General features: G+C 48.1%; 1 protein-coding gene across 1 annotated transcript; it reads right to left on the reverse strand.

The window, feature by feature from the left end:
* Window positions 1-49,400: 49,400 nt before the first annotated feature.
* LOC141215265 (uncharacterized) lies at window positions 49,401-112,768 on the reverse strand. Its single transcript, XM_073665589.1, has 15 exons — window positions 112,623-112,768; window positions 112,314-112,493; window positions 112,107-112,230; window positions 108,086-109,422; window positions 81,587-81,760; window positions 81,380-81,503; window positions 81,198-81,295; window positions 80,909-80,999; window positions 77,040-77,978; window positions 73,718-73,749; window positions 54,726-54,905; window positions 54,519-54,642; window positions 54,338-54,435; window positions 54,051-54,141; window positions 49,401-51,752 (listed from the first exon to the last, which is right to left on the reverse strand). Exons 1-15 carry the CDS (start codon window positions 112,698-112,700, stop codon window positions 49,888-49,890), a joined length of 5,535 nt encoding a protein of 1,844 aa, XP_073521690.1. The 5' UTR covers window positions 112,701-112,768; the 3' UTR covers window positions 49,401-49,887.
* Between the last annotated feature and the right edge of the window lie 31,411 nt (window positions 112,769-144,179).

Consider the following 144,179-nt stretch of genomic DNA (forward strand, 5'->3'; position numbering starts at 1 on the left):
GGGAAGCTTAACCTTTTTTTTTTTTAAATAAACAGAATATCCCCTTCCAACATTCACTCACATTCATACCAATACATTTATACCTAACCCCCAAAGAAAACAACAAACTGGCCCACTGCCAAAAATAAAGAAATAGGCCACCTGGCCGAAAACCTAATACACAGCAAACCATTTTTTTTTTTTTTTTTTCACCCACCACCATTTTCTAAAACACCCAAGGTCCCACGAAAGTCTGTGGCCTTATCACAGCAAGGTCACCACGAAAGTTTGTGGCTACACACTTTTTTTGTTTTCAGAACGGGTCCTTTTTCCCGCATCCCGTAGGACGTCCATTTTCCCCAAACCCCTCCCCCCCTTAAGCCCCCCACCCAACCTACACTGAACACCCCCCACACGCAAATTACACATACATATATATATATATATATACATACACTACACAACATAACCATAGCAAACACAACATAACAATAGCACAATATAAATAACAAACCATAACCATGAACCAAAAGTCAGACCCAAGTTCAGCGCTTGCAAGCCCTATATTCTGGTTTCCAATACCGTAAAACAAAAAACTACAATGTGAGGGGAGCAGCCCACCACCAGGAAACTGGAGACTACCGAGGCTCTCACCCTAATCTAACACACAAACACCCTGTCCCTCCCTATTAAAGAAAAAGAAAAACCTGTCCCTACCGCCCTACCAATCTTTCCCTACCTGTCCCTCTCTGACCCTCACTACCAGCCTAATGCTAACTACCTATCCCTGAAGACTGTCCCTGTCTGTCCCTCCACATCTATCTGACCCTACAAATAAATATAAAATATAGAAAGGGACTAAACTAACCCTATCACAGACACACATACCCTAAATCTCCCTAGGGTACATTAAATGAGAACCCCCTCCATAGAAGGGAAGCCCACCCTGCACCCAGCCTCTCATACTCCAGCGAGCGCACTTTTGCCAGGTCACCCAGGATGTTCCTAATCACCTCTTCCCGGGGGAGGACTTTCTGCTGGGTGGACACTAAACACCGTGCGTTCCACGTGTAAAACCTAGTCACTAAGCTAACTAAGAAAACTGTGCCCCGATCTCAGCCACCAAGGGACTCGAATGCCCCATAGGCCCACTCTGCATAGGAAAGGCCTGCCAGCCTGGGCCAGCCAATGGAAGCACCCACCCTCTTGTAGACCTCTGTATTAAAGGGACACTGAAGCAGGAAGTGCTCCATGCTTTCAAGCATGCCGCCACACTCCTCGCGGGGACAATCCCGGTCATCAGAGTTCCTGTACTTCAGGTTGTCCCTCACATACAGTCTCCCATGGAAGCAGCTCCAAGCCAAGTCCCAAAACTTCAAGGGGGTCTGCTTAGAGTTTAATAACCCGAGCCCTACCTCCAGATCCTGGCTTGGGCAATCCTTGAGGGCCAGGGGCTTCTGGAAGTGGGTCAACAGAACCCTATTGTCAAGTAACCTCCTTGACAAGGTCCTGATCTCCCACACTCCCAGACCCCACCGGCGGATCACCTTCACAACCAGAGTAGCATAAGCCGGAAGATGCCCATGAGGCGTGCGAAGGTCCTTCACCCGCCCTCCTGTCTCCCATTCCTGGAAGAAAGGCCGAAACCACCCCCTACAGGAGAATACCCACGGAGGAGCCCTCTCTAACCAGAGGTTGGCGATGTTTGCCTTAAGAAAGGTGTTTACTAGAAACACCACTGGGTTGACCATACCCAACCCTCCTAGTCTCCTCGTGCGGTACGTGACCTCCCTCTTGATTAGGTTCAGCCTATTCCCCCATAATAGTTGGAAGAACAGGCTGTAGACCCGTGTCCAAAGAGGTTCTGGCAAGATGCAGACGCTGCCCAGATATATTAATAAAGGTAGCAAATACCCCTTGGCCAGGTTAACCCTTTCCCTCAGGGTCAAGGACCAACCCTTCCACTGATCCACCTTCTGGGCGGCAATCTTAAGTCTGCCCTCCCAGTTTTGCTGGGGATAGTCCCCCGGGCCGAAACTGATGCCTAAAATTTTTGCTGTAGCCTGAGGCCCTGGAAGGGTGTCCGGGAGATCAAAACTTGGATCTCCCCCTCCCAGCCACAGACTCTCACACTTGTCCCGGTTCATCATGGACGCAGATGCCACCGAGTAGCGCTCAACCTCAGACATGACCCAGTCTGCCTCCTCTCTCGAGGATACAAAGAGGGAAACGTCGGCGTACACCACTACCCTCAAGGTGACCTCTGGCTCCGCCCGGTCCACCCCGACTCCCACCAATGGTCCGCGCTCCACCCTCCTTAAAAAGGGGTCGATCACGAACACATATAACAGTGGGCTCAGAGGACAGCCCTGGCGGACACCAGACTTCACCTCAAAAGGGTGTCTGACCCAACCGTTCACGAGTGGAAAAGTCTCTGCCCCATTGTATAACACTCTCAACCAATCAACAAACCTCCCGGGCAGACCGTACCTCAGAAGGACGGACCAGAGGTACTCATAGTTAACCCGGTCAAAGGCCTTCGTCTGATCTAAGGACAGCAAGTACCCCTTCCAGTGACCTGCCCTGCTCTGCTCCACTGCCTCCCGGACACAGAGCACAGCACTAAAAGTACTGCGGCCTGGAACAGAGCAGTGCTGGGCCCCCGAAAGGAGCCCGGGTGCAAACTTCACCAACCGATTAAAAAGCACCTTTGCCAGAACCTTTCGGTCCGTATTGAGAAGCGCTATGGGACGCCAATTCTCAATACGGGACGAGTCTTTACCCTTCAACAGAATAATCAGGGCGGACTTCCTCATTGAACCGGGCAGAATGTCCGAGGAGAGACATTCATTAAAAACCTCAGTCATGAGAGGGACCAAAGAGTCCCTAAAAGTCCTGTAAAACACAGATGTTAAGCCATCCGGACCGGGCGATTTTTTGGGCCGGAGCCCATCAATGGCCCGTCTCACTTCCTCTTCCCTGATTGCTTCTGCCTAAACATGAAGAGAGGGTTCATCCCCTGGCTCAGGGATGGTTTCAGCCAGGAAAGCCGACATCTCATCCCGATCTGGATCCCTCCTTCCCAAGAGGTGCGAGAAGGATCTGACCACCTCCAGGATCCCTGATTTGGATCTGTTCAGGGAACCCGTACTGTCGATCAGTCCTGTTACCATCTTGCAACTCACTGACGTCCTGCAGTTCCTGTAGGAGTCGGGCGAGCGGTACCTCCCGAAATCCCTCTCAAAAACTAAGGATGTGTGCCTATCATACTGGCACCCCTTGAGCAAGGCCTTCACCCTGGAGATTTCCTCACGGTCCCCTCCAGTCGAGACGAGCTGCTCGAGTTTCCTCCCCAGCTCCCGATACAGGTGGTACCTGTTCAGGCCTCTGAGGCTCGAGAGCTGACGGAAGAACCCCGCAACCCTTCTTTTGAAGATCTCCCACCACTCAGACTTACTGCTACAGAGACCCAAGAGAGGTACCTGGCTCTGAAGAAATTCCTCAAAGGATTGTCTTACATCTGCTTCTTCCAACAGGGACGAATTCAGCTTCCATAGGCCTCTCCCTATCCGGGAAGTCTCTGTAACATTCAAGGAAAAGAAAATGAAACAGTGATCGGAGAATTCCACCTCAACAGCGGACACTGCAGAAGAGACGGCTTCCTCCATTAAAAAAAACCTATCTATCCTAGACCTACAACTACCCCTATGAAAGGTGAAACCCCCGTGACCTGGGGTGTGCCGGATGTGGACATCCACCAGGTGAGCTTCGCTTGCTATGCTATTAAGAGTATTACTATCAAAAGCCAGCCTTCGGTCTCCGGGGCCTCCCATATCACCGGATCTAGTTATACTATTAAAGTCCCCACCGAAGACCACCTGCCGGCTGGTAAAAAGATAGGGCTTGATCTTCAGGAAGAGACATTTACGGTCCCACTTTGACTGTGGACCATAGATGTTAATGAGCCGGAGTTCCTGTCCCCCCTATGAAGACGTCAAGGACCAAGCACCTCCCCATTTCTACCTCGATCACCCGTCTGCATTCCACCGAAGCGGCCTTAAAAAGGACCGCTACCCCGCTATACGGCTCGGCCGCAAGAGACCAGTATGAGGGCCCGCATCTCCACTCCCTCCTTGCTTTGTAAATGGCCCCCATGTCCGTTAGTCTGGTCTCCTGCAAAAATAAAATGTCAGCCTCAACTCGGTTGAAAAAATCAAAGGCCATAAATCTGGCCGTATCTGACTTTATACTGGCGACATTAATCGACGCCAGAGTCAACGGGGTAGGTTCCGCCATCATGGGTGATTGAGTTAGACGGCCTTCTTTTTGACCGTACCCCCCGATCTTTTGGGCTCACCTTCAGAGGAGGAGCCAGACTCTCCCCTCCTCTTCAGTGACACAGAGGTGTCCATAGCACCTAACACCTCCTTCCCAGTACTGGGTTCCTCACCTCTGGACCCCGGGGCACTCCCCCCCCAGAGAAAAGTGAGCCCCCCGGAGGATGGACCCCACCGCTCCCTGAAGGCACCTCAGATGCTACAGCCGGTCCCTCACCCCCGACCTCCGACACAGCAGAGTCATCGAGGGCATGGAACCGGTTGGAGAGGGGGATCAGAGGGGAGCCAGTGAGCCCTTCCGTAGGCACCTTAGTGGCCAGGGGGGGCTTTAGATGTTTTTGCCCCTTTTCGGTTCCTCCTCCGACTCTTACTGGTCTTACTGTCACCTGATTTTTTAGGCTGCTCCACCACCTCCTCGTCCAGACTTTCAGACTGGGAGGAGTCATCAGAAGCAGCCACCTCCTCCCTCTCCATCCTCCTGATCTCCTCGTACACCGCCTCCTCCCCCAGGGCCTCAGGGGCTCCGGCTGCCGCTTCTTGGGAGGGGACAGACATCACCCCAGTCGCCTGAGGATTATCCTGCCCCCTACCCCCATGGCGCCTCACCTGTTGCCACTGGTGGGCAGATGAACTAGCCTCGCCTTCCCTCACTGGCCCCTCAGCTCCTCTCCCGCCCCCACCTCCAGCTCCAGCAGAGGATGCACCGCCGGGGACCCCCCCTCGGCTCTCCCTTGCCTGACCAGAGATGGTGTTAGAAACGGAGCGGGGGCAGTGGCTATACGGGTGACCTAGGTCACCACACAGGTTACACCTAATGTCACCACAGGCCGCGGCAAGATGACCTACCCCGCCACACAAGGCACATTTCTGCACCTTGCAGCCCGCGCTGAAGTGGCGGGGATCACCGCACGTGTGGCAGACCTTCGGTTGCCCCTGGTAGAAGATCAGGATTCTGTCCCTCCCCAGAAATGCTGAGGAGGGGATGTGGGTGACAGTACCGCCTGAGACCTTCAACCTCATCATGAAGGTCCAGCCCCCTGACCAAATGCCAAACTCGTCCCTGTTTTTCTTTGGGACGTCCGTGAACTCCCCATAGCGAGAAAGACACGTTACGATGTCATGTCAATACCAGAGAGTGACTCGTTATTGGTTAGAACGGTCACTCTCTTTACTCCGTTTTGGCGAGACACCGCCTGCAAAACGAAGTCTCGCCAGCCTGGCTCCCCCTTCACCAGTTCAAAATTCGACCAGAAGAGCTCTAGGCCCTCTGGCCGAACAAAACTGATGTCGAAGATGGGGGTACCAAAAGGATGAATCAGGGCAAAGATGTCAGTCGCCCTGAAGTTCATCTTCAGGAGGAGCTCCATGACCCTCGCTCTTGGCGGGCACGCTTCACTGCCCCTCCCCGAAGACAGACCACATTCCTCCTGGCCATCCCCTGCCCGGCTGTCGGGATGGACCACACTGTCTCCCCTTCCCTTTTATCTTGGAAGGCGGCCAGGCAATGTCTATCCAGCCAAAAGGCCAGGTCCACCTCTCTTCCCTCTACCTGGATCGTCCGTTCTCCCTTCTTGAGGGCCTCCAGGAAATGGCGTCGCAAGTCACCATCCCTGTGGTCCAGAGGTGAGGAAGCCCCCCGAGAAGACCCCGAGGCCACGGCTACTACCCCCGCAAAACTCTGAGGACCAACAGCCGGGGGGGCAGATGGACCAGCCCTGTCCCCACTCCTCCCACTACCAACAGACATACCATTCTTACCCCCTGCCACAGACACACCAACATTCGTATCCTCAACCACAGCCACATTCATACCCACGCCATCCCCATCCATGTCATCAGTCACCCCACTTGCCCCACTCCCATGCACACTGGTGTCACAGTTTTTTTTTTTCTCCACCTTCCCTGCCGGGGGGTTTTGAGAGCCCGATGCTGTTGCCAGTTTTGCCGGCGCCCCTGCCCCAGATAAGCCCACGGGCACAGAGGACACCGACAGGCAGGCACCACCTCCATTTTCAGCCACAGCCGTGGCACCACTGCTCCCAGTAGCATCTGCTTGCGCTAAGCCCCGCCACTTTTTGGGCGGAGCCACGCCCACTTGGGGGCGGGGTTTGCATGCGAGGCCACACCCCCACACCAGGCACCACGGTGGGGGCCCCAGAGGCCACTCCCACCGATGCCGTGGATGACAGGGAGGCCACGCCCCCCGCACCAGGCAGCACGGTGGGAGCCCCAGAGGCCTCTCCCACGGGCGTCGTGGATGACAGGGAGGCCACGCCCCCAGCACTAGGCAGCACAGTGGGGGCCCCAGAGGCCACTCCCACCGGCGCCGTGGATGACAGGGAGGCCACGCCCCCTGCACCAGGCTTCACTGTAGGGGCCCCAGAGGCCACTCCCACCGGTGCCGTGGATGGCTGGGAGGCCACACCCCCCGAAGCTGGCCGCGCCGGGACCCCCGAAGCCGACCCGGAACCTGGTCTACTCACAGGGGCCCCTGAACCAGCGGCACCAGCTCTCAGGGGCATAACACCCCCTACCGTCACACCCTTTACCACAAAAAGCCTGGCCACCCCAGCTCCGGCGGCCGGCCCTAGGCTAGGCCACTCCCCCTCAGCACCCACCGGCGGTGGAGCCCCCCGCACTGACCCATTACTGGGCCCCTGTGCAGGGGGCCCTGACCTCGCCGCGGATTTTGCCAGGGGAGCAAGCCCCACCTTACCCTTATGAGCCGGCTCTGCCGGAGCCGCAGGCTCCGCGCCCTTTACCTTACCAGGTGCCAGGGTCCCTAAAAGTGATCCAGATTTTATAGCAGATCCGTGTGTGAGGGACCCAGACACCCCAGCACACGCTGTCGGAGATGTGGCCCCGGCTGTCGGTGCGCCGCCGGCAGCGGCAGATGTACACGCCGCCCCCTGCACGCCAGCAGGCGCACCAGGTGCCAGGCCAGACCCCCCTCTTACAGGGGATCCAGCCCGAGCACCAGCACTGATGACTTCCACCGTCGGGCCGCCCTCCGCGCCATGCTCCATATCAGACACCTCTGACCCACTACCTCCATTACCACAAACAGAGGCAGCTCTCTGCATGCCATGGCCTATATTCTCCCCGCTCCCTCGCTGTGCACCCACAACAGAGTCCAAGCCGGGGTGGGTGGCGGGTGCCGCACAATGGGACAGGGGGGCCCCAGAGAGGGGGACATACACAAACTTATGGCAGCTGCTGTTTTTCTCCTCTTTTTTTTTGTTTTTCTCTTCGTCCCCCTCCCAGGTGCCTCATCCTCGCAGATCTCATTCCCGAACGTAAGTGTAGCACCCCGTGGGCTCGGCTGCTACAGGGGTATTGCACCTCAAACCAGAGGTGTGATATTCCACTCCTGGGTAAGGATGGAGTGTGGACCAGGACTCGTTTAGCTGCATGCACCACACACACCCCATTTCCGAGGAACAGCTCAACGGTGCTCCCACTAGACAGAAGTGCAGGCACGATAGCATCTGTCCCTGGCTGGAGTGGGGAGGGGGAGGAAAACCCAGTGGTGTAGGAGCAGATAGGGGTGGGTCTCTGGGCATAGGTAGGAGCCCATTGGTTGCTAGTCACCTGGGCTCACACATATAGGGAGGTATATAAGGTGGGCACCATCTTAGAGTCAGGGAGTTTAGTTCAGTTCAGAGAGGAGTTCAGCCAGAGAGGGCTGACAGGGAGCTGTGGCTCAGTCTGGGCCCAGCTCCAGAGGCAGGCCTGGAGTAGAGGCCAGAAACAGCAGAAAGAGAGAGGAGAAGGAACGGAAAGGAAAGTAAGAAAGGAACTGGAACAGAGGAGAAAGGAAGCAAGGAACACAGAGAAAGGCCCAGAGACGCGAGTAAAGAAGGAACCCCATATGCCCAGGAGATACAGGGTGAAGGGTTGGCAGAGCAGGGTACCGGAACCCAAATTGGTGGAGGCAACAGATTCCTCAGCCAAAGACCGGAGGTCGTCACCACATCTTGGTGCAACCCCCCACTACATCCACCAGGAAAGCATACCGCATAGGGTCAGGGAAACCGGAGATAGGTTTCGCCAACAGAAGGCCCAAGGGAGCTGGACAAAGGTGGGTCACTGGTGGGGACGGCCAGAGAAAGGAAAGGAAGGGAGCCCTGTGCCAAGCTCTGGAATTGCCTTGGAGTTGGTCGAGTCCCTTACCTGGTGGACGCAGCACGGCTTGGGCAGTCATTGCCTGCAGGATTGACACGAATAACAACTGTGAGTAAAGCATTGGAAACTGCAACCACACGTCTGTGTTTCATCGCCGCACCAGCACCATTAGTACTGGGACGCTCACACCATCACTCCCACCATCTTCTACACTAGCTGCCCTGAGGCAATACTTCTCCCGTGGGGAGTTATTCCATACTTGGCTGCACAAACTACATCAGCCTCAGCGGTCTGCAGCGCAGCGGCGGTCCCCACCGACCGCAATCCACGGGTGGCGTAGTCGGACACTTGTTACAACATTAAGACTGCCACTGAATTGAACACCCTGGGCACGGACCGGGTTGCCGCCACACGGAGACTACAACCCCCAGCATCTTACAGAAGGCCCGGCTCCGGGTATCCCCTGCACAGCACAGGCCCAGGGGGCGCGTCATAAGCTGTCCAAAACGTACCGGGGACTCGATCTGCTGAATAATGAGGCAGCCCCCCTCACTACTGCTACTCCCATCCTCCTCATCCTCCCCCTCGCTCCCGCTGCCCTCTGAAGGGCTAGAATCAGACGGGAGAGCCATCTGCTCAGGGGCTATCCCGCTATGCGATGCCTGGAGATCACTTCCAGGCCACCAGGCGGTGGGTAGGGCGCAACCTCCTCTTCCACGCATACTTCTTCCTCCTCCACCGCCTGGCTGAGGCCCTGCGACCCCTCCAGAGCCCCACCGGTCATGGCTCTGAACCGGTCATCGTTCATCAGCTTCTCCCGAAAGGGTCAACTGCCCGCCAAGATGGTGCCTCTGCGGTCCTCCAGCTCTTGTATGGCCTGCTTGATCTTCCGGACCGCGGCGGATAACTCAGGCTTCTTGCTGCCAGAGGCCCTTTCGGACCTCTCCTGAGCTACCCTCAACTCTCCCCAGAGGGAACTCAGCTTTTTTGAGGTGTCCTCCTTCTCGCAGAGGTGCGCATGGACACGGGAGGCATAGGTGACGGTTGCCTCCCTCGACACCTTGGTACCCCAATCAGGGAGCACCGCTGCAGCACCTCTGCTGGCACTCGACCTACCTCCGGAGGAAGGAGCCGCCGCGGTCGTAGCCTCGGGGGTCCTCCGGGTCCTCATGGCGGATCCCTTGCTGCCTTGGCCAGATTTTGCAGCCTTAGCCTGGTTGGTGTTCCTCCCACCCCCCGCCGGCTTAGACGGGGAGGTGGGAGTCGGGGGCCCAGCCCCGGAGGCCAGTCCTACAACAAGCTTTTTCCCTGGGAAGGGGGCAGACAAAAAGTCCCAGATGGAAAAAATTAACTCCCTTCCCAGGAGCTCTCTCCAAACACACAGTCCTTGCAGCACACGGCAGGCTCCGCCTCCACCACTTCCTGATTGAAGGTGCAACAGGCAGAACTGGAGCTCTTTTATTATAAAAATATAAAACAAACCATAATTACACACTATATAAAACCCAAAATACAAAACCCCAACAAAACACAACCCAAAGGAAACCCCAACAAGTCCAAAATATAATGTCCAGTTAAAATGTCCTGCAATGTTCCTCGAACATAAGTTGTCCATTACCCCAAAATCCCCCCCAGCAAGGGAAGATCTTAACCTTTTTTTTTTTTTAAACCAAAAAAAAAAAAACCCCTTCCAACATTCACTCACATTCATACCCATACACTAATAACTAGCCCTAAAGAAAAAAACAACAAACTGGCCCACTGCCAAAAATGTAAAGAAATAGGCCATCTGGCCGAAAGCATAATACATAGCAAACTTTTTTTTTTTTTTAATTTTTTATACATTTTTTTATTTTTATTTATTTTTTTGTTTTTGTTTTTTTGTTTTTTTTCCCCACCACCATTTTTTAACACCCAAGGTCCCACGAGAGTCTGTGGCCTTACCAAAACAAGGTCCCACTAAAGTTTGTGGCCATTTAACACACAAAAAGGTCCCTTTGCCTTTTCCGGCATCCCTCAGGACGTCCAAATTTTTACTCAAAACCACCACAAACCCTCCCCCCCTCACCCCCAAAACCCCCCACCCAACCTAAACTAACCCCCCACACACGCAATACACATACATAATTTATATACAATACACAATACACAACATAACAATAACAATATAACACAGACTAGCCATATACCTACATGACATCACAACTTAACCAGAAAACTACTAACCATGTACCAAAAGATCAGACCCAAGTTCAGTGCTTGCAAGCCCCATATTCAGATTCTGATACTGTAAAACTAAAAACTACAACGTGAGGGGAGCAGCCCACCACCAGGAAACTGGAGACTACAGAGGCTCTCATCCTAATCTAACACACAACACCCTATCCCTCTCTAATAAAGAAAAAGAAAAAACTGTCCCTACCAATCTTTCCCTACCTGTCCCTCACTGACCCTCACTACTAACCTAATACTAACTACCTGTCCCTAAAGACTGTCCCTATCTGTCTCTCTCTGACCCTACACATCTATCTGACCCTACAAATAACGATAAAAAGACCAAACTCACCCTATCACAAGCAAACAGAACCTAACTCTCCCTAGCGCACATTAAATGAGAACCCCCTCCATAGAAGGGAGGCCCTCCCTGCACCCAGCCTTTCATACTCCAGCGAGCGCACTTTTGCCAGGTCACCCAGGATGTTCCTAATCACCTCTTCCCGGGACAGGACTTTCTGCTGGGTGGACACTAAACACCGTGCATTCCAAGTGTAAAACCTAGTCACTAAGCTAACTAAGAAAACTGTGCCCCGATCTCGGCCACCAAGGGACCAGAATGCCCCATAGGCCCACTCCGCATAGGAAAGGCCTGCTAGCCTGGGCCAGCCAATGGAAGCACCCACCCTCTTGTAGACCTCTGTATTAAAGGGACACCGAAGCAGGAAGTGCTCCATGCTCTCGAGCATGCCGCCACACTCCTCGCAGGGACATTCCCGGTCATCAGAGTTCCTGTACTTCAGGTTGTCCCTCACATACAGTCTCCCATGGAAGCAGCGCCAAGCCAAGTCCCAAAACTTCAAGGGGATCCGCTTAGAGTTTAATAACCCGAGCCCCACCTCTAGATCCCTGCTTGGGCAATCCTTGAGGGCCAGGGGCTTCTGGAAGTGGGTCAACAGAACCCTATTGTCAAGTAACCTCCTTGACAAGGTCCTGATCTCCCACACTCCCAGACCCCACCGGCGGATCACCTTCACAACCAGAGTAGCATAAGCCGGAAGATGCCCATGAGGCGTGCGAAGGTCCTTCACCCGCCCTCCTGTCTCCCATTCCTGGAAGAAAGGCCGAAACCACCCCCTACAGGAGAATACCCACGGAGGAGCCCTCTCTAACCAGAGGTTGGCGATGTTTGCCTTAAGAAAGGTGTTTACTAGAAACACCACTGGGTTGACCATACCCAACCCTCCTAGTCTCCTCGTGCGGTACGTGACCTCCCTCTTAATTAGGTTCAGCCTATTCCCCCATAATAGTTGGAAGAACAGGCTGTAGACCCGCGTCCAAAAAGGCTCTGGCAAGATGCAGACGTTGCCCAGGTATATTAATAAAGGGAGCAAATACCCCTTGGCCAGGTTAACCCTTTCCCTCAGGGTCAAGGACCAACCCTTCCACTGATCCACCTTCTGGGCGGCAATCTTAAGTCTGCCCTCCCAGTTTTGCTGGGGATAGTCCCCCGGGCCGAAACTGATGCCTAAAATTTTTGCTGTGGCCTGAGGCCCTGGAAGGGTGTCCGGGAGATCAAAACTTGGATCTCCCCCTCCCAGCCAGAGACTCTCACACTTATCCCGGTTGATCATGGACCCAGATGCCAACGAGTAGCGCTCAACCTCAGACATGACCCAGTCTGCCTCCTTTCTCAAGGATACAAAAAGGGAAACGTCGTCGGCATACGCCACTACCCTCAAGGTTGCCTCTGGCTCCGCCCGGTCCATCCCGACTCCCACCAACGGTCCGCGCTCCACTCTCCTTAAAAAGGGGTCGATCGCGAACACGTATAACAGTGGGCTCAGAGGACAGCCCTGACGGACACCAGACTTCACCTCAAAAGGATGTCCGACCCAACCGTTCACAAGCGGAAAGTCTCTGCCCCATTGTATAACACTCTCAACCAATCAACAAACCTCCCAGGCAGACCGTACCTCAGAAGGACGGACCAGAGGTACTCATGGTTAACCCGGTCAAAGGCCTTCGCCTGATCTAAGGACAGCAAGTACCCCTTCCAGTGACCTGCCCTGCTGTGCTCCACTGCCTCCCGGACACCGAGCACAGCACTAAAAGTACTGCGGCCTGGAACAGAGCAGTGCTGGGCCCCCGAAAGGAGCCGGGGTGCAAACTTCACCAACCAATTAAAAAGCACCTTTGCCAGAACCTTTCGGTCCGTATTGAGAAGCGCTATTGGACGCCAATTCTCAATACGGGACGAGTCTTTACCCTTCGACAGAATAATCAGGGCAGACTTCCTCATTGAACCGGGCAGAAAGTCCGAGGAGAGACATTCATTAAAAACCTCAGTCATGAGGGGGACCAAAGAGTTCCTAAAAGTCCCGTAAAACTCAGATGTTAAGCCATCTGGACCGGGCGATTTTTTGGGCTGGCGCCCATCAATGGCCCGTCTCACTTCCTCTTCCCTGATTGCTTCTGCCAAAACATGAAGAGAGGGGTCATCCCCTGGCTCAGAGATGGTTTCAGTTAGGAAAGCCGACATCTCATCCCGATTTGGATCCCTCCTTCCCAAGAGGTGCGAGTAGAAGGATCTGACCACCTCCAGGATCCCTGATTTGGATCTGTTCAGGGAACCCGTACTGTCGATCAGTCCTGTTACCATTTTGCAACTCACTGACATCCTGCAGTTCCTGTAGGGGTCGGGCGAGTGGTACCTCCCGAAATCCCTCTAAAAAACTAAGGATGTGTGCCTATCATACTGGCACCCCTTGAGCAAGGCCTTCACCCTGGAGATTTCCTCACGGTCCCCTCCAGTCAAGACGAGCTGCTCGAGTTTCCTCCCCAGCTCCTGATACAGGCGGTACCTGTTCAGGCCTCTGAGGCTCGAGAGCTGACGGAAGAACCCCGCAACCCTTCTTTTGAAGATCTCCCACCACTCAGACTTACTGCTACAGAGACCCAAGAGAGGTACCTGGCTCTGAAGAAATTCCTCAAAGGATTGTCTTACATCCGCCTCTTCCAACAGGGACGAATTCAGCTTCCATAGGCCTCTCCCTATCCGGGGAGTGTCTGTAACATTCAAGGAAAAGAAAATGAAACAGTGATCGGAGAATTCCACCTCAACAGCGGACACTGCAGAAGAGAAGACTTCCTCCTTTAAAAAAAACCTATCTATCCTAGACCTACAACTACCCCTATGAAAGGTGAAACCCCCGTGACCTGGGGTGTGCCGGATGTGGACATCCACCAGGTGAGCTTCGCTTGCTATGCTATTAAGAGTATTACTATCAAAAGCCAGACTTCGGTCTCCGGGGCCTCCCCTATCACGGGATCTAGTTATAGTATTAAAGTCCCCACCGAAGACCACCTGCCGGATGGTAAAAAGATAGGGCTTGATCTTCAGGAAGAGACATTTACGGTCCCACTTTGACTGTGGACCATAGATGTTAATGAGCCGGAGCTCCTGTCCCCTCATGAAGACGTCAAGGACCAAGCACCTCCCCATTTCTAACTCGATCACCCGTCTGCATTCCACCAAAGCGGCCTTAAAAAGGACCGCTACCCCGCTATACGGCTCGGCCGCAAGAGACCAGTATGAGGGCCCGCATCTCCACTCCCTCCTTGCTTTGTAAATGGCCCCCATGTCCATTAGTCTGGTCTCCTGCAAAAATAAAATGTCAGCCTCAACTAGGTTGAAAAAATCAAAGGCCATAAATCTGGCTGCATCTGACTTTATACTGGCGACATTAATCGACGCCAGAGTCAACGGGGTAGGTTCCGCCATCATGGGTGATTGAGTTAGACGGCCTTCTTTTTGACCGTACCCCCCGATTTTTTGTGCTCACCTTCAGAGGAGGAGCCAGACTCTCCCCTCCTCTTCAGTGACACAGGGGTGTCCATGGTAGTTAACACCTCCTTCCCAGTACTGGGTTCCTCACCTCTGGACCCCGGGGCAGTCCCCCCCCCAGAGGAAAGTGAGCCCCCCGGAGGATGGACCCCGCCGCTCCCTGAAGGCACCTCAGATGTTACCGCCGGTCCCTCGCCCCCGACCTCCGACACAGCAGAGTCATCGAGGGCATGGAACCGATTGGAGAGGGGGATCAGAGGGGAGCCGGTGAGCCCTTCCGTAGGCATCTTAGTGGCCGGGGGGGGGGCTTTAGATGTTTTTGCCCCTTTTCTGTTCCTCCTCCTCCGACTCTTACTGGTCTTAACGTCACCTGATTTTGTAGGCTGCTCCACCACCTCCTCATTCAGACTTTCATACTGGGAGGAATCACCAGAAGCAGCCACCTCCTCCCTCTCCATCCTCCTGATCTCCTCGTTCACCGCCTCCTCCCCCAGGGCCTCAGGCTGCCGCTTCTGGAGTGGGGACAGACATCACCCCAGTCGCCTGAGGCTTATCCTGCCCCCTACCCCTACGGCGCCTCACCTGTTGCCACTGGTGGGCAGATGTACTGGCCTCGCCTTCCCTCACTGGCCCCTCAGCTCCTCTCCCGCCCCCACCTCCAGCAGAGGATGCAATACCGGGGACCCCCCCCACGGCTCTCCCCTGCCTGACTAGAGATGGTGTTAGAAACGGAGCGGGGGCAGCGGCTATACGGGTGACCTAGGTCACCACACAGGTGACACCTAATGTCACCACAGGCCGCGGCAAGATGACCTACCCCGCCACACAAGGCACATTTCTGCACCTTGCAGCCCGCGCTGAAGTGGCGGGGATCACCGCACCTGTGGCAGACCTTCGGTTGCCCCTGGTAGAAGATCAGGATCCTGTCCCTCCCCAGAAATGCTGAGGAGGGGATGTGGGTGACAGTACCACCTGAGACCTTCAACCTCATCATGAAGGTCCAGCCCCCTGACAAAATACCAAACTCGTCCCTGTTTTTCTTTGGGACGTCCGTGACCTCCCCATAGCGAGAAAGCCACGTCACGATGTCAATTCCAGAGAGTGACTCGTTATTGGTTAGAACGGTCACTCTCTTTACTCCGTTTTGGCGAGACACCGCCTGAACGGCAAAGTCTCGCCAGCCGGGCTCCCCCTTCACCAGTTCAAAATTCGACCAGAAAAGCTCTAGGCCCTCTGGCCGAACAAAACTGATGTCGAAGATGGGGGTACCAAAAGGATGGATCAGGGCAAAGATGTCAGTCGCCCTGAAGTTCATCTTCAGGAAGAGCTCCACGACCCTCGCTCTTGGCGGGCACGCTTCACTGCCCCTCCACCGAAGAAGGACCACATTCCTCCTGGCCACCCCCTGCCCGGCTGTCGGAAGGGACCGCTCTGTGTCCCCCTCCCTTTTATCTTGGAAGGCGGCCAGGCCATGTCTATCTAGCCAAAAGGCCAGGTCCACCTCTCTTCCCTCTACCTGGATCGCCCATTCTCCCTTTTTGAGGGCCTCCAGGAAAAGGCGTCGCAAGTCACCTTCCCTGAGGTCCAGAGGTGAGGAAGCCCCCCCGAGAAGACCCCGAGGCCCCGGCTACTACCCCCGCAAAACTTCAGGGACCAGCAGCCGGGGGGGCAGATGAATCAGCCACGTCCCCACTCCCCCCACTACCAACAGACATACCAACACTTATATCCTCCACCACAGACACATTCATACCCACAGTCACCCCACTTGCCCCACTCACATGCACACTGGGGTCACAGTTTTTTTTTTCTCCACACATTTTTTGCCAGCAGGTTTTTCAACAGCATTACCACTGCTGCTACCTGCTGGCAGCACCTACCCTGCCAGGGGGTCTTGGGAACCGGGTGCTGCTGCCATTTTTACCGGCGCCCCTGCCCCAGATAAGCCCACGGGCACCGACAGGCAGTCACCACCTCCATTTTCAGCCACAGCCGTGTCACCACTGCTCCCAGCAGCTGCTTGCGCTAAGCCCCGCCCCTTTCTAACGGAGCCACGCCCACTTGGGGGGTGGGTTTTACCTGCGAGGCCACGCCCCCCGCACCTGGCAGCACGGTGGGGGCCCCAGAGGCCACTCCCACTGGTGCCGTGGGTGACAGGGAGGCCAAGCCCCCTGCACCAGGCAGCACGGTGGGGGCCCCAGAGGCCACTCCCACTGGCGCCGTGGATGGCTGGGAGGCCACGCCCCCCCAAAGACGGCTGCGCCGGGTCTACTCACAGTGGCCCCTGGACCAGCGGCACCAGCTCTCAGGGGCATAGCACCCCCTACCGTCACACCCTTTGCCACAAAAAGCCTGGCCACCCCAGCTCCGGCGGCCGGCCCCAGGCTAGGCCACTCCCCCTCGGCACCCACCGGCGGTAGAGCCCCCCGCGCTGACCCATTACTGGGCCCCTGCGCAGGGGGCCCCGACCTCGCCGCGGATTTTGCCAAGGGAGCACGCCCCACCTTACCCTTATGAGCTCTGCCAGAGCCGCAGGCCCCGCACCCTTTACCTTACCAGGTTTCTGGGTCCCTAAAAGTGATCCAGATTTTTTAGCGGATCCATGTGTGAGGGACCCAGACACCCCAACACACGCTGACGGAGATGCGGCCCCGGCTGTCGGTGCGCCGCCGGCAGCGCAGGAGCAGCGGCAGATGTACACGCTGCCCCCCGCACGCCAGCAGGCGCACCAGGTGCCAGGCCAGACCCCCCTCTTACAGGGGATCCAGCCCGAGCACCACCACTGATAACACCCACCGTCGGGCCGCCCTCCGCGGCATGCTCCATATCAGACACCTCTGACCCACTGCCTCCATTACCACAAACAAAGGCAGCGCTCTGAATGCCATGGCCTATATTCTCCCCGCTCCCTCGCTGTGGACTCACAACAGAGTCTAAGCCGGGGTGGGTGGCAGGTGCCGCACAACGCGACAGGGGGGCCCCAGAGAGGGGGACATACACAAACTTATGTGCAATAGATGTTTTCCTCTTTTTTTTTTTTGCTTTTCTCTTCATCCCCTACCCAGGTGCCTCATCCTCGCAGATCTCATCCCTGAAAGTAAGCTGACCAAAACGTACCGGGGACTCGATCTGCTGGATCTGCTGCATGATAAGGCAGCCCCCCTCACTACTACTCCCATCCTCCTCATCCTCCCCCTCGCTCCCTCTGCCCTCTGAACTTAGCTTTTTTGAGGTGTCCTCATACTCGCAGAGGTGCGCATGGACACGGGAGGCATAGGTGACCTTTGCCTCCCTCGACACCTTGGTACCCCAATCCAGGGGCACCGCTGCAGCACCTTTGCTGGCACTCGACCTACCTCCGGAGGGAGGAGCCGCCGCGGTCGTAGCCTCAGGGGTCCTCCGGGTCTTCATGCTGGAACCCTTGCTGCCTCGGCCTGATGTTGCAGCCTTAGCCGGGTTGGTGTTCCTCCCACCCCCCGCCGGCTTAGACCGGGAGGTGGGAGCCGGGGGCCCAATCCCACTACAAGCTTTCTTCCCTGGGAAGGGGGCAGACAAAAAGTACCAGATGGAAAAAATTACCTCCCTTCCCAGGAGCTCTCTCCAAACACTCAGCACACACAGCTCTTGCAGCACACGGCAGGCTCCGCCTCCACCACTTCCTGTAGGGAGCTGCAACACATTGAACTGGAGCTCTTTTATTATAAAAATATAAAACAAACCATAATTACACACTATATAAAATCCAAAACACAAAACCCCAACAAAACACATCCCAAAGGAAACCCCAAGTCCAAAATTATAATGTCCAGTTAAAATGTCCTCGAACATAAGCTGTTCATTTTCCCAAAATCCCCCCCAGCAAGGGAAGACCTTAACCTCTTTTTTTTAATTTTATACCAGAAAAAAACCCTACAACATTCACTCACATCCATACCCATACACTTATAACTAACCCTAAAGAAAAAACAACAAAACTGGCCCACTGCCAAAAATGTAAAGAAATAGGCCATCTGGCCAAAAGCACAATACACAGCAAACTCTCTTTTTTTTTTCTTTTTTTTTTCCCCACCACCATTTTTTAACACCCAAGGTCCCACGAAAGTCTGTGGCCTTATCACAGCATCTCTTTTTAGGTCCCACGAAAGTTTGTGGCCCACAAATAACGGGTCCTTTTTCCCGCATCCCGTAGGACGTCCATTCCCCCAAAAACCCCTCCCCCTCCCCCCCTGAAACCCCCCACCCAACCTACACTAACCCCCCCGTGCGCAAATTACACATACATACAATACACAAAACTATACATGTATATACAGTACTCAACATAACCAAAGCAAACACAACATAACAATAGCACAATATAAACAAATGACCATAACCATGAACAAAAGTCAGACCCAAGTTCAGTACTTGCAAGCCCTATATTCGGGTTTCCAATACCGTAAAACAAAAAACTATAATGTGAGGGGAGCAGCCCACCACCAGGAAACTGGAGACTACCGAGGCTCTCACCCTAATCTAGCACACAAACACCCTGTCCCTCCCTATTAAAGAAAAAGAAAAACCTGTCCCTACCGCCCTACCAATCTATCCCTACCTGTCCCTCTCTGACCCTCACTACCAACCTAATGCTAACTACCTATCCCTAAAGACTGTCCCTACCTGTCCCTCCCTGACCCTACACATCCATCTGACCCTACAAATAAATATAAAATATAGAAAGGACTAAACTAACCCTATCACAGACACACATACCCTAACTCTCCCTAGGGCACATTAAATGAGAACCCCCTCCATAGAAGGGAAGCCCTCCCTGCACCCAGCCTCTCATACTCCAGCGAGCGCACTTTTGCCAGGTCACCCAGGATGTTCCTAATCACCTCTTCCCGGGGGAGGACTTTATGCTGGGTGGACACTAAACACCGTGCATTCCACGTGTAAAACCTAGTCACTAAACTAACTAAGAAGACAGTGCCCCGATCTCGGCCACCAAGGGACCTGAATGCTCCATAGGCCCACTCCGCATAGGAAAGGCCTGCCAGCCTAGGCCAGCCAATGGAAGCACCCACCCTACTGTAGACCTCTGTATTAAAGGGACATTGAAGCAGGAAGTGCTCCATGCTTTCAAGCATGCCGCCACACTCCTCGCGGGGACAATCCCGGTCATCAGAGTTCCTGTACTTCAGGTTGCCCCTCACATACAGTCTCCCATGGAAGCAGCGCCAAGTCAAGTCCCAAAACTTCAAGGGGATCCGCTTAGAGTTCAATAACCCGAGCCCCACCTCCAGATCCCGGCTTGGGCAATCCTTGAGGGCCAGGGGCTTCTGGAAGTGGGTCAACAGAACCCTATTGTCAAGTAACCTCCTTGACAAGGTCCTGATCTCCCACACTCCCAGACCCCACCGGCGGATCGCCTTCACAACCAGGGTAGCATAAGCCGGAAGATGCCCATGAGGCGTGCGAAGGTCCTTCACCCGCCCTCCTGTCTCCCATTCCTGGAAGAAAGGCCGAAACCACCCCCTACAGGAGAATACCCACGGAGGAGCCCTCTCTAACCAGAGGTTGGCGATGTTTGCCTTAAGAAAGGTGTTTACTAGAAACACCACCGGGTTGACCATACCCAACCCTCCTAGTCTCCTCGTGCGGTACGTGACCTCCCTCTTGATCAGGTTCAGCCTATTCCCCCATAATAGTTGGAAGAACAGGCTGTAGACCCATGTCCAAAGAGGTTCTGGCAAGATGCAGACGCTGCCCAGGTATATTAATAAAGGGAGCATATACCCCTTGGCCAGGTTAACCCTTTCCCTCAGGGTCAAGGACCAACCCTTCCACTGATCCACCTTCTGGGCGGCAATCTTAAGTCTGCCCTCCCAGTTTTGCTGGGGATAGTCCCCCGGGCCGAAACTGATGCCTAAAATTTTTGCTGTGGCCTGAGGCCCTGGGAGGGTGTCCAGGAGATCGAAACTTGGATCTCCCCCTCCCAGCCAGAGACTCTCACACTTATCCCGGTTGATCATGGACCCAGAAGCCACCGAGTAGCGCTCAACTTCAGACATGACCCAGTCCGCCTCCTCTCTCGAGGATACAAAGAGGGAAACGTCGTCGGCGTACGCCACTACCCTCAAGGTGGCCTCTGGCTCCGCCCGGTCCATCCCGACTCCCACCAACGGTCCGCGTTCCACTCTCCTTAAAAAGGGGTCGATCGCGAACACGTATAACAGTGGGCTCAGAGGACAGCCCTGGCGGACACCAGACCTCACCTCAAAAGGGGGTCCGACCCAACCGTTCACAAGCGGAAAAGTCTCTGCCCCATTGTATAATACTCTCAACCAATCAACAAACCTCCCGGGCAGACCGTACCTCAGAAGGACGGACCAGAGGTACTCATGGTTAACCCGGTCAAAGGCCTTCGCCTGGTCTAAGGACAGCAAGTACCCCCTTCCAGTGACCTGCCCTGCCCTGCTCCACTGCCTCTCGGACACCGAGCACAGCACTAAAAGTACTGCGGCCTGGAACAGAGCAGTGCTGGGCCCCCGAAAGGAGCCGGGGTGCAAACTTCACCAACCGATTGAAAAGCACCTTTGCCAGAACCTTTCGGTTCGTATTGAGAAGCGCTATGGGACGCCAATTCTCAATACGGGACGAGTCTTTACCCTTTGACAGGATAATCAGGGCGGACTTCCTCATTGAACCGGGAAGAATGTCCGAGGAGAGACATTCATTAAAAACCTCAGTCATGAGGGGGACCAAAGAGTCCCTAAAAGTCCTGTAAAACTCGGATGTTAAGCCATCCGGACCGGGCGATTTTTTGGGCCGGAGCCCATCAATGGCCCGTCTCACTTCCTCTTCCCTGATTGCTTCTGCCAAACCATGAAGAGAGGGGTCATCCCCTGGTTCAGGGATGGTTTCAGCCAGGAAAGCCGACATTTCATCCCGATCTGGATCCCTCCTTCCCAAGAGATGCGAGTAGAAGGATCTGACCACCTCCAGGATCCCTGATTTGGATCTGTTCAGGGAACCCGTACTGTCGATCAGTCCTGTTACCATCTTGCAACTCACTGACATCCTGCAGTTCCTGTAGGGGTCGGGCGAGCGGTACCTCCCGAAATCCCTCTCAAAAACTAAGGATGTGTGCCTATCATACTGGCACCCCTTGAGCAAGGCCTTCACCCTGGAGATTTCCTCACGGTCCCCTCCAGTCGAGACGAGCTGCTCGAGTTTCCTCCCCAGCTCCCGATACAGGCGGTACCTGTTCAGGCCTCTGAGGCTCGAAAGCTGACGGAAGAACCCCACAACCCTTGTTTTGAAGATCTCCCACCACTCAGACTTACTGCTACAGAGACCCAAGAGAGGTACCTGGCTCTGAAGAAATTCCTCAAAGGATTGTCTCACATCCGCTTCTTCCAACAGGGACGAATTCAGCTTCCATAGGCCTCTACCTATCCGGGGAGTCTCTGCAACATTCAAGGAAAAGGAAATGAAACAGTGATCGGAGAATTCCACCTCAACAGCGGACACTGCAGAAGAGACGGCTTCCTCCTTTAAAAAAAACCTATCTATCCTAGACCTACAACTACCCCTATGAAAGGTGAAACCCCCGTGACCTGGGGTGTGCCGGATGTGGACATCCACCAGGCGAGCTTCGCTTGCTATGCTGTTAAGGGTATTACTATCAAAAGCCAGCCTTCGGTCTCCGGGGCCCCCCCTATCACGGGATCTAGTTATAGTATTAAAGTCCCCACCGAAGACCACCTGCCGGCTGGTAAAAAGATAGGGCTTGATCTTCAGGAAGAGACATTTACGGTCCCACTCTGACTGTGGACCATAGATGTTAATGAGCCGGAGCTCCTGTCCCCCCATGAAGACGTCAAGGACCAAGCACCTCCCCATTTCTACCTCGATCACCCGTCTGCATTCCACCGAAGCGGCCTTAAAAAGGACCGCTACCCCGCTATACGGCTCGGCCGCAAGAGACCAGTATGAGGGCCCGCACCTCCACTCCCTCCTTGCTTTGTAAATGGCCCCCATGTCAGTCTGGTCTCCTGCAAAAATAAAATGTCAGCCTCAACTCGGTTGAAAAAATCAAAGGCCATAAATCTGGCCGCATCTGACTTTATACTGGCGACATTAATCGACGCCAGAGTCAACGGGGTAGGTTCCGCCATCATGGGTGATTGAGTTAGACGGCCTTCTTTTTAACCGCACCCCTCAATTTACCTTTTTCACCCTCAGAGGAGGAGCCAGACTCTCCCCTCCTCTTTAGTGACACCGAGGTGTCCATAGCACCCGTCACCACCTTCCCAGTCTTACCGGGTTCCTCACCCCTGGACCCCAGGGCAGTCCCCCCCCCAGAGGAAAGTGAGCCCTCCGGAGGACGGACCCCGCCGCTCCCTGAAGGCACCTCAGATGTTACCGCCGGTCCCTCACCCCCGACCTCCGACACAGCAGAGTCATCGAGGGCATGGAACCGGTTGGAGAGGGGGATCAGAGGGGAGCCGGTGAGCCCTTCCGTAGGCACCTTAGTGGCCAGGGGGGGGGCCTTAGATGTTTTTGCCCCTTTTCGGTTCCTCCTCCGACTCTTACTGGTCTTATTGTCACCTTTTGTTTTAGGCTGCTCCACCACCTCCTCGTCCAGACTTTCATACTGGGAGGAGTCATCAGAAGCAGCCACCTCCTCCCTCTCCATCCTCCTGATCTCCTCGCTCACCGCCTCCTCCCCCAGGGCCTCAGGGGCACCGGCTGCCGCTTCCGAGGAGGGTACAGACATCACCCCAGTCGCCTGGGGCTTATCCTGCCCCCTACCCCCACGGCGCCTCACCTGATGCCACTGGTGGGCAGATGTACTGGCCACGCCTTCCTTCACCGGCCCCTCAGCTCCTCTCCCGCCCCCACCTCCGGCTCCAGCAGAGGATGCACCGCTGGGGACCCCCCCATGGCTCTCCCCCGCCTGACCAGAGATGGTGTTAGAAAAGGAGCGGGGGCAGCGGCTGTACGGGTGACCTAGGTCACCACACAGGTGACACCTAATGTCACCACAGGCCGCGGCAAGATGACGTACCCCGCCACACAAGGCACATTTCTGCACCTTGCAGCCCGCGCTGAAGTGGCGGGGATCACCGCACCTGTGGCAGACCTTTGGTTGCCCCTGGTAGAAGATCAGGATCCTGTCCCTCCCCAGGAATGCTGAGGAGGGGATGTGGGTGACAGTACCGCCTGAGACCTTCAACCTCATCATGAAGGTCCAGCCCCCTGACCAGATGCCAAACTCGTCCCTGTTCTTTTTTGGGACGTCCGTGACCTCCCCATAGCGGGAAAGCCACGTCATAATATCGACCCCAGAGAGCGACTCGTTATTAGTTAGAACGGTCACTCTCTTTACTCCATTTTGGCGAGACACCGCCTGCACGGCAAAGTCTCGCCAGCCGGGCTCCCCCTTCACCAGTTCAAAATTCGACCAAAAAAGCTCTAGGCCCTCCGGCCGAACAAAACTGATGTCGAAGATGGGGGTACCAAAAGGATGGATCAGGGCAAAGATGTCAGTCGCCCTGAAGTTCATCTTCAGGAGGAGCTCCACGACCCTTGCTCTTGGCGGGCACGCTTCACTGCCCCTCCACCGAAGACAAACTACATTCCTCCTGGCCACCCCCTGCCCGGCTGTCGGGAGGGACCACGCTGTCTCCCCCTCCTTTTTATCTTGGAAGGCGGCCAGGCCATGTCTATCTAGCCAAAAGGCCAGGTCCACCTCTCTTCCCTCTACCTGGATCGTCCGTTCTCCCTTCTTGAGGGCCTCCAGGAAACGGCGTCGCAAGTCACCGTCCCTGAGGTCCTGAGGTGAGGAAGCCCCCCGAGAAGACCCCGAGGCCCCGGCTACTACCCCCGCAAAACTCCGGGGACCAGCAGCCGGGGGGGCAGATGGACCAGCCCCACCCCCACTCCCCCCACTAGCAACAGACACACCAGCACTCGCTTCCTCCACCACAGACACATCCATACCGACAGTCACCCCACTTGCCCCACTCCCACTCACATGCACACTGGGGTCACAGTTGTTTTTTTTCTCCACACACTTTCTGCCAGGAGGTTTTCCAACAACATTACTACTGCTGCCACCTGCTGGCAGCACCTTCCCTGCCGGGGGGTTTTGGGAGCCTGGTGCTGCAGCTATTTTTGCCGGCGCCCCTGCCCCAGATAAGCCCGTGGGCACAGAGGACACTGGCAGGCAGGCACCACCTCCATTTTTAGCCACAGCTGTGGCACTACTGCTCCCAGCAGCTGCCGGCGCTAAGCCCCGCCCCTTTTCGGGTGAAGCCACGCCCACTTGTGCGGGATTTACCCGCGAGGACACGCCCCCTGCACCAGGAAGCACAGTGGGGGCCCCAGAGGCCACTCCCACTGGTGCCGTGGGTGACAGGGAGGCCACGCCCCCCGCACCAGGCAGCACAGTGGGGGCCCCAGAGGCCACTCCCACCGGTGCCGTGGATGACAGGGAGGCCACGCACCCCACACCAGGCAGCACGGTGGGGGCCCCGGAGGCCACTCCCACCGGTGCCATGGGTGACAGGGAGGCCACGCCCCCCGCACCAGGCAGCACAGTGGGGGCCCCAGAGGCCACTCCCACCGGTGCCGTGGATGACAGGGAGGCCACGCCCCCCACACCAGGCCGCACGGCGGGGGCCCCAGAGGCCACTCCCACCGGTGCCTTTGGTGACAGGGAGGCCACGCCCCCCGCACCAGGCAGCACGGTGGGGGCCCCAGAGGCCACTCCCACTGGTGCCGTGGACGGCTGGGAGGCCACGCCCCCCGAAGCTGGCCGCGCCGGGACCCCCGAAGCCGACCCGGAACTGGGTCTACTCACAGGGGCCCCTGGACCAGCGGCACCAGCTCTCAGGGGCATAGCACCCCCTACCGTCACACCCTTCACCACAAACAGCCTGGCCACCCCAGCTCTGGCGGCCGGCCCCAGGCTAGGCCACTCCCCCTCGGCACCCAGCGGCGGTGGAGCCCCCCGCGCTGACCCATTACTGGGCCCCTGCGCAGGGGGCCCCCGACCTCGCCACGGATTTTGCCAGGGGAGCAAGCCCCACCTTTCCTTTATGAGCCGGCTCTGCCGGAGCCGCAGGCCCCGCGCCCTTCACCTTACCAGGTCTCTGGGTCCCTGAAAGTGATCCAGATTTAGTGGATCCGTGCGTGAGGGACCCAGACACCCCAGCACACGCCGCCGGAGATGCGGCCCCGGCTGTCGGTGCGCCGCCAGCAGAGCAGGAGGCAGCGGCAGATGTACAAGCCGCCCCCTGCACGCCAGCAGGCGCACCAGGTGCCAGGCCAGACCTCCCTTTTACAGGGGATCCAGCCTGAGCACCACCACAGATCACACCCACCGTCGGGCCGCCCTCCGCGCCATGCTCCATATCAGACACCTTGGACCCACTGCCTCCATTACCACAAACAGAGGCAGCGCTCTGCGTGCCATGGCCTATGTTCTCCCCGCTCCCTCGCTGTGGACCCACAACAGAGTCCAAGCCGGGGTGGGTGGCGGGTGCCGCACAACGGGACAGGGGGGCCCCAGAGAGGGGGACAAACACAAATTTATGTGCAATAGATGTTTTCTTTTTTTTTTTTTGCTTTTCTCTTCGTCCCCCTCCCGGGTGCCTCATCCTCGCAGATCTCATCCCTGAACGTAAGCTGACCAAAACGTACCGGGGACTCGATCTGCTGGATCTGCTGCATGATAAGGCAGCCCCCCTCACTGCTGCTACTCCCATCCTCCTCATCCTCCCCCTCGCTCCCGCTGCCCTCTGAAGGGCTAGAATCAGACGGGAGAGCCATCTGCTCAGGGGCTATCCCGCTATGCGATGCCTGGAGATCACTTACCAGGCCACCAGGCGGTGGGTAGGGTGCGACCTCCTCCACGCATACCTCTTCTTCCTCCTCCTCCACCACCTGGCTGGGGCCCTGCGACCCCTCCAGAGCCCCACCGGTCATGGCTCTGAACCGGTCATCATTAAGCAGCTTCTCCATGAAGGGTCCACTGCCCGCCAGTATGGTGCTCCTGCGGTCTTCCAGGTCTTGAATGGCCCGCTTGATCTTCCGGACCGCGGCGGATAGCTCAGGCTTCTTACTGCCAGAGGCCCTCACGGACCTCTCCTGAGCCACCCTCAACTCCCCCCAGAGGGAACTTAGCTTCTTTGTGGCGTCCTCATACTCGCAGAGGTGCGCATGTATACGGGAGGCATAGGTGACGGTTGCCTCCCTCGACGCCTTGGTACCCCAATCAGGGGGCACCGCTGCAGCACCTCCGCTCGTACTCGACCTACCTCCGGAGGGAGGAGCCGCCGCGGTCGTAGCCACGGGGGTCCTCCGGGTCCTCATGCTGGAACCCCTGCTGTCTTGGCCAGATCTTGTAGCCTTAGCCGGCTTGGTGTTCCTCCCACCCCCCGCCAGCTTGGACCGGGAGGTGGGAGCCGGGGGCCCAGCCCCGGAGGCCAGTCCCACCACAAGCTTTCCTTCCTGGGAAGGGGGCAGACAAAAAGTCCCAGATGGAAAAAAAAAAAAAAACCTCCCTTCCCAGGAGCTCTCTCCACAGCAGCCAAACAGTCCAGACAGCACACGGCACACAGCTCGCTGCAGGCTCCACCTCCACCACTTCCTGCAAGAAGCTGCAACAGATTGAACTGGAGCTCTTTTATTATAAAAATATAAAACAAACCATAAAAACACACTACACAAAGAACCAAGACACAAACCCCAACGAAACACAAACAAATCCAAAATTATAATGTCCAGTATAAATTATAAGGCAAAGCAAAAATGTCCTACAATGTTCATAACATAAAGTCCATTTCCCAAAATCCCCCCAGCAAGGGAAGACCTTAAACCTTTTTTCCCAAAAATATCCCCTTCCAACATTCACTCCACATTCATACCTAAACCCCCAAAACAAAACAACAAACTGGCCCACTGCCAAAAACAAAGAAATAGGCCACCTGGCCGAAACAAAACTTAATACACAGCAAACCTTTTTTTTTTGTAGTTTTTTATATTATTTTTTTTTTTTTTTTTTTTCCCCCACCACCATTTTTAAACACCCAAGGTCCCACGAAAGTCTGTGGCCTTATCACAGCATCTCTTTTTAGGTCCCACGAAAGTTTGTGGCCCACAAATAACGGGTCCTTTTTCCCGCATCCCGTAGGACGTCCATTCTCCCAAAAACCCCTCCCCCTCCCCCCCTGAAACCCCCCACCCAACCTACACTAAACCCCCCCGTGCGCAAATTACACATACATACAATACACAAAACTATACATATATATACAGTACTCAACATAACCAAAGCAAACACAACATAACAATAGCACAATATAAACAAATGACCATAACCATGAACAAAAGTCAGACCCAAGTTCAGTACTTGCAAGCCCTATATTCGGGTTTCCAATACCGTAAAACAAAAAACTATAATGTGAGGGGAGCAGCCCACCACCAGGAAACTGGAGACTACCGAGGTTCTCACCCTAATCTAGCACACAAACACCCTGTCCCTCCCTATTAAAGAAAAAGAAAAACCTGTCCCTACCGCCCTACCAATCTATCCCTACCTGTCCCTACCTGTCCCTCTCTGTCCCTCACTACCAACCTAATGCTAACTACCTATCCCTAAAGACTGTCCCTACCTGTCCCTCCCTGACCCTACACATCCACCTGACCCTACAAATAAATATAAAATATAGAAAGGACTAAACTAACCCTATCACAGACACACATACCCTAACTCTCCCTAGGGCACATTAAATGAGAACCCCCTCCATAGAAGGGAAGCCCTCCCTGCACCCAGCCTCTCATACTCCAGCGAGCGCACTTTTGCCAGGTCACCCAGGATGTTCCTAATCACCTCTTCCCGGGGGAGGATTTTATGCTGGGTGGACACTAAACACCGTGCATTCCACGTGTAAAACCTAGTCACTAAACTAACTAAGAAGACAGTGCCCCGATCTCGGCCACCAAGGGACCTGAATGCCCCATAGGCCCACTCCGCATAGGAAAGGCCTGCCAGCCTAGGCCAGCCAATGGAAGCACCCACCCTACTGTAGACCTCTGTATTAAAGGGACATTGAAGCAGGAAGTGCTCCATGCTTTCAAGCATGCCGCCACACTCCTCGCGGGGACAATCCCGGTCATTAGAGTTCCTGTACTTCAGGTTGCCCCTCACATACAGTCTCCCATGGAAGCAGCGCCAAGTCAAGTCCCAAAACTTCAAGGGGATCCGCTTAGAGTTTAATAACCCGAGCCCCACCTCCAGATCCCGGCTTGGGCAATCCTTGAGGGCCAGGGGCTTCTGGAAGTGGGTCAACAGAACCCTATTGTCAAGTAACCTCCTTGACAAGGTCCTGATCTCCCACACTCCCAGACCCCACCGGCGGATCGCCTTCACAACCAGGGTAGCATAAGCCGGAAGATGCCCATGAGGCGTGCGAAGGTCCTTCACCCGCCCTCCTGTCTCCCATTCCTGGAAGAAAGGCCGAAACCACCCCCTACAGGAGAATACCCACGGAGGAGCCCTCTCTAACCAGAGGTTGGCGATGTTTGCCTTAAGAAAGGTGTTTACTAGAAACACCACCGGGTTGACCATACCCAACCCTCCTAGTCTCCTCGTGCGGTACGTGACCTCCCTCTTGATCAGGTTCAGCCTATTCCCCCATAATAGTTGGAAGAACAGGCTGTAGACCCGTGTCCAAAGAGGTTCTGGCAAGATGCAGACGCTGCCCAGGTATATTAATAAAGGGAGCAAATACCCCTTGGCCAGGTTAACCCTTTCCCTCAGGGTCAAGGACCAACCCTTCCACTGATCCACCTTCTGGGCGGCAATCTTAAGTCTGCCCTCCCAGTTTTGCTGGGGATAGTCCCCCGGGCCGAAACTGATGCCTAAAATTTTTGCTGTGGCCTGAGGCCCTGGAAGGGTGTCCAGGAGATCGAAACTTGGATCTCCCCCTCCCAGCCAGAGACTCTCACACTTATCCCGGTTGATCATGGACCCAGAAGCCACCGAGTAGCGCTCAACTTCAGACATGACCCAGTCCGCCTCCTCTCTCGAGGATACAAAGAGGGAAACGTCGTCGGCGTACGCCACTACCCTCAAGGTGGCCTCTGGCTCCGCCCGGTCCATCCCGACTCCCACCAACGGTCCGCGTTCCACTCTCCTTAAAAAGGGGTCGATCGCGAACACGTATAACAGTGGGCTCAGAGGACAGCCCTGGCGGACACCAGACCTCACCTCAAAAGGGGGTCCGACCCAACCGTTCACAAGCGGAAAAGTCTCTGCCCCATTGTATAATACTCTCAACCAATCAACAAACCTCCCGGGCAGACCGTACCTCAGAAGGACGGACCAGAGGTACTCATGGTTAACCCGGTCAAAGGCCTTCGCCTGGTCTAAGGACAGCAAGTACCCCTTCCAGAGACCTGCCCTGCCCTGCTCCACTGCCTCTCGGACACCGAGCACAGCACTAAAAGTACTGCGGCCTGGAACAGAGCAGTGCTGGGCCCCCGAAAGGAGCCGGGGTGCAAACTTCACCAACCGATTGAAAAGCACCTTTGCCAGAACCTTTCGGTCCGTATTGAGAAGCGCTATGGGACGCCAATTCTCAATACGGGACGAGTCTTTACCCTTTGACAGGATAATCAGGGCGGACTTCCTCATTGAACCGGGAAGAATGTCCGAGGAGAGACATTCATTAAAAACCTCAGTCATGAGGGGGACCAAAGAGTCCCTAAAAGTCCTGTAAAACTCGGATGTTAAGCCATCCGGACCGGGCGATTTTTTGGGCCGGAGCCCATCAATGGCCCGTCTCACTTCCTCTTCCCTGATTGCTTCTGCCAAACCATGAAGAGAGGGGTCATCCCCTGGTTCAGGGATGGTTTCAGCCAGGAAAGCCGACATCTCATCCCGATCTGGATCCCTCCTTCCCAAGAGATGCGAGTAGAAGGATCTGACCACCTCCAGGATCCCTGATTTGGATCTGTTCAGGGAACCTGTACTGTCGATCAGTCCTGTTACCATCTTGCAACTCACTGACATCCTGCAGTTCCTGTAGGGGTCGGGCGAGCGGTACCTCCCGAAATCCCTCTCAAAAACTAAGGATGTGTGCCTATCATACTGGCACCCCTTGAGCAAGGCCTTCACCCTGGAGATTTCCTCACGGTCCCCTCCAGTCGAGACGAACTGCTCGAGTTTCCTCCCCAGCTCCCGATACAGGCGGTACCTGTTCAGGCCTCTGAGGCTCGAAAGCTGACGGAAGAACCCCGCAACCCTTGTTTTGAAGATCTCCCACCACTCAGACTTACTGCTACAGAGACCCAAGAGAGGTACCTGGCTCTGAAGAAATTCCTCAAAGGATTGTCTTACATCCGCTTCTTCCAACAGGGACGAATTCAGCTTCCATAGGCCTCTCCCTATCCGGGGAGTCTCTGCAACATTCAAAGAAAAGGAAATGAAACAGTGATCGGAGAATTCCACCTCAACAGCGGACACTGCAGAAGAGACGGCTTCCTCCTTTAAAAAAAACCTATCTATCCTAGACCTACAACTACCCCTATGAAAGGTGAAACCCCCGTGACCTGGGGTATGCCGGATGTGGACATCCACCAGGCGAGCTTCGCTTGCTATGCTGTTAAGGGTATTACTATCAAAAGCCAGCCTTCGGTCTCCGGGGCCTCCCCTATCACGGGGTCTAGTTATAGTATTAAAGTCCCCACCGAAGACCACCTGCCGGCTGGTAAAAAGATAGGGCTTGATCTTCAGGAAGAGACATTTACGGTCCCACTCTGACTGTGGACCATAGATGTTAATGAGCCGGAGCTCCTGTCCCCCCATGAAGACGTCAAGGACCAAGCACCTCCCCATTTCTACCTCGATCACCCGTCTGCATTCCACCGAAGCGGCCTTAAAAAGGACCGCTACCCCGCTATACGGCTCGGCCGCAAGAGACCAGTATGAGGGCCCACACCTCCACTCCCTCCTTGCTTTGTAAATGGCCCCCATGTCCGTTAGTCTGGTCTCCTGCAAAAATAAAATGTCAGCCTCAACTCGGTTGAAAAAATCAAAGGCCATAAATCTGGCCGCATCTGACTTTATACTGGCGACATTAATCGACGCCAGAGTCAACGGGGTAGGTTCCGCCATCATGGGTGATTGAGTTAGACGGCCTTCTTTTTAACCGCACCCCTCAATTTATCTTTTTCACCCTCAGAGGAGGAGCCAGACTCTCCCCTCCTCTTTAGTGACACCGAGGTGTCCATAGCACTCGTCACCACCTTCCCAGTCTTACCGGGTTCCTCACCCCTGGACCCCAGGGCAGTCCCCCCCCCAGAGGAAAGTGAGCCCTCCGGAGGACGGACCCCGCCGCTCCCTGAAGGCACCTCAGATGTTACCGCCGGTCCCTCACCCCCGACCTCCGACACAGCAGAGTCATCGAGGGCATGGAACCGGTTGGAGAGGGGGATCAGAGGGGAGCCGGTGAGCCCTTCCGTAGGCACCTTAGTGGCCAGGGGGGGCTTTAGATGTTTTTGCCCCTTTTCGGTTCCTCCTCCGACTCTTACTGGTCTTATTGTCACCTTTTGTTTTAGGCTGCTCCACCACCTCCTCGTCCAGACTTTCATACTGGGAGGAGTCATCAGAAGCAGCCACCTCCTCCCTCTCCATCCTCCTGATCTCCTCGCTCACCGCCTCCTCCCCCAGGGCCTCAGGGGCACCGGCTGCCGCTTCCGAGGAGGGTACAGACATCACCCCGGTCGCCTGGGGCTTATCCTGCCCCCTACCCCCACGGCGCCTCACCTGATGCCACTGGTGGGCAGATGTACTGGCCACGCCTTCCTTCACTGGCCCCTCAGCTCCTCTCCCGCCCCCACCTCCGGCTCCAGCAGAGGATGCACCGCTGGGGACCCCCCCATGGCTCTCCCCCGCCTGACCAGAGATGGTGTTAGAAAAGGAGCGGGGGCAGCGGCTGTACGGGTGACCTAGGTCACCACACAGGTGACACCTAATGTCACCACAGGCCGCGGCAAGATGACCTACCCCGCCACACAAGGCACATTTCTGCACCTTGCAGCCCGCGCTGAAGTGGCGGGGATCACCGCACCTGTGGCAGACCTTTGGTTGCCCCTGGTAGAAGATCAGGATCCTGTCCCTCCCCAGGAATGCTGAGGAGGGGATGTGGGTGACAGTACCGCCTGAGACCTTCAACCTCATCATGAAGGTCCAGCCCCCTGACCAGATGCCAAACTCGTCCCTGTTCTTTTTTGGGACGTCCGTGACCTCCCCATAGCGGGAAAGCCACGTCATAATATCGACCCCAGAGAGCGACTCGTTATTAGTTAGAACGGTCACTCTCTTTACTCCATTTTGGCGAGACACCGCCTGCACGGCAAAGTCTCGCCAGCCGGGCTCCCCCTTCACCAGTTCAAAATTCGACCAAAAAAGCTCTAGGCCCTCCGGCCGAACAAAACTGATGTCGAAGATGGGGGTACCAAAAGGATGGATCAGGGCAAATATGTCAGTCGCCCTGAAGTTCATCTTCAGGAGGAGCTCCACGACCCTTGCTCTTGGCGGGCACGCTTCACTGCCCCTCCACCGAAGACGAACTACATTCCTCCTGGCCACCCCCTGCCCGGCTGTCGGGAGGGACCACGCTGTCTCCCCCTCCTTTTTATCTTGGAAGGCGGCCAGGCCATGTCTATCTAGCCAAAAGGCCAGGTCCACCTCTCTTCCCTCTACCTGGATCGTCCGTTCTCCCTTCTTGAGGGCCTCCAGGAAACGGCGTCGCAAGTCACCGTCCCTGAGGTCCAGAGGTGAGGAAGCCCCCCGAGAAGACCCCGAGGCCCCGGCTACTACCCCCGCAAAACTCCGGGGACCAGCAGCCGGGGGGGCAGATGGACCAGCCCCACCCCCACTCCCCCCACTAGCAACAGACACACCAGCACTCGCTTCCTCCACCACAGACACATCCATACCGACAGTCACCCCACTTGCCCCACTCCCACTCACATGCACACTGGGGTCACAGTTGTTTTTCTTCTCCACACACTTTCTGCCAGCAGGTTTTTCAACAGCATTACTACTGCTGCCACCTGCTGGCAGCACCTTCCCTGCCGGGGGGTTTTGGGAGCCTGGTGCTGCAGCTATTTTTGCCGGCGCCCCTGCCCCAGATAAGCCCGTGGGCACAGAGGACACCGGCAGGCAGGCACCACCTCCATTTTTAGCCACAGCTGTGGCACTACTGCTCCCAGCAGCTGCCGGCGCTAAGCCCCGCCCATTTTCGGGTGAAGCCACGCCCACTTGTGCGGGATTTACCCGTGAGGACACGCCCCCTGCACCAGGCAGCACAGTGGGGGCCCCAGAGGCCACTCCCACTGGTGCCGTGGGTGACAGGGAGGCCACGCCCCCCGCACCAGGCAGCACAGTGGGGGCCCCAGAGGCCACTCCCACCGGTGCCGTGGATGACAGGGAGGCCACGCCCCCCACACCAGGCAGCACAGTGGGGGCCCCGGAGGCCACTCCCACCGGTGCCGTGGGTGACAGGGAGGCCACGCCCCCCGCACCAGGCAGCACAGTGGGGGCCCCAGAGGCCACTCCCACCGGTGCCGTGGATGACAGGGAGGCCACGCCCCCCACACCAGGCAGCACGGTGGGGGCCCCAGAGGCCACTCCTACTGGCACCGTGGACAGCTGGGAGGCCACACCCCCCGAAGCCGGCCGCGCAGGGACCCCTGAAGCCGGGTCTACTCACAGGGGCCCCTGGACCAGCGGCACCAGCTCTCAGGGGCATAGCACCCCCTACCGTCACACCCGTTGCCACAAAAAGCCTGGCCACCCCAGCTTCGGCGGTCGGCCCCAGGCTAGGCCACTCCCCCTCGGCACCCAGCGGCGGTGGAGCCCCCCGCGCTGACCCATTACTGGGCCCCTGCGCAGGGGGCCCCGACCTCGCCACGGATTTTGCCAGGGGAGCAAGCCCCACCTTTCCTTTATGAGCCGGCTCTGCCGGAGCGGCAGGCCCCGCGCCCTTCACCTTACCAGGTCTCTGGGTCCCTGAAAGTGATCCAGATTTAGTGGATCCGCGCGTGAGGGACCCAGAAACCCCAGCACACGCCGCCGGAGATGCGGCCCCGGCTGTCGGTGCGCCGCCAGCAGAGCAGGAGGCAGCGGCAGATGTACAAGCCGCCCCCCGCACGCCAGCAGGCGCACCAGGTGCCAGGCCAGACCTCCCTTTTACAGGGGATCCAGCCTGAGCACCACCATAGATCACACCCACCGTCGGGCCGCCCTCCGTGCCATGCTCCATATCAGACACCTTGGACCCACTGCCTCCATTACCACAAACAGGGGCAGCGCTCTGCGTGCCATGGCCTATAGTCTCCCCGCTCCCTCGCTGTGGACCCACAACAGAGTCCAAGCCGGGGTGGGTGGCGGGTGCCGCACAACGGGACAGGGGGGCCCCAGAGAGGGGGACATACACAAACTTGTGCGCAACAGTTGTTTTTCTCTTTTTTTTTGCTTTTCTCTTCATCCCCCTCACGGGTGCCTCATCCTCGCAGATCTCATCCCCGAACGTAAGCTGACCAAAACGTACCGGGGACTCGATCTGCTGGATCTGCTGCATGATAAGGCAGCCCCCCTCACTGCTACTGCTCCCATCCTCCTCATCCTCCCCCTCGCTCCCGCTGCCCTCTGAAGGGCTAGAATCAGACGGGAGAGCCATCTGCTCAGGGGCTATCCCGCTATGCGATGCCTGGAGATCACTTACCAGGCCACCAGGCGGTGGGTAGGGTGCGACCTCCTCCACGCATACCTCTTCTTCCTCCTCCTCCACCGCCTGGCCGGGGCCCTGCGACCCCTCCAGAGCCCCACCGGTCATGGCTCTGAACCGGTCATCATTAAGCAGCTTCTCCATGAAGGGTCCACTTCCTGCCAGTATGGTGCTCCTGCGGTCTTCCAGGTCTTGAATGGCCCGCTTGATCTTCCGGACCGCGGCGGATAGCTCAGGCTTCTTACTGCCAGTGGCCCTCACGGACCTCTCCTGAGCCACCCTCAACTCCCCCCAGAGGGAACTTAGCTTCGTTGTGGCGTCCTCATACTCACAGAGGTGCGCATGTATACGGGAGGCATAGGTGACGGTTGCCTCCCTCGACGCCTTGGTACCCCAATCAGGGGGCACCGCTGCAGCACCTCCGCTCGTACTCGACCTACCTCCGGAGGGAGGAGCCGCCGCGGTCGTAGCCTCGGGGGTCCTCCGGGTCCTCATGCTGGAACCCCTGCTGTCTTGGCCAGATCTTGCAGCCTTAGCCGGCTTGGTGTTCCTCCCACCCCCCGCCAGCTTGGACCGGGAGGTGGGAGCCGGGGGCCCAGCCCCGGAGGCCAGTCCCACCACAAGCTTTCCTTCCTGGGAAGGGGGCAGACAAAAAGTCCCAGATGGAAGAAAAAAACCTCCCTTCCCAGGAGCTCTCTCCACAGCAGCCAAACAGTCCAGGAAGCACACGGCACACAGCTCGCTGCAGGCTCCACCTCCACCACTTCCTGAATGAAGCTGCAGCAGGCTGAACTGGAGCTCTTTTATTATAAAAATATAAAACAAACCATAAAAACACACTACACAAAGAACCAAGACACAAACCCCAACGAAACACAAACAAATCCAAAATTATAATGTCCAGTATAAATTATAAAGCAAAGCAAAAATGTCCTACAATGTTCATAACATAAAGTCCATTTCCCAAAATCCGCCCAGCAAGGGAAGACCTTAACCTTTTTTTCCAAAAATATCCCCTTCCAACATTCACTCCACATTCATACCTAAACCCCCAAAACAAAACAACAAACTGGCCCACTGCCAAAAACAAAGAAATAGGCCACCTGGCCGAAACAAAACTTAATACACAGCAAACCTTTTTTTTTTGCAGTTTTTTATATTTTTTTTTTTTTTCCCCCCACCACCATTTTTTAACACCCAAGGTCCCACGAAAGTCTGTGGCCTTAACACAGCATCTCTTTTTAGGTCCCACGAAAGTTTGTGGCCCACAAATAACGGGTCCTTTTTCCCGCATCCCGTAGGACGTCCATTCTCCCAAAAACCCCTCCCCCTCCCCCCCTGAAACCCCCCACCCAACCTACACTAAATCCCCCGTGCGCAAATTACACATACATACAATACACAAAACTATACATATATATACACAGTACTCAACATAACCAAAGCAAACACAACATAACAATAGCACAATATAAACAAATGACCATAACCATGAACAAAAGTCAGACCCAAGTTCAGTACTTGCAAGCCCTATATTCGGGTTTCCAATACCGTAAAACAAAAAACTATAATGTGAGGGGAGCAGCCCACCACCAGGAAACTGGAGACTACAGAGGCTCTCACCCTAATCTAACACACAAACAGCCTGTCCCTCCCTATTAAAGAAAAAGAAAAACCTGTCCCTACCGCCCTACCAATCTTTCCCTACCTGTCCCTACCTGTCCCTCTCTGACCCTCACTACCAACCTAATGCTAACTACCTATCCCTAAAGACTGTCCCTACCTGTCCCTCCCTGACCCTACACATCCACCTGACCCTACAAATAAATATAAAATATAGAAAGGACTAAACTAACCCTATCACAGACACACATACCCTAACTCTCCCTAGGGCACATTAAATGAGAACCCCCTCCATAGAAGGGAAGCCCTCCCTGCACCCAGCCTCTCATACTCCAGCGAGCGCACTTTTGCCAGGTCACCCAGGATGTTCCTAATCACCTCTTCCCGGGGGAGGACTTTGTGGTGGGTGGACACTAAACACCGTGCATTCCACGTGTAAAACCTAGTCACTAAACTAACTAAGAAGACAGTGCCCCGATCTCGGCCACCAAGGGACCTGAATGCCCCATAGGCCCACTCCGCATAGGAAAGGCCTGCCAGCCTAGGCCAGCCAATGGAAGCACCCACCCTACTGTAGACCTCTGTATTAAAGGGACATTGAAGCAGGAAGTGCTCCATGCTTTCAAGCATGCCGCCACACTCCTCGCGGGGACAATCCCGGTCATCAGAGTTCCTGTACTTCAGGTTGCCCCTCACATACAGTCTCCCATGGAAGCAGCGCCAAGTCAAGTCCCAAAACTTCAAGGGGATCCGCTTAGAGTTTAATAACCCGAGCCCCACCTCCAGATCCCGGCTTGGGCAATCCTTGAGGGCCAGGGGCTTCTGGAAGTGGGTCAACAGAACCCTATTGTCAAGTAACCTCCTTGACAAGGTCCTGATCTCCCACACTCCCAGACCCCACCGGCGGATCGCCTTCACAACCAGGGTAGCATAAGCCGGAAGATGCCCATGAGGCGTGCGAAGGTCCTTCACCCGCCCTCCTGTCTCCCATTCCTGGAAGAAAGGCCGAAACCACCCCCTACAGGAGAATACCCACGGAGGAGCCCTCTCTAACCAGAGGTTGGCGATGTTTGCCTTAAGAAAGGTGTTTACTAGAAACACCACCGGGTTGACCATACCCAACCCTCCTAGTCTCCTCGTGCGGTACGTGACCTCCCTCTTGATCAGGTTCAGCCTATTCCCCCATAATAGTTGGAAGAACAGGCTGTAGACCCGTGTCCAAAGAGGTTCTGGCAAGATGCAGACGCTGCCCAGGTATATTAATAAAGGGAGCAAATACCCCTTGGCCAGGTTAACCCTTTCCCTCAGGGTCAAGGACCAACCCTTCCACTGATCCACCTTCTGGGCGGCAATCTTAAGTCTGCCCTCCCAGTTTTGCTGGGGATAGTCCCCCGGGCCGAAACTGATGCCTAAAATTTTTGCTGTGGCCTGAGGCCCTGGAAGGGTGTCCGGGAGATCGAAACTTGGATCTCCCCCTCCCAGCCAGAGACTCTCACACTTAACCCGGTTGATCATGGACCCAGAAGCCACCGAGTAGCGCTCAACTTCAGACATGACCCAGTCCGCCTCCTCTCTCGAGGATACAAAGAGGGAAACGTCGTCGGCGTACGCCACTACCCTCAAGGTGGCCTCTGGCTCCACCCGGTCCATCCCGACTCCCACCAACGGTCCGCGTTCCACTCTCCTTAAAAAGGGGTCGATCGCGAACACGTATAACAGTGGGCTCAGAGGACAGCCCTGGCGGACACCAGACCTCACCTCAAAAGGGGGTCCGACCCAACCGTTCACAAGCGGAAAAGTCTCTGCCCCATTGTATAATACTCTCAACCAATCAACAAACCTCCCGGGCAGACCGTACCTCAGAAGGACGGACCAGAGGTACTCATGGTTAACCCGGTCAAAGGCCTTCGCCTGGTCTAAGGACAGCAAGTACCCCTTCCAGAGACCTGCCCTGCCCTGCTCCACTGCCTCTCGGACACCGAGCACAGCACTAAAAGTACTGCGGCCTGGAACAGAGCAGTGCTGGGCCCCCGAAAGGAGCCGGGGTGCAAACTTCACCAATCGATTGAAAAGCACCTTTGCCAGAACCTTTCGGTCCGTATTGAGAAGCGCTATGGGACGCCAATTCTCAATACGGGACGAGTCTTTACCCTTTGACAGGATAATCAGGGCGGACTTCCTCATTGAACCGGGAAGAATGTCCGAGGAGAGACATTCATTAAAAACCTCAGTCATGAGGGGGACCAAAGAGTCCCTAAAAGTCCTGTAAAACTCGGATGTTAAGCCATCCGGACCAGGCGATTTTTTGGGCCGGAGCCCATCAATGGCCCGTCTCACTTCCTCTTCCCTGATTGCTTCTGCCAAACCATGAAGAGAGGGGTCATCCCCTGGTTCAGGGATGGTTTCAGCCAGGAAAGCCGACATCTCATCCCGATCTGGATCCCTCCTTCCCAAGAGATGCGAGTAGAAGGATCTGACCACCTCCAGGATCCCTGATTTGGATCTGTTCAGGGAACCTGTACTGTCGATCAGTCCTGTTACCATCTTGCAACTCACTGACATCCTGCAGTTCCTGTAGGGGTCGGGCGAGCGGTACCTCCCGAAATCCCTCTCAAAAACTAAGGATGTGTGCCTATCATACTGGCACCCCTTGAGCAAGGCCTTCACCCTGGAGATTTCCTCACGGTCCCCTCCAGTCGAGACGAGCTGCTTGAGTTTCCTCCCCAGCTCCCGATACAGGCGGTACCTGTTCAGGCCTCTGAGGCTCGAAAGCTGACGGAAGAACCCCGCAACCCTTGTTTTGAAGATCTCCCACCACTCAGACTTACTGCTACAGAGACCCAAGAGAGGTACCTGGCTCTGAAGAAATTCCTCAAAGGATTGTCTTACATCCGCTTCTTCCAACAGGGACGAATTCAGCTTCCATAGGCCTCTCCCTATCCGGGGAGTCTCTGCAACATTCAAAGAAAAGGAAATGAAACAGTGATCGGAGAATTCCACCTCAACAGCGGACACTGCAGAAGAGACGGCTTCCTCCTTTAAAAAAAACCTATCTATCCTAGACCTACAACTACCCCTATGAAAGGTGAAACCCCCGTGACCTGGGGTGTGCCGGATGTGGACATCCACCAGGCGAGCTTCGCTTGCTATGCTGTTAAGGGTATTACTATCAAAAGCCAGCCTTCGGTCTCCGGGGCCTCCCCTATCACGGGGTCTAGTTATAGTATTAAAGTCCCCACCGAAGACCACCTGCCGGCTGGTAAAAAGATAGGGCTTGATCTTCAGGAAGAGACATTTACGGTCCCACTCTGACTGTGGACCATAGATGTTAATGAGCCGGAGCTCCTGTCCCCCCATGAAGACGTCAAGGACCAAGCACCTCCCCATTTCTACCTCGATCACCCGTCTGCATTCCACCGAAGCGGCCTTAAAAAGGACCGCTACCCCGCTATACGGCTCGGCCGCAAGAGACCAGTATGAGGGCCCGCACCTCCACTCCCTCCTTGCTTTGTAAATGGCCCCCATGTCCGTTAGTCTGGTCTCCTGCAAAAATAAAATGTCAGCCTCAACTCGGTTGAAAAAATCAAAGGCCATAAATCTGGCCGCATCTGACTTTATACTGGCGACATTAATCGACGCCAGAGTCAACGGGGTAGGTTCCGCCATCATGGGTGATTGAGTTAGACGGCCTTCTTTTTGACCGTACCCCCAGATTTTTTGTGCTCACCTTCAGAGGAGGAGCCAGACTCTCCCCTCCTCTTTAGTGACACCGAGGTGTCCATAGCACCCGTCACCACCTTCCCAGTACCGGGTTCCTCACCCCTGGACCCCAGAGCAGTCCCCCCTCCAGAGGAAAGTGAGCCCTCCGGAGGACGGACCCCGCCGCTCCCTGAAGGCACCTCAGATGTTACCGCCGGTCCCTCACCCCCGACCTCCGACACAGCAGAGTCATCGAGGGCATGGAACCGGTTGGAGAGGGGGATCAGAGGGGAGCCGGTGAGCCCTTCCGTAGGCACCTTAGTGGCCAGGGGGGGGCCTTAGATGTTTTTGCCCCTTTTCGGTTCCTCCTCCGACTCTTACTGGTCTTACTGTCACCTTTTGTTTTAGGCTGCTCCACCACCTCCTCGTCCAGACTTTCATACTGGGAGGAGTCATCAGAAGCAGCCACCTCCTCCCTCTCCATCCTCCTGATCTCCTCGTTCACCGCCTCCTCCCCCAGGGCCTCAGGGGCACCGGCTGCCGCTTCCGAGGAGGGTACAGACATCACCCCAGTCGCCTGGGGCTTATCCTGCCCCCTACCCCCACGGCGCCTCACCTGATGCCACTGGCGGGCAGATGTATTGGCCACGCCTTCCTTCACTGGCCCCTCAGCCCCTCTCCCGCCCCCACCTCCAGCATCAGCAGAAGATGAACCGCCAGGGACTCCCCCATGGCTCACCCCTGCCTGACCAGAGATGGCGTTAGAAAAGGAGCGGGGGCAGCGGCTGTACGGGTGACATAGGTCACCACACAGGTGACACCTAATGTCACCACAGGCCGCGGCAAGATGACCTACCCCGCCACACAAGGCACATTTCTGTACCTTGCAGCCCGCGCTGAAGTGGCGGGGATCACCGCACCTGTGGCAGACCTTCGGCTGCCCCTGGTAAAAGATCAGGATCCTGTCCCTCCCCAGAAATGCTGAGGAGGGGATGTGGGTGACAGTACCGCCTGAGACCTTCAACCTCATCATGAAGGTCCAGCCCCCTGACCAAATGCCAAACTCGTCCCTGTTCTTTTTTGGGACGTCCGTGACCTCCCCATAGCGGGAAAGCCACGTCATAATATCGACCCCAGAGAGAGACTCGTTATTTGTCAAAACGGTCACCCTCTTTACGCCATTTTGGCGAGACACCGCCTGCACGGCAAAGTCTCGCCAGCCGGGCTCCCCCTTCACCAGTTCAAAATTCGACCAGAAAAGCTCTAGGCCCTCCGGTCGAACAAAACTGATGTCAAAGACGGGGGTACCAAAAGGATGGATCAGGGCAAAGATGTCAGTCGCCCTGAAGCTCATCTTCAGGAGGAGCTCCACGACCCTCGATCTTGGCGGGCACGCTTCACTGCCCCTCCACCGAAGACGGACCACATTCCTCCTGGCCACCCCCTGCCCGGCTGTCGGGAGGGACCACACTGTCTCCCCCTCCCTTTTATCTTGGAAGGCGGCCAGGCCATGTCTATCCAGCCAAAAGGCCAAGTCTACCGCTCTTCCCTCTACCTCGATCGTCCGTTCTCCCTTTTTGAGGGCCTCGAGGAAACGGCGCCGCAAGTCACCATCCCTGAGGTCCAGAGGTGAGGAAGCCCGCCCTGAAGATCCCGAGCCCCCAGCTACTACCCTCGCAAAACTCCGGGGACCAGCAACCGGGGGGGCAGATGGACCAGCCCCACCCCCACTACCAACAGACACACCATTCTTACTCCCTTCCACAGACACCTCAACACTTGTATCTTCAATCACAGCCACATCCATACCCACGCTATCCCCATCCACGTCAGTAGTCACACCCCTCGCCCCACTCTCACTCACATGCACACTGGGGTCACAGTTTTTTTTTTTCTGCAAGCATTTTTTCCCTGCAGCAGCACTGCCGCCACCTGCTGGCAGCACCTTCCCTGCCGGGGGGTTTTGGGAACCTGGTGCTGCTGCCATTTTTGCCGGCGCCCCTGCCCCAGATAAGCCCGTGGGCACAGAGGACACCGACAGGCAGGCACCTCCTCCGTTGTCTGCCGCAGCCGTGGCACCACTGCTCCCAGCAGTAGCAGCTGCCGGCGCTAAGCCCCGCCCCTTTTCGGGTGGAGCCACGCCCACTTGGGTGGGGTTTCCCACGAGGCCACGCCCCCCACACCAGGCAGCACGGTGGGGGCCCCAGAGGCCACACCCACCGGTGCCGTGGGTGACAGGGAGACCAAGCCCCCCGCACCAGGCAGCACAGTGGGGGCCTCAGAGGCCACTCCCACCGGTGCCTTGGGTGACAGGGAGGCCACGCCCCCCGCACCAGGCAGCACAGTGGGGGCCCCAGAGGCCACTCCCACCGGTGCCGTGGATGACAGGGAGGCCACACCCCCCACACCAGGCAGCACGGTGGGGGCCCCAGAGGCCACTCCCACTGGTGCCGTGGACGGCTGGGAGGCCACGCCTCCCGAAGCCGGCCGCGCCGGGACCCCCGAAGCCGACCCAGAACTGGGTCTACTCACAGGGGCCCCTGGACCAGCGGCACCAGCTCTCAGGGGCATAGCACCCCCTACCGTCACACCCTTCACCACAAACAGCCTGGCCACCCCAGCTCCGGCGGCCGGCCCCAGGCTAGGCCACTCCCCCTCAGCACCCAGCGGCGGTGGAGCCCCCCGCGCTGACCCATTACTGGGCCCCTGCGCAGGGGGCCCCGACCTCGCCACGGATTTTGCCAGGGGAGCAAGCCCCACCTTTCCTTTATGAGCCGGCTCTGCCGGAGCCGCAGGCCCCGCGCCCTTCACCTTACCAGGTCTCTGGGTCCCTGAAAGTGATCCAGATTTAGTGGATCCGTGCGTGAGGGACCCAGACACCCCAGCACACGCCGCCGGAGATGCGGCCCCGGCTGTCGGTGCGCCGCCAGCAGAGCAGGAGGCAGCGGCAGATGTACAAGCCGCGCCCTGCACGCCAGCACGCGCACCAGGTGCCAGGCCAGACCTCCCTTTTACAGGGGATCCAGCCTGAGCACCACCACAGATCACACCCACCGTCGGGCCGCCCTCCGCGCCATGCTCCATATCAGACACCTTGGACCCACTGCCTCCATTACCACAAACAGAGGCAGCGCTCTGCGTGCCATGGCCTATGTTCTCCCCGCTCCCTCGCTGTGGACCCACAACAGAGTCCAAGCCGGGGTGGGTGGCGGGTGCCGCACAACGGGACAGGGGGGCCCCAGAGAGGGGGACATACACAAACTTGTGCGCAACAGTTGTTTTTCTCTTTTTTTTTGCTTTTCTCTTCATCCCCCTCACGGGTGCCTCATCCTCGCAGATCTCATCCCCGAACGTAAGCTGACCAAAACGTACCGGGGACTCGATCTGCTGGATCTGCTGCATGATAAGGCAGCCCCCCTCACTGCTACTGCTCCCATCCTCCTCATCCTCCCCCTCGCTCCCGCTGCCCTCTGAAGGGCTAGAATCAGACGGGAGAGCCATCTGCTCAGGGGCTATCCCGCTATGCGATGCCTGGAGATCACTTACCAGGCCACCAGGCGGTGGGTAGGGTGCAGCCTCCTCCACGCATACCTCTTCTTCCTCCTCCTCCACCGCCTGGCTGGGGCCCTGCGACCCCTCCAGAGCCCCACCGGTCATGGCTCTGAACCGGTCATCATTAAGCAGCTTCTCCATGAAGGGTCCACTTCCTGCCAGTATGGTGCTCCTGCGGTCTTCCAGGTCTTGAATGGCCCGCTTGATCTTCCGGACCGCGGCGGATAGCTCAGGCTTCTTACTGCCAGAGGCCCTCACGGACCTCTCCTGAGCCACCCTCAACTCCCCCCAGAGGGAACTTAGCTTCTTTGTGGCGTCCTCATACTCGCAGAGGTGCGCATGTATACGGGAGGCATAGGTGACGGTTGCCTCCCTCGACGCCTTGGTACCCCAATCAGGGGGCACCGCTGCAGCACCTCCGCTCGTACTCGACCTACCTCCGGAGGGAGGAGCCGCCGCGGTCGTAGCCTCGGGGGTCCTCATGCTGGAACCCCTGCTGCCTTGGCCAGATCTTGTAGCCTTAGCCGGCTTGGTGTTCCTCCCACCCCCCGCCAGCTTGGACCGGGAGGTGGGAGCCGGGGGCCCAGCCCCGGAGGCCAGTCCCACTCTGAGCCCTCTTTCCTGGGAAGGGGGCAGACAAAAAGTCCCAGATAGAAAAAAAAACCTCCCTTCCCAGGAGCTCTCTCCACAGCAGCCACACAGTCCAGGAAGCACACGGCACACAGCTCACTGCAGGCTCCACCTCTACCACTTCCTGAAACAAGCTGCAACAGGCTGAACTGGAATGGATCCTCTTGCTATGTGCACTGTAGTCTGCTATATACCCTGCCTGCCTGCCTAGCATGGCGGCGCCAGGTCTGATATAGACCTGATGACGCTGTGCGGCCAGCGAATCACTGTAATGCCACAACCAACATGGCTGCGGCATTACAGTGTGTGGCAGACAATCCCTGCATGTTGATTGGTGCTCTAATGATCGCCAAACATGCAGTGAGGGGACCCGAGCTCCCGCCGAGCAACCCTGGAAATACTCGGCAAGCGCCAAGCATCTCAAGCAGTAAGATGCTCGGGTGAGCACTGAGCAGTAGCGAGCATGCTCGCTCATCACTAGTTAAGGTTCATTACAACATTCCACTCTAAAGCAACAGAATTACGTGACTGTCTTATCAAATCATGGCCCATCTTAATGGCTGACCCCATATTGGCAAAATATCTACCAGAGAGACAGCAAATCACTTTCAGAAAGGCAAAAAATCTCTGTGATCACCTTATGAGAAGCCACTATTATCCTACCACCCCCCTAATTTTCTGAAAAGACCACCTCCAGTAAATGGATGTGTACCATGTGGTAGATGTGTGGCGTGTCCTAATGTCAAACATGCTAACTCAGATTCCCAGGGCTGTAGGACCTATTACATCACCAAACCGATAACTTGTACCTCTAAAGCGGTGGTCTATTATGCGACATGCCTGTGTCCTAAAGTCTATGTAAGGCTCACAACTAGACAACTTAAGACAAGAATACGTGAACACGTCCTAAGTATTGAAGCGGCGGTAAATGAAACTGATATTTCTACGTTAAAAACTATTCCCAAGCATTTTAGAATACACCATAAGTGTGACGCATCTAAACTTAAAGTTCAGGGTATTGACATGATCACCACTAATATTAGGGAAAGTAGAATGAGCCAACTATTAGCCCAAAAAGAGAGCAGATGGATTTGGACTTTAAAAGCACTCCATCCATTGGGCTTGAACGAAAATATTAGTTATGCCCCATTTCTCTGATCACCTATATCCACATTGTTTTAGCTATTTTGTCTTACCTTTTTATCTCATATGGTTGGGTAGTTTTTTTTTATTTTAACTTTTTCCTATTTCTTTAGTATTCCCCTATGAGAGTTTGTCGTCTTTTTCTACCAAATTTTCATAAAGGCATTACATGGTGATTGGCATGTTTGTATACGCGATATCTCCATTTCTACCCGTCAATGACGTTGATGACTTCCATTCTGCTCTTGGATAACATGGACATAATTGCCGGCACTATTTGGCTCTCAAGATCTGTAACTTTTTTTCTGTGTGCACATTTTTGATCCAAACAGTTAATATTGTATATCTTTCGCATTTATAGATCGATATTTTGAGAGATATTTTCTTATATCTTATTATGCATTTATATTATGATCTCATATAATCATGTTATACTTCAAGCTTTTCTTAAAGATATACTTTGTTTTGTCATTGCCAACTAACTTCTCTGACTTATATATAATTGGCTATCGCCTATACCCCATATATATACATATATATATATATATATATATATATATATATATATATATATATAGTACAGACCAAAAGTTTGGACACACCTTCTCATTTAAAGATTTTTCTGTATTTTCATGACTATGGAAATTGTACATTCACACTGAAGGCATCAAAACTATGAATTAACACATGTGGAATTATATACTTAACAAAAAAGTGTGAAACAACTGAAAATATGTCTTATATTCTAGGTTCTTCAAAGTAGCCACCTTTTGCTTTGATGACTGCTTTGCACACTCTTGATGAGCTTCAAGAGGTAGTCACCGGAAATGGTCTTCCAACAATCTTGAAGGAGTTCCCAGAGATGCTTCGCACTTGTTGGCCCTTTTGCCTTCACTCTGCGGTCCAGCTCACCCCAAACCATCTCGATTGGGTTCAGGTCTGGTGACTGTGGAGGCCAGGTCATCTGAAGTAGCACCCCATCACTCTCCTTCTTGGTCAAATAGCCCTTACACAGCCTGGAGGTGTGTTTGGGGTCATTGTCCTGTTGAAAAATAAATGATGGTCCAACTAAACGCAAACCAGATGGAATAGCATGCCGCTGCAAGATGCTGTGGCAGCCATGCTGGTTCAGTATGCCTTCAATTTTGAATAAATCCCCAACAGTGTTACCAGCAAAGCACCATCACACCCAAATACATTAGGGTTATGCTATTATTGACAGTTTACCCCATTATGCTAGTTTCCTTTTCTCTCCGCTTGTATTTGACTATATATGTCTGTGGACTGGGCAGTACGCATGGCTTCACTGTTCTCTATGGTGTCCTCACTGGCCGTATCAATATCTGCTCCATGATGCGCGGTCACGTGGTTCCCCACGTTCTTGCGGCGTCATGGATGATGTTGCCGTGGATGCGGCGGTGATTGCCATGTGTCATGTCACTCCCTCCCCACACCCATTGGCGGAGAGACTACACACCCCCTTTTCTATTGGCTCAAGGGTTTCTAAACCCTACCCACCTTCATTGACGCCACCTCCTGATGAAGGCAGCCGTGCTGAAACGCGCATCAGGGTGAGCGCCATTGAGGACTGTGTTCACATCTACTGTGGCTGTAAGTATACTATAGGATTCATGCTACACTCTTTTTGGTGCCGGTCTTTAATCTTTTTTCCTACTTAGGTGCATTTTCTAGTCTTTAATATGTATTAGGATATACTTTTTACTCTGTAGCCTAAGGGGTCAGGGCAATGATACCACTTATAAAGATCTGCTACCCCCGGTATGAGCTATTTATATTAGTACCTATATATAGACAGCGGTATGACTAACCTTTTATATAGCAACTACTTCTGACCTGCCTCATAAGCACCTGCACTTTTACTGAATGCTTCAGTGAATTTTAACAATATATTCTTATTTTTTTGGCAGCCCAATTATGTATTTACATCAGAAAAGAATCATGTTAATTTGTCTCATGCTCCTCTTTAGTGCTCCTCCATTGTTTTACTATTAACTGTCTCTGTTTCTGCAATTCATATTTTTTTCCTGTATAAATTATAATTAATAAAATTTTGTCATTTTTTCAGTATTATATGGGACTCTGACTTGAAGTTTTTTCCTCTTGTTTCTTATGTATGGAGGACTATGTGGGGCCCATTATACTGTATACTGGTTGGTACACGACTTTGTCAAAGTTTTTCATTTTGGCCCTCTACATGTTTTGAGTTTTATATCTCTGATGTAGAGAGTCAGTTTGGGTAAATGTACATGGAAATGGCAATAATGGAAAGCTACTAATTGGACTTTGCTACAAGCCTCCTAATATAGCTGAACACGTAGAGGATGATATGCTGCAACAAATTAAAAAGGCAACAAAAACAAGTCATGGTCAAGGTGCTGGCTCCCTTGAAATTGTTCCAGAAAATGAAGTAATTCTCCCAGAAAATTATTGAAATTACACTTTTTGCTATACACGTTTATTTCCTTTGCATGTATTGGAACAATACAAGAAAACAGAGAAAAAATGGCAAATTGAACATTATTTCACACAAAATAGGCCGGACAAAATTGTTAGCACCTTGCCAAAATTGTGGGTAAACAACTTTATTTCAAGCATGTGAAGCTTGTTCAAACGCAATTGTGGCAAGTAACAGGTGTGGGCAATATGAAAATCACAACTAAAACCAGATAAAAATGGGAGAAATGGATTCAATCTTTGCATTGTGTGCATATGTGGGCCACACTAAGCATGGAGAAAACAGAAAAAGGAGAAAAGAACTGCATAATCAATAAATTTACAACCCATACAGTCAAATATGGTGGAGGTTCAAAGGTGTTTTGCTGCCTCTGACTGTGTGCAAGGCATCATGAAATCTGAAGATTAGCAAAGGATTTTGGGTCACAATGTAGTGCCTAGTGTCAGAAAGCTGGGTTTGCGTCCTAGGTCATGGGTCATCCAGCAGGACAATGACCCCAACCATACGTCAAGAAGCACTCAGAAAATGGATGGAAACAAAGTGCTGGAGAGTTCTGACCAGCAATGAGTCTGGATCTAAATCCCATTGAACACCTGTGGAGAGATCTTAAAATGTATGTATGGAGAAAAATATTAAAATTTGAGAGTCCTTAGTGGTTGATACCATCTTTTCAATTAGCTATTAGTCAGTAAGCTTTCGAGACTACTCAGGTCTCTTCATCAGACAAAGTATAACACAAAATCTGAAGAGTCACATATTTATACATAATAGGGCACAGGAATAATGCAATAGATAAGACAAGTGACGTGAAGCAGAACTATCAGTTTTGGAAAGGGACAAGCAGTTGTGGCCGTAAAAACGTTTGACCACAAGTAGATCTAATCTTTTTTCTTTTATTGTGTGGCGATGAGAATTCATCCTTGTTCTAAGTTTTTGCCCCATCTCCCCTACATACAGACCCCCAGTTGGACATTTGCTACATATAATTAAGTACACTACATTAGATGTGATGCAGCTGAAAGTACCTGGGATCTTGTGGTCCTGATGTGAGTTAGGAATCTTTATCTTGTCCATGGTCATTATAAACGGACAGGTTTACATTTACAGTTGGTGAGGATGAATTGTATAAGTTTCACCACAAAGGTGAAACTATCCTCCCGGTCAGTTTGCTTTCCCTCCCAGTACCTTTTCATTCTAACAATGTTAGGTTTCTGGGAGATTATACTCGTTCCTTTTATTTTTGGTTCTCCTTAGCTTGCCTTCTTTGCTCTATATGAATGTGTTTTTGTTGGTCATTCAGGTTTTTCGTATATTACTTCATACTTTCCTTTCCCCTTGTTGACAGCGTGTTGCAGCCTCCCCTCTGGTTCCTCAGGAGGTATGACAAACTCCTCAACGACGTATTAGGGAGTTAGGTCTATGGTGGTGTTTTTAGTTGTGCAGCTTGGGCCTTTCTTGTCTGTACAGAGACTAGTTGGGTGTAGTTGCGGCATTCTCCCCAGTGTGGGTTCTCCGGTGGTTATCAAAATGCGCTTTCTGGTTAAAACATTTCCCACATTTTGAACATGAAATAGGCTTCTCCCCTGTGTGAATTCTCTGATGTTTGTTAAGATGTGATTCCTGTACAAAACATTTCCCACAATCTGAACATGAAAAAGGCTTCACCCCTGTGTGGGTTCTCTGGTGCTTATCAAAATCAGATTTCTGGTTAAAACATTTTCCATATTCTGAACATGGAAAAGGCTTCTCCCCTGTGTGAGTTCTCAGATGTTTGGTAAGAGTTGATTTCTCTGTAAAATATTTCCCACATTCTGAACATGAAAAAGGCTTCTCCCCTGTGTGAGTTTTGTGATGTTTGATAAGATTAGATTTTGCTGTAAAATATTTCCCACATTCTGAACATGAAAATGGCTTCTCTCCTGTGTGAGTTCTCTGATGGTTGATAAGAGTTGATTTCTCTGTAAAACATTTTCCACATTCTGAACATGGAAAAGGCTTCTTCCCTGTGTGAGTTCTCTGATGTTTGAAAAGATATGATTTATTTGCAAAACATTTCCCACATTCTGGACATGAAAATGGCTTCTCCTCTGTGTGAGTTGTCTGATGTATATTAAGATATGATTTCTGTAAAAAACATTTTCCACAATATGAACAGGAAAAAGGCTTCTCCACTGTGTGGGTTCTCTGGTGCTTATCAAAATCAGATTTCTGGATAAAACATTTTCCACATTCTGAACATGGAAAAGGCTTCTCCCCTGTGTGAGTTCTCTGATGTTTGATAAGAGTAGATTTCTCTGTAAAACATTTCCCACATTCTGAACATGGAAAAGGCTTCTCCCCTGTGTGAGTTCTCTGATGTTTGATAAGATTTGATTTCTTTGCAAAACATTTCCCACATTCTGAACATGAAAATGGCTTCTCTCCTGTGTGAGTTCTCTGATGGCTGATAAGAGTTGATTTCTCTGTAAAACATTTTCCACATTCTGAACATGGAAAAGGCTTGTCCCCTGTGTGAGTTCTATGATGTTTGAAAAGATTTGATTTCTGTACAAAACATTTCCCACACTCTGAACATGGAAAAGGCTTCTCCACTGTGTGGGTTCTCTGGTGCTTTAGAAAACTAGATTTCTGGTTAAAACATTTTCCACATTCTGAACATGAAAATGGCTTCTCTCCTGTGTGAGTTCTCTGATGTTTGATAAGAGTTGATTTCTCTGTAAAACATTTTCCACATTCTGAACAGGAAAATGGCTTCTCTCCTGTGTGAGTTCTCTGATGTTTGATAAGAGTTGATTTCTCTGTAAAACATTTTCCACATTCTGAACAGGAAAATGGCTTCTCTCCTGTGTGAGTTCTCTGATGTTTGATAAGAGTTGATTTCTCTATAAAACATTTTCCACATTCTGAACAGGAAAATGGCTTCTCTCCTGTGTGAGTTCTCCGGTGCCTAACAAGACTTGATTTCTGATTAAAACATCTCCCACACTTGGAGCAAGAAAATCTATTCTTCGCTGTGTGAATTTTTTGATGTTTAAGAAAAGACTTTTTAAGAGGAAAACTATTTCTATATTCTGAATGTGAAAATGTCTTCTTTGCATTAGGAGCAGTTTGTTTTTTAATGCTTATTTTCTGACTTTGATTTTCCTTAGTAGTCGGTAATGAATCAGAATACGAGACCTGTTTCAAATGATCAGATGACAGATCTTTGCTGTGAAGGGATGATGGTAAATCTGGAGTAATGGCATTCACTTCAATTGTATCTTGTGTGATCTCAAGATCATCTGATTTAAAAATTGAAGATGTCAGCTGTTCCTCTGATCTCCTGGTGCAGTCATCTGCCAAGAATAAAAACAATTATTATTTTTTAATAAAAAATCCTTCAATTTTATATTTTTGAACATTTCTACTTAAATTGTCTGTAAAAAAGGCAAGTTATATTAAAAAATTCACTTATTCACCAGGACAATGACTATATAATAGAAAATCTCATAGGATGAACCAGTGGAGCGTGGTGTTCAACTGTTTGTTCATTCTGCCTCCCAAATATGGAGTTAAAGGCGCAGGTTCTGTCCAGTCACTAAGATTAGGGTTGCTGGGACCAGTAGTACCATCCAGTCTAGCAGTATGGGTGTGTGTTCTGTCCAGCTGGAGTAATCTGCTCCCTGCTTAAGCAATTTGGAAAGCACCGCACCCTACTAAAGCTGGAAGCATATTGCCGGAAGCTGCCAGATACAGCCTTGTTCTCCTCTGGTTCAGTCCTCTGTGCTCAGCTCCCGGCTTGTGTATTTGGTTCCTGTTGTGACCTCGGCCCGTTTACTGACTACTCTTGTGTCTTCTGATTTTGCATTTTCTCTGCCATTTTCTGACTCGGCTACCTGACTATTCTTCTTCCCATCTCACTCCACAGAACAGCAGGTAACACCGTGGCCCAAGCCTAGGGGTCTCTGTGTAGGTTCAGATCCATGTAGATGGGTTAAAGGATGATGAGCAAAGTAATTTGAGAAATCTGTAAACAGGGTAGATAGTGACAAGCCTGTTCCTGGTGGCCATCTTTTGAGCATTCCTCATAGCTAAATGGCGCTCCTTCCCTTCTTAGCCTGCCATGTGCCCAAACAGTAGTGTACAACCGTATATAGGGTATTGTCAGATTCAAAATAAGTTGGAAAATAATTTGTAAGGTCCATTTGTTTCCTATTATCCTTTGTGAAGTATTCCAAAATTATCACCACATAAAGTGACACACGTCAGATTTGAAAAATGGAGCCTGATTAGGAACATAAAACTGGCTGCAGGAAGGGGTTAAATCAGAGGATTACTGAAGTCAAAAACTGTGACTACAGACAATAAAACATCTACTGAAATGATCAAACTCAACAGTCTCCATCAGTAATAAATGAGTAACTAGTGGTGAAACCTCTCTGGGGTAATTGGAGTATGGGGCTCGGGGGCTCTTGGGAATCTAAACTATCGTAAGGGACAATATTTTGTCAGATGAGAAGAAATATTAGACATTTAAAGTGAACTTTTTATAATAGTGCAGAGCTGAGGTGTCTTAGATTTAGATCTCTGGCATGTGGAAGAGACAATGGAGATCTTCTTTTTGAAAGACTACCAGGGAGTTACAGAGTCACATAAGTGAGGCCGGCCGATCCAACCACAATGAAACTATCATAGAGAGGGAATTAAAAAAAAAAAAAAAGAATATATAAACATGTAACATCCCCAACAACAACGTATGTATGAAGGGAGAAATCCAACACTAAACTGGAGTTGCACTCATTTATGGTTGACCATTTGGCGCGAACAAGCCGGAACCCCGAACACAAACCTGAATTTGAAATGCCGAACAAATTCGCTCAATACTATTTATGACGTGGAGTGAATCCATGACACCAGGGCTCGAGCCAACACATCTCCTGCAGGCGGGAATAAATGTATATTACAGCCATCAGCCACGCACAGCTTAGAGATATATCATGGCACAGGTGTAATGTTTTCTGTATAGTTTATTGCAATCCTGTTTGAAGTTAGTTGGTTTTAAAAGAAATTGAACAGTCAGGATAAAGGGAAACTCTGTTGTTATTGTACAGAAATTCACACTTGGCCCTCACTGCACATTTAATGTTGTCGATCATAAAAGTGAAGTTTGGCCAGAAAGACTGGACCTGGTCTTGTAGGAACCATATGAGGACATTCAGCAGCACAGAAGGGAGAGAAGGTAGATTCATCCAATAAGATATCAGGGTCCTAGGAAGCCAACAGCATCATTACCCTCCGCTTTCTCTTACAGATCCATCATTATATTTTTCTTCAAGTGATTTTCTAACTTGTCAGCACATTCTACGTATGCGGTCATTTGGCTTTGTAGTTTACAGACCTGGGCATGTAACGGTCAGTGTCTCCTAATCCCAGGGGGTAAGTGGATCCTCCAGGTTGTAAGTTCTACAGAAAAGGGCTTTCACAATTACACAAAGTAATCTGAATATTTTCGGACGGAGGAGAATGTTGTGGTCTAGCGGCAAAATGGTGATCACACGATTGTGATACGGCCGGACCACACCACCGATAAAGCAGCCACAGCCGGTGACTGAGAAGAATCTGTGACTTCTCTGCATTTAGTGGTTACTACTCACCTGGGTAGTCATATGTAGGAATCTCCTCTTTACACCGCTCATCACCCCTCACATATGTCTCTGTAGTATTAATATGCGTCAGATCTTCACCCTGAAACAAATATTATAAAAGTCAAAGACAGATGGAGAAGTCACATCTATGATCAGCTCTAATCCTGCCATCTCCACCGTTCTCATAACACAAATATAAAACATAATGATGGTGGATAAAACAAAACTGAAGACATGACCTTTACAGCCGTCTACACATCATAGGGGAAATCTCATGACACCTTCTCTCCATCTACCTGATGATCCTGAGGAACATTGGGATGTTCTTGTTTACAGTTCTGTGGAAGAAGAGGACGGGGACATCTCTCTGGTGTTGTCCTCTTACTGGATAGATCTGGAGGAAACACATACAAGGACTGAATTTATTCTTTACATATAGATAATTATAGGCCGTGTGTATTCAGTCCTATCTAATACCTGGTGATGTGAGGGGCTGGGGAACCTCCATCATGACGTCCTTGTACAGATCTTTGTGTCCTTCTAAATACTCCCACTCCTCCATTGAGAAATAGATGGCGACATCCTGACACCTTATAGGAACCTGACACATATAATGATACCGTCATGCACCCAATCACTCCATAGCGTTACTGTATAAAGTCCCATGATTCCCAGCAGTGTCACCTCTCCAGTCAGCAGCTCAATCATCTTGTAGGCGAGTTCTAGGATCTTCTGGTCATTGAAGTCCTCATGTATCAGGGGGTGAGGTGGAGGCCCTGTGATTGGGCTCAGGGGTCTTCCCCATCCCTCAGACACAGGGTCCTGACAGCGCTCACTACAGGTCTTCCTCACTACTGTGTAATCCTGGTTATGGAGAGACACATTAATAAATCTCACTACAGACATTTCCAGAGTCCTCACCTCTCCAGTTCTGTCCATCTGTTATTCCCATAGATAAGAATGATGTAATGTGACGTCATCAGAATCTCTCACCTCTCCAGTAAGCCGGAAGAGGATCTCTAGGGTGAGGTGTAATATCCTCTCCACCATTTTGTCCATCATTTTCCTGGATAAATCAGGAAAATTTTCTTATATAGACAATCTTCACTGAGAGGATCCGGTATTTTAGAGATCTGAATGAGAAAAAGATAAGCTGATGGATAAGACCATTTTTCTGCGAACAATGATGCGGAATCCAAAATGTACCACGAGCACCCTTTATCTGGTGTTCAGGTCTATTGCCTGTATATTAAAATCTGTGACATTTGAGCAGTACCTTCTCACCCGTAAAAATTGGCCCTTGGGTATTCCTCTTTTATGGGGATGGGGGTGGTGGTTATCCCACTTCAATAGTTTATTAGTCCTTGAAGGTTTATGGTAGATGAGTGTCCCTAGAGTCCCATTGCAATCCTTCTTGATCAGTACATACAGGAAAAGCAACTGGTAATAATTGGTGTTGGTCTGCTCCTTTAAACAAAATGTACTTTTCAGGTTATCCCCCCAGTAACCTCACTTTTCTTCCCTTCTTTTGAGGCCCACACAGTCAGACTCTACCGGCCCTTCTCCCTGCCAGTGGCGGTTGTGTATCGCCCTCCGGGCCCCTCCCGTCAGTTTGTGGATCACTTTGCTTCCAAACTTTCTATCCTATGACATCCCCACCCTCATCATGGGAGACTTTAACATCCCAATAGGCGATTCCCTCTCCCCATCTGCCGCTCATCTTTTATCGCTAATTTGCTTCTTCGGCCTTTCACAGCTTACTAATTCTCCTACACATAAAGATGGAAATATTCTTTGACCTGATCTTCGCCCGGCTCTGTTCAATACATGACTTTACTAAATCTCCTCTTCCGCTCTCTGATCACAACCTTCTTTCATTCTGTCAAGAACTGTCACCCTGCTCAAGACACCCCCACTTTCCACACTTATAGAAATATACATGCCATTAACACCCAGAAATTTATGAAAACGTTGCAATGATCATTGGCCCCAATCTCCTCCCTCTCATGCCCTGACTTTGCACTGAAGCATTATAACAAAACATTGCAATGCGCCCTGGATGAAGCCGCACCTCCTACACAGAGAACAACTTGGCACAGACGGCGACAACCCTGGAACACGCTGCAAACACGTTTTCTCCAGTGGTGCGCCAGGTGTGCCGAACGGCTGTGGACAAAATCTAATCTGGCCGAAGATTTCCTCCATTATAAATTTATGCTTAAAACCTATAACTCCGCCCTTCACTTCTCCAAACAAACCTACTTTAACAACCTCATCATCTCATGGTCCAATAATCCTAAGCACCTGTTTGACACTTTTCACTCCCTCCTTAATCAAACAGCACAGGCCCCAACCATCAACCTCAGCACTGACGATCTGGCCAATTATTTAAAAGAAAAAATTGACCATATCCGATAGGAAATTTTCTCTCAATTCCCAAATGTTATGCATACTCCTCCCTCCTACACTGCATCTTGCTCATTTTCTGACTTCAAACCAGTCACGGAAGAAGTGAAAAGGCTCCTTTCTTCCTCTCGCTCTACCACCTGCACCAGTGACCCTATTCCCTCACATCTCCTTCAGTCCCTTTCTCCAGCTGTCACTACTCACCTAACTAAAATATTAAACCTCTACCTCTCATCTATTATTTTTCCCTCCTTTTTTAAACTCGCCAGCATACATCCAATACTTAAAAAAACATCCCTCGACCAGAACTGTGCTGCTAACTACAGACCTGTTTCCAATCTTCCCTTTATCTCTAAACTCCTGGAACGAGTGGTCCACTCCTGTCTAATATGCTATCTCTCAGATAACTAACATTCTACTGAAACTGCACTCACTAAAGTTTCTAATGATCAACTAACAGCCAAATCTAATGGTCACTACTCCCTGCTGATTCTCCTGGATCTCTCTGCAGCATTCGAAACTGTGGATCTACCTCTCTGACCGCTCCTTCACAGTGTCTTTTGTTGGCTTCTCTTCTTCTCCCCTTCCCCTTATTGTCGGGGTTCCTCAAGGATCAGTCCTAGACGCCCTTCTTTTCTACTTATATACCGCTTCTATTGGACAAACAATCAGCAGATTCGGTTTTCAGTACCATCTCTATGCTGATGACACCTAATTATACACCTCTTCTCCGGACATCACTCCTGCATTATTACAAAATACCAGTAATTGTCTTTCCACTGTCTCTAACACTATGCCCTCCCTCTATCTAAAATTCAATCTGTCAAAAACTGAACTACTCGTATTTCCTCCCTCCACTAACCTACCTGTGCCCGATATTGCCATTTCTGTTTGTGGCTCCATCATTACTCGCCAGCAACATGCCCGCTGTCTTGAGGTCATACTTGATTCAGATCTTTCCTTCACTCCTCACATCAAATCACTTGCTCGCTCGTGTCTTCTACACCTCAAAAACATCTCTAGATCAGAACTTTTCTTACCTTTGACTCGGTAAAAACTCTTACTGTAGCTCTTATTCATTCTCGTCTGGACTATTGCAACTCTTTACTTATCGGTCTCCCTCTTTCTAAACTTTCCCCTCTCCAATCCGTCCTGAACACAGCTGTCAGGGTCATATTCCTCATCTACCGATACAACGATGTCTCTTCCCTGTGCTAGTCATTGCACTGATTGCTCATCCAATACAGAGTTCAATATAAACTTATTGCTCTTACCCACAAAGCTATCCACGATTCAGCACCACTCTACATCTCCTCCCTCGTCTCAGTCTACCACCCTACCAGTGCCCTCTGTTCTGCTAATGACTTAAAGCTAAAATCCTCCATAATCCGAATCTCCCACTCCCGTCTCCAAGAGTTCTCGCACGCTGCACAAATTCTTTGGAATGCACTACCCAGGACAATTTGATTAATTCCCAATACCCACAGTTTTAAGCGTGCCGTAAAAAAACATTTTTTAGACTGGCCTATCACCTCAACATACTTATCTAACTGTCCCAGTTTTGGCCCATATTAAAATTTTCTTCAAAATCACGTGTAAGGTGCCCCAGCGAGGTAGTCGTGGGCGAGCTGTAGCCCCCTCTCGCTATGGCACCCTACAGACAATACGTGTCCTCCCTCTGAAGTGTGGCTGTGTATGTGGTGCTCTTCACTTACTTCAAGCCATCCAATCGCGGCTGTCTCCAGGCATTTCTCTTCTGGGACCAGGGCAGCAATAAATTCAGAGGACACGAGGTTCTTAACCAGAACTTGGACTTTACTTGGGGAAGAGGAATATGTACAATATTTACAGGCAGATATAATGGATAAGGCCCGACAGGTTATCATCTCTCTCACAGGCGCTGGTAACTCCTTCAGCCCTGGTTCCCTCTTTAAGTGAAGCATCTCTGTGACTCTAATCTCTGGCCCAAGAGACTCTTCTGTAATACTGACAGTGACCTGGCTCCGATCTCTCCCCCACGTCTTAGCCTGGAGTCCTATTTATCTTCCTCTGCTTCCTGCAGACTAGAAGTGCCCCGGGTCCTCACTACCTTTGATGAGTTTCTCCGGCCGGCTAACAGGACTCGTGCTCTTGTGTAGGGAGACTTGCACACTGGTGATCCCACTGTCTGAGGGTATGGAGCTCCCGTCTACCCTAGCAGCCACTATAGTCAGGCTGCCCGAACGATTCACCGTACTATCTCTTACTGAGTGACTCCTCCTGCTTTCTGAAAACTTAAGCAGGAATTTTCCTAAAGTGCCCACCCTCGGTGAGCTGTCATCACACAGCATTAACTCCTCACTGTCTGTAACCCTGCTAGCAGACTCAACCTGACATCTGCACCCAGAACAGTGGCATCTTGTGGCTGTTTACAGGTACTGCAGCCCACAAGGAATTATGCCAGGAACAAGCTCTATGTTACTCAAGGCTTGATCAGGCACTAAGTTCCCCCTCTACTCTACTAACTGGACCACTCAACCTGACATCTGCACCCAGAACAGTGGCATCTTGTGGCTGTTTACAGGTACTGCAGCCCACAAGGAATTATGCCAGGAACAAGCTCTATGTTACTCAAGGCTTGATCAGGCACTAAGTTCTCCCTCTACTCTACTAACTGGACCACTAAAGCTAACCCCCTTAGCTTGGTCTACCACAGTTAGAGAGGTCTGACTTCAGGAACACTTCCTTTAACTATCTCAGTACCAAGGGAAGGCTACGCCCTTCCCCACTATTACATTCCCTGACACTTTAATGTTGGTGTCCCTGACCACAGTAAACAATAAACACAAATCAGCAGCTATGACATTATATCACATTACTAAATTTTACTAAACCATTTTAGTAAACGACTGGTCCTGAGGTCATCTTCTTGGATGGGAGACCGGCCCTTCTCGGTTAAGGGCCCAGGGACAGCAATTCAGGACAGTCCATTATCAACTTTTCAGAGGTACCGGTCCTTCTTGGTAAGGACCCTGGAAACGCAGTGTCCATGTCCATATTTTTAAGACAGGCCAACACCTCAATAGCCCCCAATCTCCTTCGAGGGCTGCATTCTGAGGCACACAGTCACAGGTAACACCCTGTGAGTCTCTTTCTTCTTGGCTCTAGCGGGGGTCACCGGTTCTTCCCGCTAGGCCGCAAGTCTCTTAGATTTGGAGGATATCCATCCTCAAGGTGTGCCTCAGCATTGTAAATTTCAGCAGAAAAAGGCGCAACAAGCGCAACAAAAATAAAAATAAAAGTAAAAACAAAAGGAGCAGCTCTCTTGGCACACAACTTTTGGTGCTGCTTAAGGCCTTCCTGGCCTGGGAGGTAGGGGAACAGTCCTCCATTTTTCTCTCCAACTTAACATGGGGCACTCCGCCCCCATTGGGAAACAGTCCCAACAACAGGATCACAACCGATGAATCCTAGTAGAGGAAGAAGTAGAAGGTCAACGGACCTTTCAGCCAACTATCTCACTTCTTCCGGGCCTCCTTCCGTTCCATCATGAAGGCGACCCATGCTGCGGACGAAGGTGGCCTCCTCCACTTCCACGGCTGGTCGGGGTACCTGCTAGGCCCGGGGTCCTCGTCCGAGGACGTAGCGCTGCCACAGTCGACTTGGGTAGGGCCGTAACTGGTCACGATGAAATGATGCACCTCATTACTAGCGCCAGCCTGGGTTTCTCTAGCAGCTCCCTGCTCCACTGCTCCAGCCCCTCCTGGGTGTTTGGCTGCTGAGCCGACATCAGGCGCCTCACTGGGAGAGTCGGCCCTGCTGCAGCTCAGGAAGTCTTCCTCTTCCTTACCGACAACATCTCCCCGCTGCTGGTTTTTAGGTTCTTCCTCCTGCGGGACGCCAGCCTTGGGAGGGGGCAAGAATCCTCCAGGGGCTTCCCTAGCCCGATGCTGCCGAGCCTCCCTCTCAGCTCTTCGCTGGAGGACCTGCCTGTCCTTCTCCAGGATGTCCTCCCACTTATATGGACGGGTGAGTGCAGCCGCATACCACCCTTTGTGGCACTCACATTTTACAAAGTGCACGATGTCCCCCACGTGCAGGTTGTGGAGACGGTCGGGCAGATAGTCCCGCTTTACCACTTCGCGGGCCACGAACACCTCGTGCCCGGTCCATTCCTCCTCCAGAAACCCGTACCCCTCACGGATGTGAAATTCTATGACCCGCCCCCGGGTCTGAGCTTTCTCCACTGACTCCCTTCTTGCCGCATTGGACCTCTCCAGCCAGCCTCTCAGGAAGGTATCGGTCCATCGCCACTGTGCTCGCGCGGTCATCGGGGGGGTCGCGGGTAGCCCATTTCGGACTCCCAGGCTCGGCGTACCGCTCTGCCGAGGGGGAGTGTATGGCCTCCAAGGCCAACGACCACAAATTCTCCTGCGGGGCCTTTCTTTTAGGGGGCTTCCCTACCGCACTGTCCCCTGAAGGCCTGGGGGCCTCTGTTGCCGCAGAAGCTACTGGGGCAGATCCTGCAGGCGTGACTGGCCGCTAGGGCATGGACCGCTCACCTTTCTCAAGCTCCGCTGCAGCTATTGCTCCGGCCCCACCGGATGTTCTCCTCCCTCAGCCGAGGGGGACGTTTCCTCCGGCATCCGACTCCAGCACCACATGCAAAGCTCATGGACTAGCAGGCCCAGCTCCGGATCAGGCCTAGTGGCCCACTGGACAGCCACTGTGGGTAAGGGCAACGGTTCGCGGGCAGCGCCCGCCGGCAAATGGCTCCCAGCCGTGGCCCCTGGGGTGGTAATCTCCAGGAGTTCCTCCTCACCGCTTGACTCACGCATGTTGTCAGGCTCTGGGGCTACCATCCTCTCAGGACGTCCGCTGCCGTACCTCCTTCCCCTTGCGTGCCAGACAGAAAATGGCGCCAGTCGCTTACCGGTGATGTGCGTCCTGCACGTCCAACTCCGCCTCTTCCTGGGCCGGCCTTCTGACGCGACCGCCGCGTCACTCGTCACTCTCGGCAGCTCCGCCTTCAGCCGCACCCCTTCTCTGTGCGCGCTGATATTCACGGGGCCGGACTTCACTTTACGCCGCCCCCTCTTCCTCACTGGACGTCCCATCCTGGGACGCATCTTCACCGCTGGGCCCTTCCTTCTTCGGGCCGGAACTCGTAGGGGCTGGACATCTTTTCGCGCTCTCCGGCGCCATCCACTCCCACGATAGGCGGTTCTTCTCCCAGACTTCACCGCCATTGTCACCATCTTGGAATCCATGCCTCGGGCCGCCATCTTGGGCCGCATGCCTTCCAACACTTTCTCCTCAGTGTTCTGCGTCGGCGCTTCAAGGAGGAGCTCGCATCCTGCCGACTACACCAAATGTAAGGTGCCCCAGCGAGGTAGTCGTGGGCGAGCTGTAGCCCCCTCTCGTTATGGCACCCTACAGACAATACGTGTCCTCCCTCTGAAGTGTGGCTGTGTATGTGGTGCTCTTCACTTACTTCAAGCCATCCAATCGCGGCTGTCTCCAGGCATTTCTCTTCTGGGACCAGGACAGCAATAAATTCAGAGGACACAAGGTTCTTAACCAGAACTTGGACTTTACTTGGGGAAGAGGAATATGTACAATATTTACAGGCAGATATAATGGATAAGGCCCGACAGGTTATCATCTCTCTCACAGGCGCTGGTAACTCCTTCAGCCCTGGTTCCCTTTTTAAGTGAAGCATCTCTGTGACTCTAATCTCTGGCCCAAGAGACTCTTCTGTAACACTGACAGTGACCTGGATCTGATCTCTCCCCCACGTCTTAGCCTGGAGTCCTATTTATCTTCCTCTGCTTCCTGCAGACTAGAAGTGCCCCGAGTCCTCACTACCTTTGATGAGTTTCTCCGGCCGGCTAACAGGACTCGTGCTCTTGTGTAGGGAGACTTGCACACTGGTGATCCCACTGTCTGAGGGTATGGAGCTCCCGTCTACCCTAGCAGCCACTATAGTCAGGCTGCCTGAACGATTCACCGTACTATCTCTTACTGAGTGACTCCTCCTGCTTTCTGAAAACTTAAGCAGGAATTTTCCTAAAGTGCCCACCCTCGGTGAGCTGTCATCACACAGCATTAACTCCTCACTGTCTGTAACCCTGCTAGCAGACTCAACCTGACATCTGCACCCAGAACAGTGGCATCTTGTGGCTGTTTACAGGTACTGCAGCCCACAAGGAATTATGCCAGGAACAAGCTCTATGTTACTCAAGGCTTGATCAGGCACTAAGTTCCCCCTCTACTCTACTAACTGGACCACTAAAGCTAACCCCCTTAGCTTGGTCTACCACAGTTAGAGAGGTCTGACTTCAGGAACACTTCCTTTAACTATCTCAGTACCAAGGGAAGGCTACGCCCTTCCCCACTATACCATCCATGCACTGAATAGCCTCTGTCTGTACTATACACATACTGGCTGGCTATCAGTTCATGTAGTGTTATGTACTTACCCTATTTAGTATACTAAGTCTGTATTATACAATATATGTACATTTTACCTTTTGTGTCTCCCCTATTTCCTTATAGACTGTAAGCTTGCGAGCAGGACCCTCACTCCTTTTAATATCTGAGTTATGCTTATTTTGTAAAGTCTGTATTGTCTGTATAAGTCCCCCCTAAAATTGTAAAGTGCTGTGGAATATGTTGGCGCTATAAAAATTATTATTATAATTAAATTCAGATGTAAATCTAAGGCCCACTCTATTGATATTGAGTTCCCTGACAAATTCAAACGATTGTTCACTCGTCCCTGACCAGATGATAAAAATGTCATCAATATATTTGTACCATACCCCAATATATGGATGCCATCACTTATGATCATCCCTGAATATTGTGGATTCCTCCCACCAGTCCAGGAATAAGTTAGCATATGAGGGGGCACAGAGGCTCCCCATCGCAGTACCCCTGAGCTGGTGGAAGTACTTCCTGTCAAAAAGAAAGAAGTTATGAGTAAGAGTGAATTTTAGAAGATCCTCCATGAAGTCATTATGTCTGCTACACTCTATTGACCTTGATTTCAAGAAATATCTTACTCCTCTGATACCATCCTCATGCGGTATATTACTGTACAAAGCCTCAATATCTAGTAAGGCCTGCTCCCCTACATGCCTGTATACATGCTCGAGGGTCTACATGTAGGGGAGCAGGCAGAGGGAAAACCAACTCCAGAGGGATTATTCCAACTGCAGGACCTCAGGTGGTACTGGGGGTACATTACACTGTGCGGGGGCATCATACACACTGCATAAGGGGCATAATGGGGGCATTACACTGTGTGGGGGCATCATACATCCTGCATAAGGGGCATAATGGGGGCATTACACTGTGTGGGGGCATCATACATACTGCATAAGGGGCAAAAAGGGGGCATTACACTGTGGGGGGCATCATACATACTGCATAAGGGGCATAATGGGGGCATTACACTGTGGGGGCATCATACATACTGCACAAGAGGCATAATGGGGGCATTACACTGTGGGGGCATCATACATACTGCATAAGGGGCATAATGGGGGCATTACACTGTGGGGGGCATCATACATACTGCATAAGGGGCATAATGGGGGCATTACACTGTGGGGGGCATCATGCATACTGCATAAGGGGCATAATGGGAGCATTACACTGTGTGGGGGCATCATACATACTGCATAAGGGGCATAATGGGGGCATTACACTGTGGGGGCATCATACATACTACATAAGGGGCATAATGGGGGCATTACACTGTGGGGGCATCATACATACTGCATAAGGGGCATAATGGGGGCATTACACTGTGGGGGGCATCATACATACTGCATAAGGGGCATTACACTGTGGGGGGCATCATACATACTGCATAAGGGGCATAATGGGGGCATTACACTGTGTGGGGGCATTATACATACTGCATAAGGGGCATAATGGGGGCATTACACTGTGGGGTCAGTAAAGGGGTCCTGTACTATGAGAACAATACGTTTCCCCCCTTCCTGTCTCCATAGTTGGGTCATATGTATCTAATACAGGAAACAGAACAAAAACCTTATGATTCTTATAAAGGGGCAACACAAGACCCCAAAAGAGTCTCCGTGCTGAAGGTGTTAATGCCCCCTGGGCCCAGTAATGAGGGGTCTCCACATACCTCCACCTGCAGAGCCGCCACCACATATATGGCTGCTCTGTGCGCACAGGAGCTGTGATGAGGTCACAGGAGGGGAGGAGTCAGGGGTCACATGATCAGGGGCCTCAGTGGATGCAGGACTCTGCTGTGCTGGTTGTCATGGTGCTGGATGAGCTGAAGTTTATGTGTGGGGTCAGGAGGGGTTTACAGTGTGAATGTAGCAGAGCCGCGTGTGTACGAGGTGTACGGAGCAGAGCCGCGTGTGTACGAGGTGTACGGAGCAGAGCCGCGCGTGTACGAGGTGTACGGAGCGGAGCCGCGTGTGTACGAGGTGTGCGGATCGGTGCCGCGTGTGTACGAGGTGTGCGGATCGGAGCCGCATGTGTACGAGGTGTGCGGAGCCGCATGTGTACGAGGTGTATGGAGCGGAGCCGCGTGTGTACGAGGTGTACGGAGCGGAGCCGCGTGTGTACGAGGTGTACGGAGCAGAGCCGCGTGTGTACGAGGTGTACGGAGCGGAGCCGCGTGTGTACGAGGTGTACGGAGCAGAGCCGCGTGTGTACGAGATGTACGGAGCGGAGCCGCGTGTGTACGAGGTGTACTGTGTGGAGTCGCGTGTGTACGAGGTGTACTGTGCGGAGCCGTGCATGTACAAGGCGTATGGAGCGGAGCTGCCTGTGTAGAGGTGTACGAGGTGTACGGAGCGGAGCCGTGTGTGTACGCGGTGTACGGAGCAGAGCCGCGCATGTGCAAGGCATATGGAGCGGAGCCGCCTGTGTAGAGGTGTACGGAGCGGAGACGTGTGTGTACGAGGTGTACGGAGCGGAGCCGTGTGTGTATGAGGTGTACGGAGCGGAGCCGCGCATGTACGAGGTGTATCGAGCGGAGCCACGCGTCTATGAGGTGTACGGAGCAGAGCCGCTTGTGTACGAGGTGTATCGAGCGGAGCCACGCGTCTATGAGGTGTACGGAGCGGAGCCGCTTGTGTACGAGGTGTATGGAGCAGAGTCGTGTGTGTATGGAGCGGAGCCGCGTGTTTACGAGGTGTACGAAGCAGAGCCGTGTGTGTATGGAGCGGAGCCGCGCGTGTACGAGGCGTATGCGGAGCCACGTGTGTGTACGAGGTGTACGGAGCGGAGCCGCGTGTGTATGGAGCGGAGCCGCGCGTGTACGAGGTGTACGGAGTGGAGGCGCGTGTGCACGAGGTTTTTCCCTCCTATCTTTACCATTTGGCGGTGTGACAATAATATTACATTTGTTCACCTACCATGCTGGCAGGTCCTATATTAGGCAGCTCCACCCACCGCTTACTGCTGAATATTGGTTCCTGGCCAGTTCACTCTGCTAGTGTCCAGTTTGTTGCTCCTGTTATACCTCGCACTCGTGTCACTGACTCTTCCACCAGCAGCTGCGGTCCTGGGGACTACCATTGAGTAGTACCCGATGTCTACCAGCAGCCCATCCTATCCTCTCCACCAGAGGCTCTAGTGAAGACCTGGTAGACACCTAGTTATGCCCCTCCAGGGTAAGCCCGGCCCGTGGCCCTGTGGGTCAACATCCACCAGCGTTACACCAAGTAACCGTGTGTGCAATTACGTTGGCACAGCCTAATCATAGGTATAGGGGAACCTCCGCAGATGACCGAGCTGTTACTGAAAATCCATATACAAAGATTAAGGCTACATTCACATGTTCAGTATTTGGTCAGTATTTTACAATAAAATTTGTAAGCCAAAACCTATTATCTATAGTTCATCTCTCTTTGCAAATCCCTTCACTGGCTCCCAATTGCCCATCGTATCCAGTTCAAACTACTCACACTGACCTACAAAGCCGTCCATAACCTTTCTCCTCTGTTCATCTCTGAACTAATCTCCCAATATATTCCCTCACGTAATCTCCGGTCCTCCCAAAACCTCCTTTTCTCCTCCACACTTATTCGTTCCTCACCCAATCGCCTCCCTCCAAGACTTCTCCCGAATATCTCCCATCTTCTTGAATTCTGTGCCTCAACATGTCTGATTATCTGCCACATTCGGATCCTTCAGATGGAACTTGAAAACCCATGTCTTCAAGAAAGCTTAGAACCTGCAATGACCACACTGCCGCCTCACCACCACTAGAGCTGCTGCAACCCCCCAACCTACTGTCTCCTTTCCCACCATCCTATAAATGTAAGCCCGCAAGGGCAGGGTCCTCTTCCCTCTGTACCAGTCTATCATTGTTAGTTTGCTTACTGTAAGTGATATCTGTATTTTGTGTGTAACCCTTTCTCATGCACCATGGAACCAATGGCGCTATATAAATTAATAATATTTCAGTCTTGTGATTTTCCTGGATATTTAAGACCACTGAAGCGGACCCGTATAGACATTAATCTACGTATCCCTCCTATTTTATTGTTTTTTATGCATATAAGAATTGTTCTTGGGTACACACTTAATATATGTTTGCATGTGTAACTTTAGGTACATATTCTATATATATGTGTACAGTTATTATATTTCACATTGCACTTTATTTCTCATGCACCTTATTCATAGACAACTAATTCTGTCATAATATGTGCTTTTGTGTATATATGTACATTTGTATTCTATATAGAGACACAATTCTGAATGCATTTTATTTCTATAGGTATTTCATGTATGTACACTAATCATGTTTTCCATACATTTACACATTCACTCACAAAATTATAATCTTTCACATAACTTTAACACTTAACACTTTTTTGTTTTACGATGTGATTTATCCATATTTTTTATGTAATAATATTCACTTTATACACAACATATGTGTTATTGTATATGTGTATATGGGAATTCTTGTATTTATAATTGTTCATAACCTCTGTAAAACAATTGTTCTTAATTCAGTATGTCTCCATGTATATATTTGTTGGTTTATTTACCATCCTTTTTCTGACCCCGGACCTTTCTTTATATTATCTGCACGTTCCTGGGACTGTGCGCAGGAGTCTTTCGGACCCACTGGCGGTGTCACTTGCCGCATCTATCTGAGCCAGGAGCGGATCACGTGACTGGCTCCCGATCATGTGACTCATCATGTGGTCGTGAACACACGTCATCTACACCAGCCCCTTGGATGACTTGGCCTCGGGATTTTGGATTGGCTACATTAAACGCTCATGTTCCGGGTTCAATTTAATACATGGCCTTTTACTATTGGTGGTCCTGGCTGATATTTAACCCCTTTACAACCTATGATGTACAGGTACGTCATAGGTCGCTTCCCCCTTTTTAATGCAGACTCCGGTGCTGAGCCTGCATCTTTTCCCACACATGACCACTGATCTGATCAGCTGTCATGTGCCCCTAACAACTGTGGGTGGAATCGCGATTGGGTTTCTGATGTGTTCCCGTCTGGGGGCCTACTGCTTTAATTAAAATATTTCCCCCCTTCCCTGATGAAGGCTGTATGCCAATTGGCGGGTTGGGACCTGGCGCCATGTAAAGGGGTCTGAATACTTTCCCCACCCGTTGTATATATCAGCATTACCCACGGACACACTGTCGAATGTGATTGGGATATAGCACAACACATAAGTCAGTTTGTGGCAACCTCCCCCCTTTTTTTCCTTCTCACCAGCACTGGGATCATATCTCCGCGAGCGCATCACTTTAAAATAGACACTTTTTGATTATCCACTTTATTTTAACCCTTTTTATTTTTAATTTCAGCACAGTTAAACACATGTATTTCCTCTTCATTTTACAATAAATATGCAAGTATATAACTTGATACATGGTATTTTGACATGTGACTGTACATACCCCTCCCTCTGCTCTAAGCGTCTTTTTATAATTTTTCTCTATTGAAATCATGTACGTCTGTATTATCTTGTTAGTTATGTATGGCTGTACTGAAGAAGGAGCCAGTGGACTCTGAAACGCGTCGACAATAAACCTACAATTTTATCATACCACTAATTGTGTCATATTCCACTTCCAATCCTGCTACATAAATCTACCGTCTCATGGAAGCTGCTGCATCTGGTTTTCAGGCTCTATAACAGTTTTGTCTCACACAGCCTCATAAGATGAGTGGTTCTACCTTTAATTATCAACCTTTTAACGTGGATAAGAAGACCCTATAGCACTTTTACATATCTTTACAATTTGTCAATAACACATATAGTTTCTCCCTGTCTTAGTTATTTTTAATGGTCAACAAAATACGATTTTCCAGTAATTCATATTTCACACTCTAGGTATGATAATGGCTTCTCTGTGTGGGATTTTTGATGTTTAAAGGGATTGTCCACTACTTGGACAACCCCTTCTCATTCCTCATGCTTGGTTCTGTTAAAATAAAAACACCTAAACTAATCTCCCATGCCGCCACTGTTCCAGCGGCATCGGCAATTGCATTCCCGGGGCTCATGTGAGGTTGTTACGTCTTATGACCCCTGCGCCCAATCAGCGCTTGTGTCACTGTCCCCACCTTCGCACTAATCGAACATCCCGAGTAAGTCAGAAAGCAGCCGCAGCCCTGGCTTCCTGTTCATGTTCAATACATTCAAAGATGGGGAGAGTGAAGCTGATTGGGCACAGGGCTCGTGTGATGTAACAAGCCTATGTGAGTCCCGGGAACGTAAGTGCTGACACCGCTGGAACAGCAGAGGCATGGAACGGGAGATTGAGTGCTTTTATTTTTTTAAACTTAATTTGTTTTATTAAACAATTTTATAAACAATTACACATTGCATTTGGTAATAGAAAGCATCCAGAGATATCACATCAACACAGATTTACATCTCTTACATCGATGAGAACACATTAAAATTAACTGGTCGGATGGGTTATTGCATGCGTATAAATAATTTCTTTGTCCTGAGGATGTCGCATCTTTTGGATTTATATAAAAAGGAGAAAAAAAGGGTATTTACCTAATTAGGATACAATCCAAACTTTGAACCCTCAACCACAACTTATCAAACTTGTGCTGTCTTTATCCTTTCCATGCTCAGATTGACTCTCATCGTAATATATATGGATCTAAATGTCTGCCCCTATAAGCAAACTCTTTGTCACTTATAACTTGTGGTTTTCTATTTATTCTCACACCCCTTTCAAATTTACTCTCCCAGCTCAAACCCTTTGCCTAAGTAGATTCCGTAAGACATGAAGAATTCCAATAGTCCCATATTTTGGAAAATTTTAATGGACAACCTCTGTTTTGGTATACTATCTTTTCGAATGGGATGATGGAGATAACCAGTGCGATCCAAGATCGCAATGTTGGCTGTGTATTGCCCATCCATCTCAGTGACAACAATTTCCTGGCCAAAAATAAGGTTTCTCTAAAAAAAAATCTTAATATAATGATCCCAGCCATCATCCTCCATTACCCAAAAAGGCAAATCAGAGGATCACATGGAATGGGGATGGATACTAAGGAAGATAATAAAGAGGTTCCTGCCAGAAGGACCTAATAATGGAGCAGTCCCAAATTAAATGAACAAAGTCAGCATCTATGGTATGACATCGTAAACATTCTGAATTAGAGGAACGTCCCATTTGATATAGTCTGAGGGGTGTGAGGTATGACTGATGAATAATATATAGCTGAATCAGCTTATTATTGATGGAGGGGGAGACAAAGAACGGGGTCTCCAAAACTTCCTCCCATTCCTCCTCCCCCATATTCGGAATTAGAAGTCTCCACTTATTTTTTGTAAAGGGTTCCGATCTAAGCCTGTTGATAGCAAGTATGTATACAAGCTGGATATAAGACCTTGTGGACCTTGAGAATTAAGTATTCCTATTAAGGGAAATGAGGAAATAGTTTGATTTATTTCTAAATTTTGTAAGTGAGATCTGAGCCCAGTTCTAAGTTGATGGTACCTGAAGAATTGAGATCTTGGAATTTTGAATTTATTTTGCACCCGTTCAAATGACATCAGTATAGACCTTTCATAAATGTCTTTTAACAAATAGACCCCACTAGCTATCCAAAAGGGGGCAGATGGATGTTCCACTAATGTCGCAAAGCACGGATTCCCCCATATAGGTATTTCAGCTATAACATGTGTAAAGTCAATTCTTTTCTTTGCCTGTTTCCATACCGTTCTCGCCAATCTATGTAGGGGTAACAACTTAATGACAGTGGATTTATTAAATTCTAAAAAACCCAGTAAACAACCTGTGCCTAAAACGTGTGCCAAGTGGTTCTCAGAATTCGGTAACTGGGAGTCAGGCATCCAACTACGGATCGCTTTTACTTGACCTGCTAAATAATATAGATGGAAGTCAGGCAGAGCTGCTCCTCCCATAGCTTTAGGCCTTTGAAGGGTAGATAACCTGAGTTTAGGTCTGGAGTTCCCCCAAATAAATGTGGACATCAAAGAGTAAGGCTGCGTGCCCACAAAGCATTTTCCAAGCGTTTATGCTGCGGAATTTACGCAGCGTAAACTCTTGGGAAACGCTTGGTAATTCGTCCCCCATGGTCCCCAATGACAAGCCGCAATGTCAATGCCCATGCTGCGGATTTTTCCGCAGCATTTATGCTACGCTCAAAAATCCGCAGCATGTCCATTAATTTTGCGGACACACAGCATAATCGCCGCCATTGACTTGCATTGGACCGCTTTACAGCAGCATCACTGCATCTGCACAAGCGGATATCACACGGTTCAATGTGCGGATGGTACCCAGGTCTGGAGAAGATGAGACTCTCATCCAGACCTGGGTACCATAGAAACTGTAAAAAAAGAATTTAAAATAAAAAAGATTATAATTACCTTCCGATATCCTCCCGGTGTTTTCTCCCCTCCGTCTGGTCTGCTCTATGGGTCGCGGTGTTGAAGGACCTGCCATGACATCATTGAGTCATGTGAACTGTCACATGACTCAATGACGTCACCGCAGGTCCTAAAACACCGAGAGGACATCGGAAGGTAAGTATAATCTTTTTTTTTTATTATTTTTTACCCTTCTTATTCTTTTTTTTAAAACTATTACTTGGTCACACTATATAAATCCATGCCGGTTTCATGGATTTATATAGTGTGAACCAGTTGTCAAGCACTTTTCCAAGTGATGCTAAAATCGCTTGGAAAAGTGCTTGATTACCCGCATACAGAAATGCATGCAAAAAACGCTTGACAAACGCTTCTACCTGGCAGGAAAAATGCATGTAAAAACCGCATGCGTTTTTCCTGCCAGGGAGAAGCGGAAAAAATATGCAGCATTTCTGCATCGTGGGCACATAGCCTTAAGAGATGTGAAGAATTTTTTAGGGACCAGTACTGCACTATGTTGTAATATATAATTAAATTTAGGGAGTAAGGTCATCTTAATTAAGTTAATCCTTCCTGACACTGATAGCGGTAATCTCCCCCACAAGGAAAATTTACATTTAGCGTATTCTAATAAAGGGAGAGTATTACTCAAGAGGTCTCTCTATCTATTTCTAACAATCATAATTCCCAAGTATTTGAAACATGACACTACAGGTAAAGGAGATAACGCTTCCAAATCAGCATTCGGAGTGGGCGACAGAGACATAAGAGAAGACTTTTCCCAATTTATAAAGAGACCCAAATATTCACTAAATTTATCAATGGTAGATATAACACATGGAAGAGTATTTTTAACCTTGTCCATAAAAATGATCATGTCATCTGTATATAAACCAATTTTATCAGTTCGGTCTGCAATTGTAATTCAACTGATATCCTCAGATGATCGCATTCTTATTGCCAATGCTTCAGTTGCCAGAGCGAATAGAGCCAGAGACAAAAGGGCATCCCTGGCAAGTTCCTCTTTCCAATGAAAAAGATATGGAGGATATATTATTTATCACTATCTTAGCTTTGGGGGCCGCGTACAATATTTGAATCCAGGCCCGAAATTAAGGGCCAAAACCAAATTTCTCTAGGCAAGCAAATAAAAACGTCCGCTCCAGCGAGTCAAAAGCCTTGGCCGCATCCAATGAAGCCAAGGCCCAATCATTTTCCGGTATCAAAGAGCTATATTGAGCTATTGATTGTACCATTCTAATGTTAATTGAAGTATTTTTTCCTGGCATAAAGCCTGTTTGGTCCGGCTGGTCAACCGATAGTATCACCTTATTAAGTTTCATGGCTAGAATTTTTGTAAGAATTTTGTAATCCACGTTTAATAGTGAAATAGGGCGATATGATCCACACTCCAGAGGATCTTTCCCCTCCTTTTTTAGGACAATAATATTGTCATCATAAAAGGATTCAGGCAAGGAACCACTTTGCATCGTCTCTGAGAAAGTCTCTAAAAGGTGCGGCATCAAGACCTTTTGGTATCTATGGTAGAGTTCTAGTGGTAGGCCATCAGGGCCCGGAGCTTTACCCAAAGCCATATGGACCTCATCTGGAATACTGTGTACAGTTTTGGGCACCACATTTTAAAAAAGACATAGACAAACTGGAGCAAGTTCAGAGAAGAGCGACCAGAATGGTGACTGGTCTGCAAACCATGTCCTATGAGGAACGGTTGCAGGATTTGGGAATGTTTAGCTTGCAAAAAAGAAGACTGAGAGGAGACTTAATAGCTGTCTACAAATATGTCAAGGGCTGTCACATTGTAGAAGGATCATCTTTATTCTCATTTGCACAAGGAAAGACTAGAAGCAATGGGATGAAACTAAATAGGAGGAGACACAGATTAGATATTAGAAAAAACTTTTTGACAGTTAGGGTGATTAATGAGTGGAACAGGCTGCCACGAGAGGTGGTGAGTTCCCCTTCAATGGACGTCTTCAAACAGAGGCTGGACAGACATCTGTCTGAGATGATCTAGTGAATCCTGCTTTGAGCAGGGGGTTGGACCAGATGACCCAGGAGGTCCCTTCCAACTCAACCATTCTATGATTCTATGATATCTGCCAGTGCTGCATTTATTTCCTCTAAAGTGATATCTGCATCTAAAAAGGATTGTTGTGTGACACTTAATTTGGGAAAATCAAGATCTGCCAAATAAGTGAGACATTCCAATTTATTATGGGCATTTTGGGATTTATATAATGATTTATAAAAGTTATGAAAATTACTTAGAATGTCTTCTGCCGCAGTAACTATATGGCCCCCTAATGTTCGAATCCTAAGAATAGCACTAGAGTTTGCGGACCATAAAGGCCAACAACTTACTTGATTGGTTCCCCAATTCAAAATATGATTGTCTAGTGAAGAATAGTTTACGTTTAGATTTAGTGTCAACGTTTTGTGTATCCAACCTATAGAAGTGTAGCCAGTTTACTCTATTCTCATCAGACGGGTCTGAAACATAAGTCTGTTCACCTTCCTTTAAGCTATGTTCAAACTCGGTATCAACCTGTGAAGTCATTCTCTTGATGTATTAAATAGTGGAGGAGAGGCATCCTCTAGGGTATGCCTTCAGTGTATCCCAAAAAATCTTAATGTTCCTTGGCAACGGATGTACTTCCACGAAACAGTCTATTTGATCCGGTATTCTATCATCAGGACCAATTAATTTTAACCAAAAGGGACTAAAGTTTCCATGTGGGTCTGTCTTTTACCTGGTCAAATTTTAAGCGTTAGTATCACCGGACTATGCTCTGAGATTCCTCTTACCCCATGCTCAATACTATGTACCCACGTTGCGGTATTACTAGAACTGAAAATATAATCTAACCGCGATAACGTAGATTTGGATGAGGAGTGACATGTGTATTCTTTAGTTCCGGGGTGATGTAATCTCCACAATTCTATCCAACCAATACTCTCCATATAGGTTGAAAACAAATTAGAAGATGGTGTTATTGTCGTTCTGGTGTTGTCACCAATACTCAATCTATCTAAATTTTCGTCCATAATCAGGTTGAAATCCCCCATACACAAGACCTGAGCATCCGGGTAGTTTAGTGCGAAGCTTACTGACTTTTGGACAATTATTAGATTAGCAGGAGGTGGGTTTTATATACATAGTATTACATACTCTCTGGAATCAATTATAGCATTTATAAAAACAAATCTTCCCTCTGAATCTCTGCGGGCCTCCCAACTAATGGCCTTATGGATTAAAAGCGAAACTCCTTTTGAATAGCTTGTATGGTAAGAGTGTATTGACCATTGCAGCCAGGGTTTATTTAGCCACCTAGCTGAATCTCTAGTGAGGTGTGTTTCGACCAAAGCCAGGATATGTGGCTGGTAATTTTTGATTTGCGAGAATACTTTAACCCTCTTCTTAGGGGATTTAAGACCTCTTATATTCCATGTCATACATTTCAGTTGCGATGCCATTTACCTAATATAAGAAGATGGGAATAAATATGAGGGGTAGAAACAAAAGGCCATTACACAATTACTGCTCATATTCATTATTTCCCGTTTGACGTATCCAATAATTTCCACCCAATTTATATATTTATGGGGCTCACCAGGTTGATCTATCGCCCCTATAGGTCCCAACAAATTATATTGCATGGAGACAAAGCAAAAAGGATTGAGCACTTTGACAGCATTCAACTTGTAAACAACAACCCTAAACACAACCAAAACAAGAAGTAAACTTTTCTTATAACGCTTCCTTTCGGGGAATACCAACACTGATCCCAGTGTGAGGTATTATGTTGTCTTTGACGATGCAAAGTCTGAACTCCCGCATATGTAAAAGGTGTATCAAATTACATCAAACCCAATATTCAATATAGGAACGGAGGCACAAAGGGTGTCTGTCACCCTTTTCCAGGCTCTAGGTGCAATTGGAGCCACTCCAACGCTTCCTCCGGGGTAGCAAAGAAAGTAGTAGAGTTTCCAGAAACAATTCTGAGACAAGCAGGATAAGCCATTGCATAGATAATCCCTTTGTCTTTAAGTTTCTTCTTTACATCCATAAATTGGGCTCTCTGTTTTTGTAGTTCCACAGAAAAATCAGGGAAAATAGAAATTGCAGAATTGTTGTATTTAATAGAGCCTTTTTGTCATGCTAAACTCAGGATGGTATCTCTGACCTTAGAATTCATCAGTCTAGCAAGAAGGGGTCTAGGAGGGGCCCCAGGAGGGGGGGGGGTTGCTGGAACTCTGTGGGCCCTTTCCACAGCAAAGACCGGGGAGTATTCATCTCCTAGGGTAGATTTAAGCCAATTTTCCAAATAGATTTCAGGATGCTGACCCTCTGTTCGTTCTGGTAGGCCAATAATTCATATATTATTTCTTCGCATTTGATTTTCTAGGTCATCAGCTTTTTGGCGCCAGGTGTTATGGATCCCGCCACCTTGGTCAACTTATTAACAATAGGTGGCAGTTTATCTTCCAGTTCTGATACCCTTGTCTCAGCCTTAGTGACACGTTTCTTCATAGTTTGCATGTCTTGGCGGAGTAGGCCCACATCTGAAAGAACCTCCTCTATCTTTCCGGTCACAGTTCTTGCAAGTGGATATAGCTTCTAAAAGTTGGTCAGCAACTTGCTTCAAAGTCATTTCTTCGTGTCACTCCCCCTCCTCCTCATCAGATACATTACTCTTACGTTGATCCGTTGTTTTATGTGACAAGGATGTTGGCCCCTTTCTCAATCGAGAATTTTCCTGGGGGTTCCCTCTGGCAAAGTCTTTCAATTTATTTTCTATACTAGAGTTTTTCCCTCGGCTCATTTTGTAACGTTATAGGCAGAATATATTGTATTATGTTTACTCCAATTGTATATTATGCAGATTTATTATGTAGAGGTCAGTGTCTGGACAATGCTGCCACCTGGTATCTTTACTGCAGCGGTGCCTCAGTAATATCTTTTATAAATTATATGCCAGTTTCAGTAGAAAACATATGTTATTTCCAATAATAAAAGTTGGAGGAAATAGTGGTTTCTGGTTGCTTTGTATATTGTTTCAGTCACTCTGTGTACCATATATGAATGCAAGGGACTAAATATAGGCTGAGAGTCTCATGCCCCAGGGCTTACACTTCCCCTTGCAGAGTTAGGATGTGGCTGCTGTGTTTCCCTCCTTCAGATATTCCAATGGCCCCTAGACAGGCCTCGGGACCGGGTTGTCCGGTACACTCACTGCTGCACCTCTCCAGAAGCCCGTCGCTCCTCAGGCCTTTCAGAGGGAGACCGACTGTCAGCATATATTTTCAGTGGCGCCTGTGAGCTGCGCCACGTGCAGAACCCTCAAGATGGCCGCCGCTCCTCAGAGAGTTTACTCTGCCGTGGTCCACAGAGCGCGATGGATCAGAGCCCTCTCCGTAGCAGTTCCTCAGAAGCCCAGCCGCTCCCCGCTTCTCCGGAGCTGTGCTGCAGGGCACATAAATGAAAATCAGGGTCTGGTGAGTATAGGATTATGAGCCGGATAGCGGGAGCTCAGATCTCCTGCGTCCTCTCAGCTCCTCAGCATCGCCATGCCCCGAGTGCTTTTATTTTTAACAAGGCCAAACACAAGAAATGACAAGCGGTTGTCCTAGTAGTGCACAACCTCTTTAACAAGAAAAAAATTTCAACTAAAACATTTCTAACATTCTGAACATGAAAAAGGCTTCTCCCCTTTGTGAGTTCTCTGATGTTTATTAAGAGTCGATTTCCGTGTAAAACATTTCCCACATTCTGAACAGGAAAAAGGCTTCTCCTGTGTGTGAGTTCTCTGGTGCTTAACCAAATCTGATTTCTGGTTAAAACATTTCCCACATTCTAAACAGGAAAAAGGCTTCTCCCCTGTGTGAATTCTCTGGTGCTTAACCAAAGCTGATTTCTGGTTAAAACATTTCTCACATTCTGAACATGAGAAAGGCTTCTCCCCTGTATGAGTTCTTTGGTGACTAACAAGATTCCATTTCAGGCTAAAACTTTTCCCACATTCGGAACAGGGAAAAGGCTTCTCCCCTGTGTGGCTTCTCTGGTGGATAACCAAATCTGATTTCTGGCTAAAACATTTCTCACATTCCAAACAGGAAAAAGGCTTCTCCCCTGTGTGAATTCTCTGGTGCTTAACAAAACTTGATTTCTGTGTGAAATATTTCCCACATTCTGAACAGGAAAATGGCTTCTCCCCTGTGTGAAGTCTCTGGTGACCATCAAGATTAGATTTCTGGTTAGAATATTTCCCACACTTGGAACAAGAAAATCTATTCTCTGCTGCGTGAATTTTTTGATATTTAAGAAAAGACTTTTCGAGGGAAAAACTATCTTCATATTCTGAAAGTGAAAATGGCTTCTTTGCATTAGGAGCAGTTTGTTGTTTAATGCTTATTTTGTGACTTTGACTTTCCTTAGTAGTCACTAATGAATCAGAAGACAGGACCTGTTTCAAAGGATCAGATAATAGCTCTTTGCTGTGAAGGGATGATGGTACATCTGGAGTAATGGCATTCATTTCAATTGTATCCTCTGGGATCTCAAGATCATCTGATTTAAAAATTGAAAATGTCAGCTGTCCCTCTGATCTCCTGGTACAGTCATCTGCCAAGAAGAAAACCAATTATTATTTTTGAATTATTTTTTTAATTTCTACTTAAACTGGAAAGTTATGTAAAATATTGAATTATTCACCAGGACAATAACATTTCACAGTCTAATAGAAAACCTCATAGGATGAACCAGTGGATCGTAGTGTTCAACTGTTTGTTAATTCCTCCTCCGAAATATGGAATAAAAAGCCACCAAACCATGTTATGTAGGCAAAAATAATACCAATAAAAACTTCTACTCATCTCACAAAAAACATGCCCCCACTCAGGTCCATCATCTATCAGTGGAAAAACAGGTTTCCACATTATTAGTGGCTCCAAGGCTCCTGAAAAGCAACATAGCTTCCATAAACTAATCCAGCAATATCCGCTCTCCCAAAGTTAAATCTCACCCTCACTTCTGAGCCTTGCAGTGTGCTCAGATCACATTTAGCATCCATGTGTTTGGCATTACTATAGTGAGAAGACCCTACTTAATTTACGGAGTGTGTCTCCTGTAGCACAATCTGGGTACTATGTGTTTGGGAATAAAATGGCAAATGTGCAATTTTCACTCTCCAACATCCATTGCGTGATAATTTCTGGAAAGTGGCCGTGGAGTCAAAATAGTCACTACTCCCATAGATTAATTCACTGTGTCCCATATTGTCTGGAATCTGCTCCTGCGATGTTTTCTTCTGTCACCAGGCGCCGCCTTATTCATTCTGCAGGCGGCGCTGGTGATGGAGGAGATGTCAGAACCAGAAGCCCTGGATGGTGCAGCCTCTGTCCAGCCACTAAGATTAGGGTTGCTGGGACCAGTAGTACCATCCAGTCTGGCAATATGGTGTGTGTGCTGTCCAGCTGGAGTAATCTGCTCCCTACTTCAGCCAACTGGAGAGCACCACACCCTACTAAAGGTGGAAGCATATTGCCGGGAGCTGCCAGATACAGCCTTGTTCTCCTCTGGTTCAGTCCTCTGTGCTCAGCTCCCGGCTTGTGTATTTGTTTCCTGTTGTGATCTCGGCCCGTTTACTGACTACTCTTGTATCTTATGATTTTGTATTTTTTCTGCCCTCCTGGTTCTGACCCGGCTGCCTGACTGTTCTTGTTCTGATCTCACACCACTGAACAGCAAGTAACACCGTGGCCCAAGCTTAGGGGTCTCTGTGTAAGTCCAGATCCATGTAGAGGGGTTAAAGGGTGATGAGCAAGGCAATCCCTGGGATCTGGAAAATGGAGTAGATAGTGACAAGCCTGTTCGTGGTAGCCATCTTTTGAGCTGCCAGGTGACTATGAACAGCGCCTCCAATACATTGTGTCTGCCAACTATTTCAGCAAGATCTGCATTCAGATAACTAAATGGCGCTCCTTCCCTTCTTAACCTGCCATGTGCCTAGACAGTAGTGTATAACCATATATAGGGGATTGTTGGATTCAAGAGAAGTTGGAAAATAATTTGTAAGGTCCATTTGTTTCAGATTATCATTTGTGAAGTTATCACCTCATAAAAGAGACACAAGTCAGATCTGAAAAATGGGCTGATGAGGAACACAAAACTGGCTGTGGGAAGTGGTTAAATCTGAGTATTTTGGGCACTAACTGCTGTAGTCAAAAACTGAGTATAGTCAATAACACATCTACTGAAATGATCAAACTCAACAGTCTTTATCAGTAAAAAATGAGTAACTAGTGGAGAAACCTCTCTGGGGTAATTAGAGTATGGGGCTCAGTGGCTCTTGGCAATCTAAACTATCATAAGGGCCAATATTTTCTGTCAGCTGAGATTGAAGAAGAAATATTAGAATTTTAAAGAGAACTTTTTATAATAGTGCAGAGATGAGGAGTCTTAAATTTAGATTTTGAGCATTTGGAAGAGGCAATAGAGACCAGACCTTCTTTTAAATACCAAAAGGGAGTTACAGACTCACAAAAGGGAGGGCGGTCGATCCCACCACAATGAACCTATCATACAGAATAAACCTGTAAAAAAGACATTTTTTTATTATATGTTACATCCTCAACAACAACGTATATATAAGGGAGAGCTCCAACACTAAACCGAAGTTGCATTCATTTATGGTAGACCATTGGAGCTACTATGAGTCCGGAGCAGAAGAGTAGAGAAAGTATTAGTGCTCCCATTTCAGGAGAGATTGTGCAGTAATCTGAATTCCTTAGGATTGAAAACATAATGGAATTTATGACGTGGAGTGAATCTATGAAACCAGGGCTCGAGCCATGCCAACACAATAAATGTATATTACAGCCATCAGCCACGCACAGCTTAGAGATATATCATGGCACAGGTGTAATGTTTTTTGTGTAATTTATCGCAATCCTGTTTGAAGTTAGTTGGTTTTAAAAGAAATTGAAAAGTCAGGATAAAGGGAAACTCTGTTGTTATTGTACAGAAATTCACACTTGACCCTCACTGCACATTTAATGTTGTCAATCATAAAAGCGAAGTTTGGCCAGAAAGACTGGACCTGGTCTTGTAGGGACCATATGATCATATTCAGCAGCACAGAAGGGAGAGAAGGTAGATTCATCCAATAATATATCAGGGATCTAGGAAGCCAACAGCATCATTACCCTCCGCTTTCTCTTACAGGCCCATCATAATATTATTTTCTAATTTGTCAGCACATTCTAGGTACGCTGTCATTTGGCTTTGTAGTTTACAGATCTGGGCAGGTAACGGTCAGCATCTTCTTATTCCAGGGGGGTAAGTGGATCTTCGAGGTTATAACCTCTATAGAAAATGGCTTTCAAAGCCCAAAGTCATTTGAACAGTTTTCGGTGGAGGAGAATGTTGTGGTCTAGAGGCAAAATGGTGATCACACGATTGTGATACGGCCGGACTACACTACCGATAAAGCAACCACAGCCGGTGACTGAGATGAATCCGTGACTTCTCTGAATTTAGTGATTGCTACTCACCTGGACGGTTATCTGTAGGAATCTCCTCTTTACACCACTCATCACCCCTCACATATCTCTCTGTACTATGATTATGGGTCAGATCTTCACCCTGAAACAAATATTGCAAAAGTTACAGATAGATTGAGAACTCACATCTATGATCAGCTCTAATCCTGCCGTCTCCACCGTTCTCATTACACAAGTATAAAACATATAATACTGGTGAATAAAACAAGACTGAGCACAAGAACTTCACAGCCGTCTACACATCATAGGGGAGATCTCATGACACCTTCTCTCCATCTACCTGATGATCCTGAGGAACATTGGGATCTTCTTGTTTACAGTCCTGTGAAAGACGAGGACAGGGACATCTCTCTGGTGTTGTCCTTTTGCTGGATAGATCTGGAGGAAATACATACAGGGACTGAATTCATTCTTTACATACAGATAATTATAGTCCGTGTGTATTTAGTCCTGTCCTATTACCTGGTGATGTGAGGGGCTGGGGTACCTCCATCATGACATCCTTGTACAGATCTTTGTGTCCTTCTAAATACTCCCACTCCTCCATGGAGAAATAGACGGCGACATCCTGACACCTTATAGGAGCCTGACACATACAATGATATCGTCATCCGCCCGATCCCTTCATATCGTTACTGTATAATGTCCCAGCATTCCCAGCAGTGTCACCTCTCCAGCTAGCAGCTCAATCATCTTGTAGGCGAGTTCTAGGATCTTCTGGTCATTGAAGTCCTCATGCATCTGGGGTTGAGGTGGAGGCCCCATGATTGGGCTCAGGGGTCTTCCCCATCCCTCAGACACAGGGTCCTGACAGCGCTCACTAGAGGTCTTCTTCACTACTGTGTAATCCTGGTAATGGAGAGACAAATTAATAAATCTCACTATAGACATTTCCAGAGTCCTCACCTCTCCAGTTCTGTCCATCTGTTATTCCCATAGATAAGAATGATGTAATGTGACGTCATCAGAATCTCTCACCTCTCCAGTAAGCCGGAAGAGGATCTCTAGGGTGAGGTGTAATATCCTCTCCGTCATCTTGTCTCTGTCCATGTCTATCTTTGATAGGTAAATCAGGAAAATTATCTTCTATGGAAGATCTTCACTGAGAGGATCCAATATTGTAAAGACTTGAATGAGAAGAAGATGAGCCGATGTAGCATCATAATGAATTCTGTGTAATAATATAATTACTGGAGACAATAAGGGGAAACATATCAGGAGATAGAATGTGTAGATGTTGTATTCTCTAGTCTTATATGGACTGGAATATAAGTTGAATTGCTGACTAAGACATCTCCTCCATGCTCCCAATCAATGGTTGTGCTCCTTACTGCTTTGGCAACTGATTGACTGTAGGAATCACAAGTTTGTTGGCACTGACCAGTAAATACAGAAACTGGCGGTGGGGGCCCAAGCAGCAATTGTATAATAATAATAATACAACATTCTGATTTTTTCCCTGGCATCTACTAATAAAACCTATATATTTTAGGCCACAGATAACAAGCAGTCTCTTCCTCGGAGTCTGCATCTTCCATAACGCTAATTCTCGTCTCATTTTCTGACACTGGAATCAGCATTAGTAATACTGCAGGAGATATTCATTACACGTGACATGAGAAATAACTACTTCACGATGAGGACGACAGACATATATTTGGCCGGAGTCCGTCACTAACTACATCACCACCGGCCGTGTATATGAATGTTTCCCGCCTTCCGCGGACTGTAATATTCTATCACGTTAGATCTCAGGTCTAATTCACACACAGAAGTTTGAGGAATTTATGAAAGCTTGTTTGTAAGAACACCAACACAAGAGTTATTTGATGCCAATGTCTCCATGTACAGTGTTTTTTTCCCTCTGGATGGGCAATACGTTTTTTATAGTTGGGTCGTATGTATCTATCAGCGGAACAAAAACAAAATCATTGTGATTCTTATAAAGGTGGCAACACAAAAACACCCTAAATATAAGATTTTTAAAACAACCTCACAATTTGTAAATCTTATGGGTAAATTATTATCTAACCATTTGATTAGAACTGATATTATTAAGCTAAAGTATCTAAACAGACTTTCTTTCAAATCCATAAAGGGGCACTTTTCCATGTTTGTCATGCCAGAACTGTTCAAGGATTAAAGGTGATAGTTTTCCCACCAATTAGAAGGGACACCTGTGGATATTGGTGTTTTTTTTTACCTGCTAAGGTATATGCCCACGATCAGGAAATAGCAGTGTTTTGGAAGTAGCCTATACTGGCTCCATCCAAAACGCTGTGTTCTAATCACGCAGTTAAATCCGCATGTGTTCAGTGAACCATGTGGATTTAACACATCCAATACATTCTGTTGTGAAAATTTCTGTTGCGGAGACGAGCGTTTCTGCAACAGAAATGGACATGCGGATGCTTGTAAACCCGCGCCGTGGGTGAGTTTACGCAGCATCAAATAGATGTAGAACGCAGAGTTTTGGACGCAGCGCAGGTGAGCTGCATCCAAAACGCTGCTATTCCTGATCGTGGGCACATACCTTTACAGTTCTGGTGTGATTTACTCAATAAAGTGCCTTGTGATAAAGTGGATGTTGGACAAACAGAACAATCAATTAAAATCAGACTGAAGGAACATCGCTTCTCTATTTGGCTCTATGAATCTTGGATGAAATTCCACTGCGGCCCCTGCAAGAAAAAGAATGAAGAAGAGCAGAAGTTTGGTGAGACCACCGTGGCCAGACATTTCTCGGAAACGGTGATAAAAGTTCTGATCTCCAATAGTCGGTGTTAGAAGAAACGACCACAGCAGATTCACAATCACAACGCAGTAAACTTCTACAGAGACGTGTTCTGAATTTAGTCCCTGGAATCACTTTCTCCCAAAGGGTTAAATGACGTCTGTAACTTCATTGTCTTTCTATGAAGCTTCTTCTCTGAACTTTATTCCTCTGTTCTCTGCTGTATTTATATTACTCTCCGGAATTAGGAATGTATTAAATCCTATAGAAACTGCTGAGACACAATCATCTCTAATTCTGTGTTCCCAGGATTATTCTTGTGGGAATCGGCTGCGGTATCTCCTGTGCAATATATTTCTAGTATTAACAGGTTAGAATCCTGTAACTCAATGGACGGTGGTGGTTGTTTGTTTCTTGTGTCATGTATTATCTTTATGTAATGTGTGTGTATTGGTTCTGACATTCGAGATCTTCTTGTCATGAGACAATCACTATATAAGAAACACCCAAGGGATAGGACGCTGGCTTTTAAAAGGTGTCCAACCTCGAAACATTGCAACAGGTGCGTTTTCCAACAACTTTCTTTCCATGATGTCTCCATGAAACGCTGCTTGTGCCTACAGCGAGACATACGAGACGTCAATATGCCATGGACTACATCGGAACTGCGGGGATAATAAATTGGTGAATGAGGGACTGGCTCTTGTCTTTATTTAATTCTCTCTTTTTATGTCTTTCAGGTTGCCATTTGTGGACTATGTCGGAATCCTTGGACTACCTCGGACCAGCAAGGCTTTTTTTAATTAATAAATTGGTGAACCAGGGAGTGTTTTTCGTGTGTGTGTTTTTTTTTTTAGCTTACTGGGTTAGTAATGGGGGTGTCGCATAGATGTCTCTCCAATACTAACCCCTGGGATTGAGGCCAGCTGACATAGACTCCCAAAAATATTGCGCCAAATGCCAATGCACCATGATAATCGGCAAGAGCCTGGCAAAGTGCAGCAAAGGGCCATCATATTCATGGACCTTCCTAGCCAGATAATATCAGCTCCCAGGTGTCTGTTTTACCTTGGCCGGTTATCAAAAATATGTTTCTAAATTCATTATTTATTTAATAGGTTTAAAAAAAAAGGCAAAAGGGGTTTTCCCACGAATGAAAGTTCATTTAAAAAATTGTCTGTGTCTGACCGTGTACGGAGCATACCACATCTCCTGTGCGGGGGAGGAAGGAAAAGACAATACAGACATTACAGCAGGAGATCACAGAGGATTCATTTTGTGAGATAAAATATTTCACTGCCTGTTTTTAAACAATATTTTACCTCACAAAATGAATCCTCTGCGATCCCCTGCTGTAATGTCTGTATACTCTTTTGCTTCATCTCCTGCCCAGGAGATGTGGTATGTTCCGTACACGGTCAGACACAGACAATATTTTAACCCCTTAAGCCCCGAGGGTGGTTTGCACGTTAATGACCGGGCCAATTTTTACAATTCTGACCACTGTCACTTTATGAGGTAATTACTCTGGAACGCTTCAACGTATTCCCCCGATTCTGAGAATGTTTTTTTGTGACATATTGTACTTCATGATTGTGGTAAAATTTCTTCGATATCACTTGCGTTTATTTGTAAAAAAAACGGAAATTTGGCGAAAATTTTGAAAATTTTGCAATTTTCAAAATTTGAATTTTTAAGCCCTGAAATCAGAGAAATATGTCACACAAAATAGTTAATAAATAACATTTCCCACATGTCTACTTTACATCAGCACAATTTTGGAACCAAAATTTTTTTTTGTTAGGGAGCTATAAGGGTTAAAAGTTGACCAGCGATTTCTCATTTTTCCAACAAAATTTACAAAACCATTTTTTTAGGGACCACATCACATTTGAAGTCACTTTGAGGGGTCTTTATGACAGAAAATACCCAAAAGTGACACCATTCTAAAAACTGCACCCCTCAAGGTGCTCAAAACCACATTCAAGAACTTTATTAACCCTTCAGGTGCTTCACAGGAATTTTTTGAATGTGGAAGAAAAAAATGAACATTTAACTTTTTTCACAAAAATGTTATTTTAGACCCAATTTTTTTTATTTTCACAGGGGTAACAAGAAAAAATGGACCCCAAAATTTGTTGTGCAATTTCCCCTGGGCACGCAGATACCCAATATTTGGGGAAAAAACACTGTTTGGGCGCACGGCAGGGCTCGGAAGGGAAGGAGCGCCATTTGACTTTTTGATTGTAAAATTTGCTTGAATAATTAGCGGACGCCATGTTGTGTTTGGAGAGCCCCTGTGTGCCCAAACTTTGGAGCTCCCCCACAAGTGACCCCATTTTGGAAACTAGACCCCCCAAGGCACCTTTATAGATACATAGTGAGCACTTGGAACCCCCAGGTGCTTCACAAATTGATTCGTAAAAATGAAAAAGTGAAAAAAAAAACACTTTTTCATTTTTACGAATCAATTTGTGAAGCACCTAGGGGTTCCAAGTGCTCACTATGCATCTAGATAGGTGCCTTGGGGGGTCTAGTTTCCAAAATGGGGTCACTTGTGGGGGAGCTCCAATGTTTGGGCACACAGGGACTCTCTAAATGCAACATGGTATCCGCTAACAAACTGAATGGAAAATCGGCTCAAATTGTTAGCGGACACCACATTGCGTTTGGAGAGCCCCTCTGTGCCCAAACTTTGGAGCTCCCCCACAAGTGACCCCATTTTGGAAACTAGACCCCCCAAGGCACCTTTATAGATGCATAGTGAGCACTTGGAAGCCCCAGGTGCTTCACAAATTGATTCGTAAAAATGAAAAAGTGAAAAAAAAACCACTTTTTCATTTTTATGAATCAATTTGAGAAGCACCTGGGGTTCCAAGCGCTCACTATGAATCTAGATAGGTGCCTTGGGGGGTCTAGTTTCCAAAATGGGGTCAATTGTGGGGGAGCTCCAAAGTTTGGGCACACAGGGGCTTTCCAAACGCAACATGGTGTCCGCTAACAATTTGAGCCGACAATTTGTTAGCGGATATCATGTTGCATTTGGAGAGTCCCTGTGTGCCCAAACATTGGAGCTCTCCCACAAGTGACCCCATTTTGGAAACTAGACCCCCGAAGGCACCTATCTAGATTCATAGTGAGCACTTGGAACCCCAGGTGCTTCACAAATTGATTCATAAAAATGAAAAAGTGTTTTTTTTTTCACTTTTTCATTTTTACGAATCAATTTGTGAAGCACCTGGGGGTTCCAAGTGCTCACTATGCATCTAGATAGGTGCCTTGGGGGGTCTAGTTTCCAAAATGGGGTCACTTGTGGGGGAGCTCCAATGTTTGGGCACACAGGGGCTCTCCAAACGCAACATGGCGTCCGCTAACAATTTGAGCCGATTTTGCATTCAATTTGTTAGCGGACACCATGTCGCGTTTGGAGAGCCTGTGATGTGCCTAAACAGTGGAGCTCCCCCACAAGTGTCCCCATTTTGGAAACTATACCCCTCAAGGATTTTATTAAGGTGTATAGTGAACATTTTGAACCCAGAGGTACGGCACAGAATTTGTTTACATTAGGTCATCATATTGAATAAGTTGTCATTATTCTTGAGCGCAAGTGCTCGCTACTTGAGTTTGCATCGGGTACTCAGGTATGCACCATGTACAGCGTGTGCTCGAGTGACATGCTCGAGTCCCTGCTCCGCATGTTTCACGGTTATTAGACACCCAAAAAAAAACATGCGGGGATCGCTCGTGCATGGCAGGCAATCCCCGTAAAGTTTTTTGGCCGCGAAGCATATGGGGCAGAGACTCGAGCATGTCACTCAAATACCCACGATACTCAATGCATACCAGAGCACCCGATGCAAACTCAAGTAGCGAGCACTTGCTCTCAACACTAGTCGCCATATCGTCATCTTTTTTTCTTACTTTTGAAAAAAATCCCAACCCCAGCCCTAACCCTAGCACAACCCTAGCCCTAGCACAACCCTAGCCCCAGCACAACCCTAGCCCCAGCACAACCCTAGCCCCAGCACAACCCTAGCCCAATCCTAACCCAAGAGTTTATTTTTGATGCTGTTCCTTGTGCGGTATAAGTGATTAGACGACTTTATTCTTCGGGTCGGTGTGATTACAGCAATGCCAGAATCATATGGGATTTTTATGACTGACAGCTGTCACACACTAAAAGACGCATTTTTTGTAAAATCTAGTTTTTGCATCGCCATATTTTGAGAGCTATAATTTTTCCAGATTTTGGCAGACAGTCATGTGACGGCTCGTTTTTTGCGGGATGACTTGACGTTGTTATTGGTGCCATTTTCAGGCACGTGACATTTTTTGATTGCTTTCTATTCCGATTTTTGGGAGGCAGAATAAACAAAAACCAACAATTCAAGAATTGTTTTTTTTTGTTTTTTTTTTAATTCTGTTCCGCGTGTGGTAAAATTGATGAGGTAGCTTTATTCTTCGGGTCAGTACGTTTACAGCGGTACCACATTTGTATCATTTTTCTATGTTTTGGCGCTTATACACAATAAAAGCTATTTTATAGAAAAAAATATTTTTTAGCATCGCTTTATTCTGAGAGCTATAACTTTTTTATTTTTCAGCTGATGGAGCTGTATGGAGGCTTGTTTTTTGCGGGACGAGATGACGTTTTCAGCGGTATCATTTTTATTTATATGCGTCTTTTTGATCGCGTGTTATTCCACTTTTTGTTTGGCGGTATGGTGATAAAGCATTGTTTTTTGCTTCGTTTTTTTTTTTTTTTTTTTACCGTGTTCACTGAAGGGGTTAACTAGTGGGACAGTTTTATAGGTCAGGTTGTTCCGGACGCGGCGATACCAAATATGTGTACTTTTATTGTTTTTTTTTTATAATAATATTTATTGATGGGTACATTATATTTTTATTTTTGGTGGATTATTTTTTTTATTTTTTTTTTATATTTTTGCAAATTTTTTTTTTTTATTTATTTTTCCACTTTCACACAGTTTATACACTTTATTACTTTGTCCCACTCTGGGACTTTCACTTTTTTTTCTCTGATCGCCTGCATGGCACAGGAATGCAGCACCATCCCTATGCCATGCAAGCTGTCAGAAATGCACAGTGTGAAGATTGCTTGGAGATGCACTGCGCATGTCCAAGCAATCTTCCTGCTGTCTGGTGACCCGGATGTTGTCATGACGACATCGGGTCGTCATGGCAACACCCGGGAAGCCTTTGCAGACTGCACTGGAAGCCGGAAGAGGAGGTGAGTATCGGCGATCACCTCCCCTTGCCCCCGCAATGCCGCGATCGACTTCGATCGCAACATCGCGGGGGTTAATGTGCTGGGAGCGGTGCAGGACCGCTCCCTGCACATAGTACCGGGTATCAGCTGTGACAATCAGCTGACACCCGGCGGCGATCGCGCCCGCACAGCCTGTGTGCTCGCGCGATCGCCATGACGTACTAATACGGGTCTGGCTCTTAAGTCCCAGGGCACAGACGCGTATTAGTACGGCAAATGTTGTTAAGGGGATAATCAACTTTCGTTTGTGGGAAAACCCCTTCAAATTCACCTTTTAGTGCCACATGAAAGGCACTAAAGGTTACAACTTTATAATATTTAGGGCTGGGGGGCATTAATCTAAGCTCTCCCTCCTAAAACAACCGCGTTTCCGGGTCTTCTATAAGATCCGATGCGGCCGACCAGTCACAGTAATGCCAGTAGCCAACATGGCTACCCCATTACCGTGTATGGCGGGCAATCCTTGCATGTTTAGTGGCCAACAGCTGCGAAACATATGAGGCTCGAGCACCGGCGATACTCGATCCAGTAATGGAGAGATAATCACTACTATCTACATTACTGCGCTGGAGCTAGGAGAGGAATAATGGCGTTGTGTGAGGACTTCTCTGGGCTTCTGTCCTTCATCCTGCAGTCGTCTGAATGGATCTAATGTGCACGGGAACCAGCTAAGCCGCATTCTGCCCACAGCTGTTACCTCACTGTTCACACCACACAGAGACCCCAAAAGAGTCTCCGTGCTGAAGGGGTTAATGCCCCCTGCACCCAGTAATGGGGTCTCCACATACCTCCACCTGCAGAGCCGCCACCACATATATGGCTGCTCTGTGCGCACAGGAGCTGTGATGAGGTCACAGGAGGGGAGGAGTCAGGGGTCACATGATCAGGGGCCTCAGTGGATGCAGGACTCTGCTGTGCTGGTTGTCATGGTGCTGGATGAGCTGAAGTTTATGTGTGGGGTCAGGAGGGGTTTACAGTGTGGATGTAGCAGAGCCGCGTGTGTACGAGGTGCACGGAGCGGAGCCGCGTGTGTACGAGGCGTACGGAGCAGAGCCGCATGTGTACGAGGCGTACGGAGCAGAGCCGCGTGTGTACGAGGCGTACGGAGCAGAGCCGCGTGTGTACGAGGCGTACGGAGCAGAGCCGCGTGTGTACGAGGCGTACGGAGCGGAGCCGCGTGTGTACGAGGCGTACGGAGCGGAGCCGCGTGTGTATGAGGCGTACGGAGCGGAGCCGCGTGTGTACGAGGCGTACGGAGCGGAGCCGCGCGTGTACGAGGCGTACGGAGCGGAGCCGCGCGTGTACGAGGCGTACGGAGCGGAGCCGCGCGTGTACGAGGCGTACGGAGCGGAGCCGCGTGTGTACGAGGCGTACGGAGCGGAGCCGCGTGTGTACGAGGCGTACGGAGCGGAGCCGCGTGTGTACGAGGTGTATGGAGCGGAGCCGGGCGCATACGAGGTGTACGGAGAGGAGCCGCACGTGTTCGAGGTGTACGGAGTGGAGCCGCGTGTGTACGAAGCAGAGCCGCGTGTGTATGAGGTGTACGGAGCGGAGCCACATGTGTACGAGGCATACGGAGCGGAGCCGCGTGTGTATGAAGTGTACAGAGCGGAGCCATGACTCTAATCAGTCTTTTAGGGCTAAATGCTTTTCTAACCTTGCCGTTAGAGGGGCTTATTACAATTTGATTCCCATCATGACGGGTGATGAGTGGGAATCGGCGTCTTTAACGTCTGAGGGTTTATTCGATAATCTTGTTCTGCCGTTTGGATTCTTCAATGCACCAACAGGATTTCACAACTTTCTGAATGATATTTTCTCTGATTACATTGATTAAATTGGATCCAACCTAGTGACCTGAAAGCGTTACAATGTTTTGTAGGATTCGCCAACTATTATAGGAAATTCATTAGGGGGTTTTCTCAGATTGCTGAACCTCTTACTGACCTCACACATAAGGAAGTGGATATCAAGGTTTGGCCACCGGATGCTATGAGGGATTTTGAAAACTTGAAAGTGTATTTTATATCTGCTCCTGTTCTAATCCAACAAGAACCATTCATTGTGGAGGTGGATGTTTCGGAGGTTGGGGTAGGGGCCGTTTCATCTCAGGGTTCCAAAACTCTGACTAATTTGGGGCCATGTGCTTTTTTCTTGAGAAAATTTTGGTCTGCTGAAATAAATTATGTTGTTGGGAATTGTGAGATACTCGCTGTTAAATTAGCCTTTAAGGAATGGAGACATTTTCTGGAGGGTTCATCACATCACTGTGGTCACTGACCACAATAATTCAGCATACATTGAATCAGCTAAACAGCTAACTCGTAGACAGGTCACAGGGTCCTTATTTTTCTCTAGATTCAATTTCTCTATCACTTTCAGGCTGGGGTCCAAGAATGTGAAGGCTGTCGCACTATCACACAGTTTTAGTTCAGCTTCTCCTCCAGATCCTCCATTCTACCTAAGGGCATTGTGGTTTCTGTGGTAATCCCTATCTGGGAGTACAGAACATCACGTGACAAAGCAGTAGATCGGAAAATATGCATTAATGCAATAAACCATGTTATATCATAGCTATCAGCTCACCATGACCATGGTATACAATCAGGGTGTCACACATGCTGGCAGGATTTTATCTTTGTTTATAAGAGGGATTCAAATTTGTTTGAGACAAAGCAAGGTGGGAAGAATCCCTGCCTTGTCTGTGCCCCCCTCCCCCCACGCTCATCGTCATCTTTATCCTAAAACACCCTGTGTGACCCTAAGCGTTCGAACCCCCTCTCAGAGAGAAATACTCAAACCAGCAGAAAACTGTAATCTCTATTTGGGAATATAGAAAGTCAGGGACAATACAATAGATTAGCAAAAAATACACTGCTCAAAAAAATAAAGAGAACACTCAAATAACACATCCTAGATCTTAATGAATGAAATATTCTCATTGAACACTTTGTTCTGTACAAAGTTGAATGTGCTGAGAACTTTGCTAAACACCTGTTGTCCAAGTCTCAAGAATTCCACTACATTAATTACTTCAAGTCACAAGGATTAGACTAAATCTACAGACGAGTGAGGACTAAGAGGTACCTGATTGATTGGCAAGTAGCAGACATACTATAAGTACCAGAGGTGCTGAAGATAGACGTGCTGATGACCAGAGCCCAACATCGTCTAACAAGCTGAGATATCTTAAGGTAGGAAAAATGGATATAATTACCATATTATTCAGACTATAAGACGCAGTTTTTTTGCCACAAATTTCAGAGGAAAAAAGGGGTGCATCTTATTGTCCAAATGCTCACTGTGGTGCGGGGACGCAGTGGTCGATCGGGGTCACACAGCAGAAACTGGTGGCAGCAGGTCTGTTGGTGCTGCCAAGAATTCACTACGGCTGCGCTAGACATGAGGATGTGGGTGGTCTCCCGTCTAGATCACACTCTGCAGTGACATTACAAAGAGGCAGGGCTGGGGGACTCTGCGCATTGTGGAGTTCTGTGTTGTTCCGGCCCTGCCTCTTTGTAATGTCACTGCAGAGTGTGATCTGGACAGAAGACAGCCCACTTCCTCCTGTCTAGCGCGGCAGTAGTGAATTCATGGTGGCACCGACAGACCTGCTGCCATCACTCCCTGCTGTGTCTAGCACAGCCGTAGTGAAGTCATGGCGGTGCTGACAGACCTGCTGCCATCGCTCCCTGCTGTGTGACCCCACTCCCTGCCGTGTCTAGCGCGGCAGTAGTGAATTCATGGCGGCACTGACAGACCTGCTGCCATCGCTCCCTGCTGTGTCTAGCACAGCCGTAGTGAAGTCATGGCGGCGCTGAAAGACCTGCTGCCATCGCTCCCTGCCGTGTCTAGTGGGACCATAGTGAATTCATGGCGGTGCCGCTCCCTGCTGTGTGGCCCCGCTCCTGTCTAGTGTCCAGAAAAGAACAGGAGAGGCAAGCATTATACCATAGTTCAAATAACACAAAGGACATAAAACACTGTACCACTCCTGTGGTGAATTATACCACTCATCATGCCATAGGAGCTGCAGGACATGATGGGAGTTATAGTTATCAAAGGAACCACATGACAAAGTATAAAGTCAGTAATAATGGATGTTAATGCTGCTGTTGAGTTCTATTTACATTGGTGAAATATTATCTTATTTATGTTTTTAAATATTTTGCTGCAAGTTTTTTCCCCGTATTTTCCACCTCTAAAGCGTCAGAGCGTTTTATGGTCCTATGCGTCTTATAGTCTGAAAAATACAGTAATTCTTTTTCAAAGCAAAGTAGACTAAGATTTATGTCTTCAGACTAGTGTAATTTAGAAGTTTTGTGGCTCAGCTTATATGCAGAATGTGAGATGGAAAATCTCAAGCTAAATTCCAAGCTGGTGTTAATAGAGAAAAAGAGAAATTGAAAAATATTTTACAGGTGGTTGACGTATTTCAGAAGTTTGTGTCAGAGAAATCCAAACACAACGACAGTGTAGAGATAGTGTCAGAGGATACTAATGATGTTACTGATTTTGACTGTAATGAGGAAATTGAACAAGATGTGAGACACGTGTCTGGAACAGTTACTGAAGATGACCTTGTGTCTCATGACATAGGACGGACATACAAGAGACTGGCATAGAAGGAAACGTGGGAGGAGACATGAAAATTGACGTAGGTGACATACAAATGCCACTTAAAATAGAAGACAACTTAGAAGCCCAACTCCAAATTAAAGTTAGGAAAAATTTGTTAAGATTATACAAAATCATGCTGAAATATGATGTTAAAATCCATGTATGTAGAAATTCAGAGATGTTTGAGAGCTTTGCTGATTAGTTTGATTTAACCAATGAGGAGAGAATTCAGTTGTTTAAAATGTGGCTTCCTGTGACATTTTCCAGACGTCTAATGTTAATGTCTTGTGAAAACGAGTCACCTGAATGGTTAAATGATACTGATAGACTGAGACATCTGATTTACTGTGAAACTAAAAATACATGCCCAGACATTGTAAATTGTCTCTTCATAGAAGAAGAGGACCAGAACTCTAGTGCGACCTACAGGAAGTAGCAATCCTAAAAGTCAATAGTGACCCTTTAACGAGCCTTATCACATGACTTAGGATATCAGCCAGAACCAGAAACTCAATTTGCAGACACTGTGTTTCGGGGTATTGCCCCTCGTCAGTTCAAAATGTGAGTTCTGGTTTGGCTGGGTGAGAGGCGTCAGACCAGTACCTTATGGGTAACATTTCTCCTTACAGAGAGTGACATGTTAAGCACGTCATGGTGAGGAGACTTTTAAAGGCGCAATGCTCCTCTGGGAAATATTCAAATTGTTTCTTCAGAGAGGAAGAGGACCAGAACTCTAGAACTCTGGTCCTCTTCCTCTTTGCAGAGACAATTTACATATTTCCCAGAGGAGCATTGCACCTTTAAAAGTCTCCTCACCATGACATGCTTAACATGTCCCTTTCTGTAAGGAGAAATGTTACCCCTTAGATACTGCCCTGACATTGAAATTCTTCAAAAATTAAGGATTGGTAGGAAAGAATGTACGTTTACATTCATGTCCATATTGAACGGCTGTACAGAACTCATATTAAAAATAGGAAATAACAACAAATGATAAAAAAATTGTAAACAAATTTACATTCATAAATTCAGCATCTCGAGTTATTGTGTCGCAAAAAGTTTCTTTATTTAAATGTGCGCAGTCGCTTGATCTTGCTAGAAAACATGAGAATCGAGAAAGGAAAATAAATAAAGCTAATTTTGTAAAATCAAAAAGGGTAAAATCTTTTCAAAAGACAGAATGAAACTCTCCTAAACTGAGTCATATCCCTAATCCAATCTATGACATATGCAGGAGAGTACACATCTGCTATAAACCGTATGAGATGATTCAAAAGTCAATTTCTTCACAGAAAGAGTTAAAAATTCAAAGTTCTGACCTTCTCTGTCTAAAAAGACAAATGGCAGAATATTGCTTCATTAAATATAATGATATGGTTCCAATATTTATTTATTTATGTTACTCACTTTACAGACATCATCATCACTGTCCCCATTGGGGCTCACAATCTAAGTTCCCTATCAGGATGTCTTTGGACTGTGAGAGGAAACCGTAGAACCCGGAGGAAACCCACGCAAACACGGGGAGAACATACAAACTCCTTGCAGATGTTGAATATAAGAAGAAAATGTTTCAATGTTCTGAGTAAATACAACAAGTCATTCTTTCATTCATTCATATATTTATTCATTTTGGTCCATGAGTATACATTCCTTGGTATTATTGGTTTAATAAATATATCTAGTTAATAAACTTTGTGTAATAAAGACAAACATTTTGTTACATCAAAACACACTGACACCTATGGGTTGGAAAAGGTAATTACACCTATAACATAAAAAGATGTTCTATCACATGAAGAACTTGATTAATAATGAATTATTATCTATTATTGTTTTATTATTCCAAACATCATTTATTTTAATCTTTTGATAATAATTAGATGAATATTACTGATTGCTATGGTACGCTGTGATATTATAGGTTAGGAAATTGCCAGATTTGGTATCAGATTAGGGAATGAAGACTTCAATCAAAATACTGCAATTATGAATTCTATCTTAATAAAGACTTTTCATATTTATAAATCTAAAGAGATTCTCAAAAGTTACAAGAAGAAACAGCAGATATCTGGAAGTCCCAGAAGGTAACAATGCTGAGTGATAATAGACTGTGTCAATACATTCACCACTGACCACCAGGACCGCAGAGGATGATGATCCTACATTCACCACTGACCACCAGGACCGCAGAGGACGATGATCCTACATTCACCACTGACCACCAGGACCGCAGAGGACGATGATCCTACATTCACCGCTGACCACCAGGACCGCAGAGGACGATGATCCTACATTCACCACTGACCACCAGGACCGCAGAGGACGATGATCCTACATTCACCACTGACCACCAGGACCGCAGAGGACGATGATCCTACATTCACCGCTGACCACCAGGACCGCAGAGGACGATGATCCTACATTCACCACTGACCACCAGGACCGCAGAGGACGATGATCCTACATTCATCACTGACCACCAGGACCGCAGAGGACGATGATCCTACATTCACCACTGACCACCAGGACCGCAGAGGACGAGGATCCTACATTCACCGCTGACCACCAGGACCGCAGAGGACGATGATCCTACATTCACCACTGACCATCAGGACCGCAGAGGACGATGATCCTACATTCACCGCTGACCACCAGGACCGCAGAGGACGATGATCCTACATTCACCACTGACCACCAGGACCGCAGAGGACGATGATCCTACATTCACCGCTGACCACCAGGACCGCAGAGGACGATGATCCTACATTCACCGCTGACCACCAGGACCGCAGAGGACGATGATCCTACATTCACCGCTGACCACCAGGACCGCAGAGGACGATGATCCTACATTCATCACTGACCACCAGGACCGCAGAGGACGATGATCCTACATTCACCACTGACCACCAGGACCATAGAGGACGATGATCCTACATTCACCACTGACCACCAGGACCGCAGAGGACGATGATCCTACATTCACCGCTGACCACCAGGACCGCAGAGCACGAGGATCCTACATTCACCGCTGACCACCAGGACCGCAGAGGACGATGATCCTACATTCACCGCTGACCACCAGGACCGCAGAGGACGATGATCCTACATTCACCGCTGACCACCAGGACCGCAGAGGACGATGATCCTACATTCACCGCTGACCACCAGGACCGCAGAGGACGATGATCCTACATTCACCGCTGACCACCAGGACCGCAGAGCACGAGGATCCTACATTCACCGCTGACCACCAGGACCGCAGAGGACGATGATCCTACATTCACCGCTGACCACCAGGACCGCAGAGGACGATGATCCTACATTCACCGCTGACCACCAGGACCGCAGAGGACGATGATCCTACATTCACCGCTGACCACCAGGACCGCAGAGGACGATGATCCTACATTCACCGCTGACCACCAGGACCGCAGAGGACGATGATCCTACATTCACCACTGACCACCAGGACCGCAGAGGACGATGATCCCACATTCACCACTGACCACCAGGACCGCAGAGGACGATGATCCCACATTCACCACTGACCACCAGGATCGCAGAGGACGATGATCGTACATTCACCACTGACCACCAGGATCGCAGAGGACGATGATCCTACATTCACCACTGACCACCAGGACCGCAGAGGACGATTATCCTACATTCACCACTGACCACCAGGACCATAGAGGACGATGATCCTACATTCACCGCTGACCACCAGGACCGCAGAGGACGATGATCCTACATTCACCGCTGACCACCAGGACCGCAGAGCACGAGGATCCTACATTCACCGCTGACCACCAGGACCGCAGAGGATGATGATCCTACATTCACCGCTGAACACCAGGACCGCAGAGGACGATGATCCTACATTCACCGCTGACCACCAGGACCGCAGAGGACGATGATCCTACATTCACCGCTGACCACCAGGACCGCAGAGGACGATGATCCTACATTCACCGCTGACCACCAGGACCGCAGAGCACGAGGATCCTACATTCACCGCTGACCACCAGGACCGCAGAGGACGATGATCCTACATTCACCGCTGACCACCAGGACCGCAGAGGACGATGATCCTACATTCACCGCTGACCACCAGGACCGCAGAGGACGATGATCCTACATTCACCGCTGACCACCAGGACCGCAGAGGACGATGATCCTACATTCACCGCTGACCACCAGGACCGCAGAGGACGATGATCCTACATTCACCACTGACCACCAGGACCGCAGAGGACGATGATCCTACATTCACCACTGACCACCAGGACCGCAGAGGACGATGATCCTACATTCACCACTGACCACCAGGACCGCAGAGGACGATGATCCTACATTCACCGCTGACCACCAGGATCGCAGAGGACGATGATCGTACATTCACCGCTGACCACCAGGATCGCAGAGGACGATGATCCTACATTCACCGCTGACCACCAGGACCGCAGAGGACGATGATCCTACATTCACCGCTGACCACCAGGACCGCAGAGGACGATGATCCTACATTCACCGCTGACCACCAGGACCGCAGAGGACGAGGATCCTACATTCACCGCTGACCACCAGGACCGCAGAGGACGATGATCCTACATTCACCGCTGACCACCAGGACCGCAGAGGACGATGATCCTACATTCACCGCTGACCACCAGGACCGCAGAGGACGATGATCCTACATTCACCGCTGACCACCAGGACCGCAGAGGACGATGATCCTACATTCACCGCTGACCACCAGGACCGCAGAGGACGATGATCCTACATTCACCGCTGACCACCAGGACCGCAGAGGACGATGATCCTACATTCACCCCTGACCACCAGGACCGCAGAGGACGATGATCCTACATTCACCGCTGACCACCAGGACCGCAGAGGACGATGATCCTACATTCACCACTGACCACCAGGACCGCAGAGGACGATGTTCCTACATTCACCACTGACCACCAGGACCGCAGAGGACGATGATCCTACATTCACCGCTGACCACCAGGACCGCAGAGGACGATGATCCTACATTCACCACTGACCACCAGGACCGCAGAGGACGATGATCCTACATTCACCACTGACACCAGGACCGCAGAGGACGAGGATCCTACATTCACCACTGACCACCAGGACCGCAGAGGACGATGATCCTACATTCACCACTGACACCAGGACCGCAGAGGACGATGATCCTACATTCACCGTTGACCACCAGGACCGCAGAGGACGAGGATCCTACATTCACCACTGACCACCAGGACCGCAGAGGACGATGATCTTACATTCACCACTGACCACCAGGACGGCAGAGGACGATGATCCTACATTCACCACTGACCACCAGGACCGCAGAGGACGATGATTCTACATTCACCACTGACCACCAGGACCGCAGAGGATGATGATCCTACATTCACCACTGACCACCAGGACTGCAGAGGACGATGATCTTACATTCACCGCTGACCACCAGGACCGCAGAGGATGATGATCCTACATTCATCACTGACCACCAGGACCGCAGAGGACGATGATCCTACATTCACCGCTGACTACCAGGACCGCAGAGGACGATGATCCTACATTCACCACTGACCACCAGGACCGCAGAGGACGATGATTCTACATTCACCACTGACCACCAGGACCGCAGAGGATGATGATCCTACATTCACCACTGACCACCAGGACTGCAGAGGACGATGATCCTACATTCACCACTGACCACCAGGACCGCAGAGGATGATGATCCTACATTCACCGCTGACCACCAGGACCGCAGAGGATGATGATCCTACATTCACCGCTGACCACGAGGACCGCAGAGGACGATGATCCTACATTCACCGCTGACCACCAGGACCCCTGAGGACGAGGATCCTACATTCACCGCTGACCACCAGGACCGCAGAGGACGATGATCCTACATTCACCGCTGACCACCAGGACCCCAGAGGACGATGATCCTACATTCACCGCTGACCACCAGGACCGCAGAGGACGACGATCCTACATTCACCGCTGACCACCAGGACCGCAGAGGACGAGGATCCTACATTCACCACTGACCACCAGGACCGCAGAGGACGATGATCCTACATTCACCACTGACCACCAGGACCGCAGAGGACGAGGATCCTACGATGCTAAATGAACTGTGTTGTGTTCAAGTTTTCATCACGTTCCAGTGGTTTCTTATCACCTGCAAAGCTACAATGAAAGCTGGAGAACATTGAAAGGTAATTGTCGGGAAGCTGCCATCCTGACATATGTCCTGTGCATTAAAGACTGAGTACTGGTTATGGTGCTATATAAAGCAGGGAAGTGTCAAGTTAACCCCTGCTTTGCTGGCCAAAGACGTCACATCTGTTCCAAAAGTGACACGAGACCAGTGCGGACGACACGGAGGATTCCAGAATCATCCAAAGACAATCCAACGTAAGTCCAGGTGACACTGCACAGATATTAAAGCTACATTTCGTCCATGGACTTTGTTTTGTTATTAACATTTAATGTATGGACTCTGATTGACACATGATCTTCTAATAAAGAGTACAGTTTATGGACTGAACAATAATGAACACAATTACGAACTGTACAATATCTATACGCTATAATTTATTTCAAAGGAGTTTTCATCTAAAGACTGTGTTATAAAAGAACCAAGAAAATGATGGGATGAAGAGCAGATGACATCAGATGATGACGACTGGACCAGTGATTGCATTAATTTAGATTCAGGGAAGTATAATTATACATTTTATATGAATATTAGTCACGGCTTACCATAACATGAATTCACATCATTATATAACAATAATCCGATACTGATAATATTATTACTATTATTATTCTTATGGACATTAAATTATATTGCCTAAGAAGAAGAAAAGAAAGAAGATGCTGTTATCCTAATGATGAACCTATCTACTTAGAGGATTCCAACTGATGTCTGTCTCCCTCAAAAGGGGGAACAGTTAAATACTAATTATATAGTTTAGAATTAATTCTATATACGTATTCATTTTATACTTTTGATTCTATAGATTGCGTCAGCCTCGTGGTATGGTTTAACTGACACGACGTGCTATTCTTATACTTAGCTCAGGGTAAATGGTTAATGCCATATATAGATAACAGATGCTATGAGGGGCCTATATAACCCATATATAACCCACGTGAGACACAGGCAGGGGGCGCTCTCGTTTGTTACTTCACACTACATCAGACGGAGGATCTACGTGTTGAGGAAACCAGCTGACGATGTAGGCCCAGACGCAGGTCCATCCGGACATGTGCTTCACAAAGACACGAAATACCAGTCAGGATCCAGGGAAAGATGGACACTCATGAATCAATCACTTAGTAATTATTTCACCTATTTTATGTAACTGCTGCAATTATTCTTTTTAATGGACAATCCAAGAATAAACCGCTACTTTTTTTATTAGAATATCGTGATATATTCTTTGAACAGTCGCATCTGGTAAACAGTCCTATATATATATATATATATATATATATATATATATATATATATATATAAAATAAGTATATTTAACATCAGGTAACTGAGAGGAGCAGAACGGCTCTGGATACAGGAGAAGACGGCAGTAACGTAGTATATTAACACTGACACTACAGCTTTATTCCCTGCACCCAGTTTGTTTATCTGCGCCTCTATCAAACTTGATAGCTCCCTGTGCTGTGTTATCTAACCTCACAGCCAGAGCTGGCCTCAGTGTCCAGCCCCGCCCTCTGCACACTCATTGGCTGTCAGTATCTGCCCCAGCACCGCCCTCTGCACACTCATTGGCTGTCAGTATCTGCCCCAGCACCGCCCTCTGCACACTCATTGGCTGTCAGTATCTGCCCCAGCACCGCCCTCTGCACACTCATTGGCTGTCAGTATCTGTCCCAGCACCGCCCTCTGCACACTCATTGGCTGTCAGTATCTGTCCCAGCACCGCCCTCTGCACACTCATTGGCTGTCAGTATCTGCCCCAGCACCGCCCTCTGCACACTCATTGGCTGTCAGTATCTGCCCCAGCACCGCCCTCTGCACAGTCATTGGCTGTCAGTATCTGCCCCAGCACCGCCCTCTGCACACTCATTGGCTGTCAGTATCTGCCCCAGCACCGCCCTCTGCACACTCATTGGCTGTCAGTATCTGCCCCAGCACCGCCCTCTGCACACTCATTGGCTGTCAGTATCTGCCCCAGCACCGCCCTCTGCACACTCATTGGCTCTCAGTATCTGCCCCAGCACCGCCCTCTGCACACTCATTGGCTGTCAGTATCTGCCCCAGCACCGCCCTCTGCACACTCATTGGCTGTCAGTATCTGTCCCAGCACCGCCCTCTGCACACTCATTGGCTGTCAGTATCTGCCCCAGCACCGACCTCTGCACACTCATTGGCTGTCAGTATCTGCCCCAGCACCGCCCTCTGCACACTCATTGGCTGTCAGTATCTGCCCCAGCACTGCCCTCTGCACACTCATTGGCTCTCAGTATCTGCCCCAGCACCGCCCTCTGCACACTCATTGGCTCTCAGTATCTGCCCCAGCACCGCCCTCTGCACACTCATTGGCTCTCAGTATCTGCCCCAGCACCGCCCTCTGCAGACTCATTGGCTGTCAGTATCTGCCCCAGCACCACCCTCTGCACACTCATTGGCTGTCAGTATCTGCCCCAGCACCGACCTCTGTACACTCATTGGCTGTCAGTATCTGCCCCAGCACCGCCCTCTGCACACTCATTGGCTGTCAGTATCTGCCCCAGCACCACCCTCTGCACACTCATTGGCTGTCAGTATCTGCCCCAGCACCGACCTCTGCACACTCATTGGCTGTCAGTATCTGCCCCAGCACTGACCTCTGCACACTCATTAGCTGTCAGTATCTGCCCCAGCACTGACCTCTGCACACTCATTGGCTGTCAGTATCTGCCCCAGCACCGCCCTCTGCACACACATTAGCTGTCAGTATCTGCCCCAGCACTGCCCTCTGCACACTCATTGGCTGTCAGTATCTGCCCCAGCACCGCCCTCTGCACAGTCATTGGCTGTCAGTATCTGCCCCAGCACTGCCCTCTGCACACTCATTGGCTCTCAGTATCTGCCCCAGCACCGCCCTCTGCACACTCATTGGCTCTCAGTATCTGCCCCAGCACCGCCCTCTGCACACTCATTGGCTGTCAGTATCTGCCCCAGCACCGCCCTCTGCACACTCATTGGCTGTCAGTATCTGCCCCAGCACTGACCTCTGCACACTCATTGGCTGTCAGTATCTGCCCCAGCACCGCCCTCTGCACACTCATTGGCTGTCAGTATCTGCCCCAGTACCGCCCTCTGCACACTCATTGGCTGTCAGTATCTGCCCCAGCACCGCCCTCTGCACACTCATTGGCTGTCAGTATCTGCCCCAACACTGACCTCTGCACACTCATTGGCTGTCAGTATCTGCCCCAGCACTGACCTCTGCACACTCATTGGCTGTCAGTATCTGCCCCAGCACTGACCTCTGCACAGTCATTGGCTGTTAGTATCTGCCCCAGCACCGCCCTCTGCACACTCATTGGCTGTCAGTATCTGCCCCAGCACTGACCTTTGCACACTCATTGGCTGTCAGTATCTGCCCCAGCACTGACCTCTGCACACTCATTAGCTGTCAGTATCTGCCCCAGCACTGACCTCTGCACACTCATTGGCTGTCAGTATCTGCCCCAGCACTGACCTCTGCACACTCATTGGCTGTCAGTATCTGTCCCAGCACTGACCTCTGCACAGTCATTGGCTGTCAGTATCTGCCCCAGCACCGCCCTCTGCACACTCATTGGCTGTCAGTATCTGCCCCAGCACCGCCCTCTGCACACTCATTGGCTGTCAGTATCTGCCCCAGCACTGACCTCTGCACACTCATTGGCTGTATCTGCCCCAGCACTGACCTCTGCACACTCATTGGCTGTCAGTATCTGCCCCAGCACCGCCCTCTGCACAGTCATTGGCTGTCAGTATCTGCCACTGCACTGACCTCTGCACACTCATTGGCTGTCAGTATCTGCCCCAGCACTGCCCTCTGCACACTCATTGGCTGTCAGTATCTGCCCCAGCACCGCCCTCTGCACACTCATTGGCTGTCAGTATCTGCCCCAGCACTGACCTCTGCACACTCATTGGCTGTCAGTATCTGCCCCAGCACTGACCTCTGCACACTCATTGGCTGTCAGTATCTGCCCCAGCACTGACCTCTGCGCACTCATTGGCTGTCAGTATCTGCCCCAGCACGGCCCTCTGCACACTCATTGGCTGTCAGTATCTGCCCCAGCACCGCCCTCTGCACACTCATTGGCTGTCAGTATCTGCCCCAGCACTGCCCTCTGCACACTCATTGGCTGTCAGTATCTGCCCCAGCACTGCCCTCTGCACACTCATTGGCTGTCAGTATCTGCCCCAGCACCGCCCTCTGCACAGTCATTGGCTGTCAGTATCTGCCCCAGCACTGACCTCTGTCATTCATCTCAGCATTGGGAATAACAGAGCAATGTCCGGTCATCTGAGGAAAGCAGCACAATCACTGCACTCCACATCTACAGCGGTGACAGAGCCCCACGTCTGCACATCACCCCCGACATAGGAATACTGGAGGGGAAAAGCCTATAGAGATGTGTAATGCCATAAAGCATTCTCTCTCTCTCATTATTCTGGCATTTGGAAAATATTATAAATGATGATAATCCTAATGGACCTAAAACCGGAAAGATTTATTCTGATTTCATGTCAGATATTGAGAAAAACCTGCAGATGTGTCTTTTTATATAGTGTATGTAAAGTTCTGATTTCTACTGTAGGAGATATCCAGACGTCTATTGATCCTATTCTGAACATTATTGGATAGTTTGGTGAATGGTCAGGCCTGTCCATTAATCGGGATAAGTCGGTTATTCTACCATTTGAGGATATCCCTAATTACAGCATATTAGAACATACACGAATACAAACGGTTGAGAAATTCTAATACCAAGTATAAGTATAACGATAAGATCTCCGGATTACATTGCACTGAATCTATATCTTCTTCTGGAAAAGTATAAAAAGATAATCGATGCGTGGTGGAGATTACCATTATCAGCTGTAGGAAGAGGGAACTTATTAAAAATTATATTGATGCCCCAACTCTTATACATTCTGCATAATGCCCCTATTTGGATCCATAATTCCCATTTTCAGAAAATTCATAGCAAGTTTCGTTCTCTTATATAGAAAAAGAAATCGTCTAGGATAAAATGTGAATAACTACAAAGTGACGAGGAACCTGGTGGATTGGCGATTCCTAATGCACTAATATATTATACTGTAACATTTGGGTGGGTGGCAAAGCGCTGCAAACCCAAAGAGTATTAAGGGGTTAATTACCTCAGGACACCGTGGAATATTCCTATTCATATAGTGGAACTGAATGACCTCGCACACAAGAAATCACTATACCCTACACTTGCTCTACTCTACAAGGTCTGGGATAGGGGTAAAGATATAATGGAAATAGGAGACTGCAATGAATCTACACCTATATGGTTTAATAATAAATATGCAGAGGGCTATAAATTAGAGGGATTCCGGAGTTGGGAGGATAAAGGAATATATACGATATAAAACATATATACGATATAAAACATATTATCTGAAGGGATACTTAAGTGCTTTGATCAATTAAAGGGGGGATTTGGGGTGACAAATAAACAATTCTATAAATCTCTACAGTTTCGGCATTCATTTAATGCACAATCAAGATGGACGCCTTTTTGGGTAGAAAATAATACTATTGTTAAGTTGGTATTAGAGAAGGGAAATACTAAGGGTCGTATTTCTGATATTTACTGAGTCCTTCTTGATAATTATTTAAAAAAATTTCCTTCTCCAACTAGACAAAAATGGATGGAGATATAGGTCCAATTTCTGAGGATCAATGGAGAGCGGTATTAGAACTGGTTCCCCAATTATCTTTATATGAGGCGCAGAGATTTCCCCAGATCATATTAATACACAGGAAATATAAGACGTCTAGATTCCTATGTAACATAGGATACCGGACTGCTGCTGAATGTCCAGGATGTAACATGGATGCTGCGGGCCTATTACATCCGCTATGGGAATGCCGGGAGATAGGCAAATACTGGAAAGGAGTTCTGTCTATTATAAAGAGGGTATATAAAATAGATATTCAACCAGACCCAAAAAATGCCTATTAGGTATATTAGAGGATGATATGGAATTTAACCCAATTTCACATACAGTTATATGAAAAAGTTTCGGCACCCCAATTAATCTTAAGCTTAATGTTTTATAAAAATTGGTGTTTTTGCAACAGCTATTTCAGTTTGATATATGTAATAACTGTTGGACACAGTAATGTTTCTGCCTTGAAATGAGGTTTATTGTACTAACAGATAATGTGCAATCTGCATTCAAACAAAATTTGACAGGTGCATAAGTATGGGCACCCTTATCATTTTCTTGTTTTAAATACTCCTACCTACTTTTTACTGACTTACTAAAGCACTTTTTTTGGTTTTGTAACCTCATTGAGCTTTGAACTTCATAGCCAGGTGTATGCAATCATGAGAAAAGCTATTTAAAAGTGGCCACTTGCAAGTTGTTCTCCTGTTTGAATCTCCTCTGAAGAGTGGCATCATGGGCTCCTCAAAACAACTGTCAAATGATCTGAAAACAAAGATTATTCAACATAGTTGTTCAGGGGAAGGATACAAAAAGCTGTCTCAGAGATTTAACCTGTCAGTTTCCACTGTGAGGAACATAGTAAGGAAATGGAAGAACACAGGGACAGTTCTTGTTAAGACCAGAAGTGGCAGGCCAAGAAAAACATCAGAAAGGCAGAGAAGAAGAATGGTGAGATCAGTCAAGGACAATCCTCAGACCACCTCCAGAGAGCTGCAGCATCAACTTGCTGCAGATGGTGTCACTGTGCATCGGTCAACTATACAATGCACTTTGCACAAGGAGAAGCTGTATGGGAGAGTGATGCGAAAGAAGCCGTTTCTGCAAGCACGCCACAAACAGAGTCGGCTGAGGTATGCAAAAGCACATTTGGAGAAGCCAATTTCTTTTTGGAAGAAGGTCCTGTGGACTGATGAAACCAAGATTGAGTTGTTTGGTCATACAAAAAGGCGTTATGCATGGCGGCAAAAAAACACAGCATTCCAAGAAAAACACTTGCTACCCACAGTAAAATTTGGTGGAGGTTCCATCATGCTTTGGGGCTGTGTGGCCAATGCCGGCACCGGGAATCTTCTTAAAGTTGAGGGACGCATGGATTCCACTCAGTATCAGCAGATTCTTGACAATAATGTTCAAGAATCAGTGACAAAGTTGAAGTTATGCAGGGGATGGATCTTTCAGCAAGACAATGATCCAAAACACCGCTTCAAATCTACTCAGGCATTCATGCAGAGGAACAATTACAATGTTCTGGAATGGCCATCCCAGTCCCCAGACCAGAATATCATTGAACATCTGTGGGATCATTTGAAGAGGGCTGTCCATGCTCAGCGACCATCAAACTTAACTGAACTGGAATTGTTTTGTAAAGAGGAATGGTCAAAAATACCTTCATCCAGGATACAGGAAGCGACTAGAGGCTGTTATTTTTGCAAAAGGAGGATCTACTAAATATTAATGTCACTTTTCTGGTGAGGTGCCCATACTTATGCACCTGTCAAATTTTGTTTGAATGCAGATTGCACATTTTCTGTTAGTACAATAAACCTCATTTCAAGGCAGAAACATTACTGTGTCCAACAGTTATTACATATATCAAACTGAAATAGCTGTTGCAAAAACACCAATTTTTATAAAACATTAAGCTTAAGATTAATAGGGGTGCCCAAACTTTTTCATATAACTGTATTTTATTTCAAGCAAGGAAACATATTGCATCCAAAAGGATTAACCCCTCACCTCCAGAAATTAGTGAACTTAAAAGTAGGATAAATAATATTATCAGATTAGAAAAAGGGGTATGTAAAAAACAAAACTGAATGAATAAATTTGAGAAAATATAGGGCTTATGGTTGGATAAACCTGGAATGCCATCAAGGGGGTTATTGTTGGAGAGACAATTTGACTTATAGGGGAAGGGGGGTATTGGCGAGGTCTAATATTTCATTGTAATGTGTATTGGAATTCCTTAACATGTGGTATGGGTAATATAGCACACCTATATGTGTATAGGATTATAATGTTTATTACAATATTATGGTTATATAAGAGATTTCAAGAATATGGAATGTTAATTGTAAGATATAGTAATTGCAAGTTATCAGGCGGTAATGGGCAAGCTGAAAGGATATATAGGAGAGATGCATGTATGTCATCCCTATGGTATGTTATTTTATTTCATCATTGTATGTACTGGTTTCTTGTTTTGTCCAAAAAAAAAACTAATGAAAAAATCTCAAAAATGTATTGGATTAAAAAGAAAAAAGATTACAAAAAAGGCTTCTCCCCTGTGTGAGTTCTTTGGTGACTAACAAGATTCCATTTCAGGCTAAAACTTTTTCCACATTCGGAACAGGCAAAAGGCTTCTCCCCTGTGTGGCTTCTCTGGTGGATAACCAAATCTGATTTCTGGCTAAAACATTTCCCACATTCTGAACAGGAAAAAGGCTTCTCCCCTGTGTGAATTCTGTTGTGCTTAACCAAATTTGATTTATAGTTAAAACATTTCCCACATTCTGAACATGAAAAAGGCTTCTCCCCTGTGTGGGTTCTCTTGTGGCAATCAAGAATCGTTTTACGATCAAAACATTTCCCACATTCGGAACATGAAAAAGGCTTCTTCCCTGTGTGAGTTCTCTGATGCCTAATCAAAACTGATTTAACATTAAAACATTTCCCACATTCTGCACATGAAAAAGGCTTCTCCCCTGTGTGACTTCTCTGGTGTTTAACCAAAGCTGATTTCAGGTTAAAACATTTCCCACATTCTGGACATGAAAAAGGCTTCTCCCCTGTGTGAGTTCTCTGATGCCTAATCAAAACTGATTTTTGGTTAAAACATTTCCCACATTCTGAACAAGAAAAAGGCTTCTCCCCTGTGTGAGTTCTCTTGTGGCAATCAAGAATCATTTTACGATTAAAACATTTCCCACATTCTGAACATGAAAAAGGCTTCTCTCCTGTGTGAGTTCTTTGGTGTTTATTAAGATGTTCCTTCTGGTTAAAACATTTCCCACATTCTGAACATGAATAGGGCTTCTCCCCTGTGTGGGTTTTCTGGTGGTTATCAAGATGCGCTTTCTGGTTAAAACATTTCCCACATTCTGAACATGAAAAAGGCTTCTCCCCTGTGTGAGTTCTTTGGTGACGAACAAGATCTGATTTCCGGTTACAACATTTCCCACATTCTGAACATGAAAATGAATTCTCACCTGTGTGAGTAGTCTGGTGATTAACAAAAACTGATTTCTGGTTAAAACATTTTCCACATTTGGAATAAAAAAATCTATTGTCCGCTCTGTGTATTTTTTGATGTTTAACAATAGACTTTTCGAGGGTAAAACTATTTCCATTTTCTGAACGTGAAAATGATTTCTTTGCTATAGGAGCAGTTCGTTTTTTAATGCTTATTTTATTTTGATTTTCCTTAGTAGTCGGTAATGAATCAGAAGACAGGACCTGTTTCATAGAATTAGATGATAGATCTTTGCTTTGAAGGGATGATGGTATATCTGGAGTAATGGCATTCACTTCAATTGTATCCTGTGGGATCTCAAGATAGTCAGATTTAAAAACCCCTTGTCCCTCTGATCTCCTGGTACAGTCATCTGCCAAGAAAAAAAAACATTATTAATTTTGAATAAAATATCCTTGAAATTTATATTTTTGAACATTTCTTCTTAAAATGTCTAAACAAACACATCCCTGGGCTACATGCTAATCCAGGAAAATGAAGAGATAAATGCTCAAGTTTAAAAATCTATTTTATTAGACACAAATCTAAAAAATAGAGGAATATTTTAAATATTCCTCTATTTTTTAGATTTGTGTCTCATAAAATAGATTTTTAAACTTGAGCATATATCTCTTAATTTAGATTGATTTAGAAGTGGTATGCAATCTTTATTTATTTTTCTATGGGATTCTTGTGTTAATTGTACTTAAAATGTCTGTAGAAATGGGAAGTTATTGACAGAATGACCGTTCACAGTCTAATAGAAAACCTCATAGGATGAACCAGTGGATCGTGGTGTTCAACTGTTTGTTCATTCTGCCTCCAAAATACGGAAGAAGCAGCCATCAAACAATGTTATGTAAGCAAAAATGATACCAATAAAAACTTCTACTCATCCCACAAAAAACAAGTCCCCACTCAGGTCCATCATCTGTCAGTGGAAAAACAGAGGTTTCCACATTATTAGTGGCTCAAAGGCTCTTTACAAGCAACATGGCTTCCATAAACCAATCCAGCAATATCCGCTCTTTCGAAGTCGAATCTCCCCCTCGCTTCTGAGCCTTGTGTGTGCCCAAACCACATTTGGCATACATGTATTTGGCATTACTATAGTGAGAAGAACCCAATTAATTTATGGTGTGTGTCTCCTGGAGCACAATCTGGGCACTATGTGTTGGGTAAAAAAATGGCCAATGTGCAATTTTTACTCTCCAACATCCACTGCGTGCTAATTTTCAGAAAGTGCCTGTGGGGTCAAAATAATCAAAACTCTTATAGATTAATTCACTGAGGGTTATAATTTCCAAAATGAAGTCACTTTATGGGGATTTCTACTGCTCTGGTTTTCTGACATTTTGTCATATTAGGGCTTCTGCAAATGGTGTGTCCCATCTCCTCTGGGATCTGCTCCTGCGACATCTGCTTCTGTCACCAGGAGCCGCCTTATTCATCCTGCAGGAGGCGCTGGTGATGGAGGAGACGTCGGAACCAGAAGCTCTGGGTGGCGCAGGCTCTGTCCAGCCATTAGAATTCGGGTGCCTGTGACCAGTAGTACCATCCAGTCTGGCAGTATGGGTGTGTGTGCTGTCCAGCTGGAGTAATCCGCTCCCTACTTCAGCCACTTGGAAAGCACCGCACCCTACTAAAGCTGGAAGCATATTGCCGGAAGCGGCCAGATCCAGCCTTGTTCTCCTCTGGGTCAGTCCTCTGTGCTCAGCTCCCGGATTGAGTATTTGTTTCCTGTTGTGACCTCGGCCCGTTTACTGTCTTCTTTTGTGTCTTCTGATTTTGTATTTTCTGTGCCCTCCTGGTTCTGACCCAACTACCTGACTATTGTTCTTCCCATCTCACACCACAGAACAGCAGGTAACACCGTGGCCCAAGCCTAGGGGTCTCTGTGTAAGTCCAGATCCATGTCGAGGGGTTAAATAAGTGATGAGCAAGGCAATCCCAGGGATCTGGAAAATGGAGTAGATAGTGACAAGCCTGTTCGTCGTGGTAGCCATCTTTTGAGCTGCCAATTGACCATGAACAGTTCCCCCAATACATTGTGTCTGCAAACTATCCCAGCAAGATCTGCATTCAAATAGCTAAATGTCGCTTCTTCTCTTCTTAACCTGCCATGTGCCAGACAGTAGTGTACAACCGTATATAGGGGATTGTAGGATTCAAGGAAAATAATTTGTAAGGTCCATTTGTTTCCTATTATCCTTTGTGAAGAATCTCAAAGTTATCACCACATAAAATGACATGTTAGATTAGAAAAATGGGCCTGATTAACAACACAAAACTGGCTGCAGGAAGGGGTTAAATCAGAGTATTTTGGGCACTAACTACTATAGTCAAAAACTGTGACTATAGACAATAACATCTACTGAAATGATCAAACTCAACAGTCTCCATCAGTAATAAATGAGTAACTAGTGGTGAAACCTCTCTGGGGTAATTGGAGTATGGGGCTCGGTGGCTCTTAGCAATCTAAACTATCGTAAGGGCCAATATTTTCTATCAGATGAGTTTCAAGAAGAAATATTAGACATTTAAAGAGAACTTTTTATAATACTGCAGAGATGAGGTGTCTTAAATTTAGATCTCTGACATTTGGAAAAAGCAATGGAGATCTTTTTTCAAAGACTACCAGGGAGTTAGAGTCTCACATAAGTGAGGCTGGCCGATCCCACCACAACCTGTAAAAAAACATTTTTTTTCTATGTTAGATCCCCAACAACAAAATATGTTTGGGGGGAGACCTCCAACACTAAACTGGAGTTCAGAGAAAGTATTAGTATTAGTATTCAGGAGAGATTGTGCAATAATCTGAATTCCTTAGGATGAAAACATAATGGAATTCATGACGTGGAGTGAAACCATGAAACCAGGGCTCGAGCCATGCCAACACATCTTCTGCAGGCGGGAATAAATGTATGTTACAGCCATCAGCCACGCACAGCTTAGAGATATATCATGGCACAGGAGTAGTTTTTCTGTATAGTTTATCACAATCCTTATAATATAGTTAATAATTATAGGCCGTGTGTATTTAGTCCTGTCTATTACCTGGTGATATGATGGGCTGGGGAACCTCCATCATGACGTACTTGTATAGATCTTTGTGTCCTTCTAAATACTCCCACTCCTCCATGGAAAAATAGACTGCGACATCCTGACATCTTATAGGAACCTGACACATACAATGATACCGTCATTCCCCCGATCCCTTCATAGTGTTACTGTATAATGTCCCAGCATTCCCAGCAGTGTCACCTCTCCAGTCAGCAGCTCAATCATCTTGTAGGTGAGTTCTAGGATCTTCTGGTCATTGATGTCCTCATGTATCAGGGGGTGAGGTGGAGGCCCTGTGATTGGGCTCAGGGGTCTTCTCCATCCCTCAGACACAGGGTCCTGACAGCGCTCACTAGAAGTCTTCTTCACTACTGTGTAATCCTGGTTATGGAGATAAACATTAATAAATCTCACTACAGACATTTCCAGAGTCCTCACCTCTCCAGTTCTGTCCATTTGTTATTTCCATAGATAAGAATGATGTAATGTGACGTCATCAGAATCTCTCACCTCTCCAGTAAGCCGGAAGAGGATCTCTAGGGTGAGGTGTAATATCCTCTCCGTCATCTTGTCTCTGTCCATATCCATCTTTGATGGGTAATTCTGAAAAATTCTCTTATATAGAAGATCTTCACTGAGAGGATCTGATATTGTAGGGACCTGAATGAGAAGATGATGAGCAGATGTAACGTCATAAAAATCCTGTGTAATAATACAATTACTGAAGACAATAAGGGAAACATATCAGGAGATTTATTATTTTACAGTAGTTTTCTTCTTTACATCTAGTAATAAAACCTATATATTTTAGACCACAGACAACAAGCAATTTCTTCCTTGGAGTCTGCAGCTGAATACGTTTCTCATAGACTCATCTTCCTTATTTGTTAATTCTCGTCTCATTTACCGACACTAGAATCGGCATTAGCAATACTGCAGGAGATATTCATTACACGTGACATGAGAAATAACTACTTCATGAGGAGGACGAAATCTTCATCTTCTACTACGGCTCTAGAAACGTATTTGGCCAGAGTCCGTCGCTGACTACATCACCACCGGTCGTCTATATGAATGTTTCCCGTCTTTCCTGGAGTGTAATCTTCTATCATGTTAGATCTCATGTCTCATTCACACATAGAAGTTTGAAGCATTTAGAAAACCTTTTTTGTTTTCACAAACACCTCGAACAGAAATTATTAGATACCAAAGTCTCCATGTATAGTGTATTATGGGGTTTATTTCTGGCCTTAGGCTTTCCTATATTGCAAGAAAAACACCGGAAAAAAAGCAGATATTAAAATGCTTCAAAAGAAAATTGGTACCAACAATTCTTGTAAAAAGAAAAAAACATGCAAAAAGAAATGTTCTTAATTTTAATACGTTAAACATTTAAGAAAAACAAAAAACCTCTTTTGGGCACCAGAACATAGATGTTCACCGCAGGGATGGCACAGGTGGCAGTTTACCCACTTGCTGCTGACAGAAACAAACATGGCATCTAAGAAGGTTTGGTAGAGTTTTGCTGAATGTCCCTCCTCCCCCAAGCTCTTGATAATATGGGGCCTCCTAGTTACAACGATACATAAATGCCTAATAATGGTGCCTGGGCCTGCAACTTACAAAAGTCTATTAGACCGGGCCAGAGGCAGCATTCAATAATCTTTTAACGACCCCATACACATCAGACTAAAGGTGCATGAAAGCACTGATTTTTTGGGGGGATTGGTCGACTATATAATGTATTTGGGGACCTCCCAACAGATGAACTCAGGCCAGAGAAGGATCTGGCATCCTGAATCTCAGAAGCTAATCTGTTTGTTCTTCCTGTAGATAATCCTCCACTAGAGGAGTCTGGAGGTGACTCTCATACAGACCACAGGAAAGCTGGAATATTTGTGTGTATGGGGGAGTCGGGAGAGATAACCGTCTGCCAAATGACCGTTCAGCCAACACTTATCTCATGTGTATGGGGCCGTTACTATTGCACTGACAGGCAGTGATAATACACGGCACTACAGTAGTACAGTGCATCACCGGAGCCTTCAGAGACTTGTATGTTGTATGATCGCACTAATGAGAGTTGTTTAAAAAAGTTTAAAAAAAAAGTTTAACATGAAAAAATATCACAGTTTTAGCAACAAGAAACATCCGTCACTATAGGTACAATAGAGTCACTGCACAATACTGGTTAAGTCACGTCCATAACAACTTTACTATACTCTATTATCCTATAGACATCCTATACACAGTGGAGTAGACTGAAATCACAGATCACAATGGTCTCCCCACTCACCGGTGGCTGTCCCTCAGAAGCCCTAGATAACCCTATATATATATATATAAATAATAGTGTTGAGCGAGCATGCTCGACACTGCTCGGTACTCACCCGAGCATCTCACTACTCGGGATGTTCGGCGAGCACCAAGCATTTCCGGGTTACTCGGGCAGGAGCTCGGGTCTCCGCCCAGCATGTTTGGTGCTCTTTACAGAGCCAATGAACATGCAGGGATTGCCAGACAGTCACTGCAATGCCGCAGCCATGTTGTTTGTGGGCATTACAGTGATTGGCTGGCCGCACAGCGTCACCTCGAGGATCAGACAGTCGCCCGGGATCAGACAGTGTAGGGTCAATGCTGCTGAGTTAGGGAGAGATATATAGTGCAAAATAGGTAGTGTAGGGTCTCTAAAGCCTGCCAAATCAAACAAACAGTCCTTCTCAGGACTAATATCCATCCCAGATATCAGGCAGGCAGGCTGTATAGGAGACGCAGTGTTTATACCAACAAGCACTGCATTACAGTCCTGTGTGCTCCTGCTGGTCAAATTGCTAGACTTATCCCCAGGTCTCAGGGGCCAGGAAAAATCCTTTTTTTTTTTCCTCAGTCAAACTGTACAAATACCCGTCTTATTAACCTTTTGGTATCCCCCCCCCCCCCAAAAAAAAAAAGATAAAATTGAGTGTGTCTGTGACTGTTCAGACACAAATATATCTGCTTAAAAGAGTCTGGTGTAGGCCAGATAACTAGAACTGTGTTTTTCGTCTTCCACGGTTCAAATCTGGGTGTAATCCACCTTTTTGCATAAAAAAAACATTTTGAGTGTCTCGCTGAGTGTTCAGACACAAATATAATTGTAAGATAATATACGATTAGCATATAATTTAATGGGTAACTAAGTGTTTAAGTGTCTATAACTAGAAAACCTACATGTATGACACAAACTAGATATGTTTAAAAATAACATTTATTATTGAATAAATATACTAAAAACCACATAATATGGGTAAAGCAGGGAAAGGAAACACATGGGGAGAAAAAAAAAAGTTTTTCCATCTTATGGTAAAGATGACCCAGAGTTCTCCTCACAATGGGAGGAGATCTGCAATGCCTGCTCAAATAAGTTTCTTGGTCTTATCATTAAGAAAAATGGCACCACACTAGCTGAGACCGACCAAGAAATTAATTCATTACAGGATAAACTCAAATCCCTCATCTTAAAATATGATTGGGATAAATTTTATAGTGATATGGAAGAAAATTTCTCCTCCTGGGAAAAACAGATTAAAATTACTAAATCATCCAAATACCAACGAGACTGTCAAGACAAGGAAAACAATAGAATCTATAAATGGAAATACCCACAGCCCACTCGGGGTGAACGGAGAACCTCTGCATCTTCTTCCTTATCCACTGATAGTGAATCAACTGGTATATCTACTATAAGAACAAACTATAACACCAGGTTGGGCCAAAAAACCATGGGCTCTAAGAAAACTAAAATCAGCGATTTTCATCAGGATGACTCTGACATCGCATCTTCCTCATTGAAGATAATTAACCTTTCTTAGCACGTACTAACTAAAGCACAGAATAATGTTCTCTGCAAAGGACTCTCTTTTTCACCAACAACAGGCTTTGACTATTTTACAGCACTAAAAGACCTTCACTTATTTGCCCGAAAATTAATTTTTAAAAAAGTGTTTCATAGATCTGCTGACACGGTTTTGTTTCCTACTTTAGAGGAACAAGAAGCGGTGAACATACTTCAGAGTCTTCTTGATGAACAAGAATCTATTCACACCAGTAAGTTGCCTGCATCTATTATTCCCAAATCCCAACGTTTCCCACCCCTGTCTATGTATCCTAATATAGAAGTATTTGTTCGTCTTGTGGATGAGGAATTTAAAAAGATCTCCTCCTCTTTACCATACGATAATAGCAACAGACAAGAAAGGAAAGCCATTGATGACCTCAAAAAACTACAGGACGTCATCATAAAACCTTCAGACAAGGGTGGGAACGTTGTGTTATGGCCTACTCCCATGTATATACGGGAAGCTAAAAAACAACTTAACGATGGTAAAACATATAAAAAACTTACTTTTAATCCCTTATCCAAATACCAGGTTGAATTACGATCTATTTTGGATGAAGCAGAAACTAATGGTATACTGACAAAGGAATGTGACTATCTATTCTACAAAGACCCTCGTATTTCTACGTTCTACCTAATCCCCAAAATTCACAAGGATACGACCAATCCTCCAGGTAGGCCCATTGTCTCAGGGGTGGGAAACTTCTGTGAACCCACATGTAGATTTATTGACCATTTGCTACGTCCACTGGTTCAAATACTCCCCTCTTTAATTCAGGATACAACCGACTTTTTAAAAAAGATGGACGGTATTAATGTGGACAATGATGTCTTGATGGTGACATGTGATGTTGAGTCACTTTACACCTCAATAGACCATGAAGACGGTCTTAGGGCAGTGGAGGTCTTTCTGGCGATGTCTGATTATGATAAAAATTTGAGAACATTAATCATGCAACTACTTCGTTTTGTATTGAGTCACAACTTCTTTCTTTTCCAAGACTCTTTCTTCCTGCAGCTCCGGTGTACCGCTATGGGGGCGGCATGCGCCCCATCCTATGCTAATTTATTCCTGGGGCTGTGGGAAAGAGAGATATTGATGACCAACCCATCACCATTGTCCAATAATATTTTATATTGGGGTAGATATATTGATGACATATTCTTTCTATGGCAGGATTCCATGGAAGATGTTACATCGTTCATCAATCTACTCAATGTAAATGATCGCAATATAAAACTCACATTTAAAACAGGAAGAGAGAAAATTGTATATCTGGACGTTACATTAGAAATCGATTCTAACGGTTTCATCCAAACAGATGTCCATCGAAAACCCACCGCTGCCAACACTCTACTTCACGCACAATCATCACATCCTAAAAATCTTATCAAAAGTATCCTCACTGGACAGTTTTTAAGAATGCACTGCATCTGCTCCAATGATTCAAAATTTGAAAAACAAGGATCCCGGTCACAGGGGTTAGCACATACTCAGCTACTTTGCACAAGCTTTAATATTGCACACCATGTTCATTTATTTTTACTGCAGTATTTTATATTTATTGTTACGAGTTTGCACAATTGGCACTATGCACTTTATTGCTGCACTCCTTTTTCAATATATGCAGTATATTTCTGTGGAGTATGGTTCTCATGATTTGCACTTTATGCATGTAATTCAATGATAGCCGTAATCTACCCTTGTGACTTTTTTTTTCTCCCCATGTGTTTCCTTTCCCAGCTTTACCCATATTATGTGGTTTTTAGTATATTTATTCAATAATAAATGTTATTTTTAAACACAAATATAATTGTTTAAAAGATTCTGGTGTAGGCCAGATAACTAGAACTGTGTTTTTCCTGTTCCACGGTTCAAATCTGGGTGTAATCCACCTTTTTTGCATACAAAAAAAACATTTTGAGTGTCTCGCTGACTGTTCAGACATAAATATATGTTAAAAAAGATTCTGGTGTAGGCCAGAGAACTAGAACTGTGGTTTTCCTCTTCCACTGTTCTAATCTACTTTTTATTACCCTTTTGCCATTGATAGTGCGAGTGTAAGTTATTTTACTTCATTTACAATGGTCAAGGAGCGTGGCAAGGGACGTGGAACTGGACGTTCTTGTGATGGTGCGTGCAGAGGACGGGGCCGTGGCCAAGGTGAAAATGTGCCACAACCAACAGCCACATCTTCTCGCTCCCAGTTCTTGACTGAATTACTAGGGAAGCACACAACACCAGTATTGCGAACTGATCAGTGTGAACAGGTTATTAATTGGATAGCAGATAATACTTCCAGTCACCTGGGCACCACCACCTCCGGTCTGTCTTCCACATGGTCAAGTCTTAGTAGTCGTGAGTCTCGACCGCATACTCCTCCTCACCCTGATGCTCCTTCCTCCCACCATGCCAAGTGTCGTCAGACAGCAACTGATCCCACACTTGGACACTCTGAAGAGCTGTTCACTGGTCCATTTCCATATTTGGGCCCCTCGCCTGCTCTGCTTGAAGTGGTGGAAGAGGAGATCCCATGTAGCGATGGCCAAATATTTGAACAGCCACGGCCACAGGAAGGCGACGCTGGCAATTTGTCACAAGAGGTGGACGATGACTAGACACAATTGCCACAAAGTGAGGAGGAGGACCGTGGTGCGGAAGTGGAAGAGGTGGTGGATGATCTAGTAACTGACCCAATGTGGCAGGAGGACACGCAGAGCGAGGCCAGCAGCACACAGGGGTAGGGAGGCAGAGTACCCCAACAGGCAGAAAGAAGCAGTGTGGTGGCCGCAGACAGAAGGCGGGCAACAGTTCCCCGTAACACCAACACGTGGGACGTTGCCAGTGTAACCGATAGGTCTTCCAGAGTCTGGAATTTTTTTAAAGACTCTGCTGATAACCCCAAAAAGGCCATTTGTACCACCTACCATGCCACCATCAGCAGGGGTGACTAAACTACCAGCCTGACCACCACCAGCATGATCAGGCACATGTCAGCAAAGCACCCGACTTTGTGGGGCGAACCCCAGGGTCCACGACCAGTGTCAGCGGGTTTCACCATTGCTTCTTCCGCTGTTGTGAATGTAAGAGAACCCCCTGCTGTGCGTGCAAGGCAATCCCCTGTCCATACTGCATGCAAAGATGCCCCCTCCTCTCAGTCTTCACTTGTTATGGCAGTTTCTCAAGAAACAGCATCAAAATCCACGTCCCACCGCAGTATTCAATTGTCCATATCCCAGACCTTTGAACGAAAGCGCAAATTCGCAGCCAACGCCCCACAGGCCACAGTCCTAAATTTGCACATTTCATGACTGCTTGCATTGGAAATGCTGCCTTTTAGGCTGGTGGAGACGGAATCCTTCCGCAACCTTATGGCGGTGGCCGTCCCTCGGCACTCGGTCCCCAGCCGACACTATTTTGCCAAGTGTGCCATCCCCGCACTACACAAGCACGTGTCCCAAAACATCTGCCGTGCCCTCAACAACGCAGTTACTGGGAGAGTCCACCTGACAATGGACACGTGGACAAGTGCTTGTGGCCAGGGACGGTACATCTCCCTGACGGCACACTGGGTAAACATAGTGGAAGCCGGGACCCAGTCGGACCTTGGGACGGAATACATCCTCCCTACACCTATGTCAGTCAGAGTTGCCCCCACAGTGTACAGCTCCTGCGCATCATCCTCCTCCTCCTCATGTTCAGCCTCCATCTCAGATATCACCACATCAGTTACAAGCTGGAAGCACTGCAGTACTGCCTCACCCAAGTGGCAACAGGCTGTGCTGAAACTCATAAGCTTAGGTGATAAACCTCACACTGCTTGTGAGTTGTGGACAGCTGTGAAAGAGCAGGCAGAACTGTGGCTGAGACCACTGAACCTACATCCAGGCATGGTCGTGTGTGACAATGGCGGCTCTGAGGTGAGGCAAGATCACACACGTACCATGCCTGGCTCATGTGCTTAACATCGTGGTTCAGCGATTTCTTAAATCGTAACCAGAGTTGCCAGATCTGCTGGTCAAAGTACGCCGCCTGTCAGCTCATTTTTGCAAGTCGGCTACAGCTTCCGCTACCCTTGCTGTGCTGCTGCAGCGTTTGCAGCTTCCAGCACACCGACTGGTGTGTGATGTCCCCACACGTTGGAACTCTACCCTCCACATGTTGCAAAGAATTTGTGAGCAGAAGAGAGCAGTTGTGGAGTACCAGCTGCAACAAGGCCGTCGATATACAGGTCAGACTCCACACATAAAACCTCAGGAGTGGACCTGGATGTCTGACATATGTACCATCCTGACAAACTTTGAGGAGTCCACCAAGATGGTGAGTGGCGATGATGCCATCATTAGCGTCAGCATTCCACTTGTCTGTCTTTTGCAACGCTCTTTGCAGAGAATTAAAGAGGAGGCATTGCAGCCAGACTATGATGAGATGGATCAAGAAGCCGTAGCGGGCGATTACACACAGCCCAGCCTCATCTCATCCCAAATTGCACTGGGGGACAATGAGGGAGAGGAGGAAGAACAGGAGCTGGTATCATGCGCTGTAGACGGTAGTACCTGTACAACTGTCATACCGTCGGTTCAGCGTGGGTGGCCTGTGGACAGGGGAGAGGAGGAGGAGGAGAGCATGGTCAGTCATCATCTTGGTGAGGACACGGAAGTCTTGCCCGTTACCAGTCTGGCACACATGGCTGACTTTATTTTACGCTGCCTTAACCATCACCCTCGCGTTGTCAAAATGTTGGGTGACAGTCATTACTGGTTGGTGACACTTTTAGACCCCCGCTGCAAGGAGAACATTCACTCTCTTATTCCTGAGGTGGAGAGGTCTACAAAAATGGGGCAGTACCAGAAAGCCCTTGCTGCAGAACTGTTAAAAAAATTCCCATCTGAACAAGCTAGCGGCAGAGGTCACCGTTCATTGCCCAACCAAGGCGTACAGGCGAGAGAGATGCAACTCCAATCCAGCAGAGGCAGGGGAACACTGTCAACGTACTGGGACAGCTTTCTGAGACCCGCCCAGCTTACAGGCCCCGAAGCGCGGGGTACTCTCACAAGGAGTGGAAAGCTTCAAAAGATAGTGAGGGAGTACCTTGCCGACCGTACCAGCGTCGTCCGTGATTCCTCTGTGCCTTTTAATTAGTGGGCATACAAGCTGGACACTTGGAATGAACTCGCTCTGTACGTCTTGGAGGTCCTGGCCTGCCCTGCCACTAGTGTGTTATCGGAGCGTGTTTTTAGTGCTGTTGGGAGAATTATAACTGATAAGCGCACTCGCCTGTCAACTGACAATGCTGACAAGCTGACTCTTATCAAAATGAACAAGGGCTGGATTGGGCCAGATTTCTCATCATCAGCATGTTACAGCAGAGTAACAAAGTCAAATCCACTGTGTTATTTCGGGAGGTGTATTCTCGTACACCGCTTCACAACCAAATATGGGTATACGCTTACTCATTTCAGCTGTATTTTGCTCTTCTCCTTATCCTCAGCCTCCACCACCACTATACCACCAGGGTGACTGTGGTCCGTGTTGCCAGCATTGCAAGTTCCTCCGTTCTAATTTTTGGCAGCTTTTGCTTGGAAGGCATAGGCAAAGACTATGGGAGACCCACTCCCCCATAATGGGAATAATGTTTTTAATATGCTATACTGCATGGCTCTTGTACGGGGCATTGCAAGATCCTCCGTCCTAATTTTTGGCAGCTTTTGCTTGAAATACATAGGATAAGACTATGGGAGACCCACTCCCCCATAATGGGAATAATGTTTTTAACATGCTGTACTGCATGGCTCTTGTAAGGGGCATTGCAAGTTCCTTCATCCTAATTTTTGGCAGCTTTTGCTTGAAAGGCATAGGCAATGACTATGGGAGACCCACTCCCCCATAATGGGAATATTGTTTTTAATATGCTGTACTGCATGGCTCTTGCAAGGGGCATTAAAACCGTCTTGTTAAGCTAATGTGACCTCCACGTCTCTTCCACGGGGCATTGATACTGTCTTTTTATTCCACTGTAACCTCCACGTCTCTTCCAAGGGGCATTAAAACTGTCTTATTAAACCACTCTGAACTCAACGTCTCTTCCAAGGGGCATTAAAACCGTCTTGTTAAGCTATTGTGACCTCCACGTCTCTTCCAAGGGGCATTTAAACAGTCTTGTTAAACCACTCTGAACGCCACATCTCTTCCAAGGGGCATTAAAACCGTCTTGTTAAGCTACTGTGACCTCCACATCTCTTCCAAGGGGCATTAAAACCATCTTGTTAAACCACTCTGAACCTTACATCTCTTCCAAGGGGCATTAAAACCGTCTTGTTAAACCACTCTGAATTCCACAGGTCTTCCAAGGGGCATTAAAACCGTCTTGTTAAGCTACTGTGACATCCACATCTCTTCCAAGGGGCATTAAAACTGTCTTGTTAAACCACTCTGAACTCCACGTCTCTTCCAAGGGGCATTAAAACCGTCTTGTTAAACCACTCTGAACTCCACGTCTCTTCCAAGGGGCATTAAAACAGTCATGTTAAGCTACTGTGACCTCCACGTCTCTTCCAAGGGGCATTAAAACCGTCTTGTTAAACCACTCTGAACTACATAGCTCTTCAAAGGGGCATTGAAATGTTGTTTTTAATTACCTCTAACCTCCACGACTCTTCCAAAGGGCATTGCATTTCCTCCTAATTTTAGTCAGCTTTTGCTTTTCAATGCATAGGCAAACACTAACAGAGACCCACTCCCCTATAGTGTGTAGAAGGTTTTTAGTACGCTGTAATCCACGTCAGTTTCAAGGGGCATTGCAGTTCCTCATAATTTTTGGAAAGCCTTCCATTCACTGCTTAGGCCAACAGTGTACAGGAGACCCAGTTGCTATAAATGGAAAAAAAGGTTTAGTTAAGGCCCTCTGACCTCCATGTCACTTCCAAGGGGCATTGGACTGCCTCGAAATTTTTGGTAGGCATTGCACTCACTGTATGCCCTATAACTGTGTAGCCGAACCGCTCCTTTTGGTACAGAAACATATACTACAAGACATGTGTGGTTGACTGGCCTGATATTGATGTGAATGGTCCCTGTTCCTCCTGCTCTTTCTCCTTTGCCACCACCTCATCCATCATTCATCACCTGAAGCTTTGTTTTAAAGGGAGTCATAGAACTGGGAGAGTAGCAGGAAAACATCCAGCAATCCTTGGAGGAGGTAGGATATGCGCCAAAACGCTGACCACCTCAGGCCTAGCCGCTACTACATACATGCGCTTGCATTCCAAGGAGCAGAAAGCTAAGGAGATGGATGGCCTCATGATCATGAATAATTTACTCATTGTGTAGGAGGCCGACCACTGCTGCTGTCTACCTTCTGAACTTTGTGTTGAAGCCTGATTGACCCAGGACCCGCAATCCTCTATGTCTGGAGGACGTGTTGCATCCCAGTCTCCAACTGTGTCCCGGCTTCCACAATATTAACCCAGTGTGAAGGTGTCAGTGAGATGGACCATCCCTGGCCACATTCACTTGTCTACGTGTTTGTGGTTAGGCTGTCCTTCCCACTAAATGCACTGGGGAGGGCACAGGTAATGCTTTGGTATGTGCACTTGTGTATAAGGCGCACCGGGACAAATAGGGGCGGCTGGGGACCGTTTATGGACACCCGACCGCCCCCAGGCGGCTGGGGACCGTGTGTGGGCACCAGGTCGCGGGGCGGCTGGGGACCGAGTATGGACACCCGCCCACCCCATGGCGGCTGGGGACCAAGCGTGGACACCCGGCCGCCGGGTGGCTGGGGACTGAGTATGGATACCAGGCCGCCGACGCAGCCATGACGTGGTGGCCAGATTCCGCCTCCACATGCCTAAAAGGCCCAATTTCAAGTGCAAGCAAGCAGTATGGTATTGCAGCCTGGGGGTGGGTGGGTGGCAGTCTGCATACTTGCGCTTGCATTGCAGGGAATGGGGGAGGTACAATTGAACACTGCCCTGGGACAAGGACTTGCACGGGAATAGTTGCAAGTCTGCCTGCGTCTTCTGATGCGGCAAGGATCACTTCTGATGGGCACACTTTTAGGCAGTGACCTGGGTGTCAGAGATGCTATCAGGGGTCTTCCCCATGCTGTTCCCATGTCTTTTCAGCACTGTATGCATCTGTCACACAGCACATGGCCAGATAAGATTGCAAAATGTTAAAATGACATTTCCCGGTGAATGCATTTGTCACGGTTGAAAGCAATACAAAAGTGCAAAAACGCATAAAAAATGCTACTTGTGAACATAGCCCAAGGTGTGCAGGAGTATTTTTGTTTTTGGTTATTTATTTTACCTTATACACAAGTCTTTGCCGTGGAAAGGATGTTCCTTAACATATTTCACAGGAAAACCGTTTCAGTTTCGTTTTTGAACGTTTTATTCTGAGCCCATAAAAGTGGCTTAATACCTCTGACCACATTGTTGACAGCATTGACCTGGGGGTTAGAAATGCTTCCTGGGGCGATCCCCATGCTGTCCCCATGTCATTTGAGCACTGTCACTATCGTTTTGGGCACTTTTTAGGCTTTCTACAGACTGCCGGGGGTGCCGCCGCAAAAATGCTCGGGTCTCCCATAGACTAACATTGGGCTCGTTTCTCGGGTCAAGCACCCGAGTATCACGGTGAGCTCAGCCCGAGCTTCGAGCACCCGAGCATTTTAGTGCTCGCTCAACACTAATAATAAATACACTGATACATTAAGTAGGACCACGTATATCTCAAGGTATATATAAAGGAAAGGGTATGATACTCATCAGAGAATGTTTCAATAATCCGCCTCAACGCATTTCCCCAACACGTTCATCAGGAGACTTGATTCAGGGATGTTAATTCATTATGTTCAGCATAGTGTGCCTAATAGCCATATGTCCATGTATAAATATCCCACATCATCCAAAAACCCCTCCCCAGACTAGGAGACCCATTCCCATTCCTAGAGGTGAATTGTCATAGGATATATAGAATGGAGTCTGTCTACAATAATGTATTGCGCTTGTGCTATTTTTCATGTGCGAGAGGTCCGATAATGTCCATCCCCTAGTGTCCTTGTCCGGAAGTGACTTGCTATAAACTTTAACGGCAGATAAACTGATTGCTGCCACGCTACTCGTATCCTTCCCTGCGCATGACCGTAGTTATGCATTCCACGCCGGAGAGCATCTAGGGTCATTATTTACGATTGTGCAGGTCCGGACGTGTGCGTTCCACACCTGAAAGCATACTGAATTTGGATTGCATTCCTCCAATATACAGGGTGGGCCATTTATATGGATATACCTAAATTAAATGGGAATGGTTGGTGATATCAACTTCCTGTTTGTGGCACATTAGTATATGGGAGGGGGAAAACTTTTCCAGATGGTTGGTGACCATGGTGGCCATTTTGAAGTCGGCCATTTTGGATCCAACTTTATTTTTTTCAATGGGAAGAGGGTCATGTGAAACATCAAACTTATTGAGAATTTCATAAGAAAAACAATGGTGTGCTTAGTTTTAACGTAACTTTATTCTTTCATGAGTTATTTACAAGTTTATGACCACTTATAAAATGTGTTCAAAGTGCTGCCCATTGTGTTGGATTGTCAATGCAACCCTCTTCTCCCACTCCTCACACACTGATAGCAACACCGCAGTAGAAATGCTAGCACAGGCTTCCAGTATCCGTTGTTTCAAATGCTGCACATCTCGTATCTTCACAGCATAGACAATTGCCTTCAGATGACCCCAAAGATAAAAGTCTAAGGGGGTCAGATCGGGAGACTTTGGTGGCCATTCAACTGGCCCACGAACACCAATCCACTTTCCAGGAAACTGTTCATGTAGGAATGCTCGGACCTGACACCCATAATGTGATGGTGACCATCTTGTTGGAAAAACTCAGGGAATGTGCCATCTTCAGTGCATAAAGAGGGCAGCACATCATCATGTAGCAATTTCAGATATCCAGTGGCATTGAGGTTTCCATTGATGAAGAATGGCCCCACTATCTTTGTACCCCATATACCATACCATCAAGATACGAGATGTACAGCATCTGAAACAACGGATACTGGAAGCCTGTGCTAGCATTTCTTCTGCGGTGTTGCTATTAGTGTGTCAAGAGAGGGAGAAGAGGGTTGCATTGACAATCCAACACAATGGGCAGCACTTTGAACACATTTTATAAGATGTCATAAACTTGTAAAAAACTCATGAAAGAATAAAGTTACGTTAAAACTAAGCAAACCATTGTTTTTCTTACGAAATTCTCAATAAGTTTGATGTGTCACATGACCCTCTTCCCATTGAAAAAAATAAAGTTTGATCCAAAATGGCCGACTTTAAAATGGCCGTCATGGTCACCACCCATCTGGAAAAGTTTCCCCCCTCCCATATACTAATGGGCCACAAACAGGAAGTTGATATCACCAACCATTCCCATATAATTTAGGTGTATCCATATACAGTCATATGAAAAAGTTTGGGCACCCCTATTAATCTTAAGCTTAATGTTTTATAAAAATTGGTGTTTTTGCAACAGCTATTTCAGTTTGATATATGTAATAACTGTTGGATACAGTAATGTTTCTGCCTTGAAATGAGGTTTATTGTACTAACAGAAAATGTGCAATCTGCATTCAAACAAAATTTGACAGGTGCATAAGTATGGGCACCTCACCAGAAAAGTGACATTAATATTTAGTAGATCCTCCTTTTGCAAAAATAACAGCCTCTAGTCGCTTCCTGTAGCTTTTAATGAGTTCCTGGATCCTGGATGAAGGTATTTTTGACCATTCCTCTTTACAAAACAATTCCAGTTCAGTTAAGTTTGATGGTCGCTGAACATGGACAGCCTCTTCAAATGATCCCACAGATGTTCAATGATATTCAGGTCTGGGGACTGGGATGGCCATTCCAGAACATTGTAATTGTTCCTCTGCATGAATGCCTGAGTAGATTTGGAGCGGTGTTTTGGATCATTGTCTTGCTGAAAGATCCATCCACTGCGTAACTTCAACTTTATCACTGATTCTTGAACACTATTGCCAAGAATCTGCTGATACTGAGTGGAATCCATGCGTCCCTCAACTTTAACAAGATTCCCTGTGCCGGCATTGACCACACAGCCCCAAAGCATGATGGAACCTCCACCAAATTTTACTGTGGGTAGCAAGTGTTTTTCTTGGAATGCTGTGTTTTTTTGCCACCATGCATAACGCCTTTTTGTATGACCAAACAACTCAATCTTGGTTTCATCAGTCCACAGGACCTTCTTCCAAAAAGAAATAGGCTTCTTCCAATGTGCTTTTGCATACCTCAGCCGACTCTGTTTGTGCGTACTTGCAGAAACGGCTTCTTTCGCATCACTCTCCCATACAGCTTCTCCTTGTGCAAAGTGCGCTGTATAGTTGACCGATGCACAGTGACACCATCTGCAGCAAGTTGATGCTGCAGATCTCTGGAGGTGGTCTGAGGATTGTCCTTGACTGATCTCACCATTCTTCTTCTCTGCCTTTCTGATGTTTTTCTTGTCCTGACACTTCTGGCCTTAACAAGAACTGTACCTATGTTCTTCCATTTCCTTACTATGTTCCTCACAGTGGAAACTGACAGGTTAAATCTCTGAGACAGCTTTTTGTATCCTTCCCCTGAACAACTATGTTGAATAATCTTTGTTTTCAGATCATTTGACAGTTGTTTTGAGGAGCCCATGATGCCACTCTTCAGAGGAGATTCAAACAGGAGAACAACTTGCAAGTGGCCACTTTAAGTAGCTTTTCTCATGATTGCATACACCTGGCTATAAAGTTCAAAGCTCAATGAGGTTACAAAACCAAAAAAAGTGCTTTAGTAAGTCAGTAAAAAGTAGGCAGGAGTATTTAAAACAAGAAAATGATAAGGGTGCCCATACTTATGCACCGGTCAAATTTTGTTTGAATGCAGATTGCACATTTTCTGTTAGCACAATAAACCTCATTTCAAGGCAGAAACATTACTGTGTCCAACAGTTATTACATATATCAAACTGAAATAGCTGTTGCAAAAACACCAATTTTTATAAAACATTAAGCTTAAGATTAATAGGGGTGCCCAAACTTTTTCATATGACTGTAAATGGCCCACCCTGTAGAAAAGTCCTGTCTCTGAGATTAGCATCATGGGAGACTAAAAACAAGTATTGCACATCCTCCCATCAGGCAATTAGCATGTAGATCTACTTTATCACTACATAAAATATGGGATGGTGGCCCACAGTATATTCCTAAATGGTAAAATTTTACCTCTTACATAATTGGAGATATACAAGGAACACCCCACTTGTTAATTACTAAACAGTATATGTGTGTGATATAACTAATAAGAACTAATTCTGATATAGAAGCTCAGATATCTTGATGAAGTACAACAATATGTGATCCCCATTCACAGGGAACTGAGCAGAAATGGGTAGAGTATAAAATCCAAAAATGTAATCTGGAATGGGAATGTATTCACACAAAACAGGCAAAGGAAATTTGCTCATCGAGTCCCTTAGGGCCTAGTGAATCCAGTCTGGAAATCCACTCACTTTCCTTTTTGAGGACCCATCTATTGTGATCACCTCCTCTCACATTGGGTTTAACCACCGCAACGAAACAAAAGGAGATGTCTCTGGTTTTACCTCGATGTGCACTGTTCATGTGTCTCACTAATGGGGTGTCCTGACCATGGTGTATTTCGCCCAAATGCTCCCCACCCTCCTCCTAGACTCTCTCTTGGTCTTGCCTACATATTCTAGGGGGCAGGTGTATGTGACCATATATACAAGTTCTGAGGTTTTACAGTTGGAATAATCCCTCTGGAAAAAGGCTTTACTTGCAAAGGAACTCAAGAAAGATTTACATGGCCTCATCCTATTATATGTACAATATTCTCCAGATCTAAAGAAACCACAGATTCTTCTATCCAGCCAAGTTCCCTTAGGTGCAGTTTTTTTTTATAGAAACTATGCATTAAACGGTCTCTAAGGCTATGTGCCCACGATGCAGAAATGAAGCAGAAAATTTCTGCAGCATTTCTGCATCTCCCTGGCAGAAAAAACGCATGCAGATTGTGCATGCGTTTTTTCCTGCAGAATACATGCGGATTCACATGCGTTTCCGCATGCAGATTGACAAGCGCTTTCCAGGTGATAGCATCACTTGGAAAGTGCTTGACAACTAGGTCACACTGTATAAATCCATGCAAACAGCATGGATTTATATAGTGTGACCGTAAAAATTAAAACAAATCAAGCTATACTCACCCCCGATGCCCGGCGTGGCTGCAGCGCTCGTTCCTCTCCGGTTCCCGGCTGCCGGCATATCACGAGACAGAGCGGTGAAGGGCCTGCGGTCACATGACTGTGACGTCACCACAGGTCCTTCAGCGCTGCCGGCATTCAGAGAGAAGCCTTCGGAAAGGTGAGTATAAACTTTATTTGTTATTTTATTCTTTTTTTACAGGTACAATGGTACCCAGGTCTGGATGAGAGTCTCCTCTTCTCCAGAACTGGGTACCATCTGCACATAGAGACGCATAGAAGCCGCTTGTACAAATGTACAGTCGTGGTTTCTATGCGTCTCAATGCAAGTCAATGGCGGGAGTTCCGCTGCGCTTCCGCAAAATTAAATGACATGCTGCGGATTTTTGTACGCAGCATAAACGCTGCGGAAAAATCCGCAGCATGTGCATAGAACATGCGGAATCCCCTTGGGGACCATGGGGTGCGGATTACCTAGCGTTTCACAAGTGTTTATGCTGCGGAAATTCCGCAGCATAAACGCTTGAAAAACGCTACGTGGGCACCCAGCCTAATTGACCAACCCTTTCTGAAAGTTATTGTGGGAATAGATCCCACAGCACCCTCAGGTCCGGGTCAACCACAGGTATATCCCAGTGTTTTCTGAGGATATTTAAAATATGGTCACTCTGATAGATGTAAGTTCTTATTACCCGTGTTATCCCATCTTTTTCTTGGTCTCTTGGTTAGGTATGGAGGAGTGTCTGTCTCTCCTGCTTTTCTGCAAACGATCGTGCAGAATCCAAACTGTACTGTGGATACCTTTTTCCCTGAATCTGGTGTTCATGTCTATTACCTGTATATTAAAATCTGTGACATTAGAACAGTTCCTTCTCAGCCATAAAAATTGGCCCTTGGGTACTCCCTTTTTCAGTGGGATGGGGTGGTGGCTATCCCACTTCAATAGTTTATTAGTGCTTGTAGGTTTATGGTAGATGAGTGTTCCTGGGGTCCCATCCTGTTCTTTCTTGATTGGTACATCCAGGAAAGGCAACTGGTTATAACCCCTGATGAAGCCACGTGTAGTGGCGACACGCGTTGGGCACTGAATGCCCACCTGCTTCATCCCAGCATAGGATTTTGTGCTCAGGGAGGTGATTGATCGTAGCGCTATTATGTGCAGGAGGGATACTTACAGCATGAAAGGGTTTTGTATTTATTTATACCCTGAATAGTACTTTTTGTGGTATGTGAGTATATAGTATTTGTCAGCTCAGATATTCTATATGGGCTTCATTTATGTTTGGGACTCTTTGTATTTTTCAATATATACTCTGCTGTAGTAGGCATATATTTCCCTCTTCATCTTTCTGGACTATAGTACACCTCCTTGAATACTAATGTCAGGCAGTCATAACTAATTTGCATGTGTACGATATTGATCACCAGGGATAATACTGGCACTTGTTGTATTATGGTACTGCTTGTTCTGTTGTAACTAGGGATGTCTTTTTGGAGCAGGTGGGCTTCAAATTAGTGGGTAACCCCACTATATTGATTTTACTTGTGTTTTAGCTATTTGGGTTTTTTGACGTTGTTTGTATGTATTTATATTTGTAATGAATAAAATTTATTGTCACTTATTATAACGTTTGATAATTTATTGAAGTATTGCTGGGTGATCACTGCTTCATAGCACACCTCTTTTCCCTTTTTTCACGTGTATTTATGTGGTGTGCAGCATGTTGATCCCCTTTTTGATTTGGATGGTGCCCTCCATAGTTTAGTGTTTATTGGTTATAACCAAACTCTGATGTAAATCTAGGGCCCACTCTATTGATGTTGAGTCCCCTGACAAACTCAAGAAATTGTTCACTCGTCCCTGACCAGATGACAAAAATGTCAGCAATATATTTGTACCATACCCCAATATATGGATGCCACCACTTATGACCATCCCTGAATATTGTGGTTTCCTCCTACCAGCCCAGGAGTAGGTTAGAATACAAGGGGGCACAGGCAGGGCCGGCGTCAGCACCCGGCGTACCCGGGCAAGTGCCGGGGCCCTGGAAAATCAGAGGGGCCCAGCCGCCCACTCACTGTCGGGGCCCGGCCCAAACACCCGCCCGCCCACTCACTCACTGTCGGGGCCGGGCCCACACACCCGCCCGTCCACTCACTGTCGGGGCCGGGCCCACACACCCACTCACTGTCGGGGCCGGGCTCACACACCCGCCCGCCCACTCACTGTCGGGGCCGGGCCCACACACCCTCTGATGGTCCAGGGCCATGAAGTCTGTGACATGCCGGGGGCCCTGCACTGCCCCATACCTGAGGAGCTGCTGGACAGGACACTGGACCGGGGACAGGTGAGTGGGGCTTCCCCAATCCCCATATTAAAAATACTTGTAATGGGTCTGTGTGAGTGCATGTATGTGAATGTCAGTGTGTATGACTGTGTATATATATTTGTCTGTTTTATATATGTCTTTAAGAATTTGTGTAAAAATATGTGTTTGTCTGTATGTGTACATATCTGTGTACCGTGTGTGCGTGCGTGTGTCTGCGTACCGTGTGTGCGTGTGTCTGCGTATCGTGTGTGTGCGTGTGTCTGCGTACCGTGTGTGTGCGTGTGTCTGCGTACCGTGTGTGTGCGTGTGTCTGCGTACCGTGTGTGTGCGTGTGTCTGCGTACCGTGTGTGTGCGTGTGTCTGTGTACCGTGTGTGTGCGTGTGTCTGCGTACCGTGTGTGTGCGTGTGTGCGTACCGTGTGTGCGTGCGCATGTCTGCATATGTGAAGGATGAGGTGGCAGGCTGGGCCCTGTGTACTATATATATATATTTCTCCGCCGTATCTGTGCATCATGAATCGTGTATGTGTTAAAAGGGTCCACTGAGACTCTTTCGCCCGGGGCCCAGAAAAACCTGGAGCCGGCCCTGGGCACAGGGGCTCCCTATCGCAGTACCCCTGAGCTGGTGGAAGTACTTCCTGTCAGAAAGAAAGAAGTTAGGAGTAAGAGTGAATTTTAGAAGACCCTCCATGAAGTCATTATGTCTGCTACACTCTATTGATCTCCATTTGAAAAAATGTCTTACTCCTCTGATACCATCCTCATGCAGTATATTACTGTACAAAGCCTCAATATCTAGTAAGGCCTAGTCCCTACATGCATGTATACATGCTCGAAGGTCTACATGTAGGGGAGCAGCCAAAGGAAAACAAATTCCAGAGGGATTATTCCAACTGCAGGACCTCAGGCGATACTGTGGGAACATTATACTGTGTTGCGGCGTCATACATCCTGCATAAGAGGCATAATGGGGGCATCATACATACTGCATAAGGGGCATAATGGGTGCATTACACTGTGTGGCGGCACCAGACATACTACACTAGGGGCATAATGGGGGCATTACACTGTGGGGGGCACCATACATACTACACTAGGGGCATAATGGGGGCATTACACTGTGGGGGGCACCATACATACCACACTAGGGGCATTACACTGTGTGGCGGCATCAAACATCCTGCATAAGGGGCATAATGGGGCATTACACTGTGTGGGGGCATCATACATCCTGCATAAGGGGCATAATGGGTGCATAACACTGTGGGGCATCATACATACTGCATAAGGGGCATAATGGGGGCATTACACTGTGGGGCATCATACATCCTGTATAAGGGGCATAATGAGGGCATTACACTGTGGGGCATTATACATCCTGCATAAGGGGCATATTGGGGGCATTACACTGTGTGGGGCATCATACATCCTGCATAAGGGGCATAATGGGGGCATTACACTGTGGGGCATCATACATCCTGTATAAGGGGCATAATGAGGGCATTACACTGTGGGGCATTATACATCCTGCATAAGGGGCATAATGGGGGCATTACACTGTGTGGGGCATCATACATCCTGCATAAGGGGCATAATGGGGGCATTACACTGTGGGGCATTATACATCCTGCATAAGGGGCATAATGGGGGCATTACACTGTGTGGGGTCATCATACATACTGCATAAGGGGCATTACACTGTGGGGCATCATACATCCCGCATAAGGGGCATAATGGGGGCATTACACTGTGTGGGGGGCATCATACATCCTGCATAAGGGGCATTACACTGTGGGGCATTATACATCCTGCATAAGGGGCATAATGGGAACATTACACTGTGGGGCAGTAAAGGGGTCCTGTACTATGAGAACAATACGTTTCCTCCCTTCCTGTCTCCACAGTTGGGTCGTATGTATCTATTACAGGAAACAGAACAAAAACCTTATGATTCTTATAAAGGGGCAACACAAGACCCCAAAAGAGTCTCCGTGCTGAAGGGGTTAATGCCCCCTGTGCCCAGTAATGGGGTCTCCACATACCTCCACCTGCAGAGCCGCCACCACATATATGGCTGCTCTGTGCACACAGGAGCTGTGATGAGGTCACAGGAGGGGAGGAGTCAGGGGTCACATGATCAGGGGCCTCAGTGGATGCAGGACTCTGCTGTGCTGGTTGTCATGGTGCTGGATGAGCTGAAGTTTATGTGTGGGGTCAGGAGGGGTTTACAGTGTGGATGTAGCAGAGCCGTGTGTGTACGAGGTGTACGGAGCAGAGCCGCGTGTGTGCGAGGCGTACGGAGCAGAGCCGCATGTGTGCGAGGAGTACGGAGTGGAGCCGCGTGTGTACGAGGTGTGCGGAGCCGCGTGTGTACGAGGTCTACGGAGCGCAGCCACGTGTGTGCAAGGCGTACGGAGCGGAGCCATGTGTGTACGAGGTGTACGGAGCGGAGCCGCGTGTGTACGAGGTGTACGGAGCGGAGCCGCGTGTGTACGAGGTGTACGGAGCGGAGCCGCGTGTGTACGAGGTCTATGGAGCGCAGCCACGTGTGTGCAAGGCGTACGGAGCGGAGCCATGTGTGTACGAGGTGTACGGAGCGGAGCCGCGTGTGTACGAGGTGTACGGAGCGAAGCCGCGTGTGTACGAGGTGTACGGAGCAGAGCCGCGAGTGTACGAGGTGTACGGAGCGAAGCCGCGTGTGTACGAGGTGTACGGAGCAGAGCCGCGAGTGTACGAGGTGTACGGAGCGGAGCCGCGTGTGTACGAGGGGTACGGAGCGGAGCCGCGCGTGTACGAGGTGTACAGAGCCACCTTTCCTGCAGTGACTTCAGTTGTTGTTTGTTTGTGGGTCTTTCTCCCTTATGTTTTGTCTTCAGTCTGTGAAATGCAGCTCGATGGGGATGAGATCTGCTGACTGACGCGGCCATTGCAGAATATTCCACTTCTTTGCCTTAAAAAAAACTCCTGGGTTGCTTTTGAGCGAGTATGTTCTATTAACCCTTTCACCGAGTATGCTCGGGCCAAGCTCCGAGTATTTATAGCTGCTCGGTGATATGGTTGAATCGCTCCCGTGTGCATGATTTGCGACTGTTTGACAGCTTTATTACATGTGAGGAATGTCTATTTCTTAATCATTCCTCACATGTAATAAAGCTGTCAAACAGTTGCAAATCATGCACACTGGAGCGATTCAACCATATCACCGAGCAGCTGTAAATACTCGGAGCTCGGCCCGAGCATACTCGGACAGAACATACTCGCTCAACACTAGTCATTGTCCATCTGTACTGAGAAACGCTATCTAATCAACCTTACTGTATTTGGTTGAACCTGAGGAGAAAGTATCACCTTGTACACTTCAGAATTGGTCCATCTTTTACCAAGATGGGGTCTTGACCATTGACCGGGTGCAGTATAATAGGTATATTGATGACACATTTTTTATTTAGCAGGGAACCAAATCAGAGTTGGCATCTTTCATGGAACTGAACAAAATCCCTATAATATAAGATTGACATACAAGGCAGGAGAAAGATTGAATTTTTGGACATCCTATTGGAAGTAGATAATGATGGTATGATTCAGGCGGATGTATTTAGGCAGGAAACTTCCATTAATGCCTTATTACATGCATTGTCAGCTCATACTCATCATACCATCAAGGTCGTCCCAGTTGGACAATTTCTCAGGATGAAGCAGATCTGCTCTACCAATTGGAGATTCGAACAACAAACCAAGGATCTTAAAGATAGATTTAGGTCTAGAGGATACAGCAATCGCACTCATCATCCATCAAAAATGAATAAATATAAGCCAACAAAACCCCACGACAAACATTATTGTTTAAGTCTGAAAGTCCTTCTGATTTTCAATCCAAGGTGAGATTCATTTCAACATATAATAGCCAATGGAATAAAGTTCACAACAGTATTCAAAAACATTGGTTTATATTGATAACGAATCCCTCCTTGGCTGTAAAATTACCAAATTCGCTCTTATTTATGGCCGAAAAGGGCAAGAATCTGAGGGACATTTTAGTGGCTAGTCACCATGTAGTGAAAATAAAAAATCCTTTATATCGAGACAACAAAAATGGGGATGCTATCCATGTGGCGATTGTTTGGCATGCAAAAATAAAAACATTGTTAGAAGTACATCTTTCAATTCAGCAGATGGGAAGAGAAAATTTGCCATCATACATTACATGTCATGCAGCAGTACTCATGTTGTATACTATGCTACATGTCCTTGCTCAAGGATTTACGTTGGACTAACTACCAGACAGCTTCTTGCGCGTGTTCGCGAACACATCCGAGATATATTAAATGCTCAGAACGTGGAAGATATTTCCACATTAAAAATGTTGCCGAAATATTTTTGGGTCTTTCATGGCTGTGATCCAAGATTATTACAGATTAGAGGTATCGACCATCCTCACTGTGGCATCAGAGGAAATTGAAAACGTTCATTAGCACAGATGGATTGTGACTAGTGTAGAGCAAGCAGTAAAATGCTCGGGTGCTTGAAGCTCGGACCGAGCTCACCGTGATACTCGGGTGCTCGACCCGAGCAACGAGCCCAATGTTAGTCTATGGGAGACCCGAGCATTTTGCGGCGGCACCCCCGGCAGTCTGTAGAAAGCCTAAAACGTGCCCAAAACGATAGTGACAGTGCTCAAATGACATGGGGACAGCATAGGGATCGCCCCAGGAAGCACTTCTGACCCCCAGGTCACTGCTGGCAACAATGCGGTCAGAGGTATTAAGCCACTTTCACGGGCTCACAATAAAATGTTCAAAAACGAAACTGAAACGGTTTTCCTGTGAAATATGTTAAGGAACATCCTTTCCACGGTAAAGACTTGTGTATAAGGTAAAATAAATAACCAAAACCAAAAATACTCCTCCACAACTAGCATTTTTTATGAGTTTTTGCACTTTTGTATTGCTTTCAACCATGACAAATGCATTCACCGGGAAATGTCATTTTAACATTTTACAATCTTATCTGGCCATGTGCTGTGTGACACATGCATACAGTGCTGAAAAGACATGGGAACAGCATGGGGAAGACCCCTGGAAGCATCTCTGACACGCAGCTCACTAAAAGTGTGCCCATCAGAAGTGATTCTTGCCGCATCAGAAGATGCAGACTTGCAACTATCCCCGTGCAAGTCCTTGTCCCACGGCAGTGTTCAATTGTACCTCCCCCATTCCTTGCAATGCAAGCGCAAGTATGCAGCCTGCCACCGACCCACCCCCAGGCTGCAATACCATACTGCTAGCTTGCACTTGAAATGGGGCCTTTTAGTTTGGAGGAGGCCGAAGCTGGCCACTACCTCATTGCTGCTTTGGCAGCGAGGTATCCATACTCAGTCCCCAGCCGCCCGGCGGCCGGGTGTCCACGCTAGGTCCCCAGCCGCCAGGAGCGGCCGGGTGTCCATACTCTGTCCCAAGCCGCCCCGCGGCCGGGTGTCCACACACAGTCCCCAGCCACCTGGGGGCGGCCAGGTGTCCATAAACTGTCTCCAGCCGCCCCTATTTCTCCTTGGAACTTCCCCCCACACTTTTCTTAGCCCGGCCTGCTTTAGGGCAGCATTGGACGAGCCCAACAGAGAACCAGACTCCTCCGGTGGCCCTGGCTTCTCCATCAGGGGAGTTGAGAGTGCCAAGGTGAGGAGCATGATGATGATGATGATAGAAGTTAGCATCTGCTTTGTTTTCTTAGAATGCAAGCGTAAGTGTGCAACCTGCAACCCACCCACCCCCAGGCTGCAATACCATACTGCTAGCTTGCACTTGAAATGGGGCCTTTTAGTTTGTCGGAGGCCGAAGCTGGCCACCACCTCATGGCTGCTTTGGCAGCGAGGTATCCATCTGCTTTGTTTTCTTGGAATGCAAGCGCATGTATGTTAGAGCGGCTAGGTCTGAGGTGGTCAGCGTTTTGGCGCATATCCTACCTCCTCTGAGGATTGCTGGAGGTTTTCCTGCTACTATCCCAATTCTATGACTCCCGTTAAAACAAAGCTTCAGGTGATGAATGATGGATGAGGTGGTGGAAAAGGACAAAGAGCAGGAGGAACAGGGACCATTCACATCAATATAAGGCCAGTCAACCACACATGTCTTGTAGGATATGCTTCTGTACCAAAAGGAGCGGTTTGGCTACATAGTTATAGGGCATGCAGTGAGTGCAATGCCTACCAAAAATTTCGAAGCACTCCAATGCCCCTTGGAAGTGACATGGAGGTCAGAGGGCCTTAACTAAACCGTTTTTTCCATTTATAGCAACTGGGTCTCCAGTGCACTGTTGGCCTAAGCAGTGAATGGAAGGCTTTCCAAAAATTATGAGGAACTGCAATGCCCCTTGAAACAGACGTGGATTACAGCATACTAAAAACCTTATACCCATTATTGGGGAGTGGGTCTCCCTTAGTGTTCGCCTATGCATTGAAAAGGAAAAGCTGACTAAAATTAGGAGTAAATGCAATGCCCGTTGGAAGAATGGTGGAGTTCGCAGTGGAATAAAAAGACAATATCAATGCCCCTTGAAAAGTGGTGGAGGTTGCAGTAGCTTAACAAGACGGTTTTAATGCCCCTTGGAAGAGATGTGGAGGTCGCAGTGGAATAAAAAGACAATTTCAATGCTCCTGGGAAAAGTGGTGGAGGTCACAGTAGCTTAACAAGACAGTTTTAATGCCCCTTGGAAGAGATGTGTAGGTCGCAGTAGCTTAACAAGACGGTTTTAATGCCCCTGGGAAAAGTGGTGGAGGTCGCAGTAGCTTAACAAGACGGTTGTAATGCCCCTGGGAAAAGTGGTGAAGGTCGCAGTAGCTTAACAAGACAGTTTTCATGCCCCTTACAAGAGCCATGCAGTACAGCATATTAAAAACATTATTCCCATTATTGGGGAGTGGGTCTCCCATAGTCTATGCCTATGCCTTCCAAGCAAAAGCTGCCAAAAATTAGGACGGAGGAACTTGCAGTGCTGGCAACACAAACCACAATCACCCTGGTGGTATAGTGGTGGTGGAGGCTCAGGATAAGGAGAAGAGCAAAATACAGCCGAAATGAGGAAGCGTATACCCATGTGTGGGTGTGAAGCGGTGCATGGGAATATACCTCACGAAAAAACACAGTGGATTTGACTTTATGTTACTCTGCTGTCATTTGGTGGTGATGAGAAGTCTGGCCCAATCCAGCCCTTGTTCATTTTGATAAGGGTCAGCTTGTCAGCATTGTCAGTTGACAGGTGAGTGCGCTTATCCGTTATAATTCCCCCAGCGGCACTAAAAACACGCTCCGATAACACGCTAGCGGCAGGGCAGGCCAGGACCTCTAAGGCATACAGAGCGAGTTCATTCCAAGTGTCCAGCTTGGATACCCAATAATTAAAAGGCACAGAGGAATCACGGAGGACGCTGGTAAGGTCGGCAAGGTACTCCCTCACCATCTTTTGAAACTTTCCACTCCTTGTGAGACTACTCGCGCCTCAGGGCCTGTAAGCTGGGCGGGTCTCAGAAAACTGTCCCAGAATTTTGACAGTGTTCCCCTGCCTCTGCTGGATTGGAGTTGCGTCTCTCTCGCCTGTACGAGATCTCCTCTTCCACCACTTCAAGAGTAGCGGGGCACAAATATGGAAATAGACCAGTGAACAGCTCTTCAGAGTGTCCAAGTGTGGGATCAGTTGCTGTCTGATGACACTCGGCATGGTGGGAGGAAGGAGCATCAGGGTGAGGAGGAGTATGCGGTCGAGACTCACGGCGGCTACTAAAACTTGACCGTGTGGCTACTTGACTACTTTTTGAAGCTCATCAAGAGAATGCCAATAGTGTACAAAGCAGTCAACAAAGCTAAAGGTGGCTACTTTGAAGAACCTAGAATATAAGACATATTTTCAGTTGTTTCACACTTTTTTTGTTAAGTATATAATTCCACATGTGTTAATTCATAGTTTTGATGCCTTCAGTGTGAATGTACAATTTTCATAGTCATGAAAATACAGAAAAATCTTTAAATGAGAAGGTGTGTTCAAACTTTTGGTCTGTACTGTATATTGGTGTCTGAACAGTCAGTGAGACACTATTACAGGTTTTTTTTACGGCAAAAAAATGCCAAAAACAGGATAATACAGAGATTTGAACTGTGGAACTGCAAAACCACAGTTATATTTCTCTGGCCTACACCAGACTGTTTGAAACAGATATATTGGTGTCTGACCAGTCAGGGAGACACTATTACAGTTTTTTTTTTTATGGCACAAAATGCCAAAAACAGGATAATACAGAGATTTGAACCGTGGAACTGCAAAACCACAGTTCTATTTCTCTGGCCTACACCAGAATCTTTTAAACAGATATATTGGTGCCTGAACAGTCACAGACACACTAAATTTTTAATTTTTTTTTGGGGGGGGGGGGGGATACCAAAAGGTTAATAAGACGCATATTTGTACAGTCTGACTGAGGAAAAAAAAAAAAGGATTTAGATGAAAAAAAAAAAAAGGATTTTTCCTGGCCCCTGAGACCTGGGGATAAGTCTAGCAATTTGACCAGCAGGAGCACACAGGACTGTAATGCAGTGTTTGTTGGTATAACCACTGCGTCTCCTATACAGCCTGCCTGCCTGATATCTGGGATGGATATTAGTCCTGAGAAGGACTGTTAGTTTGATTTGGCAGGCTTTAGAGACCATACACTACCTATTTCACACTATATATCTCTCCCTAACTCAGCAGCACCCTCTCTACACTGTCTGATCCGGAGCGACTGTGTCCAAGATAGTGGCGCCCGGTTTTAGATACTAAAGGGGACGCTGTGCGGCCAGCCAATCACTGTAATGCCCACAAACAACATGGCTGCGGCATTCCAGTGACTGGCTGGCAATCCCTGCATGTTCATTGGCTCTGTAAAGAGTGCCAAACGTGCAGGGCGGAGACCTGAGCTCCCGCCCGAGTAACCCGGAAATGCTTGGTGCTCCCCGAACATCCCGAGTAGTGAGATGCTCGGGCGAGTACCGAGCAGTGTTGAGCATGCTCGCTCAACACTAATTGTGACCCTACATAACATGTCTCCCACTGGACTCAATGAAAAATTAAGTTTCGCTCCATTTTTATGAATCTTTTGAATATGCTAAACGTCTGATTATCCCATAATTACTTTTTATTTACATATGTCTCTTTTTGATTTTATTTCAGTTATATGTGGAGATGATCTAGTTACAGCTCAACTGAAAAGGTTGTTAGAATTTCCACCACACAATATGCTCTTGGAGTAACATCTGGCGTGAGATGAATGTTTTTGAAATATTAATATCTTTATGTTACTGCTGTAATTAATCGTAATTATGTCTGAGATTATGAAATTCCGATTACTGGATGAGCATGTTTTTTCAGTATTACTAATCATGTTCACATTCCTTCACAATCTCACTAACCATGTACATACCGTTAATCATTAACTATTTTGAACTTATATTGTGGGCAACAACCTGTTTTTCTCTTTTCCCACTGCATCCCTAACATTCATGTGTCACGTTTCAACTCACTCCTTTCCAGTTTATAAAGGTATAAAAAATATATACATAATAATCACATATAGTTTATTTATAATATTCACTCCCTTCTAGTATATGAAGGCATACATATATTCAATTCTTCATCACTTTTTATGAATTATTGGAGGATTTCTTTAAGAGATACAGTGCCTACAAGTAGTATTCAACCCCCTGCAGATTTAGCTGGTTTGATAAGATGCAAATAAGTTAGAGCCTTCAATCTGCAAACGAGAGTAGGTTTTATGAACAGAAGCATAAATCTTACAAACCAAAAAGTTATGTTGCTCAGTTGAATTTTATTAAATTTTAAACATAAAAGTGTGGGTCAATTATTATACAACCCCTATGTTTAATATTTTGTGGAATAACCCTTGTTTGCAATTACAACTAATAATCGTCTTTTATAAGACCTGACCAGGCCGGCACAGGTCTGTGGAGTTATCTTGGCCCACTCCTCCATGCAGATCTTCTCCAAGTTATCTAGGTTCTTTGGGTGTCTCATGTGGACTTTATTCTTGAGCTCCTTCCACAAGTTTTCAATTGGGTTAAGGTCAGGAGACTGACTAGGCCACTCCAACACCTTGACTTTTTCCCTATTGAACCAGGCCTTGGTTTTCTTGGCTGTGTGCTTTGGGTCGCTGTCTTGTTGGGAGATGAAATTACGACCCATCTTAAGATCCTTGATGGAGGAGAGGAGGTTCTTGGCCAAAATCTCCAGGTAGGCCGTGCTATCCATCTTCCCATGGATGCGGACCAGATGGCCAGGCCCCTTGGCAGAGAAACAGCCCCACAGCATGATGCTGCCACCACCATGCTTGACTGTAGGGATGGTATTCTTGGGGTCGTATGCAGTGCCATCCAGTCTCCAAACGTCACGTGTGTGGTTGGCACCAAAGATCTCAATCTTGGTCTCATCAGACCATAGAACCTTGAACCAGTCTGTCTCAGAGTCCTCCAAGTGATCATGAGCAAACTGTAGACGAGCCTTGACATGACGCTTTGAAAGTAAAGGTACCTTACGGGCTCGTCTGGAACGGAGACCATTGCGGTGGAGTACGTTACTTATGTTATTGACTGAAACCAATGTCCCCACTGCCATGAGATCTTCCCGAAGCTCCTTCCTTGTTGTCCTTGGGTTAGCCTTGACTCTTCGGACAAGCCTGGCCTCGGCACGGGAGGACACTTTCAAAGGCTGTCCTGGCCGTGGAAGGCTAACAGTAGTTCCATAAGCCTTCCACTTACGGATGATGCTCCCAACAGTGGAGACAGGTAGGCCCAACTCCTTGGAAAGGGTTTTGTACCCCTTGCCAGCCTTGTGACCCTCCACGATCTTGTCTCTGATGGCCTTGGAATGCTCCTTTGTCTTTCCCATGTTGACCATGTCTGAGTGCTGTTCACAAGTTTGGGGAGGGTCTTAAATAGTCAGAAAAGGCTGGCAAAAGAGATCTTTAATCCACACATGAGAAGCTCATTATTCTTGGTGCCTGAACTACTTCTTAATACTTTAGGGGGACCAAACAGAATTATTGTGGTTTGAGGGGTTGAATAATAAATGACACTCTGAATTAACTTTTTACGTTTAAAAAAAAAAACAAACAAAAAAAAAACAAAATTTGCTGCAGTGCATTTCCCACTTCCAGGCTGATCTACAGTACAAATGTCACAATGCCAAGTTAATTCCGCATGTGTCAACCAGCTAAATCTGCAGGGGGTTGAATACTACTTGTATATGGAAAAAACCCTCTTCTTTCCTCTTTGACACTTTTTAACCTATTTAATAAATTTTATCACATTCTTAACTTTACTCTAGATATGGCTATGACCCAGAGAGATATAATTATTGCCCATATAAGAAATATATTATTCCATGTAATTATTAACATTTGGAAGCATTAGAATGTAATCAGAAATATACAGTCATTCCGCAACAGGGGTACAGAAATATGGCCGCTGAACAGCGCACGCACGTCACAGTCCTTAGGAGTAATCTTCCTCGATGGCTTCAATGTGTGTGTGCGCATCTCCGTGACGTCAAATGGAGATTTCTCCACGACTTGAGCACCATATGAATGCCGGGAATGAACTTTACACCACACGTCATATGGTGATGCGCATGCACATAATACCCGGCGGTCTCCAATTAGAAGAGTATATAATGGTGGACTCAGCTTTCTGGTGGCACCTTGTTTTTTGATAAAACATACATGAAACGCGCATCAAACAAGGCTGATACCCTTCTCTCTCCCAGGTCCCTGCAGTGTACCGCATCACGGGTAAGCTTTAGATAGTTAAAAAACTAATATGTATCTTCTGTGTATACAAACTTAATTTGAACAGGTCAGTTAGCATGATAAGTGGCAGACTTTAATGTGGATCAGCTATAGCGATCCCAATAGAAATATGGACAGAGGTTATGCTATTTTTTTGACCCTTTATGCACAACTGACTTTATTTCCTGCTGACCACAACACTGTGTGATTTACCCTGATCATCACATGCGTATACATATACAGTACAGACCAAAAGTTTGGACACACCTTCTCATTTAAAGATTTTTCTGTATTTTCATGACTTTGAAAATTGTACATTCACACTGAAGGCATCAAAACTATGAATTAACACATGTGAAATTATATACTTAACAAAAAAGTGTGAAACAACTGAAAATATGTCTTATATTCTAGGTTCTTCAAAGTAGCCACCTTTTGCTTTTATGACTGCTTTGCACACTCTTGGCATTCTCTTGATGAGCTTCAAGAGGTAGTCACCGGAAATGGTCTTCCAACAATCTTGAAGGAGTTCCCAGAGATGTTTAGCACTTGTTGGCCTTTTTGCCTTCACTCTGCGGTCCAGCTCACCCCAAACCATCTCGATTGGGTTCAGGTCTGGTGACTGTGGAGGCCAGGTCATCTGGCGTAGCACCCCATCACGCTCTTTCTTGGTCAAATAGCCCTTACACAGTCTGGAGGTATGTTTGGCGTCATTGTCTTGTTGAAAAATAAATGATGGTCCAACTAAACGCA

The sequence above is a fragment of the Phyllobates terribilis genome, unplaced genomic scaffold, assembly GCF_046119375.1.
Source record: "Phyllobates terribilis strain yellow unplaced genomic scaffold, ASM4611937v1 Scaffold_235__1_contigs__length_3068650, whole genome shotgun sequence".
NCBI lineage: Eukaryota > Metazoa > Chordata > Amphibia > Anura > Dendrobatidae > Phyllobates > Phyllobates terribilis.

Bases quoted from the DNA above. Each gene is read 5' to 3' on its own strand.
- LOC141215265 (XM_073665589.1), bottom strand. From the start codon at position 112,700: ATGGATATGGACAGAGACAAGATGACGGAGAGGATATTACACCTCACC. The intron at 112,231-112,313 runs GTGACACTGCTG...TGTATGTGTCAG, and splicing joins TTGAGCTGCTGACTGGAGAG to GTTCCTATAAGATGTCAGGA. The intron at 54,906-73,717 runs GTAAGTTGTTGG...CTCCATAACCAG, and splicing joins TGAATTGGGGAACCAATCAA to GATTACACAGTAGTGAGGAA.